Source organism: Nomascus leucogenys, chromosome 10, assembly GCF_006542625.1.
Source record: "Nomascus leucogenys isolate Asia chromosome 10, Asia_NLE_v1, whole genome shotgun sequence".
NCBI classification, from domain to species: Eukaryota; Metazoa; Chordata; class Mammalia; order Primates; family Hylobatidae; genus Nomascus; species Nomascus leucogenys.
Window position 1 is genome coordinate 20,491,376 of NC_044390.1, and position 144,179 is coordinate 20,635,554.

General features: G+C 35.9%; 1 protein-coding gene and 1 pseudogene across 3 annotated transcripts; both read left to right on the plus strand.

The window, feature by feature from the left end:
• The first annotated feature begins 12,969 nt into the window (after positions 1-12,969).
• Positions 12,970-85,382, plus strand: SLC6A15 (solute carrier family 6 member 15). 3 transcript variants are annotated; one of them, XM_030819893.1, is made up of 13 exons: positions 12,970-13,323; positions 33,428-33,902; positions 39,653-39,810; positions 40,161-40,287; positions 41,693-41,874; positions 49,332-49,442; positions 52,617-52,858; positions 53,149-53,341; positions 55,262-55,454; positions 59,015-59,174; positions 62,642-62,804; positions 64,235-64,548; positions 85,203-85,382. In XM_030819893.1, the coding sequence occupies exons 2-13, from the start codon at positions 33,614-33,616 to the stop codon at positions 85,207-85,209; spliced, it is 2,139 nt and encodes a 712-aa protein (XP_030675753.1). In that variant the 5' UTR covers positions 12,970-13,323; positions 33,428-33,613; the 3' UTR covers positions 85,210-85,382. The 3 variants fall into 3 exon arrangements, with proteins under 3 accessions (XP_030675753.1, XP_012355380.1, XP_030675752.1); XM_012499926.2 differs by lacking the exon at positions 85,203-85,382 and having other exon boundaries at positions 64,235-66,519; XM_030819892.1 differs by lacking the exons at positions 12,970-13,323; positions 85,203-85,382 and having other exon boundaries at positions 33,474-33,902; positions 64,235-66,744.
• LOC115837174 lies at positions 31,692-31,845 on the plus strand (annotated as a pseudogene).
• Positions 85,383-144,179: the final 58,797 nt, after the last annotated feature.

The following is a 144,179-nucleotide window of genomic DNA, read 5'->3' on the forward strand; positions in this document are numbered from 1 at the left end:
TTTGAATGTTCCCATCTCTTTTTAATCACTTAAAGCTTAAATTATACCTTTAAATAATGAACTTTCTCTGATACCTCAATTTTGCTGCAAGAATAGGAGGTTCTTCTTTACATTTTTTGCCTTCTTTGACTTCTAGCATTGCTTATTTGTATCACTCTTCTCCACCAGTAAAAGCTCTGCCTCCCTACAACTTCAGTGTATTTAGATATTATTCAAATCTGTATTGCATTATATGTTTATGATTCTAAAGAGAAGTTTTGAGTAAGATGAACACAGGCAATTAAATCCTCCTTGGCTCCTCACTGCAATGATCAAAGGGAATTTTAAAGGAGAAATTTCTGAATATAAAGTGAAAACTAAAGAAAGATGTTAAAAAATAACTGCGAAGAATTTTAACTAGATATAGCAAATGAAGACATAAAGAGGATTCTTTTTCTCCTTGAAAATGTGTCACTTCTAAATAATAAAGATATGCCTTTTTAGAACATCTTAAGTGCACTCTGATTTGTAGAGCAAGGGGTAAAATCTTGAATCAACTATGAGGCAGAGATACCACTTATCTCTTTTCTTTTTCCTACAGTGAAACTCTGTAAGTCTGAAAGCAGCTGGACTTCAAACCATAAGCCAATAAGCCAACAAGCCAACAGACAACATACAGTAACTTTCAGAGAAAGCTGAAATAAAAGGGCATCTGGGGAGAGTTCCTGACACTGAGTCAGCAACTCTAGGAAATAGGCTGAATACATCATCACTTTGTGACTGGCAAGATCACTTCCTTATGAACAAAGGAAAAAAAAAGGTAAGAAAGAAGGGAAGGAAAAAAGGAAAATGAATTGAGCATTAATTTAAGGAGTCAGAAATAGAAAAAAAAACCAAATCAATCAAAGCAGGAGAAGAACATAACAGAGTTAAAGCCAAATTTAGTAAATTCGAAAGCAGGAAAATTGATAAAATATATAAATAAGTTTAAGAGTTGGGTTTTTCACAAAAATAAAACATTCTGAATGTCTTAGCAGTTATGAATATGATCGTGTGGTTTTGCTTATATTCTTGCCTCTGCTCTTTGCCTGGACACACAGGCATCTGCTACATGAGCTCCGGAATAAGCCACATTAAGCATGTTTGTTATCCAATAAAGAGGATTAGCAGAGAAATTGATACAAGAAGTTGGTCCTGACATAATACATAACAAATAAGCAAATATCAACAAAAAACTGACACATGTAATATTGGCTCGTGATCAGGTTGTAGATAGACAGTAAACAGTTACTAGAGATGAGAAAAATGGCAACAGACATAATGCAATGGTAAAATATTTGGTAAACGTGTCACTTGCAATAATTTAAAAAACATATAATTGTATCTAATGAAACTGTGGCTCTGGGAAAAGGAGTTTTTAAACAGAATGTTCTTAAATGAGCTTTTTGTATTAGCTGCATTTGATAAGATACCTTCCAAGAAAGAGTTGAGTTCAAGGAAGAATCAGCTCATTTTCAAAATGAGATGAAAGAGAAAAGCAGTTTAGAAATTTCAACACTTGCAGGATTTGGAAATATAAGTTGTTCTCTTCTCTGACCGGTGAAAGTAAAAATGTAATCCCGGTACTGTGGGAGGCCAAGTTGAATGGATCACTTGAGGCCAGGAGTTTGAGCCCAGCCTGGCCAACATGGTGAAACCCCGTCTCTACTAAAAATAAAAATAAAAATAAAAATAGCCAGGCATGGTGGTGCATACCTATAACCCCAGCTACTCAGGAGGCTGAGACACAAGAATTGCTTGAACTCGAGAGGTGAAGGTTGCAGTGAGCCAAGATCGGCCACTGGACTCCACCCTGGGTGCACAGTAGGGTAAGCAAGCAAGAGGAGGAATGCCCTGGCTTTAAGTTTTTCTTATATAGGGATCTTGTCTTTGTAAAGACTAAGCTAAGCTGTGTCCACATGTGGGTGAGCAGACATTATGACAAATTTATTACTCTGTTTACTTAAAGACAACTAGCCTTGACAGTCTAGTTTGTGACTACATGAAATCATAACTGTTATTATCTGAAGAACATATATTGTTATTGGTTTTGAGAGATCTGGACTTTGCTGTTGTAGGAGTGTGTCCTTGCAGGTATCCTTAGGTTGTTTCTTTTGCTGTAAGCATCTGGGAATATGAGTTGTGATCTGGAAGAAATGTGCTTTGGTAGTCTCAAAATGGAGTTGATTTTAAAATGGCATTACTCTGGCTCTCGTAGGCTCCTGTTTCCCTAACACCATCAGTCTAGTTAGAAAGACTGAGATGTTTTAGGCACAAAGCTCTCCATTTCAGATGTGGCCAAAGATAATAATGGAAAAAAAGTGGGAACCCAGGAGCCATGGAGAACAAAAGACGAGTGTGCCACTTCTGGGGAGAACCATAACCTCTAAGTAACATTTCCTTGATCAGAGTAGGAACACTCAACAAGGTTAGCTCAGTGAGAGTTAAGAATTGCTATGAACCAATGAATACTCTAAATGGTAGTGCTTATCATAGCTAATCTTGTCCCCATTCTGCCATTAAGTATTGGATTTGTATTGTGGGATTTGGTGGCAAGAGTAGAAGGCTAGACAACTTGGCTTTCCCCCCATACTATGTCTCTAGATTAAGAGCAGCCACAAATGTACTTGACTTGCTTTGGACAATGAAAACCGAAAAATGTGAAACATACTACGTCTAAACAGAAGCTCTATTTGTAATTGTGTGGTTTGATTTCTCCTCTTGTTCTTCCCTTCCCACTTATTCCTTAAGAGAATAAGTGTGTCCTGTAGAAAGTTTGCTCCTTCAGGCAAAGTTCCAGAATGAGAAGACACATGGCGCAAAGTGGAGCAGAGCTGAGTAGAGTGGAACAAACTACAGTTGTAGGAATGTAATGTGAGTGAGTAATAACTGTGTGTTGTGTTGTAAGGAACTCAGATTTTTCAGTAAATAGTGGTGCAGTAAGCCTGTCTGAGACAAGCTGCCATGGACTGATCCACAGTTAGGTAATTAGATCATAAGGGTGGATACCTTGTGAATGGGATTAGTGTCCTTATAAAAGGGATTCTTGAGTTCTTTATTCTTCTCTTTGCTCTCTGCCATATGAGGAAACAGCAAAAAGTCAGCTCTCTGCAAACCAGGAAGCAGTCCCTCACCAGACACCAGACCTGTCAGCATCTTGCTGTTGAACTCCCAACCTCCAGAACTGTGAGAAATAAATGTTTGTTATTTAAGCCACCTAGTCTATGGTAATTTGTTATAGCAACCTGAACTAACATAAATACAAACTTACAGGAAAAATTGATTTTTCAATAGAAAATAATATTCTTGAAGTAATGATTTCTGAAAAAAATTTCCAAAATGGCTATAGAGAAAGAAGAAAAAACTAAATAGGCAGACTTTTTTTTAGAAGATCTTGGAAAAAATGTGAAAGAATTACCTCCCAAAGACTACCAGGCCAGATGGCTTTACAAGCTAATTTATTTCAATCTTGCAAAGAAGAGATACTTCCAGGAAGATACATCCATGCTATTCGACAATTTGGTAAAACAAAAAATATCTCCAATTCATTTTGTAAAAATCAGCATTGCCATAATAACAACATCTAACAAAAATAACACACACACACACACACACATGCACGCACACACACACTCATGAGAAAAAAATTTCTGTTATAGATAGAAATACTTTACTGGATTGGCTATTGTCAATTTGTTGCTACCGTTACCTTCTTCTAGTGTAGTGGACAGTACATTTCAAAGAATCCTCTTCCCTCTAGGTTTTTAGGGCTTGACAATAAGATAAATGGGCATGTATTTTGGAAGACAGAAATAGAAGCCACAATTTTCAGGAGGTCATACAACCAGCTTGCTACATTGCTTGAAACTAGTTTGGTAAATATTTGATTCTCTGGCTGTAGCATTCTAGAATTTTACTCTCCTACATTAATTCCTGCCAAATTTTTGAAATCCTATTTCCTATGTTAAATATCTTATTCCTGTAACATTTATGGTGGCTCTGCTTTGCTGACCAAACCAGGACTAATAAAAATGTTCATACAAGAATGGTTCTACAGGAAGTGACTTTAAGGAAAGGAGTCTGAAAGTGGTTCCAGAATCTGCTTATATTAAAAGGCTTTAATGATTTCCCTGCCAGTAGTAAATGAGATTCTGACAATCTCTCTAGTGTTAGGAAAGAGACTAAATAACAATGGTAAAACTGAGTCTGAGAAGTGTCACCGACGTATTAGTTGGGGGACTAAATTCAAGCTATAGGAGCTACAAATGGAATATTTGAAACCCAAATGTAGATATTTGGTCTTGATTTAAACTGTTTCTGCCCCTTACTTTGATGCCCATGAATGACATAGCCCCTTTTTCACTACGACAAGCTTCCCTCTTTTATTTCTTATTCTCTAACAGTGAGTAACTTTGCCTTTGTTTATTTTTGTGTTCTTCATGCAACAGAGACTAACATAACCATTTTATTAATTTACAATGTTGTCATTGTAATTATTGGACAATTCCCTGTGGAGGATGTTATAATGAGATTTTACTTATGTACCCTCCCTATAAAGTAAAGTTGGGAAGTTGGGGGCATCACAAAATCTTTTCCAAGGTTTCCAGCTCTCTGGGTGTTGTTCTTTGGCATGTGTTTCCCAGTAAAGATATACTGAGGTTGAGTAGGGAGGGCCACATGGTAGCATATGTGGGTCTGTGAAGAAGTATACATGGGTATTTATTTGATAGCAAGCAAACTGCCTTGCAATTAATAAACCCTAATAGCTTCTTAGTATTAGCATCTGTTAAGCTAAAGAGGCAACAGGGAATCAGCAAAGTTTAACTGTAAGTTGGGGGTAATTCTAAGCATAGACTTAGATTCTGCCTTAGCAGAGTCTTGTGTCCCAAACTTGGAATGGGAACAGTGGTACCCCATAGAACCTGAAGGAATAATATGAGCAAGGACAGTGGACATCTTAGTGATTATCTCTGCAGATACATAACCCAATAATCAGATGATACCAACACTTTTGCCTGGGGCCTATATGAAGTCCCCAAATCCTTGATATAAAAATATAGGAGTGAGGTGGGGGCACAGAGGATGCTTGGAGATTGCAAGGAGGCCCTAAGAATGAATGAGATACACTTTTTTTTTCTTTGCAGATAAATTGTATGTGAGTTCAGAGTTAGAAATTAAGTTAATTTATAGGAATAAGAGTTGCAGCTACAGTGGTCCCCCTTACACACAGTTTTATCAGTTTTAAATTGCACGCCCTTCTGAGTAGTGTGATGAAACCTTGTTCTGTACCACACTGTCCTGCCTAGGACGTGAATCATTCCTTTGTCCAGATTCTTCATGCTGTAGACACTACTTGCTCATTAGTCACTTAGTATCAGCCTCAGTTATCAGACAGACTATCATGATATGGCAATGCTTGTGTTCAATTCACCCTTATTTGACTTCATAATGGCCACAAAGTGCAAGAGTAGTGACACTAGCAATTTGGATATGCCAGAGGAAAGGAGTAAAGTGCTTTCTCTAAGTAAAATGTGAGGCTGTGAGTAGCGATGCAGGCTTGTAGTCCCAGCTGTTCAGGAGACGGAGGCAGAATAATTGCTTGAGCCCAGGAGTTTGAGGCTACAGTGAGCTATAATTGAACCAAGGCACTCCAGCCTGGGCAACAGAATGAGATTCTGTCTCAATAATTAAAAAATAAAAATAAAAAGATGAAAGCTCTCAATGTGAAAAGAAGAAACAATCGTATGCTGAAGTTGCTAAGATTTACATTAAGAATAATTCTTCTATCTGTGTCATTGTGAAGAAAAAAAATAGATTTGTGCTGGTTTTGCTATCGCACCTCAAACTGCAAAATTTACAGCCACAGTGCATAATAAGTGCTTAGATAAGATGGAAAAGGCATGAAATTTGTGGATGAAAGATCTTAAAAGAAACATGTTCCAACTGTTTGGCAATCCAGTTTGGTACTGTTCGTGATTTCAAGCATCCATGGAAAGTCTTAGAACATATTCTCCCAGGATAAAGGGAGACTACTGTACTGCTGAATGTGGTCTGATAATCCTAGGGCATTTACCTACTGAGGTTCTAGCATATATCAAATTCGAATTTGGGAGGTGGGGGAGTAAATATTTACTACCTGCATAAAATTACACAGGCTGAATCCCTGTACACCTAGAGAATTCCAAATTCTCTAGGTCTAAAGCCAACTTCCAAATTATTAGACTAGTGACCAAATTATTAGACTAGTCCACCCCATTATACTGCTTGTGGTGGTGGAGGGCAAGGATGAGATACAAAAATAACACTAGGGGGCCAGAGTTCACCACCACTCAGGGACGATGCTCTTCATTCATTTGAGTCCTCATGACTCTTGATTCCACCATCAGCTGAGAAAGCCAGCCCCAAACATCACCATTTAATTACATGCTAGACCGTCAAACTTTTTCTCAATGACTCAAACTCTTCAGTTCCTAGTATCCAAGATAGCTATACTCCCTGTAGAAGGTATTTTCATACCATGAAGTGTAGGAGATCTTTTATTTTTTCATGTTTTTGAGTGTTTAAAATGTTTTTTTTTCCCTCTTGCCCTTTTCCTGTTAATAGTGCTTTCTTTCACTGGGAGAAGTTTATGCTACTCTGATCATATGGAAAAATGAACTTCATTTCTGAAGCCGCCATGGTTGGCTCAGGTGTAGGAAAGTGACCCAACATAGCCAAAGTCTTCCCTGGGAGGTGTAGAAGTCAAAGAAGGAGAAGAAGGAGGAGAAGAAGGAGAAGGAGATGGAGAAGGAAGGGGAAGGGGAAGGGAAAGAAGGAGGAAGAGGAGGAGGAGGAGGAAAAAGAAAACAAACCAACCCCCCACATTTTATTTTTTTAATCTAAAATTTTTCTAAAAAACTACATCTAGGATGGGCATGGTGGCTCATGCCTGTAATCCCAGCACTTTGGGAGGCTGAGGCGGGTGGATCACCTGAGACCAGGAGTTTGAAACCAGCCTGACCCACATGGTGAAACCCTTTCTCTACTAAAAATACAAAATTAACTGGGCGTGGTGGCATATGCCTGTAATCCCAGCTATTCAGGAGGCTGAGACAGGAGAATTGCTTGAAACCAGGAGGCGAAGTTTGCAGTGAGCTGAAATCGAGCCATTTCACTCCAGCCTGGACAACAAGAACAAAAATCCTTCTCAAAACAAACAAACAAACAAACAAATAAAAAACTAAATCTAGTTGGAATAGGATTATGCAATCATATGTGTCTTACAAGTCTATGCTGCATATTTGAAGATTTAAAATCCACAATTAATAAGCTGCATTTAACAAATAAAACATACATACTCTTTGGAAGACAACATAGATAATGTAAATGAAAGTGAACAAGTACTAGGCCACAAAGAATGTCTCAACAAATCCAACAGAATTGATATCATAAAGACTAAGTTATATGACTTAAATGTAACTATAAGTAATAAACGGTAAAAAAGTTTAAAATATGCTTATAAATTAAGTAAATAAGAATTGAAATTATGATTATTATTTTTAGGGCAGCCTCTTCAAGCCAGAATAGGTTCAGAGAGGCTCCTGAAATTATTTTAAATGAACACTTAAAGTATTATATAACCAAAATGTTTAGGTTTCAGCTAAAGCTATACTTACAAAATAAATTATAACCTTGAAGCAATGTAGAAATTAAAATACAATGTATTTGTTCAAATTCAAAAGCTAGGAAAAGACTGAACTCAAAGAAAGTAGAAGAAATATATAAATAACACAAGAAAAGAAATTTACAGAAAATAAAAAATTACAACACCAATAATATCAATAGTAGTGTCTTTGAAAAGACTAACAGACAATGTTTAGCATTTAAAGGATTAAAAGAGAAACGAAGAAAAGGTTGAAACAAACCATATGGAGAAGTTCATATATCTATAAAGGTAATCTAGGATTTAAAATTCAAAAGAAAATAGTACAAAAATTATTGAAGCACTTTTAAAAATTAGGTGAAATGAACATTGTATAAGAAATGAACTGCCAACATTTACTCATTTACTCAAGAAGAACTAGTTAACTTGAATAGACCAACAGAAAAACTGAATAAATAATAAAACATATTGCTGGGTACCGTGGTTCACAAGTGTAATCTTGGCATATTTAGAGGCCAAGGTAGAAGGATTGCTTGAGCACAGGAGTTGAAGACCAATCTGGGCAACATGGTGAGACCCTGTCTCTACAAAAATAAATATTAGGCTGGGCCCGGTGGCTCACGCCTGTAATCCCAGCACTTTGGGAGGCCGAGGCGGGCAGATCACAAGGTCAGGAGTTCGAGACTGGTCTGGGCAATATAGTGAAACCCCGTCTCTACTAAAAATACAAAAAATTAGCAGGGCGTGACGGTGTGTAATCCCAGCTACTCGGGAGGCTGAGACAGGAGAATCGGGTGAACCCGAGAGGCTAAGGTTACAGTGAGCTGAGATCGCGCCACTGCACTCCAGCCTGGCTGACAGAATGAGACTCTGTCTCAAATAATAATAATAATAATAAATAAATATAAAAAAATTAACTGGGCATGATGGCATGCACCTGTAGTCTCAGCTACCTGGGAAGCTGGGGTGGGAGGTTCACTTGAGCCTGGGAGGTTGAGGCTGCAGTGAGCTGTGATTGCAACACTGCATTCCAGTCTGGATGACAGAGCCAGACCCTGTCTCAAAAAAAAAGAAAAAAGCATAAATAAAATATCTTTATCTTACCACTTTCTTACTTTCCTTGATTTCTCAGGTGAGTAAGAAACAATGTCTATATCATAAAGGGGTATTTGAGAGACTAGAAGTGTAAGCTTTGGATCTCATTTTACAGTGCTAGAATAACCTTATAAAGAGAATATAAATCACTTGTCAATTACATTTATGTATATAGATGAAAAACTCTATAAAAATATGAAAAAATTGAGTCCATCAATTTATATAGAGAAGAATAGTATCTCATAATCAAGTAGGATTTATTCCAGGGATGCAAGCATTATTCAATAACAGAAAATCTATGAATATGAATTTTATAAAATAAATTAAATTGTAAAAACTATAAGCTTGTCTCTATGGAGTAAGACATATTTGCAATATCTGGGTCTCCTTTCTCTTCCTCAAACATGCCAGTTAAATTCTTTTTTTAGGGTCTATTCACTGATCATACAATCTCTTTAAACTGACTGAAAAGACCTTTTTCATTGACCTCTACCTGGAACTTACTCCCATCTCCTACTATCTACAAGGCTAACTCCTGCAAATCCTTCATGTCTTTGCACCAATAAAATCTCAATGAGACCTACCCTGACCACTCTATTTAAAACCTAACTCTACCCTCTTTCCTGGGACCCTACTCAAAGTCAGGGGAACATAAACACAGGGGTCTTAACTTTTCACCATGTACAAGTTCATAGATTGAAATGTATTCAATGAGCAAGTATCACTTTTGCATTCAAATTATATTTTAGAAGTAAGTATAAAAATCATGGAGCCTATAGAATCTGCATGTATCAATGAGATTGTGCAGCAAATAAAAGGCAGCTCATATACTTTATACAGAACAAATACCATTAAATATTTTGGTTTTGGATATTTAAGTAGCTATATAGACTAATGCTGAGCGTAGTACCTGACACACATAAAATGTTTTAGAGACATAGTCTGCTATTACATTAAACATTATAATAAAAGGGCAACTTAAAAACTTAGCGGTTATAATCAGTTCACAGAGGTAGGGGGTGCATTTCTCTGTCAAAAAAATGACAGCTTGTGTTGGTATTTTTACTCGCCAGGGCCATTTAGGCTTTATCTTCAAAGTGCAGAAACAGTAAAATTCAATCATTTTCTACATTGTCTTGATTGCTTTACTATCTTAGTCAATTACTTAAAAAATTGATTTGATTACTTTGACATTTGCCAATTCAGTTAACCCATCCTCTACCCATTGAGAAATCAGAGAACCTACTTTCCTTGCATCTACCACTCAGTTCTTCATCAGTAGTATGAACAGAACAGAATATTCAGTGGATATTTTGGGCTTGTGTAGACTTTGTTTTCATAAAAATTTGGAGACCATATATCAAACGACATTTGGCATGGAGGACATTAGAATAAAAAGTTTTATTAAAATGCAAAAAAATATCCTCACAATATACTCTACTGCCCATAGAGCAATATAAGCAAATGAATTAATGTAATCTTAGGATGTGAATTGATTTCAATGTTTTTCTTTAGTATTGTAGCTTTAAAATCATCTTTAGTAAATGTTTGAATTATTTTTCTGAACTCTAGTGCTACATCGTTGGAGATTTTTACATAATATTGTTATTCTAAAGGATTTGGTTTAAGAAATAAGGTAGAAAGGCTTGGTGAGTCAGATTCCTTCTCTCCTCTAGTCAAAGAGAATACTCTTTTCCTTCATGTGATCTTTTATCATATTTTAAAAATAATAAGTGTAATGTTAATTGCTTAAAAGTAGGTGTCAACTTCAGAAAGTGATTTAGATAGGGGCAGGTTTTTATGTTTACAGTATCTAACAGATGCCTTTTGACGGTATGACCTTGGACAATCAAAGGTTCAGTTTTTTCTTTGGCAATGTTTCATAATAACTAGACCTACATCACAGGCTTGGTGTAAAAATTAAGAAGTATATATTCATAAAATATAGAAATTATTCTGTACATTGCAAAGACACATAATTAACATTAATCAATCTTTGTTAATATTATTAAACACAGTGTGGCTGGAAGCACTAGTCTCCCTTAACTTGTAGTTAATTCTTCCAAGTTCTGTTTTTTTCCTTTCTGTGTGCTGCCTCTTCCTCCCACACCAATACCATGTTGGCTATTTTGCCCTACGGTGACAGAGAAAGAACTCTGTAATCATTAGCCTAAAAGACATTAGCAATTGAATTTTAAATCTTTGAAGACTCATTGTTGTTAAATTTTAAAAATGGATACATTTTACCTTTGGCTGGAGTTCCCAGACTCTGCTTTTGGGGTCTCTCCATTCTTCATCTATTTATTGTTTTCAAAGTTGCCTACCACTTATGTTGAGATTCCACTCTTTCCTCCTGTTAAAAATACATAATTTATTAAAGGGTTACAAGATAATATAAAAGCACATGAAGTTTGAGGCCAGCAGATCTGAATTTATTTCTCCATTCTGTCATTGAACAAGTTGTATGACTTCTTGCAATTTTTTTTTTGAGTATCACCTCTCTCTAATCTCTAAATTAGGAAAAATCACTTCATTAATTATTTGAGAGGATTAAATAAGATATTATTAAGCCCCAGGTACTTAGTGGGAAGCTTAAAACAATAGTTGCTTTCTCCTACTTCTCTTCATTGGCATTGAGACATAAATTAGTATCAGTCATTATGGAGGGCATCGCTCTACAAATATTCTGTGACCTATGCATATGTATTGGAATTAGGTATCAGACATTAGTGAAAAAGCATGGGAGAGAAATAATTTTCATACTTCTTGGTACTACCTTAAATGATTTCTGCCAGCATACGGATAACTTTGTTTCCCACAGATTATCCTAATCCTGATCATGGTGGACACAGCTCTCCTTATTTTCTTAAAATTTTCGCAGTTGTTATTGATAATGTTGGTACTGTATTTCAGTTTCTTTATATATCAACTTTAAATATTTGCCTGTCACCAAAATGTGAAGTAAAAAGCAAAAAAAAGTCCTATAAAAGGTTTATTTTGACTGTTTTTATTTTTTCCCGTGGTGCATCTATCAAAGAGCATTTATTTACTCATGGCAGGGGAGGTGTATCAGGGAATCAAATCTAATTTAATTTCTTAACTTTTAATTTTTCTAAGTTGGGATTGGAAGAGAGGCTGAGAAAAAGCTCTCTTGGCTGTTTTAAAAGCTAAGGATTAGTAGCAATGTTCTGACCTGAAATTTAGGTCTTGTGATTTCTTTCCAAGAGATTTTTCACTGTATGAAAAACCTGTTTGCAATGGCCTTTTTAATTTAATTCAATCTTAATTGGATACGAACCGTAAAAATCTGAGGGATTGTTAAAAGGCCTAAAAGTGCACAAAAGTATTTTTTAAGAGTAATATGAATAATCTGGAAGTGAAAAATGTACTTTGCTAAGTTACTGAACCTTTCTACCTACATTCTAGGTTCATTTTGCATTTCTTTCAAATTTTGAACGTTTCAAGGACGGAAAATTTCATCCCTAGAGCATATGCACTGTTTAGGGGACGGTTCCGCCATTTTCAAAAGGAGGCTAAGCTTTGTGTTCAGAGGTGTATATTTTAGGAATTCTCCACGTGGCTTAATTACCAGCATGCCTTGATTGTCAGCAGAGGTAAGTCAGGCTTCATCTTGTCAGCTGCTGAGGCACCAACACAGGGTGGGTGAGGACCAGCTTTCTAAAACGGCCTTTCATAACCTGGCGAGAATCACTGAGCGCTATGAGGCCATTGCCTGACGGAGAAGCCAATGCCCAGAGGCTTTTTCTTTCGCCAGAGGTGTAAATGGCCGGCTTGGGGAGATAGGTAGGGGAAAATGTTCTTTGGGTCACCCATTTTTTCTAGTCCCATTACTGACTCTTGGAGAATATTCAGGTGGTGCCAGGTAGCACCATGCCTATTATTATTCTCACTGAGACAAAAGTCAGCGGCGGGTAACTGGTGTCCATTCTTTCGCTTGAGTGGGTTGGAGAAAGACGGGATGGCTGAAGGAATTTGTTTTGTTTTGCTTTGGAGCGGGCTTCCTCAGTTGCATCCTGCATGGGGTGGACACAGCCCCGGGCTCTGGGAAGACGCCGCTGGGCAGCCGCAGTGGCCGCTGCATCAGTGGGTTTTGGGGCAGGGAGGTGCGGAGCCCAGCCTGCGCTCCTGGCTACCCCTCCGCGCCCCGCCGCCGCCCACAGCCTACCCTTCTCCTCTGCAGCCGGTAGGCGGCCGTAACATGGGCGGGCCGGGCACGTGGGCGCCTCCGTCACACCCTCACACATACACACGCGCGCGCGCACACACACACATACGCATGTACCCGCGCACCCGCACCCGCGCGCCTGTATCCCGTGCTGTTTCCCTGGCAGACACACAGGCGCTCACGAGTCTCTCCTTGCCAGCCTGCAGGGCAGCGACCCCCAAAACCCAGCTCCGGGTCCCAACCTAGGCAGGAAGCTGCTTCTCTGCAAACAGCTCCTCTTCGGCCTCCGTCGCAGCCACCTGGACCCTACCCTTTCGCGACTGCTGCTGTTCCTGCCGGGACGTGGAAGCAGCAAGAGGCGCTTGGTCAAGACACACTGACGGTAATGGCAAGCGCCTACGCTAAGAGCACAACTGGGGTTGAGGTGGGGCTCGCCATTAGCCACCCAGGAGCCTGAGCACCAGCACCGGGAACGAATTGATGGATGGATGCTGGGAAGCCTCGCTGCTTCTTGGGGTGGGAGGAGGGAGAGCAGCTCAAAAGCCTTGGGAGGGAGAAGCTGGGCTGGGCGGGCAACATTCTAACTCTGCATCTCTGTACAATCAGGGTGGGGGGCGACAGGCTGCACATGTAAGGGGAAGCACATGGGTTGAAACGTGCCGCCGTCCTTTCTTCCCGTCGTGGAAATTGCCCACAGCATCCCCAGAGACCTACTCGTTTCCAAGTCAAGTCGGGGTTGGTTGAAGGGTGGGGTCCAACACGGGAAAGTCCAAGAGGAAAGTTGGGAGGGTCGGGGCAGAGAGAGAGGCGAGGTGAATTGGAAGCTAAACCTCGTGCAGGTGGGCGATGGGGCGGGGAGAGCAGAGAGCTTTATTCCTCATTCGCTTGCGTTCGCTTTAGCAAAGGCAGAAGGCGAGTACCGAGGACAGAGTGTTTTCAGGTGACCACAGTTCCCTTTTGCTTGAGGTATCCTGTGATAAATGGCCGGAAAGGGGGCCTTTCGACGTACGAAAGGCACGTGGCTGCTGGAGCAATCACGGCTCCTGTGTTTCTGCGCATCCTGGAATTTGAGAGTGTGGCGGTGAGGGTGGTGCTGTTGGGATTGTAAGAAGATGGGAAGCAGTTAGAAACCCAGATCGTTTCTACTTTTCTTTCACTAGGCTGGTCTGTGTGTGACTGGGAAGAAGACGGTGTTGAGTACAGGGAAAACCTTGCACTCTAATGTAGGCGCACCAGCCTGATACATAAGAATGAATCAAGACGCCCGAGGCGTTCGGGGACAGGCATGACCCACCCAGTGGCACAGGCTGCGGGAACGGGAATTATTTTTCCTGAGCTGAGAAGCAGCCTTTGATGTGCGTTTTAGGAAGCAAAGCCCCCAGGCTCGCGCTCTCCGGGGTCCCGCTTTCCCTTTCGACCCTCCTCCCTAGCTGGGAAAGGCTGGAGTAAGACGGGGCGGGGTCTGGACTTCGGCGCAGTGACGTAAGCAGTGTTTGGGTGCTTATGCAAATGAGCCTGCGACCGTTTCTTCTGGTCTTGCCATTTTCCCCTCCAGATCTTAAAGGTAGACGCAATCTTAGTCTGCACCATCCTTGCGGTTCACTACTTAAGACGTATGGGAGAAATGAAGGATTTGTTTTATATGCTGCTTTGGGGCTCCTCATCGCCCATGCTGTAAAAGCTGTTTTCTAACTGTCAATGCCTGATTGCTTTTTCGCAATACCAGCAACAAAGTGGTTGTTTTGAGGAATTGTTATCTGCAGACACAACCCCATCAAGCCCTTCACCCACCCAACTTTATTTCTGCAAGATCATTGTTGAAATACAGACCTATTTATGTCTTAGGCACCTAGTACGGGACTTGACTTGTACGTTCTTAATAAATACTTAATGATGGACTAAATTTTCTTTGAACAGTGTTAGGTTTTGAAGGGAAGGTGAGGGTTAAGGGTTAAAGAAACACACATACACACACGCACGCACACACACAGAAAGAGGGTGGCTCAACAGCAAATTCAGGCTTTCTGTCCAGCATAAAACCTACAGAAGTGGGGGACCAGCCTAATGCAGGAGCCCGCTGCCGCTTTCAGGCTGGGGCAATTTATAGGCATGGGCAGAAGGGGTCTGAGCAGTATTGCTTGCTGCTCCGCGGGATATTAAGCTGCTTCCATGAAGAGGCGGTTCTGGCTCTTGTTCCGGCGGGATGTTGTTCTGGTGTTCAGGGTGTTCCTTGGACCTTTGTCCAGCAAGATATGATAGGGATGTCTCTTTAGTTGGGCCTTTGTCCAACTCGTGGTCAGTTGGTTAGACGGGATGTTTCTCACAGCTTGAAACCCTGTGAAATGTTTCGCTTTGACCAAAGTCTGCAAAATAGCAGGGAGCTTACAACATGGTGCAGTTTGGACTAACAAACAGTATGTATTTTTTCTCTCATATTAAATTCAAGATATTTGACCATCAAAATCAGGCGATTTTATTTTTATGTGTTGTTGCCTTTTCTATGGAATCATCAATGATCCATGTGTATTTGTTGTAGTAAAACATATCCCAACAAATTTAAAATTGAATTTATTAACCATTTTTCTCTAAATAAAGCTTTCGGTTTTTTTTTTCTTTTTTTTAGGATGACAGGAATTAATAGGATTTTTAAAGAAAGATAATCTTTTACTGTTGATAAGCTTTTCTTTTTTTCTGATTGCACATTATATACTTGATTGAAAAATTATTTTATAATTCTAATATAGTTAACTCAAGATGTAGTATTTTAATCGAATAAAGAAAGGTATTTTTATATGTTCCCAGGAGATCAGTACTCTATCACTCAATAAATATGAAATAATGCAGAATCTTAAAACTGGATAACAGTTATGAGAGATGCCAATAATCAGATGAGATGCCTTCCTTGTCATCTACTGAAACATTTAAAATAAGTCAGAATAGTTACTAAACTCTAAAGTCCATATTCATAGTTATTACCTTACCCAGTGATCATAGTTGAAATTGTAAATATGCTTCTCCTGTCATAAAATATAATTTGTGTATGAATAGGTAAGATATTCGCATTCCTTTTAACTCTGGGATTATATCATCTAGGCAATTGAATCATTGACTTAGAATAGCAGACCCAAAAGAGAGCTTGGTGGCTATCAAAAGCTCCTAAAAACTTCTCTTTCACTTCTCAATGGACCTCTCACCTTGTGGAAGAGTATGTTAATTCTTTATTACTACATACATATGCATGATAGGATATATCAGTATATTCTTATGCAGCTATGCAGAGTAGATTTTGAAATGGTTTCTCAGCAGATAGTATTAATAAAAATCCACAAGTATAGTTGGATGCATGAACAACATTCAAGGTTACATAGCAGAAATCATTAGATTTATTTCCACTTTGCTTATCACACCACTCTTCTGGCCGTCTTTACTAAACAATTTTTGATGTATTTATCTGCTTAAATATTAACTTTGACCAGTAATTATCATCTCTTTTTCTGTGAACAACAAGCCCTAAAAATAAACTGGGATATAGGGCAATTTTAAATGTATAGTATCACTGGACACAGGGCAGAGTCGTAAGTTGTGTTCAGCCTTGAAGGTCACTTTATTTCCTTGTGATTAATGTGCTAAGGTATCTTTTCACATAAGATTAATTGATTTTTATTTTTAAATAGAATGCATACTTTGGGAACTTTTTCACCTATCAGATTGGCAAAGATCAAAGAGATTATTTGTTATATAGAAGATGGTAGAAGAAAGCAGGCACTCTCATGCATTGCTGGTGATAGTGCAAATGGACACAATTTTTATAAAGGGCTATTTGGTAATATTTGTCAAAATTATAAAAGCTTGTACCTTTTGATCAAGCTGTTCCAGTTCTAGGAATTTATTCTACAGATATGGAGATGCAAGATATACAAAGTAATTTGTTGGAACATTGTAGTAGCAAATTATCAGCGATGATCTAAATATATGGTATACCTATACCAAGGAATATCATACAGAAGTTTTTTTAAATGAAGCTATTACATTGAGATCAAAAGTTTTGAAGAATTTATTTGAGTGAAAACCTAAGAGGTAGAATTATGCACATAGTATTAGTTGCATAAAAAGAAGCAGATTGGGGGCTGGTGGGGAGAAAACACATATTGGCTTGAATATATATAGAGTGTTTAAGTGTGTACACACATATATATATGCTTGAATATACAGAAAATATTTATTGAAGATTTTGATTACTTATTGGGAGATACAGATGGTACAGTATATTCTAGGGAGAAAGGTTAGGAAGATATATATATATGTATATATTTCTTTACTCTTTGCACTTTAATATCATATTATAGTATTTTGTATTCAAAATATAAATATATAAAATATTTTAAAGTGAAGACAGGGGCAAATAAATGCCTTTGGTAGAGTTTTATTCATTCATCAGGTGCCATGGAATTAGTAAGGTACGAAAGTCAATGAGTATTTTGACGACCCCCTGATTTTTGTTGTTGTTTCTGAATTTACAAGAAAGCTTCCTCTTTCAAGAGTTCTAGTAATAACATTATATTGGAGAAGCATATTTAGTACTTGATTCAATAAAGTTAACCAATTATACTAGCAAAAAAGGCATAATTTTAGGGTATAAAAAAAGTCTTAATTTTGAGATGGGTGTTGAGTCCCATGTAGTTGGTAAGAAATAACACAGAGAGTTCTTGTGAGCTCTTGACAAATTTCCTGCAAATATAACATTTTGTGATAACTATATTAAACCTTCCTAATCAGAATACTGACATTGATATAGTTAAGTTACAAAAGAGTTCCATTACATAATGGCCTTTTATAACCACAACCACTTCACTCCAGTCCCCAGCCTCTCCTTAACTCCTGGCAACCTCTACTCTGTTCTCCATATTTATTTTTTGGTCATTGCAAGAATATTATATAAATGTAATCATACAGTATTCAATGTATTTCAATTGATGTTTTTTCACTCAGCATAATTTTCTGTAGATTCATCTAAGTTACGTATATTGGTAGTTTTTGCTGAGTAGTACTTAATGGTATGGATGTGCCAGAATTTATAACTATTTACCCATTGAATGACATCTGGATTATTTCTAGTTTAGGCTTAATGTAAACAAAACTGCTATGGACATTCCTGCATAGGCTTTTCTGGAACATAAATTTTCATTTATCTGGGATAAATGAGAACACTTGCTCGGTTATGTGGTAGCAGTGTGTTTAGTTTTTAAATGAACAGTCAAACTGTTTTCCAGAGTGTTTGTACAATTTTACATTCTCACCAGTAATGAATAAATGATCCATTTTCTCTGCATCCTTGCCAGAATTTGGTTGTCACTATATTTTGGCCATTCTAATAGGTATATAGCAACATCTTATTGTATTTTAAATTTGCATTTACCTAATGGCTAATAATATCGAGCCTCATTTCATGTGCTTATTTGTCATTCATATATAATATTCAATGACATGTCTCTACCTGTTTTCTTATTTTATTTATAATGGTCGAGTTTTTTTGTTGTTTGTTTTTTGTTTTTTTCGAGACGGAGTCTCCTTCTGTCGCCCAGGCTGGAGTGCAGTGGCACCATTTCAGCTCACTGCAAGCTCCGTCTCCCGGGTTCACACCATTCTCCTGCCTCAGCCTCCCAAGTAGCTGGGACTACAGGTACCCGCCAACATGCCTGGCTAATTTTTGTATTTTTAGTATAGACGGGGTTTCACCGTGTTAGCCAGGATGGTCTCAATCTCCTGACCTCGAGATCCACCCGTCTGGGCCTCCCAAAGTGCTGGGATTACAGGCATGAGCCACTGCGCCTGGCAACGGTCGAGTTTTAAGAGTTCTTTATATATTCTAAACACCAGTCCTTTGTGACCTTCAAATATATTCTCCCCTATTTAATCTTTTTTTTCATCCTCTTAATAGGTTCTTTCACAGAGCAAAAGTTTCAAATTTTGAGGCCCAGTTTATCAATTTTTGTGTTTCTGAATCCTGCTTTTGTCATGTCTAAGAGCTCTTTGGTTAACCCCAGATCTCAAAGATTTAATCTGATGATTTGTTTCCTCAAGTTTTATATTTTCCACTTAAGTTTGTGATTCATTTTGAATTAATTTTTGTATAAGATATGAGCTTTAGGTTCAGGGTTGTAGTTTTGCCTGGGGATGTCAAATTATTTCCAGAACGATTTGTTGAAAGAACTATTTTTTTCTCCATTGAAATTGCTTTGGTACTTTTATCAAAAATTAGTTGGGCATATTGTGTGCACTTCTTTCTGGGTAGCCTCTTCCGTTACATTCATTTTTGTCTATCCTTTCACCAACCTCACATAGACTTCATTACTGTAGCTATATAATAAGTCACGAAATTAGGTAGAATCATTCCTCCCACTTCATTCTTCTGTTTACAATTGTTGTAGCTCCTCTAATTTTTTGCCTGTTCATATAAATTTTGAAATAATCTTCTTTGTAGAAAAATGTCACTGATATTTTGATAGGAATTCATTTAACAATATATCAATTTAGGGAAATTTGACATATTTCCTATGCTGAGCTTTCTAATCCATGAACATGGCATGTCTTCCCATACATTTAGATCTTCTTTCATTTACTTTATCAGCACTTTGTAGTTTTCAGCAAAAATGTACTATCCAGGTTTTGTTACATTTTCATGTAATTATGTCGGTTTAATGATTGTAAATGCTATTGCATTTTTAATTTCTGTGTTCACTGGTCTATTGGTAACATATGGAACTATAAATGATTTGTGTATGTTTCCTGTGTATTCTGTGACTTTTTTGGACTATTACTCTAAAAGGTATTTTTGTAGATTCATTAGAATTTATAATATAGACATTCAGAATGTCTACCAAAAAATTGAATACTGTATTATTACCTTCATGTAACATTCTTGAAACGACCAAAAAATAAATATGGAGAACAGATTAGAGGTTGCCAGGAGCTAAGAAGAGCCTGGAGACTGGAGCAAAGTGGTTATAGTTAAAAAAAGGCCAACACAGGGAATCCTTATGTGATGCAACTCTTTTGTAACTTGGCTGTTCTTATTTCTTGATTTATGTGACTTATACGGGTAGCCTTCCGTATCCTTAGGTTCTGCATCCACAGATTCAACCAAATGCAGATGTGAATACAGTACTTGTGGGATGCAGGACCCACAGATAAATGTGGGACTTGAGCATCTGAGATTTTGGTATTTGTGAGAGGTCCTCGAACAATGTCCCTTGGACACTAAGGGCTGACTGTATTTCCTTTTCCTTGCCTTATGCCACTCCTTAGAAATTCCAATACTATGTTGAATAAGAGTGTGAGAGTAAATGTTTTTATCTTGTTTCTTACCCTGAAGGAAAAGCATTTAGTGTTTCACCAGTAAATATACTGTCAACTGTAAATTTTTTGTAGACGCTGTTGATCAAGTTGAGAAAGTTTCCTTCTATTCCTAACTTTTGACATTTTTGATCATAAATGGACATTGAATTTTGCCTTTTATGCATCAGTAGATACAGTCATGTGATTTTTCCTTTAGCCTGTTATTATTGTGTATTACATATTGATTTTTGAATATTGAACCAACCTTGAATACTTAAGATAAACCCTACTTGATCATGGAATATAATTCTTTTTATACATCGCTGAATTCTGTTTTCTAACACGGTGTAAAGGAATTTTGTGTCTATATTCATTAGGAATATTGATCTGTAGTTTTTTATTTTTTACTATGATCTTCGCCTGGTTTTGGTATCTGAGTAATACTGCTTTCATAAAATGAAATACAAATTATTCTATCATCTTCTATTGCCTGAAGAGATTGTGTTGAATTGATGTTAATTCTTCCTTAAATATTTGGTAGAATTTTCCAGTGAGATTTCTTTTGTGACAGTTTTAAAATTATGCATTCAACTTGTTTATTAGTAATATAGCTATTAAATGATCTATTTCTTATTGGCTAAGTGGTGGTAGTTTGTGTTTTTTAAGGAACTGATTGGTTACACCTAAGTTACTAAATTCATGTGTGTAGAGTTGTTAGTATTCTCTCATGGTCATTTTGATGTCTGCAGATTTTGCAATGATAATTCCTGTTTCACTTACGATATCCAAGATGCCTTAAGCATGAAATTGACTATATGCAGCTTTACATATGATTGACCAAATGTGGCTTTGAAAGTTAATACCTATTTTGTGGTTAAAATAAAATCGCTGTGTGTATTTAAAAACCTAAACCACATATCCTATACATAGATCTAGCCACATTGTGAACAGGTTATTGGACAGTATTTTAAATTTCAGCAAAGTTTGTATAATTTTAGTTAAATCCAATACATAATTAATTTTATCCATAAACAAATGTTTCAGGTATCTATTGCTACACAACAAACCATTCTACAACATAGTGTCTTAAAATAATGACTTTTTAAAATCATTCTTCTGTGGGGTGGTTGGGCTCATTTGGGTGGTTCATTTGCTCTAATTGGTGTTAGCTGGCAGTTCAGCTAGGGCTGGAATATCAATACCACTTTTATGAGTAAAGCTGCTATGGACATTTGTATACAAGTTTTGTTAAGTTTTTTTTAATTTTTCTATGATGTATCTCTGAAATATAGTTGCTGGTTACTATGAGAAGTCTTTATTTTTATTTTTATATTTTTTTTTGAGACGGAGTCTCGCTCTGTCGCCCAGGCTGGAGTGCAGTGGCGCAATCTCGGCTCACTGCAAGCTCCACCTCCCGGGTTCACGCCATTCTCCTGCCTCAGCCTCTCTGAGTAGCTGGGACTGCAGGCGCCCGCCACCACGCCCGGCTAAATTTTTTTTTTTGTATTTTTTAGTAGAGACGGGGTTTCACCGTGGTCTCGATCTCCTGACCTCATGATCCGCCCGCCTCGGGCTCCCAAAGTGCTGGGATTACAAGCGTGAGCCGCCGCGCCCGGCCGAGAAGTCTTTATTAGTGTTAAAAGTAACCAAGTTGTTTTTCAGAGTGGCTGTACCATTTTACAGTTCCACCAGCAACATGTGATTGATTTAGTTTCTACATGTCCTCACCAATATTTGGTGGTGTTACTTTAAAAAACATAGTTTAGCCATTCTGATAGGTGTGTTATTTATAGCCCACCTTTGGGGAAAACAACATATATATTTAATGAAGTATAAATTGTGACTTGGTATTGTTATTTGTAAAAAAATGTTCCCTTCCATTTGGTTGGCTCTGTAATTTTTTACTTGATAGCTCAGTGAAAAAATTTTATGTAAAGCAGGATATAATTCGCAAAATACATTTCAATTTATTGAATTCTACATTGTTAAAAATATTTCATATTATTCATCAAGATTATTTCAGTATTTCATGAAATCTCTTGATGAAAATATTTTTCCTCTATAATTATACCATAACTATAAACTAATCAGCATATGGTGACAATTTTTCTTGAGCATTACAATATGGTCCAAATTTTGATTTTATTTGGATGGTCTTTATTTTTGTCCTATATTAGAAAATAGAAAAATGAATTTCATTTGAATCTATAAATAATTAAACATTCCATATTCAAATTAGTTCATATTTAAATAAAACTTTTTTTTCAGTGAAATTTTTAGTTGTCAAAGTCAGGGAGATAATTTACTAGTGTTCTAGTGCTTTATTATAGAATACTAAGCTTGTGACAAATGCCAAAAATTAGCCAGTGCAGATATATATGTTTGAGTCATCCATCATATATGTCAGATGCAGATACCTACCTGCTACTTCAAGTGTTTGCATATTTTCACCGGAAATGTTAATTAAAATTTAATATAATTTCAAAAGAGATTGTAACAATGGCTTGGGAGGTAGAAAATTTTGAAAGGTGGAACAAGAATGACAAAGTATTGAGTTAATTTTGTAGTGAACATATTATAGCAAGACTGGTCAAGATAAAAACAAAGAAAAAGACCTATTACCAATATCAGTAATAAAGATATGATGACGAATTCTATATATGTTTAAAAGACTGTGGAATATTATGGAACACTTTATGGCAATGAGTTTGGCACCTTACATAAAATGGACAAATCCTTCAAAAAGATGGCTTACCAAAAGTAAAACAAGAAAAGGAAAATCTTAGTAGCTGTATAACAATGAAATGAATTGAATTTTTAATTTAAAACATTTTCAGAAAGAAAACCCCAAGCCCAGATGGCTTTATTGGTGAGTGCTGCCAAACTTTTAAAGAAGAATAAAACTAATTCTACACACATACTCAGAAAATGAAATATAAATCATTTCAAAGCCTTCTAAGACACCACCAAAACCAGAGAAGCAAAATACATTATATATATATATACACACATATATATACATACACATGTATATATACGCATATATATATATACCTACTTTCCTATGCATGTAGTTGAAAGAAAATCTATAACAAAATATAGCAGATTTATTTTAGTGATATATTAAAAAGTAATTCATCTTGACCAAGTGAGGTTTATTTCATAAATGAAAGATTCTTTTAAGATACAAAAGCAACGAATGTGATACTCCATATGAATAGATGAAGAACTGATATGGTTATCTTAATAAAGGCAAAAATAATTTGTCAAAATTTAACACAGTAATTCAAACTAATGACCTCACTGAACTAGGAATATAAAGTAACTTCTCTAAACTAATAAAGGGATCTATGAAACAATGCCCAATTAACACTGTACGTAGGGGAATATTGTCTACTTTCCAAATAACACTGAGACATAAATGAAGATGTTTGCCTTTAGCATTTCTAGACAATGTTTTGGTGGATGTCTTAGCCAGTAAAATAAGTCAAGAGAAAGATATAAAAGTAAATAATTATAAAAATGAAAGTTAAATTATCATTATTGACTGATGACATGATTATGTAAGTGGAGGTCCCCTGGGATCTTAGAAAGATGCAAAACTTGATTTAGCATCTATGTGGGCAGAAGCCTATATTAAAAATCAGTTATATTGCATATACTAGCAAAATATAATTGAAACCTAAGAAAAGAATTTGCAATCATACCCCAAACACACATTAATCGAAGATAAATTTAACAAAAGTTGTGCAAGACCAGTATACTGAAATCTCTGAAACACTGTTGAGAGAAATTAAAGACATGAAATAAATAATAAGATACACCAAGTTTATAGACTGGAAAACTCGATTTGGTAGATGTCAGTGTTCCCCAAATAGATCAATGAAATCAATGTAATTCAATTTTAAATCCTAGTAGGCTGGGTTTTTTTGTGGTAGAAATTGTCAAGCTGATTTCAAAAATTATGTGGAAATAAAAGAACCTAGAATAGGTGAAACAATCTTGAAAAAGAACACAAAAAGTAAAATGGTTGGGGTTAAGAACCACTGAGTTGGAAATTTATTATCATGATTTTAAAAATTTTGGATCTAGTTTTAAGTGCTTCAAAATAGATTTATTTTGAAAAATATACGAAGATAACTAAAACAATACAAAAAATGAGAGATTGAGAAAAAGGTAAATATAAGTTCAAATTTAAGTAATGTAAAGTTCCCAACATATTTGTGCATTTATGTTCATTTACATAGATAGATGAATGGAAATATAGCAGTAGTTTTTGATTCATAATTGGTAAGCCATTTGGGGTTCTTTGCAAGCTGTAGAAACTGATGCTGGATAAGAGGCAAAGAAAAGTAATATTGGCAGTCACAGGAGCTCAAAGAAACAATGGGGTGCTTGGCAATGAAATGGAAAAAGGCAAGAATGAAAATAGTTCTGAAAACTAGGAACCAATGTCCATGACTACGGTAGTATTTACAGCCTGGGCATAATGCCTTTGATGGAATTGGATGACATGCCTACTTTTTGATCTCTTTGTGCCTCTCCTCAAGATTAAAACTCCAGGGAGGTGGAAACTAAGCAAATGCTGAATTTTTTTCAAAGATAGTGGCAGTATCTTTTTTTTCCTTTCTATGCATGGCTTTTGCAGTAGGGTTTTTTTGTCCGTCCCATCAAAAAGTAAGGTTTAATCTCTACTCTTGAATCAGTATGGACTTACATTTGAGACTTTCTTTGGCCAATGAGGCATTAGCCAATGTGAAATAGAGAGAGGCTCTAGTAGCACTTGTACATTGGGCTCACCTTTTTTTGGGCTACGGTTGAAAATCTGAGCTACAATATGAACAAGTTGCAGCTAGTATTTTGGAGAGATTACTTATAAGCAAACCAAAGTGCTCCAGCTGATAGCCTGACTTTTGCTAGAATGTCAGTTAGACCATATTAGACCACCTCCTTGGAACTGACAGATCACTGCAGTGCAGGACTGAATTCAAGAACAACTGATCCTGTAAGCCTAGTTCACGCTGCAAATTCAGCGAAGCATGAACGAATTAAATTGTTTTTCAAAGCCACTAAATATAGAGGAGATTTGATGTGCAGCAATGGATAACTGAAACAAACAAAAAGTTGTGTTAAGGAGAAAATTAAAACATGTAGCATTGGCTCTGGACCTAATATTGTCCTTAATATTACAGAAACATCTACAACAAATCAGTTATATAAGTGTTGTGATAATCATAGTAATAAAAGAGAGAATATATTGAGTCCTCTGAGTGTGCTTGTGTCCGGAATTGGTGGGTTCTTGGTCTCACTGACTTAAAGAATGAACCCGCAGACCCTCGCGGTGAGTGTTACAGCTCTTAAGGTGGCGCGTCTGGAGTTGTTCGTTCCTTCTGATGTTCGGATGTGTTCGGAGTTTCTTCCTTCTGGTGAGTTCGTGGTCTTCGCTGGCTCAGGAGTGAAGCTGCAGACCTTCGCAATGAGTGTTACAGCTCTTAAGGCGGCACGTCTGGAGTTGTTCCTCCTGGTGGGCTCATGGTCCCGCTGGCTTCAGGAGTGAAGCTGCAGACCTTCCCGGTGAGTGTTACAGCTCATAAAAGCAGCATGGACCCAAAGAGTGAGCAGTAGCAAGATTTATCGCAAAGAGCCAAAGAACAAAGCTTCCACAGTGTGGAAGGGGACCCGAGTGGGTTGCCACTGCTGGCTGGGGCAGCCTGCTTTTATTCTCTTATCTGGCCCCACCCACGTCCTGCTGATTGGTAGAGCCGAGTGGTCTGTTTTGACAGGGTGCAGATTGGTGCGTTTACAATCCCTGAGCAAGACATAAAGGTTCTACACCTCCCCATCAGATCGATTAGATACAGAGTATGGACACAAAGGTTCTCCAAGGCCCCACCAGAGCAGCTAGATACAGAGTGTCGATTGGTGCATTCACAAACCTTGAGCTAGACACAGGGTGCTGATTGGTGTGTTTGCAAACCTTGAGCTAGATACAGAGTGCCGATTGGTGTATTTACAATCCTTGAGCTAGACATAAAGGTTCTCCAAGGCCCCACCAGAGCAGCTAGATACAGAGTGTCGATTGGTGCATTCACAGACCCTGAGCTAGACACAGGGTGCTGATTGGTGTATTTACAATCCCTGAGCTAGACATAAAGGTTCTCCACGTCTCCACCAGACTCAGGAGCCCAGCTGGCTTAACCCAGTGGATCCTGCACCCAGGCTGCAGTTGGAGCTGCCTGCCAGTCCCATGCCGTGCGCTCGCGCTCCTCAGCCCTTGGGTGGTCAATGGGACTGGGCCCCGTGGAGCAGGGGGTGGCGCTCGTCAGGGAGGCTCGGGCCACACAGGAGCCCATGGAGGGCGGGGAGGCTCAGGCATGGCGGGCTGCAGGTCCCGAGCCCTGCCCCGTGGGAAGGCAGCTAAGGCCTGGTGAGAAATCGAGCACAGCGCCAGTGGGCTGGCACTGCTGGGGGACCCAGTACACCCTCCGCAGCTGCTGGCCTGGGTGCTAAGCCCCTCATTGCCCCGGGCCCGGCAGGGCCGGCCGGCTGCTCTGAGTGAGGGGCCCGCCAAGCCCACGCCCACCCGGAACTCCAGCCAGCCCGCAAGTGCTCGCGCGCAGCCCCGGTTCTCGCTGGCGCCTCTCCCTCCACACCTCCCTGCAAGCTGAAGAAGCCAGCTCCCGCCTTGGCCAGCCCAGAAAGGGGCTCCCACAGTGCAATGGTGGGCTGAAGGGCTCCTCAAGTGCCACCAAAGTGGGAGCCCAGGCAGAGGAGGCGCCGAGAGCGAGCGAGGGCTGTGAGGACTGCCAGCATGCTGTCACCTCTCATGCTGACATTGACTTATGCACTTTATCAGTAGAAAAGTATATTATTGTTCTCATTTTATAAATGAAGAAACTGAAGCACAGTTTAATAACTTGGCCAGGGTCATAAAACCATAAGTGACAGAGTTACAATTTGAACTCAGTCTCTTTCTAAAACCTATGTATAAATATTTGGGACCAATACGTGTCTTTTCACATCAAAACATATTGATTCTTATAATATCACATTACAATTAAATAAGAAAGATTATATGAAAACATGAAGAGCTTGAGGTCATTATCCTCTTTTACATAATAAGTTTTTTTTTGTTTTTGTTTTTTAAGACAGATCTCACTCTGTCACCCAGGCTGGAGTGCAGTGGTGCAATCTCAGCTCACTGCAACATCCACCTCCTGGCTCAAGTGATTCTTGTGCCTCAGCCAACCAAGTAGCTGGGACTAAAGGTGCATGCCACCAGGCCTGGCTAATTTTTGTAGTTTTTGGTAGAGATGGGGTTTCACCATGTTGGCCAGGCTGGTCTTGAACTCCTGGCATCAAGTGATCTGCCCATCTCAGCCTCCCAGTGATTACAGGCGTGAGCCACTGTGCCCAACCAAGTCATATTTACACAGTATCTATTACTTCCTACACGAAAGATGAGCATATTTTCACACTTTCATTTCTTTTTCTCCTCTCATTTCAATTTTTGATTTTTTTTGTAATTTAATTCACAATTGTCCCCTGCACATAATTTCTATAAAATGTAAACCATATCTCCTTGTTTAAATTAATGTTCACTTCTATTCTTTAACATGGCTCCTCTTTACTGAGATCTTTTACTTTGTTTTCTCTGTTTGGCTAAATTTTATGATTATGTAGTCTTTCCCTCCATTCCCCACTCCTTCATCCCATAGGGCTCATCATTTCTCTTATGCTTAGGAATATTTGCCTGTGGCTTTTATAATCGGAATACAAATTAATTGGGTATAAAATTGGAAATCACATATTTTTCTCTTAGTTTTATTGAAATTAATGAATATTATGAGAAGTGTTTTAATTTCATCTATTAATGGTATTATGAGAAGTGTTTTAATTTCATCTTTCTACTTCTGCTTGAAATCCCTAGGAATTCTTTATCTTAGTAATTTATCAGTGTTTACTCTTCTGTATTGTTATTAGTATTTGCAAATACAAGTCTTCAAGCAAAACCTCTCCTTTTCTTTTAGTATTTTGTGTTTTATTAATTGTATTATTGTGTTTGGCTATACCAATTAGAAGTTTGTTGGATTACCTTTAGCTGACTTCAGTTTTCATTAGCATTCTTCTAAATTACTTTAAAATATTTGTAACTTTTCATTTCTTTTTTGTGAACTTTCTTTACATCTGTCCTCCATGTCTCAGATATAGTTTTGGTAGTGTTTATTCTGGTTTCTGTTGTTTCTTTTTCTTTATTTTATTTTATTTGAGACACAGTCTTGCTCTGTCACCCAGGCTGGGATGCAGTGGTATGATCTCTGCAACCTCTGCCTGCAACCTCTGTCTCCCCAGTTCAAATGATTCTCCTGCCCCAGCCTCCTGAGTATCTGGGATTACAGGTGCCTGCCACCACACCCAGCTAATTTTTGTATTTTTTTAGTGGAGAGGGAGTTTCACCATAGTGGCCAGTCTGGCCTCAAACTCCTGGCCTCAAGTGATCCACCCGCCTAGTGCTCCCAAAGTGCTGGGTTTACAGGCATGAGCCACCACACCTGGCCTTCAGTTGCTTCTAATGTGATTTTTAGTCCTCTGATGAATTCTCCCATTTCTTGTGTTCATCCACTTACCTTTTTCTTTCAGTTAATCTTTTAGTTCACTTTCATGAAATTTATTTTAAATAAATGTTTCTTTGTAACTCTGAAGTACATTGTTTCCTGGTGTATATTTATATTCTGTATATGCCTTTTGCTTATGTTTCTTCCTCTGTCCACTATCACCTCTATCTTTCCATTTCCATAGACATATTTTTCATTATTTGGAACTACTCATTTTCAATAGGAAAATTTCTATATTGGAATATTTTTTGACATGGAAAGTAGTGCCGTACAAATTGAGTGAGCTGGGGAACTCCACATTTTCAATTTAGATTTATTCTCTGAAAGAGAGGTTGGCAAATGTTTTCAGTGAAGAGTTAGTAAACATTTTAGACTTTATGGTCCATAACAATAACTCTGTTGTTGTAGCACAAAATCAGCCATAGCAATATGTAAATCTATGGGCATGGATACGTGCCAACACAATCTTTTTTTATAAAATACAGATGGTGGGTTGTATTTGGCCCATGAGCAATATTTTATGGGCATGGATACATGCCAATACAATCTTTTTTACCAAATACAGATGGTGGGTTGTATTTGGCCCATGAGCAATATTTTGTTGACTCTTGCTCTATTGTACAGTTGTAGACAGGAGGCTCTTACCAAATAATGATGAGGACAAGTATTACAACTCTTCGGTACAGATGAAATGCAGTGAGTGATGGTTTGTTCCTCAGTTGATTCTCTGTCACAAGAATGGATGCTGCTAAGTTGGCAGAGGCTGTGCTGTTACTTGATACTGATTCCACTACTGTCCATATGACCTATCAAGCACTGATACTTTATCACTCTATCTCTCTTCCGGGACATTTCTCTTCGTTTCTTCTTCTACTCCCAGATGTAACAGTTGTAATACATTTTTGGCAATTGCCAACCTCTCTTTTGATTTTCTTTTTCATCTATGTTTATGGACTAAGTTTTTAGGTGGGTTTTTAGAATTTATAAAAATGGTTATCCTTCAAAAAAGTTACTCTTAAAAATTTGAAATTGATCTGGCTTCTAAATTGTTGTCGCTATACTTAGTTTTAATAAATCTCTTCAGAAACTAAATTTATTTACTTACTTTTGGCTATATGAAACCTGTGCACAAGAAGTGAATTCTTATGTTCAGTGGGTGCATGGTCTTAAAGTAAAAATACAAACAAGCTTGGCATGGTGGCTCACGCTTGTAATCCTAGCACTTTGGGAGGCCGAGGTGGGTGGATCACGAGGTCAGGAGTTCAAGACCAGCCTGACCAAGAAGGTGAAACCTCATCTCTACTAAAAATACAAAAATTAGCCGGGCATGGGGATGGGTGCCTGTAATCCCAGCTACTCAGGTGGCTGAGGCAGAGAATTGCTTGAACCTGGGAGGCGGAGGTTGTGGTGAGCCGAGATCGTGCCACTGCACTCCAGCCTGGGCAACAGAGTGAGACTCCATCTCAAAAAAAAAAAAAAAAAAATACAAACAAAAATGAAAACATCTAATAGTGCAAAATACTTGTTTAGTTACATGATCTTATTCTTTAAACCTTTCAGTTCATTCATTCAACAGACAAGTTTAAACATTGGTAATATGGGGGTGAGTAAGACCAACAATGTCATTCTCAAGGCAATGACTTATTTTTTCCCAGACTTACATGTTATTGTGAATATTTTAGTGTTAATTACAATTCTTCCCCTAGCTTCCTACAACCACCCCAGACAGACCAAGAAGTGGGACAGAGTAAGAACAATAGTAAGAAAAGAGAGCTTAGATAATTTTATTTATAATATCATTAAGGATTCATTATAGTTTTTTGCTCATATGAGAAAAGGAGCTCTTAATGCATGCAAATACCCACTTCAACTCCCTTTTTAATAAGTATTTTATTTTATAAAGTTTGGCTAGTGTTGTTATACAATATCTATAGTATATGTTTATGTATATTCAAAGTGTTTATGATATAATATTACATTTAAAATTTGTTTACATTAGATACTGATTTTTTAAAATAGAAAATATGACCTTCAGGTAGTCTGATCAGAATTTTTAAGTGTAAACTTTGCCAAAGGATATCTTATGTAAATTGGTAAGGATTATTCACTTGGTGTGTAAAAAACATGGAGTAGCAGCCAAAGGTATTACCTTTTATTTTGATTTTTGTGTGTGTATTTTTTTGTCCAAAGAATAGAAATGTATAGAAGAGATATAGTATTTTCCGTAAAAATTTGGGGGAGATTCATGGTTAACACCATTTAAAACTTTTTTTCTTCATAAAATATTGAGTGTTTTTACTATAATAGTATCTCTAAGCTCAGATATACTCCTTACTTTTCTGTCTGTATGGAAAAAGCAAAAGGAATAAGAAACCGAAGTTTATTGTGGGAACTGAGGTTAAGAGAGGCATAACTATCCGCATTTACACAATTAATAAGTTATAGTGCTAGGACACAACTCCAAATTTGTCAGACTAAAATCCATGCTCTTATCCATATATCACTTGCTACTATGCCAACACATTTTACCTTCAGATAATTTAATAAATGTAAATGTTTTTTCTGGATAATTCATGTCTTACAAATCACAATTTTTTATATGTCAGGTTGTTTTCTTCCAGCAAATACCATCTAGAAATTTGTTTATTTCAGTTTTTCAATGGCTATATTTATTAATGTATTCAACTAATATTTATTGAGCTGTAGGGGAAAATAATATAAATTAAACAGACAAAATGTCAAACCTCATGAATTATTTCCATATCAAAACTTTGTCGGCCTCTGTGAAATAGTCACTGTGATCGCTTCTCGGCCTTTTTGCTAAGATCAAGTGTAAGTATCTGTTCTTATCAGTTTAAAATAATCACTGTGGAAGTTTTACACCTATTCTGGAGATGTGTTTATCACTCAAAATATTTTGGGAATGCATCTCTTTCACAATTTTCTAAACAGTTTTCCCTTAATCTTCACCAAATCCTAAATGAGAAGTGTTTGTTCTTAGGGTATATATTTTAATTTTAGAAACAACTAAACATCATCCCAACCTAAAGGCAATGAATTAGTTACATAGTAAGTTAAGTAATTTTTTTTTCCACTGGGTTATCCAAAACTTTGTCTTGCTCATTAAGATTATAGATTGAAATATGATAGTTGTTTTCTTTGAATTTTAATGTCAATCTAACAGCAGTTCTCTTAAGTAATTCTATTTTATTCCAGAAATGAAGGGCAGAATTCCTGGGCTACCATTTCATAAGCTTCCAGATCCAGATTTGAAGAGAGGCACTCATATTTTCAGTCACATTTTAACATAGACAGTGTCGCTGGTCTATAGACATGTCTTGTATACTTACTTGGTCTGTATCTGAGTGGGGAAAAGGATAGAAGATGTAACATACAAATAAAGAAATGAAAAAAAAATCCCAAAGTGATTACAGGGTTTTTCTTGAGCTATTAAGAGACTGATCACATATATAATGTACATTTCGATCGTTTCTCACCTCATTTATACTTTTCCTTATGTTTGGGTATGACCTCACTCCATTTGTGCTCAACTCTAATTTTATCCAACATTCCTGATCTTTCCTGTTGTAATAATGTTGGGTCATTTAAATTCTGCACTATAGTATTGTTATTTGATGTACCTTTCTCTCTATTAAATACAAGATCCTTAAAAACATGCTTTGTACGTTTCATTGATTATTGTATCCCATAAAGCCCCATCACAATAAATATCAAATGGGTTGGGTGCGATCGCTTATGCAATATAATCCCAGCACTTTGGGAGGCCAAGGCGGGATCCCTTGAACCCAGAAGTTCGAGATCTGCCTAGGCAACACAGTGAGACTTCATCTCTACAAAAAAAAAAAAAAAAGAAAAAGAAAATTAGCTGGGTGTGGTGATACACACCTGTAGTCGCAGCTACTTCTGGGACTGAAGCAAGAGGCTCTCTGGGAGAGGTACAGGCTGCAGTGAGTCCTGATTTTGCCACAGCACTCCAGCCTGGGTGACAGAGTGGGACCCTGTCTCCAAAAATAAAATAAAATAAACTAGGTTAAATTTTTGAGAAGAACAATTAATAACAAATGAGTGAATGACGAATATTTGAACGGAAGAGATTATATATGAGACAAATTTACAGAGATGGTTTGCAATTGTGTATATAATTCCACAAGGAACAAAATCAGGAATATATAAGAAAATATCTGCTTTAGTCAGGGAGGAAAAAATAAAGAATTAAGAAAAAGAGTCCTAAAAGTTTAGTTACTAATGAACAGAATATTCATTATGCATTGGAGTGTATCTGAGATTTTTGCAAGAAGGAGGATGTTAGCTAAGAAAATTGTATTTGAAGCTCATAGGTGCTTTAAAATTCTTATACTTATGGGAATAGTAAGCTCTGAAATGCTAAAGACAATTGCATGTTTTATACTCTGTAGAAAGGGTTCCTATCATAAAAATAAACAAAAAAGAATAATTCTGTATTTTAAATATTTTTCATCATTAAATATGATCACATTTCAACTTATAATTTTACAGGTACCTACAGAATACTGGACATACGGATTCAGAAACCAGAAGGCTTTATCACCTTGAATCAAGGATTTATTTGATATCATCCTCGGTCTTTACTTCCTATCAAGTAACATTGTTTTGAAAAACAGAATTAACACATTTGTCATAAGGGAGTTTTTTTTTTTTTTTAAATACTTCCCTTACTCTCCAATGCCCAAAAATAGCAAGGTGGTAAAAAGAGAATTAGATGATGATGTTACTGAGTCTGTCAAAGACCTTCTTTCCAATGAAGACTCAGCTGATGATGCTTTTAAGACAAGTGAACTAATTGTTGATGGCCAAGAAGAGAAAGATATAGATGTTGAAGAAGGATCTGAAGTCGAAGATGAAAGACCAGCTTGGAACAGTAAACTACAATACATCCTGGCCCAAGTTGGGTTTTCTGTAGGTTTAGGAAATGTGTGGCGATTTCCATACCTATGTCAGAAGAATGGGGGCGGTAAGTAATTTTTTTAAGTGATAAATTACTGTAGTAAATTGCAATTGGGTTTCTCAAAGAGCTCCTATTATTGCTGTGTCTCATTATTTTTGAAACTTTCAATTTCATTGTAAAGCTAGAGAAACCCACTTCTTTGTGGGAAGTGAGCCCAGATATGTTTTCGGATTAGGTTTCCACAGGAGCAGATGGGCTTGCTGTGAATACTCAGGGACTGCTTAAGGGTAACACATTCTCAACTTCTTTCTCTGGAAGCTTATTAAACATCTCTGAATTACTGAGTGAAACTTTTCTTGCATCATTTGTGCCTGTAAGTTATTCCCTTTGAAGAATAACCTAAAGCTTCTGATATATGACAATACTGGTGAAGGAAAACAGAGAATTTTCTCTCCATGATTTATTAATTCTTAATTTTAAGTTGCCTCATTCTTCAAAAAATAAAAAATGATATGTAACTTAGAATAATTATAATCTTCAAATGCTGACGAGAACATTTAGATCCCAGTAGAAGGAATGTAAACAGATAATATAATGCTAGACATTCTTCATCCTTAGGCATTTTATGTATTTCCTTTCCAGTTCTATGGGGTATTTTGGAACAATGTTCAGTTTCAAAGACAACTTTAAAGAAATTAGCAACCTTAATTTTAAACAAAATTATCTGCAACATCATTGCTATTCTTGCTATTAATATTTGTATTTGTACTTATAATTATAAAGGCTTACTTAGCAAAATTATCTTAGAAGTCTAGGGAAAAAACTTAACAAAGGGGAAAATTATTTATGTATGATGCTAGTTCTATAGTGCACCAAAATCAAACTGAATTTAATTTAACTAACATTGGATTGAAATGTTATTATCTATGTATATGAAATATTATCATGTACATATACATGCTGTTAAAATAAGTGTGGCTGAAAACAAAATATTCCATAAGTCATGCATTTCAGGACACAAAGTATATAAAGAATATTTTGGTATTTGATTCTAGTTTGTGATAATTTTATTGACTGGACAAAAATATGGTTTATTTTTAATGTGGTTGTAATCTATAAACCCTACATCAAATAAAATAATAAAACCCATGCGTATGTAAATTTTTCCTGGCCACTAAACATGAAACTCTAAGATGTTATGGTGACAAAATATGTTTAAGATATCTTTTAGTTAATTCAAACAGGCACAAAACAAAAGGTTTGGAAAAAGTAGCCCAGTTGGCAAATCTGCCTTAGAGGTAAAGATGGATACATAGAGTCAGTGATGCACTATGCATCCCTATACTGAAAATCTCCTTAGCTAGCCGGTAACCTCACACATGAATTATTGATTAAATCAGCTGTAAGCACCTATGTACTATCCTGCTTTTTGTTTCTCACAAATCATTCCATTTGCCAAGACTAGCAGAATATCAATTCTGGTTTTAAGACTTTTTTGCCTTGTAAGTCGTATTGACCACACTATTAAGGAGGATAGCTGATTTGGCTGAAAAGTCAGGTTGACTTCCATTTAGTACAATTTCTCTCTTGCTGGAGAGTGCTAAAAGATTTTATATGTAGTAATTGGTTCTTAGCACAAATGGCTCCTCCTTCTTATTTCCCTATATTAAAAAAGTCAAAATATCTTTTGTAGTATTCTTTTCTACTAAACGGAAATACTAGAAAGCAGTACTGTACATATTATAAAATACCAACCGATTTTTCACTTTAGAATGGTTGTTACAGTACCAAAGATTGTACTGACCATTCAGTATGGCATTGAGTCTTCTAATTGTTGCAGGAATATTTTCTGGCTACACAACCAGAAGATAGCCCTCTGCCTCAGGCTATAAAAATCTTATTCATGAATCATTTAAGCACTTTTCGAGTAATAGAAAAAAAGGTTATAGAATCAATATAAGTTTATTTGCCTAATGATATTATCCTTTTAAAGCACAACGGTTAAGCGAAGTAGGTGGTATAGTATAGAGACTTCCAGATCAGGTTTTGAAGTTGGAATTTGACTGAAGCCTTGCTTTTTTTCACACTAACCATGTGACCTTTCACAGGCTACCTCATTTGTTCAGGCTTAGTTTCCATCCTGTGAAATAGGGTTAATAATTGTATCTATCTCTAAGGATTCTTGTAAGAGATACATTAATAGCTACAGACAATGTGCTTAGAAATGTGGCTGGCAAAAAGTACATGTTCAGATATATGTATTTAAAGCATAACACATTTATTTAATCGCAGCCTTACATGACATGAGAACTTTCAGAAATGAAGACCCAAAGACTCAGGGAAAACTTTTTTTTTTTTTTTTTTTTTCTGAGACCGAGTCTTGCTCTTTTGCCTAGGCTGGAGTTCAGTGGCGCGATCTCGGCTCACTGCAGGCTCCGCCTCCCGGGTTCACGCCATTCTCCTGCCTCAGCCTCCAGAGTAGCTGGGACTACAGGCGCCCGTCACCACGCCCGGCTAATTTTTTTATTTTTGGTAGAGACAGGGTTTCACCGTGTTAGCCAGGATGGTCTTGATCTCCTGACCTCGTGATCCACCCGCCTCGGCCTCCCAAAGTGCTGGGATTACAGGCGTGAGCCACCGCACCCGGCCAACTGTCTGTTTTTATGCTTAGATTACGTGAAGAATAGGCAGCCATCTAGAAATGTGATTGGACAAAAGGGTAGATTTAATGAGAATAGACTAAAGGAAGCAAACACAGCAAGTCCTGTCTGTTCAGATTCTTTTTGGCCTCTCTGAGTAGCATTCCTTCCTCCTGGATATGAAACATGAGGTCTCTGGAATGAGGATCTTCAAGGGAGAAGGAAGAAAATGACATTCCTAGGTTTTGTGGCTTGCTATGGGGAAGAGGCATTCTAGTTTCTATGACCCACCTTGAGGGAAAAGAAATCTTGTGTCTGTGACTTGCTTCAGGGACAAAAAAAGAGTGAGAGACGGGAGAAAAGGAAAAGGCCAAGAAGCCTTGGCTTCCGAGGTCCTTCCAATTTCCTTTAGTTCAAGGCACCCAGCATGCCAACATGCCACGCTTAAAAGAAAAATTATTTCAATAGCTTTTGGAGTACAAGTGGATTTTTGTTACATAAATGAATTATATAGTGATGAATTCAGAGATTTTAATACACCTCTCACCCAAGTAGCATACATTGTACATAATATGTAGTTTTTTAACCCTATCTCCCATCCCAATCTTCCCCTTCTGAATCTCTAAAGTCCATTACATCATACTGTATGCCTTTGCACACTTATAGCCTAACTCCTACTTATAAATGTGAACATAAAGTTTTTGGTTTTTTTACTCCTAAGTTACTTCACTTAGAATAATGGCCTCCAGCTCCGTTCAATTTAAAATGAAGGGCATTATATTGTTCCTTTTTATGGCTAAGTAGTATTCTATGGTGCATAATATCACCTTTTCTTTATCCACTCATTAGTTGAAGGGCACTTAGGTTGGTTCCACATCTTTGCAATTGTGAATTGTACTGCTGTAAACATATGCATGTAAGTGTCCTTTTCTTTTTGTTTTTGGCTTTTTTTTTTTTTTTTTTTGACAAGGTCTCATTGTGTCACCCAGACTGGAGTGCAATGGTGCAATCTCAGCTCACTGCAACCTCTCCCCCTCTCTGGACTCAAGAGTCAATCTTCCCACCTCAGCCTCCTGAGTAGCTGGGACCACAGGCGCGCACCCCATGCTCAGCTGTTTTTTTTTTTTTTTTTTTTTTTTTTTTAAAGTAGAGACAGGGATCTCACCATATTGCCCAAGCTGGTCTCGAACTCCTGAACTCAAGCGATCTGCCAGCCTCGGCCTCCCAAAGTGCTGAGATTACAGGCATGAGCCACCGTGCTCAGCCTCAAGTATCTTTTCCATATAATAACTTTTTTTCCTTTGGGTAGATATCTAGGAGTGGGCTTGCTGGATTGAATGTAGATCTACTTTTAATTCTTTAAGGGTTCTTCATACTGTTTTCTATAGAAGAATTTCAGATAGAAGAAAAGTCTTAAGTATCCAATAGCATGTCATGCACACATAACTGGAAAAAAGTCTCCAATGAGTTCAGTCATAATTCTTTCTTTTTTCTTACTCATTCACATGCATATAAACAATCCATTCATAATCTAAGATTTGATGCAGGTGTTAAAATTCACTTTCAGTCTTTGGGAAAAACATTCAGGTCAGCATTTCCTGAATGTTACTAATCACTTTAGAATTAGAATTTTGTTTTCTAAGCTCATGCATCCAATTTTTACATTGTATATGTAGTTTTGTTAGAATCAACTAAGAATGAAAGACTGAAAATCAGTCATAGAAAGATTCAGATTATGTAGCAACCACTATGTAGGGAAAATTCCTGGATATAATCATTATTACAGAGATATACAGATGCTGAGATAAATAATTTGAAAAAATCCATTATTTCACTGCTTCAGCTGAATACAGTTACTCACTAAATATTTGTATTCCACTAAATATTCCATAAGATGATTTGAATAGCTTCAAAAATCTATTCAGTGCCATTAAACATATGATAAATATGTTCAATCTATTCAGTGCCATCAAACATATAATAAATATGTAGAAATGTATAATGAAAGGCTCTTTATAGAAAATAGGAATTAGTTACCATTGATTATAAGACCTTTACATTTTACAGTATCTATTTGGATGAAACTGCAGATTAAAAAATTGAATGTAAGAAGTTTAGCTAAGAGGTTATTTAATAATAATTTGCACATGTAGCCTCATGTTGGAATGACCTCTGCAGGCTGAGGTGGGAAGATCCCTTGAGCTGGGTAGTTTGAGAATGCAGTCAACAGCAATCACACCACTGTCCTTCCGCCTGGATGACAGAGTGAGACCCTGTCTCTAAAAGAAAAGAAAAGGAAAGAAAGACACAAAGAAATGAGTAAAGGTTTCACATTTATCTTTTTATAATTCAGTTAATAGAATCTTGTATTAACATTGTCAAACTATTTAGGTGCCTTTTAAAATCACTAGTCATAATCATATGTCTTAATTTGTGATTTAACTAAAAAATACTTTTTAAAATATGGAAACTTTATTACCAGGATAATAACATATACATTTTTACAATAGATATTAAATGTTTCAATTTCTTAATGACCCTTTCTACCTTTTCTGATAATTTTGGAAAACAAAAAACTATTTGTGTACGTCTTTTATGTAGTATTTATGGGAAAAATGACATTTGCCCCTGATAGAAGTTATTTTGCTGTTTTTTTTTCTTTTTCAGTCTAAGCAGACATTTCTTCTTCCATGATGTTATTTTATTTGGAAAAAAAGTCAACTTTAATGCCATAAAATCTCATTCACTCAAATTTTTCTGATTAGGAATGCATTATTTCAATGAGTGTATAAATTTTAATAAATGAGTTCATAAACATTGTGTGAAGAAGATTTCTAGGAGTTTGTGAAACCTGCCCCAGAAAAGAATGAATTTTAAATAATCAATTATTTTTAAGGAAAATGAAACTCTTTTACTCTTTAAGTATAAACTAAAGCTATTCATTAATATTCTTAATTTTATCCTAATTATTTTATTATCAGAAACTCTTTGTAGAAATCAAATTCAAGTTTCAGAATCTAGAAAGTGCAAAGTAATGAAATTGTGCCTTTTTCAGAGTTCTCCGTAATTACACTGTTTAGTAATTCAAATATTATCTTTAATGGGATAAACTGAATTAGTGTATTTTCTACTGTGAGTATTGAAAATATAATCTATTTTTTGTTCTTGTTTCTTTAGGTGCATATCTTTTACCATATTTGATACTACTTATGGTAATAGGTATTCCCCTTTTTTTCCTGGAACTCTCTGTGGGTCAAAGAATTCGGCGAGGCAGCATTGGTGTATGGAATTACATAAGCCCTAAACTGGGCGGGATTGGATTTGCAAGTTGTGTAGTAAGTTTCCTGGTGTTGATGTATGCTGGAATCTTTATAGGGTTTGAAATTATATAATTCATTTTTAAATGAAACTTTGGAGTGTGTGTTAATAAACAACTCTTTTTACCATGTTTTAGAAAACATTACTGGTATATGGGCTAACTATAAATATTGATATAGCTCAATATTGTTAATGCCTGTTCTAAGTCCTGAGAAAGACATTAACTTTTTAGAAAAGATAATGTGTCCCAAATAAATAATAAAATGAAGAGGATTTTAAAATGTTAAATAAAATTTTACGCATTTGATCTCATTGTTTTAATGGAAGAGGTATGAGAGGTTTAATGGAATATCATTTTATTTTGCAGGTGTGCTATTTTGTGGCTCTCTACTACAACGTCATCATTGGCTGGAGTTTGTTTTATTTTTCTCAGTCGTTTCAGCAACCCCTGCCTTGGGATCAGTGTCCTTTGGTGAAAAATGCTTCACATACTTGTAAGATATGTATATTATAGTGTTTTGGTATTTAAAACATTATAAGAGTGGCAAAGGTACAAACTTTCAAGATTTTTTTCTTTTTTAAAATAATGTAGAAACGTCATTCAAAATTATCATTATAACAGACTTTGCTCACATTCAGGATTGACACATTCTTAGAGATAGACTTTTGGGACCATCTAATTTTTCTAGCTCTTTCCAAGTTATTTTACTATGCCCTATGATATTAGGGTAAAGTATTATAAGCCTTCACTTACTAACTTTGATAATCTTTATTTTGTATGTCCTGATTGATGCCTTACATTTTCATTAAAGCTAACACAAAGGGGACAGAAATAAGAATTTGAATGAAAATAGTTGCTTTTATGTCTTTGGTTCTGTTGTTTCATACTTTTCCCATCATTTTTTTTAAATCCCATAATATAATACAAATATTATAAAGAGCAGTCACCTATAGTAGTGATGTCTAGTAAACATAGATTGCAATGCACAGGTATAGTTTATATTTTTCAAGTAAACATGTTTAAGGAAAGCAAAAAGAAATAGATGAAATATTTTACTTAATCTAATATATAAAAATATTATTTCAATATATAATTACTCTAAACATTGTTAATATAATAATTCACAATAATTTTCTTATACTGAATCTGAAATCTAGTTCAAATTTCACATTTGTAACCCATGTCACTTTAGATTGGCCCCATTTCAAAAGCAACATGTGGCCAGCAGCTAGCATATTTGACAGTGCTTACCCAGGGAGTCAATCCCATAATTCCAGGGGTAGTAGGGGTGATCAACCTGATTCGTTTAAATTACTTTGATAAGGGGTTGGGTGCGGTGGCTCACGCCTGTAATCCAAGCACTTTGGGAGGCCGAGGCAGGTGGAGCCCCTGAGGTCAGGAGTTCGAGAACAGTGTGGCCAGTGCGGTGAAACCACATCTCTACTAAAAATACAAAAATTAGCTGGGTTTGGTGGCAGGTGTCTGTAATCCCAGCTACTTGGGAGGCTGAGGCAGGAGAATCACTTGAACCCAGGGGGCAGAGGTTGCAGTGAGCCGAGATCGCTCCATTGCACTCCAGCCTGGGCAATGGAGTGAAACTGGGTCTCAAAAATAAAAATAAAAATAAAATAAGAATAATTAAATAAATAAAAATTACTTTTATGATAAGAGGTTCACATATTCTTACTACAGAGCTGCATAAGAAATATCTAACAGGATACATTTATGTTGGTTGCACAGTTGAGTTTTTATTGTTCATTGTGAATTTACATGCTGCTGTATAATGGTAGTACTTTTCCAGGAAGCATTAAGAATTCACTTACAGGTATATTGGAAAAAAAATTGTCTCATTGCTTTTTATATTCTGAAATAACTGTGTGTTACTTTTCTTTCTACAGTTGTAGAACCAGAATGTGAGCAAAGTTCTGCCACCACCTATTACTGGTACAGGGAAGCACTGAATATTTCAAGTTCCATTTCTGAAAGTGGGGGCTTAAACTGGAAGATGACCATCTGCTTGTTGGCTGCCTGGGTCATGGTTTGCTTAGCTATGATCAAAGGCATTCAGTCTTCTGGAAAAGTTAGTATGTTAGAGCCCTTCCCCGTCCTGCTAATCACCATTTCTGGATTCATCCCTCTCTCAAAGTCTGTTACGAATTTCTGTGAGCAAATCACACATAAGACTTCATTCTAGGTAGTTAAAGATTAGTGATAAGTGACACTTTAAAAGTACTTAAATTTTTAAAAAGACAAATAAAAACGTAAGTGTTTTATAGTGAAATCTAAGGTTAATTATAATCCTTCCTTATTTCAACAAGATCTTTAAAATTTTGTTAATACTTAAAAGTCCTTTCTTTTTGCCCTTTATTCAATTAACCCTAATGTTTCAGTTCTCTAATTACGAATTAGTTAAATTATGGAAGTTGGGGAAAGTGGTAAAATAAGTAATTCATTCATTTTGTTTGTTTGATATCATTTGTTTCTCTCTGCTGTAGGTGTTCTAAAGAATAGTTGCATAAGACATTTTGAAATAATTTAATGTGGAGTGTTTCTTAAAGCTCAGAACATCATTAAGTAGTTAATAATAATTCCAACAAGGAATTCAGAGTAATGTAAAAGACTAAATATCATTCCTTCTAAGGCAAATTGAAAATTAGAATGGTTGTGGTTTAAAAAGACATCAAGTGAATTCTAGGTAGCTTGTTTGTTATTATTTTTAAAGGATGCGCTAGGAAAGTAATTGCTATTCACTATTTTGCTTTCATATTACTTTTTTTTTTTCATAATCACAGCCATTGTTCTAAAGCTCTCTACATCTCTGGGCTGGATCATAGCAAGAATTTACTGTTGGCTCTTTTCTCTGCCATTTAACAGTCCAGCTGTGCTATTTTCCTTTTCAAAGTATAACTCTGATTTCAGGCTAACTTATTACCACTCATCATCACATACTAGCAGGAATGGCAATAGTAGTAGTAGTAGCAGTAATAGTAGAAGTAGTTGTAATAATAATAATAATAATAATAGATGATAATGATAAAGGTGTTTCTGATAAGAATTAGGGTAAGAACAGTAATTGAAGCCAATATTTATTAAAAATTTATTTTGCTTTGGGTACTGTGATAACTACTTTTTATACTTTATCCCATTTAATATAAAAACAACTCTTGAGAAGTAATTTTGATTTTCAGAAACATTTTACAGATTTAAAATAAACAGGCTTGAGGAATTAGGTTAACTTATCCAAAGTTTCATGGCTATTAAGTTCTAGTATTTGGAGTCAAATGCAGGTCTGTATAAATCTAGAGCCCATGTTCTTTAACTGCAACACTATAATGTCTCACCCCTCCTAGTCCCATCGATTAGTGGACTCTTTTAGGGCAGAAGTCTGTCTAATTCATCTTTGCTTCCTGTTACTTTACATTTAATTAAAATTTTTAGTGACTTTTTAACTTGTAAATTGAAGCTGATTTTACATTTATCTTTCTGCAGGAAACTCTGTATCATTTTGTCTTTTGAATTTGTGAATATACCTGATAACACATCTAAATATCTTTAAGTCTTTGGCAAATGTTACTGTATTATCTGACTAAATAACTTCAAATTTTTCGATTGTGTGTGTCTTCCACTATGTCAGAGCCACATTCCCGTCACATTATAAATGAAGGAATAGATTCTTAAATAAGACCTAACCATATTTATATTATTCCTAACATAACATCATTTGGTAGAAAGAAAACCAACTGTAGTCATACAGAGAAGCTCAAAAACTCTTGTACTCAAGTTACTACCACGTTTTGTTTCTGTTTCTTCTTAGTCTGTGTCTTAGCATCACTTAAAGAACTATTCATCCTTTTCTTATCACAGAATCTTGGGTTGTTTTTCTCATGTCATGTAGTGTAAATTTATATAGAAAATGTAATATAATTTACTTATTACATACATTTATTATTTTAATGAGAATGCTTCAGGAAAAGACTGGTATTTGGGCAATATTTGAAGAAAGAATTTAACAGGCACTGATGGGGAGAAAGCTAGCTGTAGGTAATGTGAGCAAAGATGTGGAAGCCAAAATTGTCACAATTCCTCAATCTGAAACAATGAGTTAAATATAACAAGAATGACTTTATGAGGAATTAAAGGTTAAGCTCTGTGTTTACCTACTAAACAGAAAATGCCTCCAAATAAACAGTGTCACAAGTACAGAAGAGATAAATATTGTTTAAGGCTAGCACATGGGAAAACAACTTAGAGGATTTAGCAGCTAAAAGAAGAATGAGTCAGCTGGTGATGTGCTTGGTCAAAACACACAGTCATAAATGCATATACATATACCCCAAAATGCTGAGTGGAAACTGCATGAATTAAAAGAGGGGTATGATAGGGACATTGTCCTTTGGGCTAGGTAGGCACATATCAGTTGGACCGCATCTGCAATACTGGATTTTACTGAAATCTTGTATTTTCCTTTTTATTATGAGAAATTTCAGCTCTGTGATCAAAATCTTCAAATAGTTAAACCAAAAGAAGAATAGGGCTGCTTTGTGTGGCCATATAAAGCAAAACTATGATCAAATATTGGGTATTATGGAGGAGGTTGTGATGGTGGTAAGCCTTCAAAGAAAGAAAGGCCTTTCAAGAATCAAACTTGATAATAATGAAATCAGTTGCCTCAATGGTAGAGAGTTCAGCATCACTGGAGGTGGTCACACAGAGGTAGCATGTGCCCTAGTTATAGAATCTATTCAGGGGATGACTGCCTCAAATATGTAGGACAGAAATGAGAAGCCCCAGGCTTTCTTCTAACTTTAAGGTAGTATTTTTTACTCCGACTACTTTCCTATTGTTACTACTACTATGCTAAATACTATGCATACATTATCTTGTTTATTCTTTCTATCAGCTAGATAATTTGCATATTTTATCCCCATTTTACTGCAAAGTTGACAAGCTCAGGAAAAGTAAATAGTTGGCCAGAATTAAGCAACCAATACATGATAGACAGGGCTAAAACTAGGCTACAAAATTTTCAAAAAGAATGATACATTCTGAAGGTATGTTTATAATAAACATTTTCATATGTAAAACAATGGTTTATGTTTTTGATTTTTCAAACACTTTAGTAAAATGAAAATGTTTTATACAATCTTTTGAATAATAAAATAGTCTCTCTTACTAATGTACTTGCTTTGACAGGCATAACAGTTGTCAAGGCCCAGGGTGGGGGCTCTTAAAAATCAGTCAAAGGAACACGTTTCTTTGTATCATTTCCCAGTTTTAAAAATGTATATACTTCTTGGACAATGTGTAAGAATCATTCGCCCATTCATTATTATTTTGAGCAAATATTTATTAAGCACTTACTATGTTCTAGACACTGATCTAGTTTTGGAAATACAACGAACAAGGTAAACAATGTGCCTGTCCTCATGGAGTTTCCATTATAGTGGCAGAGGCAGCAAACGATAAACAAATTTATAAAATAACTTCAAGTTATAAGACATAAAGCATGGAAAGAAGAAAGTGGTTGGTATAAATACAGTCAATAGGTTGAATTTAACTCATTTTAATAATATTATGCAACTGGCTATTTTGGTCTAATAAGATTAGAGCCATATGACTGAATGCAAACAATTTGTGTTTAAAAATGACACAGATATTTAAGTAACCTGCTGACTCCTAAGACACATCTTTTTAAATCATGGAATTTAAAAATGAAATACTTTGTCGTCTTACCTGCTCGCAGAGGAATAAAATTGATGTGCTGCCTTCTTGATATCACTTAAGTGTTTGAAATATTGACTTATTTTTCTCCATCTTATAGGCTTGAAATGTTCTTATAACTTATTAGGAAACTGTGTTAGAGTCTTATTGAATCCAGATCAGTGTCCTTAAGTGTTTGAAATATTGACTTATTTTTCTCCATCTTATAGGCTTGAAATGTTCTTATAACTTATTAGGAAACTGTGTTAGAGTCTTATTGAATCCAGATCAGTGTCCTTAAGTGTTTGAAATATTGACTTATTTTTCTCCATCTTATAGGCTTGAAATGTTCTTATAACTTATTAGGAAACTGTGTTAGAGTCTTATTGAATCCAGATCAGTGTCCTTCAGAATTTAAATGTTTGTTGAATTAATAAATTAAAATTGAAATGTTTGGACATATAATTGAATATAATTTTCAAAATACTGCAGAATAACCATAAGCTTGCAATTTTAGGAATTGTGTGCAGGAAGAAAAACTCAAATTCCTGTAAATCCTCTCTCAATGAACAATATATTTGAATATCTGCTCTTTGTCAGGCACTGATGGATATGCAAAGATTAATAGGCCACAGTCTGTCCTCATGGAACCCACAATTCAATGAATGAATTGTGTACAAGAAGAAAAACTTAAATTCCTATAAGTCTTATCTTAATGTGCAATATGTTTTAGTATTATAGTATTGTACAACCATATTATAACATATTGTAATGATGATTAGAACATACTAAGTGGAGTAACAGAAGCACATACTAAGTGTGTGATAGTGGCCAGGCAGTGGCTGACACCTGTAATCCCAGCACTTTTGGAGGCTGAGGCGGGTGGATTGCCTGAGCTCACGAGTTTGAGAACAGCCTGGGCAAAACGGTGAAACTCCGTCTCTACTAAAATACAAAAAATTAGCCAGGCATGGTGGCAGGTGTCTGTAATCCCAGCTACTCGGGAGGCTGAGGCAAAAGAATCACTTGAACCCGGGAAGCAGTGGTAGCAGTGAGCCGAGATTGCACCACGGCTCTCCACCCTGGGCGACAGAAAAAGAAAAAAGAAAAAAAAGAAAAAAGAAAGTGTGTGATAGTGTAGAGTCAGCAATTGCAATTAAACTGGATTTGCAAGAAGGCTTCACAGGGGATGTAAATTTTGGAGTAGGTTTGATGGTTGAAGAGAAGTTCACCAGCAAGTTCACAAAGAACTGTGTATAGGCACAGAGAACAGCAGGTACAAAGCTGAATGACTGCTGAGTATTTCTGTGTGACTTTTACATACAACTTGTGCAGCTTGTGGAAGACGAAGGATGATGTGAAAATTGACTGATGATATTGGAGGATCTGTGGACTCTTGTAAAATGAGTTCCACACTAGCAAACAGTGTGGAACATTTGAGGATTTTTAATAGTTCAGTGATAGCACCAGATTTTTAGAAAGATCACTCTGGCAACTGTGAAAAATGGATTTTTGGGATGCAGAGGAAAGCTAACAGAATCTGGAGGCAAGATGAGCAGGAAACTGTTTTCATACTGAAAGGTGTTGTGCTGTTGAGAGGGGAAGCAAAGGGACAGATGTGAGATTTCTGTGGTAGAATTAGCTGGGTGTGGTGATCAGTTGGTTTATGGGATTTGAGGAAGTGGGACATACTAAGGGTAGATTGGAGTATTTTAGCCTCGAATAATATGAGTACAGGAAGAATCTTTTCTTAGTACCTAATTAGAAATTATATTAAAAATATAAAGATAAAATATAGAATTAAAATATAAAATTAAAAAGGCATATTTTATTGGATAAAATCATAGTCTATCTAGACTTTATAATGTATAATCTTCATTTTCATTTTTATATAAGCAGAATTAATGGAAGTCATTTATATTATTTATAAAACAGTACATTTGAGTTTTGTTTAAAAACGTAAAAAAGCTATTGTTCAAAAGTGAATCCATGCTTCTGGCTAGCCTCAACATTTGTGAAGAAGAATCATAAAGGGGATAACTTTAATTCAAGTGAGATCAAGGCAACTGCCAAATTTAATGAATGCCAAAAGTACGCAGGGAGAATGAAAAAATCCATCTGAAGGCATTCTGATTTTTTAAAAAATCAAAAAATTTGAGTGAAGGATTAATCAAAGGATTAAATCAATTTGAAATTGTTAAAAAATTATGTTCATTACAACTAATTAAGTTAAAATATAATTTATTTTTAAAATATTGAGTTCTAAAGTATGCCGACATTTTATCCATATTTTTTCCTTAAGGTGTGCCACGTGTTTAAATATGATTCTTAAGTGGGTAAAACTAGAGAAAGTGCCCCTTATTGTGTTGCCTTATGTTAATGTTGTTTGTAGTTATTACTGAATTCAGTATCTCTTACCTGCCTGAAGGCATCGTCTGCTATGGCACTTTTTCCTCCATTGTTCGCATTCTCCTTCCATTCCTTCCTTCCACAGATACATATTATAGAGTTACTATGTCAGCAACTGTGTTAAGTGTGTGGGATATGGCAGTAAACAGAAAATATCTTTACCCTCACTAGCTTATACCCCGGTAGAGGATACAAAAAAGAAACACAGAAAGACATAAATAAAATTCGAAAAGTGCTAAGTGCTCTAAACAACAACAGCAACAAACCCAGGGTAATATCATTGAGGGTTGGCAGGGGGCAGATGGGAGAGAAAGGATGGAAAAAGGCATCATCTTATTTTGAGTGGTCAGGGAAGACCTCAGGGAGAAGATGAAGATAAGACTAAAATAGTAAGGAGGAGCAAGTCATCTGCAAATAAGGAAGAGGTGCTCCTGAGGGAAGGTGCAGCCCTGCATCTTAAGGCTGGCTGAGCTTGGTAGACTCGCAGGATAGCAAGGGCCTGAGTGGCCAGAGCTCCATGGGAAGAGTGGTGGCCAGGCAGGCAGGCACTCTAGTGGAAGACTTTGGAGGCCAGAGGGTGGAATCAGCACTTCACTCCAATGGCATTAGAAATTCCTGGAGTGTTTTAAGCAGGGTATGACATAAACCAAGGGGCAGCCAGCAATTCAGTTAGGAGAATATTATGAGTAGTCCAGAACCACTTCTAGATGTTTGGCTTTACTAATGGGATGGAGGGTGGGGCCATTTTCTGAAATAGAGATGGGTGGGAACAGCTTTGAGGGAAATTCAAAAGTTTCCCTCTGGACCTTAAACATTTTAGAGACCTATTAGGCCTCCAGAGGAATATGTCAGGGAGGCAGTGAATGTCTGAGTAGCACACTTCCTTTTCTATTATAAATATTTGCTGAACTGTTTAACGGTGAAAATTGCTGAAGCGGAAAGTAAAATCTTTACGTTTGATTGTTTGGGTTCTGGAAGATACAGCATAGGAACAGTGCTGCATTGAAAGCTTTTCAGAATCACAATGAAAATTTGGTTAAAAGAAAAAGAAATAGGACTTTATTTTGCTGCTTAGAACAACAACAAAAAAGTAGGAATTCATTAGGTAGTTAGTGCCTGTTCATTTCTGTCTTAAATATTTCTTGTTTTATGAACCATAAGGAATCAACACTATTGAAGCTACGCCATAGCTTATGGATTTTTTCAAAGGAGATAGAGTATTTTAAATTTAAATTATATCTCAAATAAAATCTTAAGGCTGAATCACGACTCATAAACCATTCTTAAAAAATGGCTTTAGAAGTTAATAGTTTTTTTAATCCTGTCATGAAACAGTGACTGTCAAAGTACAGAAACTAACATATAAAATCTTAACTATAAAAAAATTGTCATTGCATCCCACTTATTTTTATTTTTCCTTCTTTGCAGATCATATATTTTAGTTCTCTGTTTCCATATGTGGTACTTATATGCTTCCTCATCAGAGCATTCCTTTTAAATGGTTCAATTGATGGCATTCGCCACATGTTTACCCCTAAGGTATGTACCGTATTTCTATTTAAGGCTTATGATCATGAAAGCATTATGTTTATTGTTAAATATTCTAAGTTATATTTAAGGAATAACTGTTCTAATATGTGTACATTAAACTTTTAAATTATAGTTGTTAACCAGTCTTGGAAAAACCAACATTTTTAAATGTATAATTATAGCCATTTATCTCCATTTTTTATATCCCATTTTGATTTTAGAGTAAGGCTACCACTATTTCAACTTCAAAAATCCCTCTTTTATAATAAATTTACTTCTAATTGTTATACTGATTAAACTTTGAAATTTTTCAGTCTTCATTTACTCTTTCCCCTTTATTCTAGTGGTTTTTAACCTTTTTGTGTCATGGATCCATTTGAAAAAGTGACGAGGATTTTCTTACCAAAAAAAAAAAATAATGAACATATTAATTTGCTTAGTGTATCCGGAGGTTGACCGATCATCTAGAATCCATGGACCCTAAAATAAAATTAAGAACGCTAAAATACTCTCTCAGAGAAAATCAGTGTTTTCTTTTTTTAGTTAATTTTTTTGAGGTTTTGCAGTTTTGTGTCTTCTGGAATAATATTTATAGTAATCAGCTTGTGAAATTCTGTAACTTCTATAGATGCGTATATATTTTAGGAAAATTCTCATTAGACTCCATCAAGGGCTCACAACTTATAATCCATCATGCAACTTAGTAGAGATAAACTCAACACTGGGCACACTTAACCTGGTTAATCATAACTGTGGGCTTAATCATAACTTCTTATATTGATTTAACAGGAAAAAAGCTTTTGATTATATATACACACATATATATACACACACACATATATATGTTATTCACTGAAATGAAGGTGCGCCCCACTATTAGTTTGCTAATACTATCATAGGCAGACATAAAGATGAAACTGTCTAAAGATACAATTTCAAAATTAGTTTAGAAATTAAAAGTTATCTGAAGGATGAACGTGCAGGCAGCATTGTGCTGTGAGATTTGGGCAGAAGTGATTAGCTTCTGTGGAATTCTTTGTCACTCCTGGCAGCTGCCTTGATACTGTGTAAAAGAAGCTGTGTTCTTTGCGTGTTTGGTTCTGAGTTGGTATTCATTCTGTAGTAGCAACAATGCTGACACTGGTGTCTGGTTTTCTCAGCTACTTCAAAAGTCCTGTTTAACATTTAGAGTTCTTGGAACTTCTCTGTGAACAACTAGTTAAAATTTACGAGTTTCAGCCACACTATAATTTAAATCTGCTACAAATGGGCCATACTTAATGACCAAAAATACTTATATGTGTAATGTTGAAGAAAATGTTTCTGAGTTCAAGACAACCAAAATTCTGTGTGAATTTCTAGAATATATTCTCTTTCTAAACTGACAACTGCTTGTGACAAAATTCTAAACATTTGATTTAACTAGATATTTTAGAATTTAAATGCTTATATATAAAATAATTCTATATAGCCCCAGTACTGAAAACTGCAGCATGAATTAACATTTCTGACCTAGATTAGGGATCAGTATTAAAATGTTAATTTTCCTTCAGCTAACTTTTCATTGAGTGTTGATAAGACTCTATTACATTTCTGTAGGATGTGATACTCAATATGAGAAGTAATTGTGATTTTTAAAAAATTTACATTGTTTATGTAGGGGAGAAAGTAGGAAAGCACATCAAATACTCCTGAAACAGTGAGTGGAGATTTAGTTCAGAAGTTGGAAGGGATGCTGGGAACGTCTTTAGTAAATCGGTCTTTTCTGCCATCTAGTGGCTAAAGTAGAGATAGACAGTTGAATGTATTTTAATAGAATATGACGTAGCAAAGGTCAGTAAACAATGTGCATATGTTAATTGTTCATAAATTATGAAGATAATCATGATTATGTTTAATAAGAATACTTCATAGATTTTAATAGCCAAAAGTACTTGGAGCAATACATCCTATTATTTGAGAGAATATGGATTTTGGAATCTACCTGTGTTCTTATTTCGTCTCTACCTCAGAGCTGCTGTGTAATCTTAGGCAAGTTACATAACCTTCCCAAGACTCAGTTAATAGTAGCAACAACTTCGTGGGTTGTTGTGAATACTACATGAGTTAAACCATATGAAATGCTTACCAGTGTGTTTGCCCCTATAGCTCATCTATGTTATCGGTTACTGAACATTTTTAGAGTGTGGTAGGCACCGTGGTAAGTGATACACTTATTATTCCGATCTTTCTGAAGAAGCCGAAACTCAGAGAGGACACGCCATTTGCCATTGGTTGCACTATTTTAAAATTACTAAATGGCAGAATCAGAATCTGAAACTCTCTGTAGAACTCATGTTCTTAGTCATGTTTGACATTGCTCTCAATAAAGGCAATTTGATTGTAATGGTAAAAAGAGATAAAATGCCAATTTAAACGCTATTATTACTGAAATCAAACTGAACTGTTTATTAAGGTCTGTGCAACAAATGGCTGATCTGAATTGTTTCATTTAAGTTTTGATTATATACAGTGATAATTATCTAAGACGTAAAGCACAACTACATGAAATACCTGTTCAATATTTAATATCTGTTCAATGTCAGAACTTTGGATCTGAAAGAGTATCTTATAGACAATATAGATGAATTTCTTCTATTTTCAAAGAAAAATCTTGTAGTAGACTTTTGAATGAATGAAGAATACATATGTGAATATGAAAGGTACAAATAGTTCAACTCTACCAAGTTTATAATTGTTTTCGGCTCCAACCATTAGATTAACAGCAGAAAACACAAAACATGGAGTGTTAGTGAAGCAACTATTAACTTTTATTGTAATTGACCTGTTTTGCTATGGAAAGAAAAAAGACATAATGGGAAATGATTGAAGATAATTAATTTTTCTTCACATTCTCATTTCATATTTCATTTGATATTCTTAAAATATTTAAAAACCACCATGTAAGTAGAAAATCCCCATGTACTTAAAATCTCCATGTAAAGGACTGATAAACTTTCTTATTCATAATTATTTGCTTCCTAAAAATAGATGTTTATGCTTAAGAACATATTATTTCCCGATTTAAATAACCTTTGGGTGCATAAATATCATTGTAATATACTGAAACAGTAAATTGCATAAAAATTAATTATTCTGAAATATTATTTTGTGGCTGATTCTATTATGTTTATTTTTAAACAGCTTGAAATAATGCTGGAGCCCAAGGTCTGGAGAGAAGCTGCTACTCAAGTGTTCTTTGCCTTAGGTCTGGGATTTGGTGGTGTCATTGCCTTTTCAAGCTACAACAAGAGAGACAACAACTGCCACTTCGATGCTGTCCTGGTGTCCTTCATCAATTTTTTCACTTCTGTCCTGGCAACATTGGTGGTGTTTGCAGTTCTGGGCTTCAAAGCAAATGTCATAAATGAGAAATGCATTACACAGTATGAATATTAATTTCCATTTGCCTTTTTTCTTAGTTTTTGTGTGTATTTATAATTTTATTGATACATGATAGCTATACATATTTATGAGATACATGTGATAGTTGGACACAAACATACAATGTATAATGGTCAAATCTGGGTAATTGGGATAGTCATCACCTCAAACATTAATCATTTCTCTGTGTTGGGAACATTGCTCATTCATTAGCTTATAATGGCATAGTCGTTTACAAACTATACACCAAAGAACTCTTATGTGCTCATTTGTATGTTGTTTTATTTTTCAGAAATTCAGAGACGATCATGAAATTTTTGAAAATGGGGAACATTAGTCAGGATATTATTCCCCATCATATCAACCTTTCAGCTGTTACTGCAGAAGATTATCATTTAGTTTATGACATCATTCAAAAAGTGAAAGAAGAAGAGTTTCCTGCTCTTCATCTCAATTCCTGTAAAATTGAAGAAGAGCTAAATAAAGTTAGTAAGCCATGTTTGAGCAATAAAATAATTATCATTCACTTGAAATATGCATTATCGAGCAGACTCCCTTGAGGAAAAGGGCCTTAAAATGCCCGAAGAAGCTCTTAAAATGCCCAGAGAAGCTCCTGGGCATTATAAGGCCTTCAGAATTTACATTCTTAATTTTAGAAAATATGTTTTCTTAAATGGTAAAGATTTGCTTTATTTTAAAAAGTTATTTCGTTGAGCCACAATAATTTAAAATATGAATATAAAGTGATTTTCATCATAGAATGATGATTAGTCTGAAATCTTTCTTGCTATAATATTCAGTACAGAATTAGAATTATGGCTCTCATTTACACATACATTACATGATTGCTTTGATGCATGAGTAATATTTAAAATAGAAATTTTAATAGTTGTGTTCTACAAGTCATGATCAAGTTCTTTTTTTTTGAGCCGTAGTCTTGCTCTGTCACCCAGGCTGGAGTGCAGTGGTGTGATCTCGGCTCACTGCATCCTCCGCCTCCCAGGTTCAAGCAATTCTCCTGGTCAGCCTCCCGAGTAGCTGGGATTACAGACACATACCACCACACCTGGCTAATTTTTGTAATTTTAGTAGAGACGGGAGAAGGGGGTTCACCATGTTGGCCAGGCTGGTCTCGAACACTTGACCTCATGATCCGCCCGCCTTGGCCTCCCAAAGTGCTGGGATTACAGGCCTCAGCCACCGTGCCCAACCGATGAAGTCCTTTTTCTTAGCTACGTTGTATTAAATAAGAAATAGGTCACCATTAATAAATGTCCTTGTATTGGCTGCCACTGTCTCCTGTATGTCAAAAACGAAAATATAATGGAGAAATTAGTCACTAATTACTTGCTTTAAGATAGTTAACTGTACTTGAGACTAACATAAAGAATCGTGTGTGGATATTATTCATTAAAAAGTAAAGCCATCATTAATATAAAAACCTTGAATTCCTTAAGGAAATATTTAATTAATTACTAATGTACCATTTAAAGTTTTCTTTTTTTTAATTCTCATCTATCTTTATGAGACAACACGATCAACTTGGTTATAGGTACAGTTAGTTAGACAAAGTAAGTTATTATTTTACAACTCAATATTTGTGATATTTATAAAAATAAACTCACATTAATATTTGCAAGTAATTCCATTTCTTTCTGCCCAATTGGAGTATCTGTCTTTTTATTCATTGTGTTATTAGTTTTGACTGGAAATTCATTGTGTCTCCTGAATTATGAAAACCAGCATATCAGCCCAACTTTTTTTTTTTTTTCAAATCAGGGAGGTAGGAATATCAGAAGTAAAAAAAGGTAAAGATGTAAGTTTTTTAAATTAAAAATTGGCTCTTTATAATCTACTTATTCTGTTCACATCCTTTTATTTTGCATTTGCAGTTTTCTCTTAAATCAAAACAAGTTTATTATTCATAGTATATATATAGTTTACAACAGTTGATTGAGCCACTTTCAGGTAAGGTAAAACCAAATTTTGAAAACCTTTATATATGAGCCAGAAAGAGTTGTATATATGTATTTGTATTTATATATCTACGATAATATGTCACTATTCATATTCATAAGATTTAACAACACCAAAAATATTATGTATTCTTTAATATAATTTTTCATTCTAGGAGCCTTGTGAAATAGTTAGTATATACAACACAATCGTGTACTCTGTTTAGTAATTATAAACAAAATTTCATTATTTGGATCTGCTTGATCTAATTAAATCCAGGTTCTGAGAATGACAACATGATTTATCAGGTTAAGAGCTGATGTGAGCATGTCTATTTCCAGCAGTCCTGGACATTATTCAGAGATCTTTCCTCTTCATTGTAACTGATATATAGAGCCATTGTTTAATAATTATTCTGTACTAATGTTGCTATTTTGTGTATTTTGCAGGCTGTTCAGGGGACTGGCCTAGCTTTTATTGCCTTTACAGAAGCGATGACACATTTTCCTGCATCTCCCTTCTGGTCAGTGATGTTTTTCCTCATGCTGGTCAATCTAGGCCTTGGCAGTATGTTTGGAACCATTGAAGGGATTGTCACGCCTATTGTGGACACTTTCAAAGTGAGGAAAGAAATTCTTACTGGTGAGTTTTTTTGTATTTGACTTTTCATTGAACAAAGCCAGGCCATTTTATTCTTGGTGAAAGATTAGAGATGAAAACTGAAAAGTCTTATATTTTGAGTTTTATTAATGTCTATTATTACTATTTATTTATTATTGTATACATTGTATAAATTTATTTTATTTTATTTCAATTGTATAAATTTTATTGTATATATAATATAATATGGTTGTTTTAATATAAATTATATTTTATCATTTATAATAAATATTTATTGTTATAATTCATTAATAGTAATGCATTACCAAGAATGACTGACACTAAAGTCATGGAGTGTTTGTGTATAATTTTTGTACAAGTCAAGTAATCATAATTAGAGCAGTTCAGATGCGACATTCCTATCCAAAAAGTGCATAGCTGAAAATGATAAACCTAAATCCAGTTCTCAGATACAGCAGCAGTAGTAATTTACTAGAAATTAATGTCTCCAAGTAGAGAAGAAAATAAAACAATTTATCAATATGGATGGTAGTTAATAGGTCCAATTTGCAAGTGATTATTAAAGTACCAGTTTAATGCATCATACTCCCATTTAACAGCTATAAAGGATAGAAAAGAAATTATGAGATATACAAATATATAAAAAATCTCTTCTCCAAAAACAATAACACTAAAATTAAAATCAGATTGCATAGATAAGACTTATAGCATGTAAAATACTGATAGAGACATATAAGAATTCAAAAGAGTCTAGGTCATCTAAATATATGATGGAACTGTCAGAGAAAGAGATGGAAGTTGAATTGGAAAGAGGAAGGATCTTCTCAAGGGTCAGAGGATAACTAGTAAACATACACAAATGAAGATAAAGGCAACAGTAAGAAAGCCAACCATACGAGAGTACAGAAACAATACTGGTAAGTGATGTAAAATAAGATTGGATACAAATTTTGTAGAGATGACCATGAATGCTGGGCAGTGGTGTGCAATTCCCCAAGGCTCTTTTTTTTTTTTTTTTTTTTGAGACGGAGTCTTAACAGTGGTGTGATCTCAGCTCACTGCAAGCTCCGCCTCCCGGGTTCACGCCATTCTCCTGCCTCAGCCTCCCGAGTAGCTTGGACTACAGGCACGTGCCACCACGCTCAGCTAATTTTTTGTATTTTTTTAGTAGAGACGGGGTTTCACCGTGTTAGCCAGGATGGTCTCAATCTCCTGACCTCGTGATCCGCCCGCCTCGGCCTCCCAAAGTGCTGGGATTACAGGCATGAGCCGCCGCGCCCAGCTCTTTTTTAGCCATAAAAAATTTGCTAATAATTTATGTCTAAATAAGTCTCAAATATATACCTTTCTCATTTGCTGCTCTGATAATTATGTCTGTATGTGTTTGTGCGTGTGCATGTATGTGCGTGCATAAAACAATTTAATTTCAGCAGTTTGTTAATATTGATAGCTATATATCCACAATTCAGCTGAACAGAAATGAGAAATTGCTTTATATTGGCCAGGCGCGGTGGCTCATACCTGTAATCCAAGCACTTTGGGAGGCCGAGGCGGGCGGATCACAAGGTCAGGAGATCGAGACCATCCTGGCTAACATGGTGAAACCCCGTCTCTACCAAAAATACAAAAATTAGCCGGGCGTGGTGGCGGGCACCTGTAGTCCCAGCTACTCGGGAGGCTGAGGCAGGAGAATCGCGTGAACCCGGGAGGCGCAGCTTGCAGTGAGCCGAGATTGCGCCACTGCACTCCAGCCTGGGTGATAGAGAGAGACTCTGTCTCAAAAAAAAAAAAAAAAAGAGAGAGAAACTGCTTTATATTATTCAAGAAAGTGATTTCTACTTCTTAATATGAAAATCCATATCCTGCCTGACATGCAGGCTAAAGTCATTCTTGTATTCTTATCGTTGCTCACCACATCCAAACTGTCACTCCTGTAGTAAAGGGCTTACAGGTTAAGGAAAAAGTAACAGTGTAAAGGGAAAATCACACAAAGTAGTATTTTCTAAGACCTTCTGGAAGGCTTATTTGGAAAGAGCAAAGGGGAATGTACCCTCTTTCCCACTTCTTGTTTTTTGGGATCATACTGATACTTCAAATAGTAGTCATATTTGACCTCAAGGAAATATTACCTCATTTTCTTTGGTAGGTGTGTTTATTTCTTCTTTCTGCAGTAAGATTTAGGCAAATAAATTACTCATTATCTTTTTCCCTCACATCTCCAGCAAAACTCTTACTGTCTGTACCACTTATAATGCACTTTTTCATATTTGCCTCATACTGGGGTGTAATTAGGAGATAGTGAAAGTGACACAGGCTGTTGAGGCAGACAGATTTGGGTGCAGATCCAAACTCCGCTACTTCCAGCTTGAGACTTTAAGCACATTACTTAATGTTCTTCAGGATCATTTCTCTCATCTGTAAACAAAGCAATACATTGTTCAATTGGGATGTTATACAAATTAAGTGAGAGAATGCAATATTATTTTATACTGTGATAAGCATTTAAATTTAATATGCAGTAGAATCTAAGTAAATGTTACTTTTCTTATTCTACATTATATGTTTACATACGATATTCATTTCTGTAAGATGTAACTCACAGCACTAGTATAGTACTTAAGAAATGGAGGTAATTTCTTCATGTAACACATACTTGCTGAAATTGTTAGGGAACATTCATGTGATTGAATCCATGGATGTCTTTTTTCTTTAGCTGCCATTACTTCTTCTTTCAAGTTTACTCACCTCTGCCGAAATGTGGTTGAGAAATGGAATGCAGTCATCTTTTACATTTGGAGGCTAATGAGCACAAAAGAACAAAGAGTCTAACAAAAATATGGGAATATTATATGAATTTCAAAAACTTCTCTAAGTAGTAGCTGGTCAGAAATTTATGCATCTGTTTGTTAGCTATTACTGGGGAAACTCTTTTTAGATGATTTTTCTTAGATGTTATTTGGATGATCAGATTGCTCAACTCCGTTATAATTTGTTTCCAAACTAATCTGTTCAGGCAAGATAAAGATATAAATGTGGATTGTTGCTGAGGTTAAGTCTGGTCAGATTATTCCACTTATGCTTGAAAAGTAACCATATTTCAATCAAATATATAATATGTATATTTCATAATAATATAAGCCATATTAGTCTCATTATTAATTCAAAAATTTCATCTATATTTCAACACTGTAGAACATTATTAAAGGAATAAATGATCTATAAATATTTGCTGCCTGAAGAAGTCACTTTGCTATTAATTATAGGAATAGAGTATGGAAATTTATACTTTTAAATTTTTCTCTAAACTTTGTCTCATTTATTATTGTATTTGGTAAATGAGTTTCCACGGGCTCAGGGAGATGAATTATTGTCTTAGAATAAATTTGTATGAATGTTGAGGCTACACCCAGGTAACCTAATTCCTAATAGGTTATATGCCATGTATCAGGAAAGGTATTGCCTGTTTATATGATGGACATGTTATAAAAGTTTTAAAAGTTTGAATATAATAATTTATAATAAAGTTTAAAGGACTTGGCTCTGAATAGAGTCTCATTTTTTCATTTATTTCTTTTGTCTAGTTATCTGTTGTCTTCTGGCATTTTGTATTGGCCTGATATTTGTGCAACGCTCTGGAAATTACTTTGTTACAATGTTTGATGATTATTCTGCTACGCTGCCTCTGCTAATTGTAGTCATTTTGGAGAATATTGCTGTATGCTTTGTTTATGGCATAGATAAGTAAGTATCTTTGCTTTTATGTGTTCACTTTTAATCTCTATTTTGAAAACATCAATTATCAATGTTCATTTCATTTAGAAGAGGAAAGAAATGAATAGAGGGAACAATTCTTTAAAAAATCAAAGCTTTTGCAGGCTCTTATTGATTCAACAGTTTTGGTAAAGTACATTTCCTTGTTGGGCAAATAGAATTATATAGGATGTAATAGTGTGTAGAATTTTAGAGCTTTGATTTAGTCCTGGTTATCAAATAGTAACTTTCAGGATTTAGTAAGTATTGGCAGTATTCCAAGAACCTTAGATTCTTTTGAGTTGTTTACTGTTATCTACATTTCACAGATAAGGAAAATCAAGCTTAGAGACACTCTGTGACTTGCCTGTCACCCACCTGGATGGCGGCAGACCTGGGACTCATGTCCATTTCTGTTTAACTCTAAAGCTTATCTCCTAATTATTTTGCTAAATTGATTTATAAGAGGAGTACATGTGTCATAATGCCTTATATAGCAGGACAATATTGGGAAATGATATTTTCCCAGCTCTGAGATGTATATGTCATTTGCTGCACAGAAACATTTTTTTATATGGAGTCATTACTTAAATTCACTATATGCATAAACAATGAATAAATTCACTATTTATTCATAAATTCATATCAAATACACATACTTTTCGCACCAATCAGGTACACTGATGTGAAAAGTATATGTATTTGAAATGATGTGAAGCATCAGAGTTATCTCAAGGGAAAAAGACCTTTGGAGGATTTGTCCAATATTTTTTATAGTCACTGTCTCTAATCACATATATGGACTGAGAGGTAGTAAGATCACCAAGCTCATTACAGCCCTATGTAAAGTAGCAATGCATGCACCTTAAGTGAAGACCAGAGTCCTTTTAAGCAGCATAACGAATATTGTGGGTATTGAATGAGCTTTGTAACGAAGCTTAGAGGATGTTTTTTGTGGTTGCCAAAAGCTCCAGGCCAGGAAGCTTAGGAGAACTTACATTTAATAATCATGTACTGTATAATAATAGTAGTAATAGCTCTTAGCATATAATCCAATAATCATTTACTGTATAATAATAGTAGTAATAGCTCTTAGCATATAATCCAGCAATCATGCTACTTGGTATTTACCCAAAGGAGTTGAAAACTTATGCCCACTTAAAATTCTGCACGTGGGTGTTTATAGCAACTATATTCATAATTGTCCAAACTTGGAGGCAACCAAGATATCCTTTAGTAGGTAAATGGATAAATAAACTGTGATACATCCAGACAATGAAATATTATTCAATCCATGATAAGACAAAGAGGAAATTTTAATGCATATTACTTAGTGAAGAAAGTCACTTATGAAAGGTTACATATTGTAAGATTCCCCTGTATTATAATATGGAAAAGGTAAAACGATGGAGATAGTAAACACATCAGCAGTTGACAGGGGTTGGGCCAGATCCAGGGATGTATAGGCTGAGCACAGAATGTTTAGGGCAGTGAAACTACTCTGTATGACACTGTAATGGTGGACACACATCATTATACATTTGTCCAAACCCAGAGAATGTACTACACAAACAGTGAATTCTAGTGTAAACTGTGGGCTCTAGGTAATAATGATGTGTTAACTTAAGTAGGTTCATCAATTGTAACCAATATTCCACTCTTGTGGGGGATGCTGATAACGGAGGAGGTTATGCACGTATATTGGTAGGAGCTATATGGGAAATCTCTCTACTTTCAGCTCAATTTTGCTGTGAACTTAAAATTATTCTTAAAAAATAAAGTGTGTAATCAGAAAATACTCCTTGTTAACTAACATGATCCGTATCTTACAGATGGGAAACTGCCCCTTCTTTTACAGCAGGATACAATATGTTAGCTGTAGAGCCAGTACTGTAACCTTGACCTTCATTTCGAGGCCAGGTTTCTCTAAGCTTTACTAGGCTACTCAAAACTAATAACCTGTACCACGATGGAATTTGATATTGTTATTGGACTGATCTGTAAATAAATACATTTGTAATTTAGATTTCCATTTAGACAGTTCGTTATTCATGATAGACTTAAAGAATCTCTCTTTTTAATGCTAGTGTTCCTGAATAACACTATTTATAACAACAGAAGAAAAAATACTACTACTAATAGATGCATCCGTCGATTTTGTACCATATGTGAGGTAGTATGCTAAGCATCCATTGTTTATGGTTCTAGCAATAACCCTCAAAGGTGGGTATTATATTATCTTTTTGGAAAACGCCAAAAATGAAGCTTAGAGAGATTAAGATATACATCAAAAGAACACAGAACTATGATCTGAAGTGAGGTCTCTTGGTCTTCAAAGTTCATATTTTTTCTAAAGGGCAGGTATAGAATTCTTACATTGAAGATTCCTTTAAGATTCTGGAGCAACTTGGAAGAAATGAAAAAGGGAGGAGAAACATAGAGATTAAGACTGGGCCGGGTGTGGTGGCTCACGCCTGTAATCCCAACACTTTGGGAGGCCAAGGTGGGCAGATCACTTGAGGTCAGGAGATCGAGACCAGTCTGACCAACATGGTGAAACGCCATCTCTACTAAAAATACAAAAATTAGCCAGGCGTGATGGTGGTCACCTGTAATCCCAGCTACTCAGGAGGCTGAGGCAGGAGAATTGCTTGAACCTGGGAAGACGAGGTTGCAGTGAGTCGAGATTGTGCCACTGTACTCCAGCCTGGGCAACAGGTGAGACTCTGTCTCAAAAAAAAAAAAAAAAAAAAGAATGGACTCAAGAGACATAACAATTCATAACAATTAGTTATTATATGTAGACCTTCTTAAAAATTCAGAATGTAAAAAGTTCAGAAAATACAACATTGATTAGGTATATTTGATGATATTAAGGAATTATTATAATGCTTTTAATACTGTGATATTAAGGAATTATTACTTTTACTAATTATTACTAAATTAATAGTAAAATTATTAGTAAATGTAGTAATTAGCAAAATTATTTACTAATAAGTAATTATTACTAAAAGTAATAATTCCTTGATAGCATAGTATTAATAGCATAGTAATAATTCCTTAATATATAATTACTTAATATTTCTTAATAATAATTAAGCAATAATTACTAAAAGAAATAATTTCTAAATAATTCCTTTTTGTAATTATTACTTGTATTACTAAAAAAGAGACAAGAAATTTTTAATGTACTGAAAATATTTTGTGTATAGAATAGAAAGTTATCAGTAGAAGGAGAAATCAATAATTGGCTTAAGAGAGTTTTCCCTAAATAAAAATTATAGTACTTACCTGGCTTCATTTTACTTTATAGTCATCTTCCAAGAGGAACTTTGATACAATATAAAATGTCATAGGGTATCCATGGTAAATCTTTGTCAGACCATTAATACAATGTACATTTTTAAGGTTTAGCAATATTAAATTAAGGAATAATTAAATACTTTCTTTTTATTCAGGTTTATGGAGGACCTAAAAGATATGCTGGGCTTTGCTCCCAGCAGATATTACTACTATATGTGGAAATATATTTCTCCTCTAATGCTATTATCATTGCTAATAGCTAGTGTTGTGAATATGGGATTAAGTCCTCCTGGATATAATGCATGGATTGAAGATAAGGTAAATACAAAATAAGGGAATTACATTTTTAAAAGATACATGAAAAGCTTTTTTAGAGGACTTTTTCTTTTGATTCTGTCACAGTATTTTTTGATGTTTAATGAGTGGCATAGCTTTTATGCAAGGATATGAGATTTATGTCTGTGCCCTGCCCCGAGCATATATGATTTTTTAAATACACTGTGGATGTTTTTAACACATGTGAAACACTGACTTTGTCCTTATTAAAGCAGATATATCCATCTTAACACTGATGAACCAATAATTGTTAGGCCTTTGACTCTAGAAAACATATCAATCAAAACTCCAGAAATATTTTAATATAGAATTTATTAAGTTGTATCCCAGGCCAGGTGCAGTGACTCATACCTATAATCCCAACACTTTGGGAGGCCAAGGCAAAAGCATCACTTGAGGCCAGCAGCTTGAGAGCAGCCCGTGCAACATAGAGAATCCCTGTCTCTACAAAAGATGAAAAAAATCAGCTGGGCATGGTAGCACAGGCCTATAGTCCTAGCTACTCAGCAGGCTGAGGCTGAAGGATAGCTTGAGCCTAGGAGTTGAAGGTTAAAGTGAGCTATGATTACCACTGCACTCCAGCATGTGTGACAAAGCAAGGCACTATCAATTAATCAATCAATCAATAAACAAATAAATAAAAATTGTATCCCAGGTTCTATATAATGATGAAAAATATATATTAGCAAAGTATACAATTTAAAATAAGTAAATTTTGAAGTAAAGTTCTGTTATAATTTTTATATTAGCAACAACTTTCAATTTCTATTCTCAAGCTTAATAATAATGTAATCATTAGGTGTATGTCAGCTGTTATAAAACCAAAGTGCTTATTTTCAGAGATACCTCTGACCTTTAACTATTATATGGTTAATAATTCTAGACTGAGGCATAAACAAATCTGTTCTCTCACCAAAACCCTTGGGGCCAGATGTGCTTCAAAAGTTTGGTTTTCAGATTTTAGAAAGATATATGACACATTTAAGAGGTATCTATTGCTTAGTAACAAACTACCCTGAAATTTAATGGCTAAAAGCAACATTGATTTATTATTTGTTACAGTTCTGTGGCTGAGCTGAGCAGTTCTTCTTCTTTTCTTGCCTGGGCTAACTCAAGCAGTTGCATTCAGCTTGGAGGAGAGCTGGGCTCTCTCTTTAGGTGGTCTTTCACTTATAACATTTCCAAGCCTCATGGATTCAGGGCAACATTCTAAGAAGCAGAAATTGGAAGGCCTTTAAGGCCTAGTCTTGGAAGTTGCTGAGTGTCACTTCCACTGCCTTCTATTGGTCAAAGCAAGTCACAAAGCCAGCCCAGATTCTTTGCTTACAAACCTGAAGCAAGTATGTTTTATTTTATGTATGTGCAAAGAAAGATAGATTACTAATAATTATTATTATTTTCTTCTTTAACAGGCATCTGAAGAATTTCTGAGCTATCCAACATGGGGACTGGTTGTTTGTGTCTCTCTGGTTGTCTTTGCAATACTCCCGGTCCCTGTAGTCTTCATTGTTCGTCGCTTCAACCTTATAGATGATAGTTCTGGTAATTTAGCATCTGTGACCTATAAGAGAGGAAGGGTCCTGAAAGAGCCTGTGAACTTAGAGGGCGATGATACAAGCCTCATTCACGGAAAAATATCAAGCGAGATGCCATCTCCAAATTTTGGTAAAAATATTTATCGAAAACAGAGTGGATCCCCAACTCTGGATACTGCTCCCAATGGACGGTACGGAATAGGGTACTTGATGGCAGATATTATGCCAGATATGCCAGAATCTGATTTGTAGCTGGGGGAAAAGTCAGCGGGTTTTATTTGGTTCATTTTTACCAATGAACATTGGCCCTACTAAGAGAAGCATTAGGCTTCACTTATCAGAGGGCGATCTCAGGTGTTCCGTGGCTGTGATCTTTAATCCTAACAGTATATGTCAGTTCAACTTGAGCATTCTTTTGGATTCTTTGGTTTACATTTGTGGAGAAAGGATTGCAGACAAATCTTAGGAGAGCTGAGGTACATGTTTGCCAGGAAATTTTTTTTAAGTACCTTTGGTGTATTTTCAAGTATTTCTCTTAAAAAAAAATGGTATTACCTCAGCTTCTAATGATTTCTGGGTTTAGTAGTGTTGGCAATTAAAAATGGTATACCTTAAAATTTATAAGTTTGCCTTCAGGGTAACTTCCAGTATCACAATGAGCAGTTCTGTAAGTGGGTGCCTCTCAGCACATTTCCATGAATATATTATGTAGATAGGCTGTATTGATTTTGGTAGCATTGATACCTTCTTAGGCAATTAGTTGAAGAAAACTGCAAAATATTTTCTTATGTAATAGCTGTATAGAGCAATAGCATCAAAGCATAAGAAGGCACTAATGCTGGGATGAAAGATGAGATTCAGAGGTGACTGAGAATCATGTGAGTGATGGCTGTATATTTTGTGTAAAATATATGTGTGAAAATGAACTAAGAGTGAGTTACTCAGCACTCTCAAGAATTATGCAGATTCTGCATTTTTCTTATGCCCTGTGCCTAAAAACCTACTTGATATTTATTGTGGTTTCAAGATTATTCATAGTATATTTATACAATATACTTGCAATGCATTTAAGTACTTAAAGTACTAATTTGAAAACTTGAAGCAAGATGGCATTTTAATTAATATATTTCTGTTTTGCTTCTGTTTTATGCAAATATAAATCATTTTTAAGTGTTTGTTAAAATTGTAATGCATTACATTTTAATCTACAAATAAACGAAGTTTAAAAATGATGTTTGTTTTTCACATTGATTTTCTTTGTATCACCTAAACTGGATTGTCTTTCATTTCAGTCAGCACTTAGGCATTCATAATAACTAAACATCACATTCCAAGTGGGATTAATTACATTAATTGAATAGAGTTACCACCACTTCAGAGACAAAGGAAAAATAGAGTATTACGGTTCAATGGTGTTCTTATGTAGTCTTACGATTCTTAAAAAATTACTTATAGCCTCCCAAGAAACCATGTGTACAATTGACTGCTTGCTGAGTCAATATTGTCTGTAAAGTATAAAAGACTATGATTTTTAAACAAAACTGTTGTATATATGAAATTGGATAGAGCAGAGGAACCTCACTGAGTGCCCTCTAGTTAAAAATTTTTCATTTATCCTACCACCAGATCAGTTACATTTTTAAAACAATGATGGATATAGCAGCAAAACAGGTGAGGTATTACACATGCCGTATCTATTGATTTATTTCAGCCAGTATTCTTGCTCTGCTGTAGATAGATGTTAATAAACAGTATCACAGCATTTAAAATATTAATTCCACTGGTGTATAATTTTTAGTCTTTTAAAATATATTCATGAATACTATGTTTTGTATCCCTTTAAAAATGTTTAATATTTATAAATAGGCAGTATATACACATTATACAAAACTAAAAAATTATGACAATTCAATGTGAAGTAAGTTCTCATCCAACATTTCTCCTGGCCATCCATTGTCCATCTTTAAAGGCAATCACCATTGCCAGTTTCTTCTGTATCCTTCTGGAAATACAATATATTGCATAAATGACAGCATTCTATGTTCTCTCTTCAATATCTTACTTATTTCTGTGAATAATTTATTTTGGACAGCATTTTATGTATGAATACTCACAAATGTGCTTCATTATTTCAGAGGCTGAAGTAATAAAAATTTTGTTTATTTTTGTGTTAAGGCAATATTTTTATACAGTACCCTAATCTTTAATACTTAACCTGCCAGACTTTAACCGTAGCACAATAATGTATTGCCAAATAGCACCATTCTTCTTCTCTCACTCTCTTGCCATGGGGCCTTTTAAAAAAAAAGTATATATCTAAGGCGTACAACATGCTCTTTTGATGTATATAAATATAGTGAAAGCAAATAAAGTACATATCTAAGGTGTACAATATGCTGTTTTGATATACATAAACGTAGTTGTAGCGATTAACTTGTCCATCATCTCCCATAGTTACCTTTTCTGGTGGCAAGTGCACCTAAAATCTGTTCTTTTAGCAATTTTTTCAGTATTCAATGCAATATTATTAACTGTTATTTTCATGTTTTATCTAAGACCTCTAGAGTAATTTGTCCTATATAACTTTGAATCTTTTGACCTACTTCTCCCCATTTTCACCTTCTTCCCGCTCCTGATAATCAACTATTCTACTCCCTGTTTCCATATACTTGACTTTTTTTTTTTTTTTTTTTTTGCGTTTCTACATTTAAGTGAGGTCATGCTATATTTATTTCTGTGTCTGGCTTACTTCACTTAGCATAATGTCCTCCAAGTTTATCCATGCTTTCTCAAATGGTATAATATTCCATTGTGTATATATGTCATAATTTCTTTATTCATGCATTGATCGACACTTAAATTGTTTCCATATCTTGGCTATTATGAATAATGGTGCAATGCACGTGGGAGCACAGATCTTTCTATGAGGTGCTGATTTCATTTCCTTTTGATATAATCTACAGTTTGGGTACTTGCCTTGCATTAGGAATTATTTCTCCATCCTTCTATTCAGTGAGTAATATGAACAATGCAGGAATCTTATTTTTGAATTGAAATAGAATTTAAAACCTTTATTATGGTTTCACTTGGCAGATAAGGAAATCTGGCCAAAGAAATTAAAGAAAAATGAACCAAGTTCTCTTCTTTTTGCTTCCTTCATGTAGTCAGTTCTTCAGCTGTACACTTATTTATTGATTTATTCACTCAGGTTCTATTAACTAAAATTCTAACTTATTCTAAGTACTTTATGCAAGACACCGTTATAAGTACAGTATAAATGCTATTCATTTTTTTTCCATTTTCTCTTCTTTGCCAGTGAGACCAGCTACCTGCCTTTTCCCAGGCAATGTAAGAGTTAATCAACAAATGGTAGTTTGAAATAGCCTTTTCTATACTGTAAAATTTGAGGCTTTCAAATTTGTATTACTTTCCACTACTTCTATAAACTCTGGCCTAAAGTTGCACCTCCATGTGATGTAGCCAAGATTTGCCTGTCTTCAGAAAGAAAGGAGACTAGGGACTGCGACGGGAGGGATAATAAATGTTCTGGAGTAGAATGAAAGGATGAGGGGGTGGAGCAAGATGGTGGAATAGAAACCTACACCTTTTATCTTCATTGCAGGAACACCAAATTTTAACAACTGCATGTACACAGAAAAGCACGATCACAAGAACAAAAAAAATCAGGTGAACATTCACAATACTGGTTTTAACTTCGTATTGCTGAAAGAGGCATTGAAGAGGGTAGGGGACATTCCTGAATTGCTGAAGCCACCCCTTTCCCATTCCCTAACAGAGGGCCTGCTGTGCAGTCTGTGCACTTGGGGAAGGGAAAGCACAGTGACTAAAGGACTTTTACATTTAACTCAGTGCTGCCCTGCCACAGTGGAGAGGAAGGCTGTGCTGGGCTGAGTCAGCACCTGTGCACAGAGAGAGCATTTGGATCAGACATATCCGGAAGGAAATCGCCCATCCCAGCAGTCAAAACTTGGGTGTCCCAGCAAGCCTCACCAACATGGGCCAAAGTGCTCTGGGGTTCTAGGTAAACTTGAAAGGCAGTCTAGGACACAAGGACTGCAATTCCTAGGCAATTCCTACTGCTGGGCTGGGACTAGGGTGGACTAGGGTGGCACATGACCTAGGGAAACACCAGCCTGGGTGGTTAAGGATGTAGTGCTTGTGCCACCACTCCCCCAACCCCAGGCAGTGTGACTTGCAGCAACAAAAATGACTCCTTCATTTTACTTGAGGAGAGATCAAACTGTAAGAAGGACTGTATCTTGCATCTTGGATACCAGCTCAGCCACAGTAGGATGGGGCACAGGGTAGAGCTGTGAGGTCCCCATTCCAGACCCTAGCTCCTGGGTGACATTTCTAGACACATCCTGGGCCAAAAGGGAGCCTTCTGCCCTGAAGGAAAAGACCCAGTCCTGACAGGACTCATCACATGCTGACTAAAGAGCCCTTGTGCCTTGAATAACCAGTAGTGATACCCAGGTAGTATGCCATGGGCCTTGGGCTCTGAGATATACTGGCTTCAGATGTGACCCAGCACACTCCCAGCTCTAGTGACAACGGTAAAACACTCCTTCTGTTTAAGGAAATCAGGGAGAAAATAAAGTGGACTTTGTCTTGCACCTTAGGTACCAGCTCGGCCACAATGAGCTAGGGCAACAAGCAGGGTCTCGGGGTCTCTGAGCCGAGGACTAGGCTCTTGGACAGCATTTCTGGACCAGCTCTTGGCCAGACGGGAGCCCACTTTTCTGAAGGGTGAGTCTCAGTCCTGGCAGCATCCACCACAAGCCGACTGAAGAGTCCCTGGTCTTTAAGTGAACATCAGTGGTGGTCTGGCAGAGCACCTCATGGGCTGATGGTGATGGTGGCCACAGAGAGAGGCTCCTCTGACTGAGAAAAGAGGAGGAAAGAGGGGAGAGAATTTTGTCTTGTGGTTTCAGCGCCAGCTTAGCTGCAGAAGAGTAGAACATCAGGTAAATTTTTAAGATTTTTGACTCCAATCCCTGCCTCCCAGACAGCATCTCTGGAGCTGTCTGGGACCTGGGAGAACCCAACACCTGAAAGGAAGGACACAAACCTGGTTGGCTTTGCTACCTACCTATTGTGGAGCTGTAGGGCCTTGAGTGAACACAGTTGGTAGCCAGGTGGTGGTTACAGAGGGCATTGGGTGAGACATAGTGTTGTGCTGGCTTCAGGTCCAACCCAGCATAGCTCCAGTGGTGGTGACCACAGGGGTACTTGCAATGCCACTCCCAGTTCCAGGTGGCTCAGTACAAACAGAGACTCCATTTATTTGAGAGAAATTAAGGGAAGAGAACAAGTGTCTCTCCCTGGTAATCCAAAAAATGCTCCCAGATCTTGTTCAAGTCACCAAGGGAGTATCTCTATGAATCTGCAAAAACAAACAAACAAACAAAAAACAGCATTATTGGGCTTCAGGCAGAAGTCCTTTTGAATATCTGGAAAGTCTTCTCAAGAAGGACAGGCACAAACAAGCCCAGATTGCAAAGAGTACAATAAATACCTGACTCATCAATGCCCAGAAGCATTGACCATCCATAAGCATCAAGATGATTCGGAAACATATGAGCTCTCTAAATGAACTAAAAGGCACCAGGGATCAGTCCTGGAGAAAAAGAGATATGTTATCATTCGTACAGATAATTTTAAATTGTTGTTTTGAGGAAACTCAAAGAAATTGAAGATAACACAAAGAAAAAATGCTTAATTCTATCAGATAAATTTAACAAAGAGATTGAAATAATTAAAAAGAAGCAGAAATTCTGGAGTTGAAAAGTGCAATTGATGTACAGAAACTGCATCGATCTCTTAATAGCAGAACTGATCCAGCAGAAGAAAGAATTAGTGAGCTTGAAGACAGGCTATTTGATACAGTCAGAGGAGACATAAGAAAATAAAAAGAATCAAGCATGTCAATAAGATATAGAAAATAGCCTAAATGGCAAATCTAAGAGTTATTGCCCTTAAAGAGGAGATAGAGAAAGAGACAGGGGTAGAAAGTTCATTCAAAGGGATAATAATAGAGAACTTCTTAAACCTAGAAAATATCAGTTTTAACATTCAACAAGGTTATAGGACACCAAGCAGATTTAAGCCAAAGAAAACTATTTTGATGCATGTAATAATCAAACTCCCAAAGATAAAGGATAAAGAAAGCCTCCTAAAAGCAGCAGGAGAAAGGAAATAAATAACATATAATGGAATGCCAGAATGTCAGGCAGCAGGCTTTTCAGTGGAAAGATTACAAGCCAAAAGAGAGTGGCATACCATATTTAAAGTGCTGAAGCCAAAAATAAAATTAAAAAAAAAAAAACCTTTACCCTAGTATGGTATATCTGGCAAATATATTCTTCAAGCCTGAAGGAAAAATAAAGGCTTTCCCAAGCAAACAAAAGCTAAGAGATTTCATTCATACTAGACCTCTTCTACAAAAAATGCTAAAGGGAGTTCTTCAATGTGGAAGAAAATGATGTTAATAAGCAAGAAGATACAAAACTCACAGGTAATAGTAAGCTCATAGAAAAGCATAGAATACTATAACATTGTAGTTGGGGTGTGTAAAATACTCATATCTTAAGTAGAAAGACTAAATGATGAAACATTAAAAATGAGTACAACAACTTTTCAGACATAGCACCATAAGATATGAAGAGAAATAAAAACAATTTTTAAAGTAGGGGATTAAGTTACAGTGTAGAGTTTTTATAAGGTTTCTTCTGGCATATTTGTTCATTTATACAATTAGTGTTAAATTGTCATCATTATAAATAATGTATTATAAGATAATATTTGTAAGCTTCATGCTAACCTCAAATTGAAAAACATACAATGGATATACAAAAAGCAAAAAATTAAATCATACTACCAAAGAAAACAATATTCACTAAGAGGAAGACAGGAAGAAAAGAAAAAAGAGAAGACAATGAAACAACTGGAAAAAATTTAGCAAAATGGCAAGAGGAAGTCCTTGCTTGTCAATAATAACATTGATTATAAATGAACTAAATACTCCAATCAAAAGGCACAGAGTGGCTGAATGGATGAGAAAACAAGAACAAATAATCTGTCACCTACAGGAAACACACTTCACTTATAAAAATACATGTAGACTGAAAATAAAAGGTGGAAAAAGATATTCCAAATCATTGGAAACAAACAAACAAACAAAAACAGGAAGAGTAGCTATACTTATGTCAGACAAAATAGATTTCAATACAAAAACTATAAGAAAATGCAAAGGTCATTATTTAATGATAAAGGGGTAAATTCAGTCAGAAGATATAACAATTATAAATATATATGCGACCAACATTGAAGAACCCAGATATATAAAACAAATATTATCGGATCTAAAGAGATATAGAAACTCCCATAAAATAATAGCCAGAGACTTCAAGACCCCATTTTTAGCATTGAACAGATCTCCCAGACAGAAAGTCAACAAAAAAAATCAGAATTAATCTGCACTATAGACCAAATATGAACCTTATAGATATATACAGAAAATTTCATGCATCAGCTTCAGAATACACATTCTTCTCCTCAGCACATGAATCATTCTAAAAGATAGATCATACACGAGGTCACAAAACAAGTCTTAAGACATTCAAGAAAATGAAATAATATCAAGCATTGCATCTGGCTACAGTGGAATAATACTAGAGATCAATAACAAAAGAAATTTTGGAAACTACGCAAACACATTGAAAGTAAATTATATGGTCCTGAATGATCAGTGAATCGATGAAGAAATTCAGAAGAAAATTTAAGATTTCTGGAAACAAATGATAATTGAAATACAACACACCAAAACTCATGGGATACAGTGAAAACAATACTAAGAGGAACATGTATAGCTATAAGTGCCTACATCAAAAAAGGAGAATAACTTCAAATAAACAACCTAATGATGCATCTTAAATAATTAGAAAAGGAAAAGCAAGACAAAACTAAAATTAGTGGTAGAAAAACATAATAATAAAGATCAGAGCAGAAGTAAATGCATTTGAAATGAAGAAAATACAAAATATCAACAAAATAAAAAGTTGGCTTTTTGAAAAGATAAACAAAATTGACAAAACTTTAGCCAGACTAACAAAGAAAAAGGGGAGAAGACCCAAATAAATAAAATCAGAGAAGTAAAACGTGACCATTACAATTGATACTACAGAAATTGAAAGGATCATTAGTGGCTACTATGAGTAATTTTATGTCAATAAATTTGAAAATCTAGAAGAAGCACATAAATTCCCAGACAATACAACCCACTAAGATTGAACCATGAGGAAATATATAACCCAAACAGACCAATAACAAATAATGAGATTGAAGCTGCAGTGAAACTCACCCAGCAAGGAGAAACCTGGGCCCCAATGGCTTATCTTCTACCAAACATTTAAAAAAGAAATAATACCAATCCTACTCAAACTATTTCAAAGAATAGGAAAGGGGATACTTAAAAATTAATTCTATGAGACCAGTATTACTCTGATACCAAAACCAGACAAAGACATAACAAAAAAATAAAATGCCAGACCAATATCTCTGATTAATACTCATGCAAAAATCCCCAACAAAATATTAGCAAACAGGACTCAACAATACATTTAAAAGATCATTCATTATGTCCACGTGGGATTTATTCCTGGGATGCAAGGATGGCTCAACATTTGCAAGCCAATCAATGTGATACATTGTATCAACAGAATGAAGGATGAAAACCATATGATCATTTCAATTGATGCTGAAAAAGCATTTGGTAAAATTCAGTGTTGCTTCATGATAAAAACCCTCAAAAACTGGATATAGAAGGAACATACCTCAACATGATAAAAGCCATATAAGACAGCTCCATAGCTAGTATCATACTGCATGGGGAAAATCTAAAAGCATTTCCTCTAAGATCTGGAACACGACAAGGATGACCACTGTCACCACTATTATTCAGCATCTCAATTGTACTGGAAGTCCTAGCTAGAGCAATCAGACATAAGAAAAAAAAATAAAGGATATCCAAACTGAAAAGAAAAAAGTCAAGTTATCCTTGTTGTAGATGATATGATCTTATATTTGGAATAACCTAAAGACTCCACCAGAAAAACTATTACGACTGATAAACAAATTCAGTAAAGTTGCAAGATACAAAATCAACATATAAAATCAGTTCCACAAAAGACCCAGAGTAGCCAACGCTATCCTGAACAAAAAGAATACAATCAGAGGAATGATATTACCAAACTTTGAGTTATAGTTCAAAGCTATGATAGCCAAAACTCCATCATACTGTCATAAAAATAGAGACATAGACCAGTGGAACAGAATAGAGAATGCAGAAACAAAAGACAGTCAACAGCAAGTGTTAGCAAGGATGTGGTGAAAAGGGAACTCTTGTACACTCTTGGTGTGGGGTGTAAAATAGTACGACTATGGAGAACCTTTAGGAGTTTTCTTGAAAACCTAAAAATAGAGCTACCATATGATCCAGCAATCCTACTGCTGAGTATATGCCTAAAAGAAAGGAAACCAGTATATCAAAGATATATCTAGACGCCAATGTTCATCACAGCAACGGCCAAGATTTGGAAGCAATCTAAGTGCTCATTAACAGATAAATGGTTAAAGAAAATGTGATACTTATACACAATTGAGTATATCCTGTCATAAAAATGCATGAGAGATCCTGTCATTTGCAACAACATGGATGGAACTGGAGGTCATCTTGTTAAGTGAAATAAACCAGACACAGAAAGACAAACATTGAATGTTTTCACTTATTTGTGAGATCTAAAAATCAAAGTAATGGAACTCATTAAGATAGAGAGTAGAAGGATGGTTACCATAGGTTAGGCAGGGTAGAAGGAGAGTTGGGGAGTGTGGGGGAGGTGGGGATGCTTGATGAGTCAAAAGAAATTGTTACAAAGAATGAGTTAAGACCTACTATTGATAGCACAGCAGGGTAACTATAGTCAATAATAATTTAATTATACATTTTAAAATAACTAAAAGAATATAATTGGATTGTTTGTAACACAAGGATAAATGCTTGAGGGGGTGGATACCTCATTTCCATGATTTTATTATAATGCATTGCAGACTTGTATGAAAATGTCTCATGTATGTCACTGTATTAATCCATTTTCATGCTGCTGATAAAGAAATAACCAAGACTGGGCAATTTACAAAAGAAAGAGTTTTAACGGACTTACAGTTTCACGTGGCTGGAGAAGCCTCACAATCATGGCAGAAGGAAAGGAAGAGAAAATCACATGTTATGTGGATGGTGGCAGGCAAAAAGAGAACTCGTACAGGGACACTCCTATTTTTAAAATCATCAGATCTTGTGAGACTCATTCACTACTGCAACAATAATGCAGGAAAGACCTGCCCCCATAATTCAATCACCTCTCACTGGGTTCCTCCCATGACATGTGGGAATTGTTGGAGTTACAACTCAAGATGAGATTTGGGTAGGGACACAGACAAACCATATCAGCCACAAATATGTACACCTACAATGTACCCACAATAATTAAAAATAAAAAATTAAAACATAAAAAAATGAGGGAGAAAATATACTTAGTAAGGTATTAAAGTCATAATGAGATAGTCTAGTATATTGATACAGTGAGATCTTAGGACATAATTTCATGAAAATATATTTGCATTTTCATGTGTTTGTGTTTATGTGTATTTTTATGCAGAAGTTACTTCTTTTTAACAAATCATCAAATGGGTATGTGGTTCCAGTATATTAAAGATCAATACATAGTGCTCCTTAACTATAATTATGTTTTCAATCACCTGTACCCTTGTTAAAGCTATATTTCTGTGTTAGTCTATTCTTACACTGCTATGTAGAAATACCTGAGGCTGGATAATTTATAAAGGAAAGAGGTATAATTACCTCATAGTTCCACAGGGCTGGGAAGGCCTCAGGAAACTTACAATCACAGCAGAAGGGGAAGCAAACACGTCCTTCTTCACATGGGGTGGCAGGAAAGAGACGTGCTGAGTAAAGGGGGAAAATCCCTTATAAAACCATCATATCTCATGAAAACTCACTCACTGTCACAAGAACAGCATGAGGGAACCATCCCCATGATCTAATCATCTCTCATGAGGTCCCTCCCCCAACACATGTGGAATACAATATTAGAATTCAAGATAAGATTTGGATGGAGACACAGAGCCAAACCATATCAATTTCCAACCTACTAAATAAAAGTTTTTTTGGGATTGGAAGCAGGACAAGAGTATATTTTTAAAACTTCACAGTTATTCTAATATATATTCTTGGTTAGGAATTATGGGTGCAAAGAAAATTTAAAAATGACAAGTAAAATATTGATTTTGATATCCTTTGTATATGGTTTCTCCCTGACTAAAATGTGTGTAGAAATTTTATCCGCGATGTGGCAGTATTGGAATATGGGGCCTGATGGGAGATGTTTGGGTCATGGGAGTGGACTCCTCATGGATTGCTTGGTGGCTTTCTTGCAGAAGTGAGTTCTCACTTTCATGAGACTGGATTAGTTCTTATAAGAATGGAATAGTGCCCATGAGATCAGGTTGTTATAAAGGGAAGTTTCTCCTGGTTGGTCCCTTTTCACATGTCTTCTTCTCTTTTGACCTTCTACCATGTTGTGACCAGCACAAAAGCCCTCACCAGAAGCCAAGCAGATGCTGGCACCATGCTTCTTGAACTTCCCAGCCTGCAGAACCATGAGCTAATTAAACTATTTTCTTCATACATTACCCGGACTTTGGTATTCTGTTATAGCAACACAAAATGAAATAAAACAAATTATTATTGCCTTTTCTCAAACAGAATGAAAATGAAAGTGCTTAGTTGTAAGTTTTTGAGCCATAAAGTTTTGACAAAAAGAGAAAACCATAAAACTCTAGAAAACTATTGGAAATATTAAAACAAAACATTCCATAAGCTATCTATTACTGAGTATAGCTTATTTTCACCTTCAAAATTTGGAACTGAAATAAAATGCTTCATATGTTATTTTGCCTCAAATGCTTAACTCCAAAATTGACTCATCCTCTAGCTATTATGACATGAAATTCTACCTAAAAGTTTGTCTTAAGAATGCCTCTCATGTGGAGGTGAAAAGAAAAAAGGGACTAAACATTATTTTGTCCTAAATTAAATGCCCTTTGGATTTGGTTATTGCTTTAACACACCAAGAACATTTTTAGCACCACCATCAAAACATATGTACACACACCGTCACCACCAAAGCCAAAAACACCTGATTTGTTTGAACAGAAAAGACGTGCCATGTGGTGCCTATGCAATACCATCTGCGGTGCTGTGTAAATAAAAGAAACCATCCCCTGTAGATGAGTGGTGATATCGCAGCTGCTATTATTTTTCATCAATTGCCTTTTCAGGGTATATTCAGTTGCATAGTAAAGAAGATTAAAAAAACTAATTAGTAGAGATTGACATTTATTTTTCTGAGGATAGAATTTTTTCAGGAACAGTCTAATATATTAGTTCCAAAAATTGGTTGCTTCAGTGGTTTTTAAGGAATCTTTCATTATAAAAAGCAAAAAAAAAAGTAGAATATGAAACCCCAGCACACCTTGACCTGATAATATAAATTTTAGAAATTTCAAGCACAATAACAATGTGGCATCCATTCTATCTGCTCTTCACTAGCATTTACACACATTAGTACAAGGTCAATAGAATTTGTAATGAAGACACCTGGCTTATATTTATTCCCTCCAGAGCACTCTCTGTCTCATCAGGGATATGCCTTTTTAAACTTCCATTTTAAAGATCTTAATTTGAGCAAATATTAAAAGGATTAATATTGGGACATATAAGCATTGCAATAATGAAATTAATGTCTTATAGAACTGAATAATGAAGATTGCCTGTCTGAGCAGAAGGTACCTGGATGTCCAAATCTCTGCTAAACAAATCAATCCAGAGTTTAACTATTCACTCTATACTTTCTAAATCCACTTTTGGAAATAATAATTTGAATTCTTTCTTTCTGTAAGCATTCCTACAAGAGATTTAATCTTTTCAAATTCCTTTTTTCTGAGTTCCTGTATCAAGTAATGCAATGTTGAAATAGATAACCAACCAACCAGCTATTCTAAATATTAGTATCTACCCTATTTCTTTCTTTCTCTATTTTCCTTTCTTTCTGTCTTTCTTTCTTTCTCTTTCTTTCTTTCTTTTTCTTTCTTCTCTCTCTCTTTCTTTCCTTCCTTCCTTCCCTCCTTCTCTTTTCTTTCTTTCTTTCTTTCTTTCTTTTTCTTTCTTTCTTTCTTTCTTTCTTTTTCTTTCTTTCCTTCTCTCTCTTTCTCTCTTTCTTTATCTCTTTCTTTCTTCGTTTTCTTTCTCTCTTTTTTCTTTCCTTCCTTCTTTCTTTTTCTTCTTTCACTTTCTTTTCTTCCTCCCTTCCTCTGTTTCTCCCTCTCTTCCCCTCCTTCCCTCCTTCCTTTCTTTCCCTCCCTCCTTTCTTTCTTTCTTTCTTTCTTTCTTTCTTTCTTTCTTTCTTTCTTCTTTCTTTCTTTATTTCTTCATCCCTCCTTCCTTCCTTCTCTCCCTCCCTTCTTCAGTCTTTCCCCCTTCTTCTCCTCCTCTTCCTTCCCTTTATTTTCTTCTTTCTTTTTTTTCTCTTTTTAGAGACAAGGTCTCCCTATGGTGCCCAGGCTAGAGTGCAGTAGCTATTCACAAATGTGATCATTGCGCACTACAGCTTCACACTCCTAGGCTCAAGCCATCTTCCTCCCTCGCCTCCTGAGTAGTTGGGACTGTATAGGCACTTGCCACCATGCCCAGCCCTACTCTCCATTTCTTTTGCCAAAGGAAGCCACTGTCAAACTGGTTCTAGTAATTAGTTTCAGTAAAATAAATCTGACTATTTACATCATATACACTTTAATATCATGATATGGAACTTATTTTCTATTGTGTTTTTACTTTATAACTCGTTTAATAATAACTTATCCATAAGCAGAGGGAGCATTTTCTTATCCAAGAATGTTTCATTTTTAGTTTTTCTCAACTGTTAATAAAATATTTATATTCAAACAAATTTCAACCAAAATAAGTAAATAAAGCTATCTTCTGTTTTTGTTATTCACTCATTTCAATAACAAAAGCAACACTTATTTTTGTCATGACTTTGTTGTATATTTACCCGTGTGATATTAGAAAATACAATAGTTCAATAAAAAATTTCAATTTTCCAGAGGTCCCAAATTTTCAAATTTCCAATTTATTTAAATTAAGCTGTTAGAACTGATTCACTTAGGCAGAGTCAGCAAATACCTCTATGATGAGGACGATGAGTAGAAACATTCACTTTTTTTAATATTCTCATCATCAGCATGCATTTCATGATGCACATAATGTTGATAAACATTAATTCTGAGATTTTGCCTTGATTCTGCCAGCTGATTTTCTATTTCATCAATTTTTGATTACTACATGAAAATATCTGAAATTTCACAAGTAGTTTGTTTCAGAAAATTCAATAGTTGTATATTATTAACACATAATAACTTTTAAAAATTATAGTCATACAATTTCAGGTAATGTTAAGGTCATAAAAAAGTTTTTGGAATAGGGAAAAGTATTTTTGGCATTAAATTATGCTTTGTCTTAATAAAAACTATAATTACTTGATAATAGACTGAATAGAATTGTAAATTTCTGTCTTCACATTATGGTTTTGATTATCAGAGAGGAAGGACTAATTATATGTGGATGAGATTTTCTCTTTTAATATAAAATAGTATTATCTGCGTAATATCATTAAAGGAAAGTGTGCACTAGACAGAGTAATGGACTGTGAGCTCCTACTTTTGTTTTCCATTCTTTGATGTCCTTCACTGATCAGCCAGGCATGACAACCTTGTCCGGCTCATTGAATAACTATCGAGGCTGACTTAGATTTTTAAGAGAATGATCAGACTAGAATTATACTTTAAAATATTTCAGTTATTTGTATTTTTCTCTAGAAATATGAAGGAAAATAGTGAAATCTATACTTTATTATTGATCTTAGCAGTATTAGATTTATATTGCATATTATTCAAAATGATGTAAATAAATTTATTGTGCTAGCTTACTTAACACAAAGAGGCTTTATTATTATCAAAGATGATTTATGGCATTTAGCATACAGTAATATATACACACACGCACACACACACACACACACACAATAATGCCAAAGTGATGATGAAAAAACCTAGCTAATTAATCTTTTCACTATTTATATTTTAATGAAAGTGTTTTCAAAATATTTTACTAATGTCCAGAATTGCTATTGGAATATCAATATATTATATCAGTTTTCTTGATGCTTGATGCTTGATGCTTCAGGAAAACACATTTAATGATTGTATTTTGTTTTTAGGAATCAATAATGTTGACCTTTTAATATTATTTTACTAAGTTTTATTTCTACAGAGAAATAAAAATACATTTTCTTTTAAAATTACACATTAGTAGAGGTGTATAAAACAAAGCATTAAGCAAAGAAAACACAAAGAAACAAGATTTTACATGGACATACACCTTCTAAAGTAAAAAATCATTTTAAGTCTTTTTATTTCCTTCAGTACAAAGTGTTTAAGATGGTAACCCTCCTTCTTTGCAATAAGTTTCTGCCTCTGTCCCCTAGCAATTGCTATATTCATAGTTCTTTACCTATTATATTCTAAATTTCTTCTACTGCATTTCCTTGTACATGCTATTACCTATATTCACATCCCTCTCCATTCTTCCCTTAATCTTTGACTAGAATCAACACATCTTTCAGTTCTTAGTTTAGATGGTATTTTCTTTTGTGGGGCTGTTTGCCCTAATTATGTGCTCTGCTCACCCTTAGCACAGCATTCATCACGCTATATTGAAATTATCTGTTTCTTACATTAGTCTATAAACTCCCAAAAGTGAGGTGTTTTGTTTTGTTCAGAATCGTGTTCCCAGAACTTACACAGCACCTGACATGGAAGACACATGCTTTTTATTTTTATCTTTTTTTAAAGTAGGTGCGGTAGAAGAGGAGCAAGTATTGAAGGAGGAAGAAACATTAGAGGAGAATAAACACAGCCCCGTATGAACAATCACACTCCTATTATAGGATCAAATTAGTTTTCCCACTTAAATTGTGGAAACTCATCATAATGATATAAGTAGAGATGAGCTGACCATTGCTGAGTTCTCTTCAGGGATCATGGATAAATACACAGCCTACCTTAGAGATTTTGCAAGTTCAGTTCCAGACCACCTGAATCAAGCAAATATCACAATAAGCAAGTCACATGGATTTTTACAATTCCCAGTGCATAGAAAGTTATGTTTACACAGTAGTGTAGTCTACTATCTGTGCAATAGTATTATGCATAAAAAAATAGGGTACATATTTTAATTAAAAATACTTTGTTGCGGCCGGGCACGGTGGCTCACGCTTGTAATCCCAGCACTTTGGGAGGCCGAGGCGGGCGAATCACGAGGTCAGGAGATCGAGACCACGGTGAAACCCCGTCTCTACTAAAAAATATAAAAAATTAGCCGGGCGTGGTGGCGGGCGCCTGTAGTCCCAGCTACTCGGAGAGGCTGAGGCAGGAGAATGGCGTGAACCCGGGAGGCGGAGCTTGCAGTGAGCCGAGATTGCGCCACTGCACTCCAGCCTGGGCGACAGAGCGGGACTCCGTCTCAAAAAAAAAAAAACACAATACTTTGTTGCTAAAAAATGCTAATATTCATTTGAGTCTTCAGTGAGTCTTAAACTTTTTGCTAGTGGAGGATCTTACCTTGATGTTGATGGTTGGGCTGTTGACTGATCAGGGTGGTGGTTGCTGAAGGTTAGGGTGGCTGTGGCAATTTCTAAAAGTAAGAAGACAATAAAGCTTGTCCCACAGGTTGACTTCCTTTCATGAAAGATTTCTGTGTAGGATGTGATGTTGTTTGATAGCATTTTACCCACAGAACTTCTTTCAGAATTGGATTCAATCCTCTCAAACCCTGTTGCCGCTTTATCAAGTTAGTTTGTGCAGTATTCTAAATCCTTTCTTGTCATTTCCACAATGTCCATAGCATTTTCACTAGGAGTATATTTCATCTCAAGAAACCACTTTTTTTTGCTATCCACTAGAAGCAACTTGTTATCTATTGAATTTGAATCATGAGATTGCAGCAATTCAGTCAAAATTTCAGGCTCCACTTACTGATTCCAGTTCATTTACAATTTCCTTCGCGTCTATACCTCCTTTCTCCATTTAAGTCTCTGAACGCCTCAAAGTCATCCATGAGGGCTGGAATCACCTTCTTCCAAACTGCTGTTAATGTTGATACTTTGACCTCCTCCCATCAACCACTAATGTTCTTAATGGCATCTAGATAGTGATACTTTTCCAGATGTTTTCAATATATTTGGCCTGGATCCATCAAAAGAATAATTATCTTTGGCAGCTACAGCTTTACAAAATGTATTTATTAAATAATAAGACTTGAAAGCCAAAGTTACTCCTTGTTCTTTGGGCTGAAGAATGTATTAGCAGACATGAAAACAACATCAATCTTGTACATCTCCATCAGAGCTCTTGGATGAACAGGTGCATTGGCAATGGGCAATAAGATTTTAAAAGGATTTTTTTTCCCTGAGGAGTAGTTCTCAATGGTGCACTTAAAATACTCAGTAAGCCATGCTATTAACACATATGCTGTCATCCAGGCTATGTTGTTACATTTACAGAGCACAGGCAAAGTAGATTTAGTGTAATTCTAAAGGGTCCTAGGATTGGTGGAATGGTAAATGAGCAATGGCTTCGACTTAAAGTCATTAGCTGCATTAGCCTTTGACAAGAGAGTCAGCCTGTCTTTTGAAGATTTAAAGCTAGACATTGACTTTTCCCTAGCCATGAAACTTCTAGGTTGCATCTCCTTAAAATACAGAGCTGTTTCATCTACACTGAAAATCTATTGTTTAGTGTAGTCATCCCATTAATTATCTTTCCTGGATCTTCTAGATAACTTCCTGCAGCTTCTCCATCAGCACTTTCTGCTACACCTTGCACTTTGATGTTATGGAGATGGCTTATTGCCTTAAACTCATGAGTCAAGTTCTTTAGCTTCAATTTTTTCTTTTTTTCTCACTACTTTCAGATTTCACAGAATTGAAGAGAGTTAGTGCTTTGCTCTGGATTAGGCTTAGCTTAAAGAGAATGTTGTGGCTGGTTTGAGCTTCTGTCCAGATCACTAAAACGTTCTGTATATCAGTAATAAAGCTGTTTTGCTTTCTTATCATTGGTGTGATAACTGAATTAGCACTTTTAATTTCCTTCAGAAACTTTTCTTTTGCATCCTCAACGTGGCTGTTTGGTGCAACAGGCCTAGCTTTCAGCCTATATCAGCTTTCGGCCTATATCAGCTTTTGACATCCTTCCTCAATAAGCTTAATCATTTCTAGCTTTTGATTTAAAGTGAGAGATGAGCAACACTTCCTTTCACTTGAACACTTAGAATCATAATGCTATTAATTGGCCTAGTTTTTATATTATTGAGTCTCAGAGAATAGGGAGGCCCTAGGAGTAAGAGAGACTGGGGAAAAGCCAGTTGGTGAAACAGTCAGAACACCAGCAACATTTATTAACTTTGCTGTCTTATAAGGGGGAGGTTAATGGTATCCCCAAACCACAATAATCTAACATAAAAGATCACCACAGAAGTTGTAATAATAATATAAAAGCTTAACATATTTCAATAATTACCTAAATGTGACATAGAGACATGAAGTGAGCATGGTATTGGAAAAATGGTTCTGATAGACTAGCTGGATTAAGGGAAGAAACCATCAATTTGTAAAAGAAAAATCACAGTATGTGCAAAGCTCAGTAAAGCAAAGTGTAATAAAACAAGGTAGGCCTGTGCAAGATCTTCATATAAATTATCTGAAACCAGGCGGCCTTGGCTCAAATACCAGCTCTGCTGCTTTGAATCCAAATGACTTTGAATAATTAATGTAACTTTTCTATGCCTCCATGTGAATTAGAAATGATAACAGTACTTAATTCATAAGGTTGATGTAAGAATATAGTGGATTAATAATGTGGAACGCTTTAGACCTAGAACAATGCATGTCAACTAATACATGTTCTATAATGTGAACTATTATTTTCGACATCTATCCAGCTTTTCCATTTGTGTTAACCAGCCATGATTTAAACATTAAAATGAGTATTGTCAGCCACCTTCAAACATAAATGCTCAACGACTGTATTTTAAGTTTTCACTAAACATACTATTATAATTCTGATACAAGTTTGAAGGATGCTATGTAAAAAGGAATTTGTCAAAATTCTATACTGATTAGTTTAAGGGGAATTTTAATATTATACAAATAGAATTTTAAAATATTTTGTAGTTAGGAAATTAACTTACAAAAATCTAAACAATAGGTGAACAGAATAAAGTATAATGAATTGAACCATATTGTGCACTATAATCTTGCTTATATCTCCACTCCAAAAGTGATGTGTGAAACCACTGAGTGTCATTCAAGTATCTTCCATAAGAGGGCAGTGGCACATTTCCATACCAATAGGTTTTCAAATAGTTTCATTTATGTTATGTCCAAGTAAATTGATGCTAATAATTGGTTGCTTGGAAGGTGTATGTTTATGTAAAATCCTCTTGTTTTTGGTTATTATTGTTGTTTTAGTTTTATTTTGTATACTCTATTATCATGCAATTTTAAAATAAAATGTATTTTATTTCTATTTAGAAGTAAAACCTTTACTTAAAAACATGAAAGACCAACATTATTGATTCCTAAAAACAAAATACGGACAATCATTAAACATTTGTTTTTCTAAATAAAAGCAGGCATCAAGAAAATTGATATAATGTATTGATTTTCTAGTAACAATTCTGGACATTAGTAATATATTTTAAAAACAAGTTTATTAAAATTTAAACAGCTAAAAGATGAATTTGCCAGTTTTTTCATCATTGCTTAGGCATGTATTATGTGTCTTTATGTGTGTGTGTGTTAGTGTGTGTAAAATGCCATGAATCAACTTTGAAAATAATAGAATCTCTTTGTAATAGGTAGGCTAACATAGTCAATATATTCACATCATTATGAATACTATGCTAAAATTATGCAAGATTTTTATTGTTGTAAATTTATATGTTTCTTAAAAAATCTTCAGATAGTTTAATGGTAACTGTATAGCGTATGATTATGATTTGGAAGATACATAAATTATTATAGGAAAAAATCTTAAGAGTGCTAATGCTAATATTAACATCAATTGAACCTGATAGCAACAACAATACTACCCCAAATATATTTCAGCAACAACTACCGTTTCTTGGTTAAGTGATTACTACATTTCAGATAAAGCTCATGCCAAGAACTTTAAGTTCTGGTCTCATTTGTTCTTTACAACATCTGGATGAGTTGGCTGTCTTTGTAATATGAGTTCCATTTTATATTTGAGAATTAAAATTCATCACCCAAGTTCACAATGCTAATAAATGGCAGAATCAAATCTCAGAGAGTCTAAGGTCTTAAACAGTTTACTGGAATAAAGCATCAAAAATTTGACACATTGAAAAAATAAAACATTATAAAAACTAGGTAGTCAATTTTCTTATATTTTTAAGTGGGACCTGTGTGGCCCTGTGTGAAAAGGGCAGTTTTAAAGGGTAGTTGCATTTGAGCTAAGACCTCAAGGGTGAAATTGAACTAGTTGAAAGACACGGTGAGATTATCTCTTTCTTTTCTTTTCTTTTCTTTTCTTTTTTTCCCCTCCATAGGTGTTGACCTATTACCAAGACTGCTGTAAGATTGCTACCTACGATATAAGAGGATGAAGAAAATAAGCAAACAAATTGAGGAAGAAAGAAGCTAAGTTTCACACTGTTAAAAAATGGAGTTACAGACATGGAAACGGAATGGCTAGAATTTGAAGTAGCAGTGTGAAATCATGATTTTCAAGAATAAATTATATATAAGTTGATATTAAAAAATATGTAAGTTTGTACGTGTGTGTATATATATACACACACATATATGTGTATGTGTGCGTGTGTGTGTATATATATATATATATATATTTCCTAAATCTCTCCACCGACCAGCCAATATTTAGTGATGCTTCATTTGAAATGAGCACATTAGCACATTGGTCTTGGTTCATAAATATAATTATTCACTAAAATGAACCAAGATTCTTTGAAGAAGTGGCTCACTCCAAGGCTTGGGCAAGGAAATACAGGATGAGCTGGGAACCACTTGGGCTTGGAGTAAGAATGTGCTCAAAGAATAATGTAGGTGTGTCAGAAAGATACAGCAACAACACTGAACAGGCTTCTACTGAACAAATATAATTTGAATGTCAAAATAACTGTAGTAACAGTGTCAACATTTTGAGTAGGACAGAAATCCAAAATCCATAAATAAATAAATGATAACTGAATAATTATTAAATGGAAGAGAGGGCAAGTTCTACTTAAGTAGATTACTGACTAATAAGTGCAAAAGAAATGCTGGAATTGGATAATCAGCATTTGGCAATCATCATAGCACTAATTCACGCATGAATCATAAATGGATGCAAATTGGTGGGTGAAATTTTGATGAGGAACAGGACAGTTACAAAGTGTCAGATTATATTTCTACAAAATGCTTAAACTTATGTATTAATTAATGCATGTATTAGTTAATTCTACAGTGGAGAAACCTGGCACTATCTTAACAAAATGATAAAAGTTAACATCATCAGTAAAATGACAGTTAGCCATTGTGTACTTTCTGATACAATGTAACGAGAATACAAATCAATATAAAACACTATGCAAAGCAACTAGCCTGCATTCTTCATGTCTCTCAAAACCATGAAATACAAGGAGAGCCTGAGCAACTGTTCCAGTCTTAAAAGGCTAATGAAACATGATAATTAAATGTATTATACAATATTGTATTGGATTCTTGTCCTTAGAAGCATATTACAAGGACAATCAAGGAGATTTGAATACATTTGTGGATTAGATAATGATATTTAATCAACATTTGATCAATGATAATTTCGTGATTGTGATTATTTTGCTGTGGTTACCGATGCAAGTGTCCTAATCTAGAAAAAATGTTTCCAGGAGTTCTTAATACTAGCTGACAACATTTATGTAAATTCAAAAATTATTTCAAAATAAATTTTTTTTATTAAAAAAAAAAACACCAGTGGGCCAGGTGTGGTGGCTCACGCCTGTAATCCCAACACTTTGGGAGGCCGAGGTGGGTGGATCACCTGAGGTCAGGAGTTCAAGACCAGCCTGGCCAACATGGTGAAACCCCGTCTCTACTAAAAATATGAACATTATTTTTATTTATTTATTTATTTTATTATACCTTAAGTTCTATGGTACATGTGCACAACGTGCAGGTTTGTTGCATATGTATACATGTGCCATGTTGTTACATATGTATACATGTGCAGGTTTGTTACGTATGTATACATGTGCCATGCCATAATTTACATTAGATATTTCTCCTAATGCTATCCCTCCCCCTGCCCCCACCCCACAACTGGTGTGGTGGCAGGCACCTGTAGTCCCAGCTAATCGGGAGGCTGAGGCAGGGGGATTGCTTGAACCCTGGAGGCAGAGGTTGCAGTGAGCCGAGATTGTACCATTGCATTCCAGCCTGGGCAACAAGAGCGAAACTCTGTCTCAAAAAACAAAACAAAACAAAACAAAGCAAAAGAAACACCAGTGATTTTACCAGGGAGAGAATTGAAAATGCCAAGATGCTAATGCAAAGGAAGAAGGTTGATACAGAAGGGCAGAGTGGCTGTAGCATAGGAAGGGAAAGGGTGCATATTATGAGATAAGACTTGAGAGATGTGCAGGAGCCCTGTCTTGCAGGACTTGAGTGGCCAAAGGCATATGGATGTTGTCATTTAAAAAATTGGAAGCCCTGAAAGTTTAAAATCAAGTAATTGGTATGATCCTGATTTTTTTTTTAAAGTGCCCTGTCCATGCTGAGTTTAAATTAGCTTGGTGGTGGTGGTGGGATGGGGAGAAAAATGTATAGAAGCAGGGGTGAGGAGGCAGGCCCATGGTGATTATGGATGACTCTGAGGTTCTCTGTAAAATCAGGGAGCATGTAAATTATACTCTTTGCTATGTCCCAAAGTACATGTATAGCATAGGGTCTTGCCTGTATGAAATATTTTGTGTGTGTTATATATTAATTAACTGGAGATTTTTATATCATTTAAAAATAATTAGAAGAGTGAAAAGAATTACAGAATAATGCTTCCATAGGGAAAGTTTTAGGAGGAAATTATGCAATCCTGTACCTAAAAACAGTTTTAAGTGCTAATATAAGCTCTCAATCCTATTACTGCTATTATTCTATCACATTTTAGATAACTTAATAACAGTTCCACAACGGTGCTAAATGCCTACCATTCAATGATGGTTCATGTAAATACAATATTGTAGCATTAAAGCTAATTTTAGACATAATTATTAGATTCCTTAAACAATACTGATTTTCAGCATTTTCTGACAAATGTTCATCTGATCCATCTCTAAGTATCCCTGGGACTAGGAAATCTTTGTATTAATTTCCAAGAAAAATAAACAAATATTGATCTATTGCCTTTTCTGCTTATTCTTTCTGCTTCATCTATCTTCATTATACCATTTATGAAGGAAAAGTATGGGATTGAATGGTGTATCATGCATAGGTGACCACAGATTAATGTAAAACAGGGAAAAGATTTAAATGAATAACAAGTAGCTTCCCAAAACCATTATAAGGGCCGAGAAAGGCACTTTTAGGAAATTGAGAAATGAAAATAGAGCAGAAAAGTAGTTGCCAGTGACCTCAGCTGCCTGCAGTACCAGGGTGGGTCATTTTCTGAAGGACCCCAGAAAGCCTCAGGGAGCCTCTACTAATGATCTCAAGTCATAGAATACTAATGTGGAGAATCCTCAGGTGGAATTCCTGTCCAAAATACCCTTCATCTGCTACTTGCCTGCAGATGCCCTCACACTTCCCCACAGCTGTCGCAGAATACTCCTTCTCATCTCCTACCTCCCAAACTTATATGAGTTTTTCTCATGGCCTTACTGACAGGGAATTAGGGAAATGGGGCCTTTAGCTTTCTTCCCCTGCAGTTTTCGGGAAAGATTTGAAGGATAGGGATGATACTGAGAATTAGCAAACATGTCTATTACAGGTGGATTGGTGTTATTTCCTCTTTAAGCTCAGTATCCAAATTAATGGCTATTATTCAGTAACTGTCATTCAAGTCAGGTGAAGATAAATGTTTTATCTTTAGTTCTTCAAAAACCCTCATATCAATAAAATAAAAAGCAAAGTGAGAAATTTGGGTACCTCTGTACAGGATAACTCAGAAGATTTTTATAAGGTTGGCAAAATTAATTGAGTCACTTTTTGGTTATATTTTGGCACACATATGTCAGGAAATGGGAATTTCAAACCCAAAGGCATCGATGTATTTGATCATTTAGTTCAGAAAACATCACTTAGTTTAATGACAATTTAATTAGCCTGGTAGACAATTTTTATTCATTTGGCAAATACTTTTTTGAGCATTTAAATGTGCCAAAACACTCTTAGACTTTGGGGACAAAAATATGACTAGTCAGTATTCTTTTTTGATTACATATTCCATATGCCTCTAGTTTTGTGTCAAAAGTCTCAGCTGGTTGAAGTTCTTTACCTGGTAGTGATCTCAACCTTCATTTCTGAAAGGTCTGAATCATGAGTGGACCTGCCTCATCTGTTGTATGGTTGCTTGTTGGTTTTTTCATTTGTTTTGCACTGTGCTCCAACTTTTCATTGAAGGTGTTTTTTTTTTTTTTTAAATTAACCTTTACCAATCGGAATGGAAGAATGAGAAGAGCCCCTAGAGAATTCCATAGGTTTTAGAACCTTTCTTGCTCCCCTGTGGAGTAGCAACCCCATCTTATATTAGTTAGGATCTATCACCCTGGCCAGTATACTATCTTCTTTGCATCTTGTTTCAACAGCGTGAGGAGTGCAAAATGGCCAAGTGCAAGGTGGGTAGGTGCAGTTTAACTTCCAATGCTATGAAAGAGCTGGCACGCTGCAACAGGTTCATATGGACTCCTCAGAATCACTGATGTGCATCATTTCCCAACTCTGTTTTTAGTGATATCACCCTGGCATCTTGAAATTGGCATTTGTGGGAATATTTACCCCCACAGAATTCAGCCGATGCTACAAATCAGGATATAATATCAACTATGACTTTATGGCTGGTTACAAAAACAAGTACTAGAACAGCTAAGCCTGTTTCTCCTAGCATGTTGTGATGTAGTGTGTGTGTGTGTGTGTGTGTGTATACCAGTTACTTTGTATCCCACTCTTATCTTTATCATATTAAGGATTGTCATGGGTGGTCAATTTTGTAATTTAGTCTTTAAATTACAGTATTTTCAGGTGGGGATTAATGGATAATATCCAGAGATGGATTCTATGACTGTTTAGATTTTATCTGACCTTTTTAGGGAGTAGATGAGAACATCTACATGTGTATAAAAGATATTTGAATACTTTGAGGCAAAGGCATAAAATTGTTTTTATTGTTATATGGACATTTTAACATATGCAGAAAGGTGTGTACAAGTGATTAGTAGCAGAAGGGATTTATCATGTTGGCCATTTTTCTCTTATCTCCAAACCTACACTTGTTATCTGCTCTGTGATACTAGTGTTATTCCTAACAGTGCTATCCCAGTAATAACTTTCTTCACCAAACAGACTTATTACGTCTCCTTAGAGGGACTAGTTCCAGATGGGTAGAGCCCTCTCTTTAGGGATCTGAGTTGCATCTTTGCAAAGCACGGATCTGAGCTCCTGAGGTACCAGCACCAGCCAAGTAGCATCTTCATTCCAAAGCCTAGGTCCTAGCTCAGCTGAGTTCCTTTCCCTGGCTCCTAAAATATTAGCACTACTTGGTCGTCCTCCTTTCTAAGAAGACTAAGCCTTAACTCTACAGGGTTCCTCTTTCAAACTCTAAGTTCTAATACCTTCAACTTCTTCCCTTTTCCTCCAGCTGAAAGGATGGTGGCTGCTTCTTCGCTTTACTCTCTTTGTGATATCTATTTATTTATTTAGAGACGGAGTCTTTCTCTGTCCCCCAGGCTGGAGTGCGGTGGCACAATCTTGGCTCACTGCAACTTCCACCTCCCGGGTTCAAGTGATTCTCCTGCCTCAGCCTTCTGAGTAGCTGATATTACAGGCACTTGCCACCATGCCCGGCTAATTTTTGTATTTTTAGTAGAGACGAGGTTTCACCATGTTGGTCAGGCTGGTCTCGAACTCCTGACTTCGTGATCCCAAAGTGCTGAGATTACAGGTGTGAGCCACCGCACCCGGCCTGTGATATCTTTTATTTTTAAATATTCTAGGCCCACCAATACCTCTTTAACAAATTATCTATATTAAATTATATCTATTAAAATAACTAGTATGGTTTCTGTTCTTTAAAATAGATTTTATTAATGTAATCACCATCAACCAACACAGCTCTGAAAAAATGTTGGACATACATAGGTGAAAGTCTCTTTGTTAATTTTTACTTCATCATTCCTTCACTGTTGCAAAATGGAAGATCAAGGTATTACTTCTACATAATACACATCTTTCTGTTTTATGTTTGTCGTGTGTCCACAGGAATCTTGGATGGTGACCAGAGTGAATAGTGATTTTTTAAAAATTAGAAAAATATCTGTGATTGCACAAATCTCAACATAATGAGACTTGATAGAATAGAGGAGAAAAATTATAGAAGTAAACAAATGGGAGAAACACATAATTAAAGGAAGGAGATGAAGGGATGGAATAGACAAAAAAGGAGATTAAACAAAGACAATATCCCTGGATTTTTAAAATAATTTCAAAACAGTTTTGCAGAATAACATAAAATGAGATTTCAAAAATATTTGCCATACTACCATATGTTAGCCTCACCACTTCATAAAGAAAAGACATTGGAATACAAAATGGAGGAAGAATATACTGTCAGAATTGAAGCCAATCCTTTCAAAGAAGAGGCAGTTGGCAACGTATTAGCGAACACAGATACATGTAGAAATACACAGATATTCCTCGAGGATCATTCTCTGCTACTATATTTGGGAGATAAGGTAGTTATATCTTCAACTAACTAGATCATTTGGAAGCAGATATTTAAAGTGTTCTTTCCCAATTCTCTCACTTCTAAAATAGAACTCACTGCAACTTCTTTACTGATTATGGTCTAAAGCTTCAGGACCATTGTCCTCCCCAGTATATGTGACAATGTTTTCAACAGAGGTGCTGCTATACAAAAGGCCAGACTTCACTTGGGGACTCGAAGCAGGGGCAGGGGGCATTTAAAAGGGTCACTGTTTTAGAGCTAGCTAAATTCAGAGATGACACTGTTTTCTGGGCTAAAACTCAATGTTTTTTATGTAATTTTCAAAAATACCTAAGGAAGAGAGAAGGTAACAATAAACAAACCTTCCTGCACCCTTATTCATCCAACTTGAATAATTATAAAAGATTTACCAATCTTGTTTAGTATATTCTGTAACTTTTTTCTAGAATATTTTAAAGCAAATATCAGACATCATGTAATTTTAGTTTGATTCTTCTGTAAGAAACAAAAATGACACAGAGGCAGAGACCAATCTACTATGCGTTTTTATTATTTACCCCAAACCAGCATTAAACAGATTCAGTTTCTATCCCCACAGGTTTCATCCATTAGTTCTAATTAGAATGACTCCTTCTCTTCTTCCTCCTTTTCTAAATCTCTGAGAAGTTCTGGGCTTCCCAGAGGGGGACGTTCTGATATTGCTTACAACCAGGTGACTGTTGCAAAGTAAAGAGGAATTTGGCCACTTTTATGACTTCCACTTGGGCAGAAACAATGGGTCATGGGAACAGGCAATTATAATTCTATCACCTCATTTGAGATTGGTTCAATGAACAGGTGGTCCCTTCCTATTTTCTAAAAACAACACTAAAATAGCAACGAATCTTACATGTTACTTCCATTATGGTTAATTTTATCTTCTTTGAGGAAAAGTTCATGCAGATTTTAAGGTCCACTGTCGACAATCAAAAGTTCCTAATCCCACCTATACCCCTAGAGAATAAGGGAAAACATGTCTTTCCTTTTATGATGAGTGTTAGGGAAATTCCCATGCTATTAAAAACCATTAAACCAAAGGATTTTCAGACTAATCCAGGCCCCCATGAGAAGACTCCCCATAACCTAGCCCTGCTACCCTACATGAAGGCCTTCTCTGTTCTCTATTTCCTGACAATACTTCCCGATAAGCTACCACTTTCATTTTTCCCTCTTGGAAAACTCCACTGAAAACTGCAGAGTCCGGTCTTATTTTATAATCAGTTCTTTCCCTCCATTAATACAATCTGGGAGACATAATAAATGGACCTGAGTAAATATGATAGGTAAGTCATTCTGTTTATAATAAACTGCCTAAGAAATATAGAGGAGGCTTAAACAGAACTGTCTGTAGGAGACCTGGGACTTCAGGTGTAGCTCACAGGTCTGGAATCAGATTTTGGCACTCCAAGTTTCAAATAATAATTTGTCCATATGGCCCATATTCATATTAAATACACTATGTATCTATAGGGTACCTTGACTTCCATGTAGACACCAAAGTGTTACAACTCACCCTTGTGTTCCTCTCCCTAATTCCAAAACCATACCCAAAGGGTTATGAGCCAGTGAGAAACTGTGGTAATTGCTATGCGTTTTCCAAGCATCTGTCCCTTGTAGATACCTTCTTCTACTAAAAGTTCTTTCATAAAACTAAATACCATATTTACTTTAGATTAGACAGAAGCAAATAGAGGGAAGTGAACAGGGTGATAAAGATTCATTATCTTCCTGTCCACAGCAATCAGTTCTCCAGGAGGCTGAGAACCAGTTATACACTCACTGCATTATCCTTATTTTCTCATGTTATTGTGGACCAGAGAAGACTTCCTCTCAGACTGAGGAAAGGATACAAGATTTTCCCCAATATTTAAAATGAAGATATGATAAATGTTAATCATAGAATACAAAGGTATTCAATAAACACAAATTTATGCATTTACAACAATAGTCTTCAAACTTTACTGTGATTAAAACAACTTATGTAGCTCATTTGAATGGCAGCTTCTGAGCTCTTAGAAATTCTAATTTAATGTATCTGGAAGGGGTTCAGTGAACAGCATTTTTTTAAACAAATATCTTTGGGGATCTTGATGCAAATAATTTGTTTCACTTACTATAAGAAATATTATTCCATAGAGTATATTAAATAAGCTTTAGTGATTGAGAAGAAGAAAAAAAAGTAGTGAGTATATTCCATACTGCACTAACTTAGGTGCACAAACTATTTTACTCTACCAGATGCCCTTAACTCTGTCCTACTGCGAAACATCTAGATCTAAATAATCCGACTTCCTTAGACCCAACACAGAGTCTTTGGCTAATTCTTTCCCCCTGCATGGGTACTTTCCTTGCTTTCTTTTACCCCAATAGTTTGAAAACTACTGTAAAGTATAAATTCATGTTTATTAATGACCTTTATATTCAATAATTGACATTTATCATATCATCACGGATGCTTCCTTTCACCTACTCACAGTCTGTATACGTTCAATGAACTCAAATTTTTGTGTGAGAGAAAAGGAAAGTATTTTGCTTTGCTTCTGAGGAAGGGGTGCCCAAGGACATGGTTTTATAAAAAGGGAAGGAAAAATATTAACAACGATGAAAGCACAGAAATTATTAACTTAGTGAATTATCTTACCACCTGAATAAGCCAATTGGTGTAGATATCCTTGATTATTATGACAATATTCATGCCATTTACAATTTGCATTTGGTCTATTTTTGACATTTCTTTCTAATTGTGAAAGTAATTCAGAAACATTATGTAAATTTACAAAATACTGAAAAATTATAAAAGTGAATAAAGTAACACATAATTCCGCCAATCAGAATTTAATTGGGAACACTTTTAAAGAGGCTTACTCTAAACAGCCCTAAAATCTCTTCACCAAACACTTTATTCCTGTATTTCTCAAGTAGATTCCCGAAATAGTCATAGATAAAGCAATGTCATAGGGAAGACTGGTAAGAATAAACATGACGTAATGGAGTGTGGAAAATAGTAATTGCAGAGATATTTACTTGGGATTTTATTCTTGTCTAAAAAAAAATTCTGTTTACTGCAGGACACTGGCATGAGTGCCCAGTTGCACTTTGTAGTCAATATGGTTGATCTCTAAGATAATACATAGCCTTAAGCAAGTTAGACTGACTCATTTATAGAAAAAAAACTAATTTATTTGAAAATTCAAGTAGTTCCACACTTAAATATAATATTTATAGATTTTTATGGAATTGTTACATATTACCAGTTATTTTTTACTTTTATGTTTTATTTTATTATCTCTTTAACATAATCTTATATATTTGCATCTTTTGGCATAGATTATAAATCCTCATATCTGGATTAGGGGACCATCCAAGTCTGTTGGGATCTTAAAAAAAAAAAAAACTACACTTCTAGAGCTCTATCAAATCAGAATCTTCAGGGATTAACATTTGAATTCTGTAGTTTCATTAAGTAGTAGGAGAAATTCTAGTGTGTGGTCAATTTTGGGAACTAGTGAAATAGGATGAAAAGATGTGAGTGTTATCAAAAGGTTGTTTTCCTTTAGAAACAGTTTTCAAAATATTTGAACTTCTTTCACAATTTTTCCCCAGACAATAGTCTCTAAATTGTCAGTGATTCAAATGTACATATTTTAGTCTTGCAATAGCTCCATTCTGAAGAAACATTTGATATCATTGAGAGTTGCTAAAAATAAATCAGTAAATTTCTTACGTCTACAACTCCCATACTACTCAAGAAAGTAGGCATAATCTGTATTTTTCTTTTTCTAAGATAATTCAGTAAAAGTTTTTTGGCATATATTATTCAAGCTAATTTCATACACTATTAAAAACCTTGAGTTTAACTTCTGCTATAATGACTGTGTATTAGTATCTGATGGTCCTAGTTAAAATTAGGGCAATTTAATTTAACTATAAGGAACAATTTCTTTGGTCTTAAAAATGGAGGCACAGAGACATTCCCTCTTGGATACTAGATATGTCGATAAATCCAATTACTGATATTATGTATTCTCTTCATCCATTCTTCTATGGTCCTCAATGGATCTTTAGAAAATGTACAAGGGGCTGATAATTATTTCTGGAAAGCACATACCTAGATGGAAGATAGCTTAGTTAATGTTTAAAGATTATGAGGAACAATCCGAAAGATTTTGACCTTTTGATGAGTAATCCTAAAGATTTTGGATTTCTGAGGAGCTGTCCTAAAGATTTTGACCTTCTGAACTAACAAAATTATAGTGAGGTTGAAATATGTTTCAAATAAAAGTTATCTTAAAAAGTAGAAAAAATATATGAATTGCCTTTAAATAACAGTTTTTACATGCAGTATATTTTATTTAAGTTTTTGGATTTAAAAGGTGCAGGCCAGCTTTTTTTTTTTTTTAAGTTCATGACAGCGTTGTGATGCTTCCCCCAAAGTATTTTACTTATTTTTCTCTCCTGAACTAATTACTCATTTTGTTATTTTTTTATTCAGCTAATAATCTTTTCTCATTAAAGTTGACCTTACCAAAAAGTGATAATCTCTAGTGTACCATGTTAAATAAGGCTTTTAGAGTTTATTTATATATGTGAAACCCTAAATAATTTCCTTTCAATTTTTTTAATTAAAATATTTTGTTTCAATTATAGACTGTTATTTATTATTTAAAATGCATATGTGGAGAAAGAAATTCTGAGCCATAAGCGTATTCCTCATGTCTACTCATTAAAAGCAGAGAGAGAAAGAAAACAAAATGAAAAAAAAAAATTACATAGTTTGCCAGACCCTAAAAAATACGCTCCTCTCCCAAATTTTCCCTATGTTAATTTGAACATTTTCTACTTTTGAACATGTAGAAGATCCCACGTGTATTTACAAGTTAGGAGAGGGGATATATTAGTCCGCTGTCACACTGCAATGAAGAAATACCCAAGACTGTGTAATTTGTAAAGAAAAGAGTTTTAATTGCCTCACAGTTCTACATTGTTGGGAAGGCCTCAGGAAACTTACAGTTATGGTAGAAGGCAAAGAGAAGCAGGCACCTTCTTCACAGGGTGGCAGGACAGAGTGAGTGCAAGCAGGGGAAATGCCAAATGCATACAAAACCATCAGATCTCATGAGACTTACTCATTATCAGGAGAAGAGCATGGGGCAAACTGACCCCAGGATCCAATTACCTCCACCTGGTCCCACTCTTGACACATGGGGATTATGGGGGTTATAATTCAGGATGAGATTTTGGGTAGGAACATAGTCAAACCATATCATTCCATCCCTGGCCTCTCTCAAATCTTGTGTCCTCACATTTTAAAACACAATCATGGCTTTCCAACAGTCCCCCGGAGCCTTAACTCATTCCAGCATTAACCCAAAAGTCTAATTCCAAAGTCTCACTGGAGACAAGGCAAGTTCCATCTGCCTATGACCCTGTAAAATCAAAAGCAAGTTAGTTACTTTCAAGATACAATGGGGATACATGCATTGGGTAAATAAACCTGTTCCAAATAGAAGAAACTGGCCAAAACAAATGGGCTACAGACGCTATGCAAGTCCCAAATCCAATAAGGCAGACATTAAAACTTAAAGTTCCAAAATGATCCCCTTTCACACTAGGTCTCACATCCAGGTCACGCTGATGTAAGAGGTGGGCTGCCATGGCCTTGGACAACTCCAGCCCTGTGGCTTTGCAGGGTACAGCCCCCCTCCTAGATGCTTTCACAAGCTGGCACCAAGTGTTTGCAGCTTTTCCAGCCACATGGTGCAAGCTGTTGGTGGATCTACTGTTCTGGGGATGGGAGAATAGTGGCCCTCTTCTCATAGTTCCACTATGCAGTGTCCCAGTGGGTATTCTATGTGGGGGCTACAACCTGATATATCCCTTCTGCACTACACTAGTAGAGGTTCTTCATGAGAGCTCTGCCCCTGCAGCAAACTTCTGCCTGGACATCCAGGCATTTCCATACATCCCCTCAAATCTAGGTGGAGGTTCCTAACCTCAATTCCTGACTTCTGTATACCCACAGGCTCAACACTACATGGAAACTGCCAAGGCTTGGGACTTGCACCCTCTGAAGCAATAGCCCAGGCTGTACCTTGACCCATTTTAGCCACACTTGGAGGTGAAGCAGCTAGGACACAGGGGACCATGTCCCAAGGTTGCATAGAGCAGGATGCCCTGGGCCCAGCACGCAAAACCATTTTTCCCTCCTAGGCCTCTGGGCCTGGATGGGAGGGGCCGCCATGAAGTTCTCTAACATGCCCTGGAGATGTTTTCCTCGTTGTCTTGGTGATTAACATTTCTGTAGTGGGCTTGAATTTCTCCCCAGAATTTTTTTTTTTCTATCACATCATCATGCTGCAAATTTTCCTAATTTCTATGCTCTGCTTCCTTTTGAATACTTTTCTGCTTAGAATTTCTTCTACCAGATACCCCAAATCATCTCTCTCAAGTTCAAAGTTACACAGATCCCTAGGGCAGGTGCTAAATGCCACCAGTCTCTTTGCTAAAGTATAGCAAGAGTTCCCAACAAGTTACTCAACTCCATTTGAGACCACCTCAGCCTGGACTTCATTGCCCATATCAGTATCAGCATTTTGGTCAAAGCCATTCAACAAGTCTCTAGGAAGTTCCAAATTTTCCCAAATCTTTCTGTCTTCTGACCCCTACAATGGTTTCAACCTCTACCTATTACCCAGTCCCAAAGTTGTTTCCACATTCTCAGGTATCTTATAGCAATGCCCCTCTATCTTGGTACCAATTTACTGGATTAGTCCATTCTTATACTACTATGAAGAAATACCTGAGACTGGGTAATTTATAAAGGAAAGAGGTTTAATTGACTCACAGTTCCATATTGTTGGGGAGGCCTCAGGAAACTTAAAATCATGGTGGAAGGCAAAAGAGAAGCAGGCACCTTCTTCACAGGGTGGCAGGACAGAGTGAGTACAAGAAGGGGAAATACCAGACACTTATAAAACCATCAGATATTGTGAGAATCATTCATTTTCATGAGAACAGCATGGGGCAAACTGTCTCCATAATCCAGTTACCTCCATCTGGTCCTGCTCACAACATGTGGGGATTATGGAGTTTATGGGGATTACAATTCAAGATGAGATTTTGGGTAGGGACATAGCCAAACCATATCAGGAGAAATGTTTAATTTCAAGACTTCTCCATAGAAACTTTAAAAAAAGTTTCAACAAAGAATTAACAAATAATTGTATTATTATGGTATCAAATTACACAGAATTATGATGAAGGATTTCTGGTCACATAAACTGTTTTACAAATCATTTCCAGGTTATAAAATATGGGTGAGAAAGAAAACAGATTTACATAAGAAGTTTGATGAAGTGTTTCTGTTGGGAAGGAGATTATTTTATTTCCTTGATCTGCAATTACTTTCATCTAAGAAATAGATTTGAAATACCTGGGCATATGTACAAAGACTGAGTGTAAAGTAATTGAGAGTTGAGAAAAAGAGCTAGAGAAATGCATCTCAAACTTGAGTGTGCATATGAATCAACTGAGGAGTTTGTTAAAATATAGGTTCTGATTTCATAGTTTTCTGATGAAGCCTGAGTTTCTCATTTCTAACAAGCTCCCAGATGATGCTGATATTGCTGAAAGACAGACCGCACACTGAGTAGCTAGCATCTAGAGCAGTGAGTCCTATATGTGACAGCCCATCAAAGTCACCTGAGGGAGGTTTCACACCAAAAGAGAAGCCTGTGTCTAAACCTAGTTCTGAATTAGGTTCACTCAAGTGGACCTCTGACATGTGCGGTTAATAAGCTCCATCAGTGAGGCCGAGTCCCAGCCAGGGTGGTGAACCACTGACTTAGACAAATGATTTTCTCTGCTGAGAGTGCACATAGGTATAGGTGTATGTTGGAGACATATGTGCATGAAGATTTGGGGTAGAAGTGTTTTGTAAGATCAAGAGAGAAAAGGAAGGGGTTTTCATTCTGAGCGGGTGCACCTCCTCCCTTCAAAGCTTCTTTTCTATCAAGTGAAGCAGCGCTGAATTTTGAGGCAAAATAGTTTGACATATATCTACAGACACATCATTTAGAGTCAAACCCGGAGACCTTACAATGTCCAATAAGGTTCTACATGACCTGGATTCCCACTGACTCTCTGCAATCTATCCCCTTCCTAACTCTACTGCAGACATACTGGCCTCTTTGCTGTTTCTGATAATCTCCAAGCAAACTACCTCAAGATTCTGCACTAGATGTTGCCTCTGCCTGGAATATGCTTATTCCAAATATGCTATGGCTAGATCTCTTACCTCCTTAAAGTCTTTGCTCAAATATTATCTCTCCCCTAAAACTTCCTGATCCCTATTTAAATGGCAGCTTTCCACCAGCTCTTAGGATCCCAAATAACTGTTCACCTTTAAATGGCACATATCACACTCTCTTATATTAGTTATTTATTATGTTTACTGATCATATTTTTGGTTTTCACTCCTCTTCTCCATCATCATTGGAAGGCAGTGATGGTAGGGATATTTGTCTGTTTATTCACAATTATTGGTAAATTTCTTAGAAACCCTCATCTCCTATAGTATATGTTTCATAAATAAAAGAATGCATACAAACACAATTGTTATTTCAGAGAGGTCTTCTTTGACAGTTTCAGTAAAAATAAGTGCCCACTTTCAAACTTCTTTCCTGTCCTGATCACTCTTTGTTATATTATTATATTATAATATCTTATTATATATTCCTTATATACTCTCTTTCCATATACACATACACATATATAATCTCAATTTATTTTTTTAGTTTATTATTAGAACATATAATCTTTAAGGAGAATGGCATTTTCTCAGAGATATCTAGTAAGCAATTATAACAGCTCCTAACACACAGTAGATAAGAAAGAAATATTTGTTGACTCTTTTTGTTAAAGTGGGGTTATAAAGATATTTTATCTTTTCTGCATTTCTATAACACGATGAGTAATTTCTGTCTTACATTTCTCTGTATAGAAAAACATTGTCTCGTGTTGATGGCTGATTTAATGCACTTTTATTCAAGTGATCAAGGGTAAAGAAATCAGTCAGACATTTTTTCTCACATATGCTATGATTCTTCCACTGTGCAAAGTTTAGAATATAACTGTGTCCAGTTGATTTGCTTGCCAAAATGCACCTGGGTACTTGGATATTCCCTCCCTCTCCATCCCATTTTCTTGTCTCCAAAAGACACATACTCAGAATTCTACTAATGACGGATTGGCACTGTGAAGGGTCTGCCTCAGCCCAAGGCAAATTCACACAGCTGGCTAAAGTAATCACATGGTGGGATGCTGTTTTTCTACTTAAATATACTTGTGGTCTATCAAAAGTTCACTATTGCATAGTTGTTTACTTTTGATCCAACAGGGCCTACATTTTCCACGGTACAGCACTTCAGCCATGCTGTAGCTATAGAAGCTGTCCACAGTGGCATAGCCTGCATGAGGCAATAATACCCAGATTTGCCAAACAGACTTGAAGTTGTTGTTTATGTGTTTTTTTCTGACCTAGGTCACCCAGATGTGTTGATTTATTTGCATAGTTTGTAGCACAGGAGACCATACTTGAAGTTCCAAAAATAGCTGTGCATTTTTTATTCCTCTTGATCTAGCTAAAACACAAGTAGGTATAGGAAAGAAAAATTATCCTCAATTTCAACTTCAAAATCCAATAGCATTATTTTCTAAAACTAAGATAATGGTGAAAATCAAAGTAATAATTTCAGAGTTGACAAGGCAGGTGCTGAATGCAAATCATATTAGGTCTTTTGCTAAGCCTCTTGCCTCTTGCCTAACAATTAGTAGTCACTTTATTTACACATTCATTTTAAAATTCATTCAAAATAGTTACTGAAACCTATAACAAATGCAATGTTGTGGAGGATACTTAGAGAAGAAAGCTTCAACAATCTTAATTATCAAAATGTGAAAAAAAAGTAGAAGAAAAGACCATGGTTGTACTGATTATAATGATTTTAAATCCAATTAAACAAATGTTTATTAAGATACCTATTTTATGCTTAAAATATATCACCTTCACATATACATAGATATACATATATCATTATTAGTTGGTCTGACCAATTACTAGCTGCATATTGTGTAAAGATGAATTTGATGTTTGGATTTAGAAAAATCTTAGAACATTAGGAAAATGAAATGCTGTAAAATCACACTCTCTAGCACTATTTCTTTGCAAAGGGAGAGTAAATAATGAAAAAAAGAGAAAGGAAAGAATTAATATTTGCACTCCCATGTTCACTGAAGCATTATTCACAATAGTCAAGATGTGGAAACAACCTAAATGTCCATCAGTGGATTAATAGATAAAGAAAATGTGGTATATATATATATATATAATGAAATATTATTTAACCTTAAAAAGGAAGGAAATCCTGAAATATGCAACAACACGGATGAACTTGCAGGATATTATGCTAAGTAAAGTAAGCTAGTCATCAAAGAACGTATACTATATTTTTCCACTTATATGAAGTATGTAAAATAGCCAAACTCATGGAAGCAGAAAGTAGAATGGTGGTGGCCTAGGGATGAGTGAAGGGGAAATGAAAAGCTATTCAGCAGATGGAAAGTTTCAGTTACACAAGATGAGTAAGTTTCAGAGATTTGCCGTACAACATCATGGCTATAGCTAGCAATACTATATTGTACACTTAAAATTTGTTAAAAAGTTATATCTCATGTTGTATGCTCTTACTACAATTTTTTAAATGTACTCTATTTGTAATCTATTCTTCTCTCTCTTTTACATGTAATCATAAAGAATTTTTGCACTATTTTGATTTACACTGAATTGTGTAGAAATGCCACTACTGTACATATCAAGAGAAAATTGTATACTGTTCTGTCTGGGAATTTAACAAGAGTATTTCACGCTGTGGGAAATAAAATAAATAATAGTAATGCCAATTAATAATATTTACATCCACAGTATAATGCACAGAATGAATTAGCATACATGGCAGTGAATCCACTGTAATTTTATATACAGGCACAACCTTTTCGCCACTTCATATAGTGTATTGCAGACCTGCTGGGGCATTGACAGGAAAAGAAAGCAGTGTTTTATTATAAATTATTTTATTTTTATTTATCAAATGCCAAATTCCCAAATTGGCAGTAGATATATTAGATAGATTATTTTTCAATTAGTCATAGGCAGGTAATTATTTAATCTATGAATTTAATTACAGGAAAGTAAATAAATGTTAGAAAATTACAAGCACATTTTTATATAACTGAAAAATGTGACCAGTATTAATTTGCCAAAAAAAAAAACATTTTAAAGAGTTACGTTTATCTATCAAAATCATTTGTAAGTATATCCTGCTACACGAAAAAATTCAGTAAGTAATACATAAAAATGCATACAACAAATAACTTATGACAATATACAATATGTGTCATCATAAAGAAGAAACAAATGCCATTAAGATCACACAGGAAAAAGAACTAGGCTTTGAAAGATGAGTAGAATATACCAGCAAGGCTGGAGAGAGGATGAAGGAATAATGAAGACTCTAGAGATAAGACTAAGTATAGGATGGGTTTAGGAAAAGGAAAATTGTCTAAATCCTTGGGAGAAATTATATTGTAGGCAAACACTCTTTATTTTTGCTTTTAAATTTATTGAAAAACACAAATCACAGACAGGAATAACATTTGGAGCTTCTCATGTGGAATACAAAAGAATGAATGCAGAGTAAAAAAGTAGAGAAAAAGCTACTAGAAACAAGTTATACAAATGAGAATAGAACTGAACTAAGTGGGAAGTAAGAGTACTAAAGTGTTTTATATTAAAAATATTTTCATGTTTTTACAACATAGAAATAATAAAATTGTGTTTCAAGTAATCATATATGACTCAAATCCCATGCCAATTGAATGCGTAGCACCCCTGTCCTTTACATTTCAACTCAATGCCTGTTGAGTTTATGACTAGACTCAAAACATATTTCAGAACCCAAATTTGTCTAGCTTTAATCACGTTGGTGCCCTAGAATATGCAGAGGATATGAGACTTAGTCTGGCTGACCCAAACAGAAACCACCTGTGTTCTGGCTATGTTTGTAAGGGTAGAGTAATTTAGTGGTTGAGAGTACGTTTTTAGAGCTTATAGTAGGTAGATTAATGCCTGCTCACCCTCTGTCCTCACCACAAAAATGTCAACATTCTGCCCCAGAGCTTGTGAATATGTTATGTTATCCGGTGAAGGAGAAAGAAGTTTGCAATAGAATTAAGTTTGCTAATCAGCTGACTGTAAAATAGAGTGTATTCCAGATTATACAGATAGATGCAACATAATCACAAGAGTTTTTCAAATTGAAAAAAGAGAGGCAGAAAAGACAGTCAAAGAAAGGTGTGGCTATGGAAGAGGTCAGATGAGATGTGATGTGATGTGATGTGATGTGATTGATGTGATGTGAGAAGGACTCAAGACCAATACAGAGCCAGACCATCTGGGTTCAAATCCCAGCAATGCTGCGTGGTAACTGTGCGATTCTGGATTAGTTGTTCAACTTCTCTTTTCCTCCATTTCTCATCTGTAAAATAGGGATGATGATCATAATAGTATATGACTTCTAGGGTTGTTGTAAGGATGAAATGAGTTATCTGAGTGTACTTCTGTTAATCACTAGAAACAGTGCCTAGCACTGTCTAAGCCACTATTAAAGATACTCTCTAGTGTTGTACAGACGTGTAATCTCTGAACTCAGGAGGAAAATTCTGGAGGAAGGGTCTTGGCTATTTCCTCTTCTCTGCCTGAAATATTTTCCAGGAATCCCTATTGTTTGCCCCTTCTCTTCTTGTGGGACTCTATTTAATGCTGCATTGCCACTGAGCTATGGTTGACTTTCCACTCCGAGAATTTTCTAGCTTTCTTATCTGACATTTTCCCCCTGCTGTACTTAAAAATATTTACTGTACTAAAGATTAGTTTATATGTTTTTATTGGTCTTCTTTAAATGAATAAAGGCTAGGATTTTCTTGCTGTTGTTGTTAACTGCTGTATCCTTAATGTCGAGCACAGTGCTTAGAACAGAGTGGGAGCTCAACCAATATTTGGTAAACTTATGAATAAATATATTAATCCATTTCAGTTAATGCTGGAGCTCTTAGGTTGCCTTCAGTGATTTTCAGATATAGCATCATATCATCATAGTGCAAGGGCTTGCTGAACTGCACCACAAAATGCTCTTCATCATTGCTTCTTTTGTTAATGCCACTGCTATGTGCTTTCTTGGTCTTCTCCTTTTTAACATTGCATTGGTTTTGCTTGACTGCAGTTGCCTCACACTGTATTCTGGGTCTGCTATTAAAGAGGTATTTTATTTATTTATTTTGCCATCTGGTCTCCTAAAATGTCTCAGGCTTCATGCTTTTCCTTTTGTTTTTGTCATCAGGTCTACAGGTCTTAGTGTTCACATGTTAACCTTCTGGCTTAGGCAGAGCTGTCCTTACACACAATGGAATGTCCATTTTGGTTTCCAAGACTTCCATAATCTGTCTTACCTGCATTTTCTATGTCAACCCACTGAAGGCCTTTTGCCTCACTTTGATCGTTTTGAAAGGGGAAAAATAATTTCCTACAGAATTCTGCTAAGGAAGGTTTCTTCCCAGAAAAAACACTATTTGTTTTCTCCAGACTTTTTCAGTATCTCATTTTGCAAAGTGTAGGAGAATGACTGTAACTTTTGGGTCCACCATGGTAGATTAGAACTCAGGCTATGAAAGGTATTAGATCAGGCCACTGGAATTTATCTTCATTGCTAAAGGTGGTCCCTTGGCCTAGGCCTGATTCTTCCACCCGTATCCTCCATCTCGCTTTATTAGTTAATTCTTGACGGTCCTTTGGTTATAAGCTCAGTCATCATTACTTCAGGAATGTCTTCCTTGAGTCCCCAGTCTTCTCACCCCTTATGTACTCTCATGTGATACACCATACTTTCACTTTGTTACACGTGCCAGTTTGCATATCTGTGTATGTATTTGACTGGTATGATTTCCTCACCTATAGGGAGCCAATCTGCTTTACTTACCATTATATCTGAACACACATGATAGATACTGAATAAATATTTTTGCTTTATTTTCTCTATCACAATAACTATATTTATAAATGAACTTTGGCTCTTCTAAAGTACAAATTCCAAGAGGGCAGATACTGGATCTGTTTCCTCAGGTTTATCATAGTTCTACATTACAGATACTCAAAACTGTTTGTTAAACGACTGGATAAATAAAATGTATGGCTTTTACTTAATGTCCTTTATCAACACCAAGATTATTTCGGAGTACCTTTTTGGTGTATTCCAAATAAATTACTTCTCTCTACTCTGTTAAGATTCCCATGACTGTTGCTTCTAAAGTCACCTAGAAACCAGGGGAAAACTTTCCCTTGAAATGCTGGGCTTTCCTTCTCAGTATCCTCTCTTCATCCCAGATCTTAACCTGAAATTCTCAATTCCTAATAAAACTCCATCTACAAGTAAACCTAGCTTGAGAGTTCCCTTCCATTCTTTTTTCAAAAGTGTAGACTTTTCCTCCAGTGACTCAGAAGACAGGAACAGCACTTTTTTGTTCCTTGCTTTGTCAGGTTCATAATAGTCTCACAAATAATTATGTTGAATACATAAATGAAAGATCTCTGAATCCTTCACTTGTGTGGAAAGATCCACACAAATAGAGGGAACTGAAGAGCAGCTTCCAAGTTAACAAAGAGCCAAACAGAGATAATATTTCAGAAATAATCATATATATATCTAGAGAGGAGCCTAATGCAATCTTAGCTAGAGTGAGTTCCAGGTTACGATGTGTTTTCTATAGACTGGAAAAATAATAAATTGTACCTAAATTTCAAGGATTTTTATTATTGATGCTTATCTATGCATAGATTGGACATTAAATGGAATTTCTGGGTCCCTGGTTAAGGTTAAAGATTATATATAGCAAGACTTTTAGATTCATAGAAAAGCTAGTCTGCTATAAAATTCAATGTACACTTACAGTTAGTTACACGGTTACAGTTAGTTACACAAGTTATCTACAAGAAGGCATATTCATTGGGCAAAATTTGATGATCCAAGTTTGTTATCAGTTATTTTTAAAACAGAAAGTGGTATTTGACTATTATAAGTAACATTTTAAGAGGAGATCATATGTACCTACTCTTTTTACTTAAATTTTACATTGACATATAATAATTGAACATATTTATGGGGTATATTGTGACTTTGTGATTCATATAATGTAGAGGTATCAGATCAGTGTAATTAGGAGATCCATCATCTCAAAATTTATAATTTCTTTATGTTGGGAACAGTCAATATCCTCTGCCTAACTATTTGAAATTATTTAATATATTATTGTTAAACTACAGTCATCCTAGAGTGATCTAGAACATTGGAATTTATTCCTCCTATCAGGCTGTAATTTTGTACCTTTCAATTTCAACAAATATCTTCCTATTCCTTCTTCCTCAATCCTTCTTAGCCTCTAGTATTCTCTGTTCTACTTTTTACTTCTATGAGATCAAATTTTTTTTTTTATTATTATACTTTAAGTTTTAGGGTACATGTGCACAATGTGCAGGTTTGTTACATATGTATACATGGGCCATGTTGGTGTGCTGCACCCATTAACTCGTCATTTAGCATTAGGTATATCTCCTAATGCTATCCCTCCCCCCTCCCCACACCCCACAACAGTCCCCGGAGTGTGATGTTCCCCTTCCTGTGTCCATGTGTTCTCATTGTTCAATTCCCACCTATGAGTGAGAACATGCGGTGTTTGGATTTTTGTCCTTGCGATAGTTTACTGAGAATGATGACTTCCAGTTTCATCCATGTCCCTACAAAGGTCTTGAACTCATCCTTTTTTATGGCTGCATAGTATTCCATGGTGTATATGTGCCACATTTTCTTAATCCCATCCCTTGTTGTTGGACATTTGGGTTGGTTCCAAGTCTTTGCTATTGTGAATAGTGCCGCAATAAACATACGTGTGCTTGTGTCTTTATAGCAGCATGATTTATAATCCTTTGGGTATATACCCAGTAATGGGATGGCTGGGTCAAATGGTATTTCTAGTTCTAGATCCCTGAGGAATCACCACACTGACTTCCACAATGGTTGGACTAGTTTACAGTCCCACCAACAGTGTAAAAGTGTTCCTATTTTGCCACATCCTCTCCAGCACCTGTTGTTTCCTGACTTTTTAATGATTGCCATTCTAACTGGTGTGAGACGGTATCTCATTGTGGTTTTGATTTGCATTTCTCTGATGGCCAGTGATGATGAGCATTTTTGCATGTGTTTTTTGGCTGCATAAATGTCTTCTTTTGAGAAGTGTCTGTTCATGTCCTTCACTTCAATGGAACAGAACAGAGCCCTCAGAAATAATGCCGCATATCTACAACTATCTGATCTTTGACAAACCTGACAAAAACAAGAAATGGGGGAAGGATTCCCTATTTAATAAATGGTGCTGGGAAAACTGGCTAGCCATATGTAGAAAGCTGAAACTGGATCCGTTCCTTACACCTTATACAAAAATTAATTCAAGATGGATTAAAGACTTACATGTTAGACCTAAAACCATAAAATCCCTAGAAGAAAACCTAGGCATTACCATTCAGGACATAGGCATGGGCAAGGACTTCATGTCTAAAAAACCAAAAGCAATGACAACAAAAGCCAAAATTGACAAATGGGATCTAATTAAACTAAAGAGCTTCCGCACAGCAAAAGAAACTACCATCAGAGTGAACAGGCAACCTACAGAATGGGAGAAAATTTTCGCAACCTACTCATCTGACAAAGGGCTAATATCCAGAATCTACAATGAACTCAAACAAATTTACAAGAAAAAAACAAACAACCCCATCAAAAAGTGGGCAAAGGACATGAACAGAGATCAAATTTTTTAAAGCCTCCACACATGAGTGAGAACATGAGGTGTATACACAAACAGAATACTATTCAGCAGTAAAAAACAAACAAAATCCTTTTGTTCATGGCAACATGGATAGAACTGGAGGACATTATGCTAAGTGAAATAAGACAGGGGCAGAAAGGTAAACACATTACCTACTTTAAATCATGTTTTTGGTTCGAGTTTTCAACTTTTTTTTGTTAAAGAAGTTTTGTTTACCCTTTCTTAGAGCAAGCACAAAACATCACACTGACAATGATTAAAAATTAGCTGATTTTTAAAATTTTTTTAAAATCTAAAAACAACTTAAATGCCTTGCTTTGCCATTTCTTTGATCTTGTAAAGAAAATTTCTTCGCTGTTATTATCAAAGAGGAAGAGTCACGGCATTCTGTAACATTACAGTTCAGGAGAAAAAGGGAGACTTCCATGAGGCAAAGGAAACAAAGAAAAGCATGAACTATTAATTTTCCCTTTTCCTTGACTCTCTAGAGGAGCATAAACTAAAAGTAAATAACCAAAAATTTGCCACATTTTGCTCTTCTGAATTGGCCATTAAGAAACAGAAAAGAAGGCTGCAATGTTGAAACATCGGGTAGTCTCATTTTTGTGAGTCATTCTGGAATCTAGATCATATAAAAAAAATGACTCTCAATAGTTGGCATAAAAAGGTGACCCAGGCCGGGTGCAGTGGCTCACGTCTGTAATCCCAGAACTTTGGGAAGCCGAGTTGGGCAGATCACGAGGTCAAGAGATCGAGAGCATCCTGGCCAACATGGTGAAACCCCGTCTCTACTAAAAATACAAAAATTAGCTAGGCGTGGTGGCACACACCTGTAGTCCCAGCTACTCGGGAGGCTGAGGCAGGAGAATTGCTTGAACCTGGGAGGTGGAGGTTGCAGTGAGCTGAGATCACGCTACCGCACTCCAGCCTGGCGACAGAGCCAGACTCCGTCTCAAAAAAACAAAACAAAAAAACAAACAAACAACAAAAAAAAAAGGTGACCCACACATATTACCACTATTCTCTACCTCAGTCCTGTCCTGAATACTGAATCAGTAGGCTTTATGTGGATTCTAGGCAGAATTTTGAAAAAAATAATGCTCTTTTGATTGATATTCTTCCACATTTATCATCCCTCACTCTTGGTTTCAAAGATCACTTGTTGATAACAAGGTAAGAAAAGACTGATAAGTAAAAACTTAATGGTTTGTAATATCCATAGTTTTAAATTTTGAGTTCCTCTTCATTGCATAGTAAATACACATAACTCTAACAGCAATGATATAGGAGGCCCTATTGTAAGCACTTTACACATGCAAACTTTATAATAAATCTATGATATAACATATTATACCTATATTACAAATAATAAAACTGAAACATAAAATTGTTAAGTAACTAAACATTCAAAGAAGGGATTTGAACTCAAAAGTCTGGCCCCAGAACTCCCCCCTTTTTAACATCATAGGGTAGTATATGTATACTGCATATGAAACAATGACTGTTACTCTAGTTACTAATTTAAATGCAAAATCGATTTCTAACTTTCAACAATAATGATAATGTATTTCAGATATTCTAACAGAAGAAGAGAAACATTTAGAATACATGTAAGTTTTATTTTTGTCTTTGAAAGTTTTTACCATACACACACACATACACAACATCTTGTGTGTTCATATAAAGAAAAATATAAGTGAAATACATTGGTTAAGGTATCACTAAAATGTTTTCCCACTTAGATTCTGAATCTTTTTAATCTCTTTTGCATTAGTCATCAATTTCCTTGCTCTTCTGAGTTGGCTGTTAAGCAACAGAAAAGAAGGCTGCAATGTTGAAACACTGGGTAGTCTCATTTTTGTGAGTCATTCGGGAATCTAGATCATATAAAAAAAAAATGACTCTCAATAGTTGGGATAAAAAGGTGACCCAGGCCGGGCGCAGTGGCCTGGAAAACCTAATGGTTTTCCTTACAATATCATTTTCTGTGTCCTCAAGAGGGTTGTTGATTCTCTTTTCCTTAAGAGAGCTTCACCATTATTTCCAGGATTTTCACACAAGGCACTGATAAACACTAATTTTTACTGCTAGCACTTTGTTGATTTTACCAGAAGATGTCAATTGAATATTTTCAGGTAACTACTGGAACTGATATTCTTTTCTTAAATGATTCTTAGATAATGTAATGACTGAAACTTTGAGAACTTGTGATTATCCTGTCATGCTACAAGAAATTACAACTAAGTCAATGCATAAAGAATAACATAGCATATTTCCTGTCACAACTGCCCTCTGGCAGAAAGTAACTGTAAGATATCATCAATTCTACGATATATCCAATAGAAGAGATGTTAAACTACAAAAAAGTGCATATCATAATATTTGAAATAAGGTAATTTAGACAAAGTTTTATTCGCATTATTCATCAGTACAGAATGGATATGGACTTTCAGTAAATGAGAAGATGTACTAAAATTAGATTTTACCCTAGCATCTTTTTTTGCAACATTTTTCTTATCTAAGAATTATGTTGAAGAATATAGTTAGATCATTTATTACATAGTTTATCTACTTAGGTAATGGAATCTAAAGCAGGTTCATACATCAAAAGTAGACAGTATAATTTGGAAATTTTAGGAGCACATATAAGTGCTGAGTTTTTTATGCACGTGTGTGTGGGAACCAAATATCATTAAAGGTTTTTCAAAATGGAACACTCTTTGTTTTATTGTTTTTATAGTTTGCCTAGAAGATTTACTCATTTTTATAAGTTCAAGAGAGAAAAAAATCCATTCAATTCCCTTAGAATTGGAAATGAAGACTTCTTTAAGGTCACAGCCTGAAAAAATATAGTGTACCATACATAACTCCATTCCAAATATATCTGAACCACAAGCTTTATACATGAGACTGAGAAAATAAATATGTTATAATTAAGATAGAAAGCAACAAATGTCAATTGTTATTCTTTCATCTCTAGAAGGAAAGCATAATCAAATCTCAAATTGGACTTTTGGAAGGTGGTATATTTCAAGCACTGTTTATTTCAACTTGTTATAGACCACTTTCCTTTTATTTACTTTATTTGATGGATATTTTCAAACTCATATTCTAACATATTTAATCTTAATTATTTTTTCCAGTTTTAACTACAATTATGTTTACTACGTGCTACATCAACTGGACTTCACATTTAGGTGCCCTGTGATTGGGCCTTTAGTTGGTTATAAACATGTTTTGTGTATGTTCTTTCCAACCTTTAAATGGCATTTCATTTTATTTTTTGCAAAGCTGGTTCTGATTTGGATTTCATTTATTTACATTTTATTATTTTCATCTTTTACACTTTTAAATTTCATAACTTCATATTTTCTAATTCTTTCCAAATGCCAATCTTAATCCTCTTTTTAAAAAAATATGATTTGTGTTTCTCTCATATGGTTGTGTTCTCTTTCTCTGTTTTTCTGTATTTGTCATTCTTCAGCTTTCTTCATTTGGAGTAATTGTTTTTTAGACAGTGCCTGCACAGATAGGTACTCCATAAATATAGACTGCCTGGTGGAATTACTGCAAAAACTAATTCAAAACAACTTTATGTATGTTAGAAACATTCCAACAGTTATTTAGCAACATTGGGATAGTTTTTGGCAAAATTTATATAGAAGTGATTGATATATTGACTTTCATTGAGGTGTTTTGGAAGTAGATATATAAAATAAATAATCACAGATTGGTTGGCTGTGTTATTTATTGATTTCTTTGTAATAATATTTCATTATTTTGATATCTATTATGTATATAATATACTTTCTATATATAGAAAATAATGCACTTGTATACAGAAGGCTTGAAAATATCATTTTGTATTTAGAATTACTAGAGTAATAAAAATTATTTTCGTCAGAATTTTTTGATAAATTTTATATCTTCTTTTAAAGTATTGGCCTTAAAACAGTTGTTTTCTCTTGGATAGCAAAGACATTTTTAGAGCAACATAAAAGCTATCTATTGGATATATAAAATACCTGTGGTTCTAAAAAGTAAAAGAAAAAGAAATAGTCTTGTTCTTGGATTATTTACATGTTTGGCATAAACTTATCAAACAAAACAGAAACTTATTTTCGTTTTTTCCCTTTATGGCTTATCTTTCCACTAGCAGTTCATATTCTGTTAAACCTAGTATTTTCTATTGGTTTTGACAAAAATGGAATAAAATAATCAATCTTATTGAAAAATCACACTATATCATAATGTATTCTATTGGTAGAAGAAATGAGTATACATATAAGTGGATGTAAAACAATTAGTGTATTTATCTAATGTAATTAGGTATGGCTGTGCATCTCCTGTTGAATCAGGACCAGCCATACCACCAAGAATAACCACAAACTCTGAAAAAGATACAAACAACTACCAGAAGACTGGAGACTGTCCAAAAGTAGGCAGACACTGAAAAGGAGGTGACACTTAGAAAAAAAGAAAAGAATTACACTGGGAGATTTTCCCATTCTTACAGCTTTTATCTTGTCATACTCAGGACTCTTGGATGGTCATAGTTAATCAGCTTCCCCAGGAGTTACTTTTCACTTTCAGTCTGAATTCCATCACAGATAAAATAGCTGGGTGTGGCGGAATGTGCCTGTAGTCCTAGCTAATCAAGAGGCTGAGATGGGAGGATTGCTTGAGTCAGAAGTTGAAGTATGCAGTGAGCTAGAATAGCGCCACTGGGCTACAGAGTGAGACCATGTCTAAAAACAAGCAAACAACAAAAAGAGACTTAGATACCCTCTGATACTCAAGCAGTTTATTGTGGCATATGCCACCACAGATAGTGAAAGCAGTCTTGTGGCGTGGGCCAGATAGAGAGATGCAGTTAGGGGTCAGAGGACTGTCTGCCCAAGAAGGTCTACATCTGGAGACCATTCTCAGAGTTTGAAGGATGCTTCCTCCTTTCTTATACTGGTGTTCAGTCTATGTCAGTTACAAGGTGTTTCTTTCTTAAAGGGAGTTTAAGCTGTACTTGTAAGGAAAAGCTTTGCTTTATGGTTTAAGTATATGAGAATTTCATCTGTGCTGAGATGATCTTGTCTCCTGGAAGTCCTTGGGCCAGGGCTGAAAAATCCCTGGGCTAGATTGCTAACTGACACACAGTGTCAGCACTGCAAGATGTTTGAGTGGACCTAAGGGTACTGGTGATCTTATAGCTACAATCTGTCACTTACAGTGTACTACATACCTGGAGGCAGGTCTGAGACTATACATTGTGGGTCAGTTAAAACTTCAATGAAAAACCCTCAGTCTTGTTTGCTTGAGAACAAGGCAGAGCTCAGGAAAGGACCAAAGTTACTGGGGGTGAAATCCTGAGAGGAAGAAAGTCAAAAAGGGGAATTCCAACTTCTATATATACTCTTCTCACATCTTTGTTTGACCCCACAATATGTATGCTTGGGGGAAGTCTCCAAACAGTCCAGAAGAGGCTAAATGACCTGATCTGAGGTTTAAGCTATGGTTCACTGAAAGGGAAACAAAACTCTTGACTAGAGTTTAGCCAAGTTAAACCACTGGTTTCAAAATAAAGTATTTGTGAGAATATAAGAGTCAGAATTTCTACACCATATCATTTATAATGTGCAACACAAAAATCTGAAAATAATTATCTTTTGATGAATCAGGAAAAACATGGGAAGGAGACATTTTTTTCAACAAATGGTGGTAAAACAACTAAATATATGGAGAAAAAGTCAATTCTTCTCTCCTTATATACAAATTAGTTTGAGATTAATAATTTGGATGATATACTTAAATGAAAAAGTTAACCACCATTGAGGATTTAGAAGACAGAATATCTTTTCAACTTGTAAGTAGGCTAAAGTTTGTTAGGATATAAAACTTTGCCATAAAACTACAAATAAGTTAGACCTCATCAAATAAAACTCTGTTCATTAAAAGATGTCATAAAGGAAACAAATATTTACGTCTCAGATGTGGAAAACATATTTGAAATATTTGCTCAACATACATCTGACAAAGTGCTGGTATCTCGAAAATATAAACTCCTTTACATCAAATATTAAAAGATAATATAAATTGACAAAATATTTTAATAGATGTCTTAAAAAGATATAAGAATAAGCAATAAAACCACAAAAAGTGTGTAATATCCTCAGTCATCACAAAAAAATCATCATAAAACCACAATGAGAAGCCACTGCCTATGATTAGACTTGAATGGCTAAAATAAAAAAGAAAAACTGACCGCACTGAATATTGGCAAGAATGTGGAGATACTGGAACTCTTAAGTATTGTTAGTGAGAGTTTAAAATGTTACAATTACTTTGGAACTATCTGGCTGTTTATTATAAGACCAAGCACATACTTTCCATGACACGGCAATTCTAGTCCTAAGCTTTTATCCAATACAATTTTAAAGCATATTCATAAAAAGACACCTACAAGAATATTCATACTGGTTATATTTATAATAGTGAAAATGTTCTGGCAACATATCAGGAGTCCTTCAGTAAGAGAAGGGATAAACAAATTGTGACATAATCATAAAATGGGATCATATTAAGCAATCAAAAGAACACACAATTGATATGTGTAACATGGGTGAATCTCAAAAACACTGAATGGATGAATTGTGCCAAAGAATGGATTGTATGGTTGTATATAACCATACATATGTTTACATATATATATAAGACTGTATGGTTACATATATAAGAAGTTCTAGAATAAGAAGAAACAAAACAAAACAACATAGTGTTTATCTCTAGGGAGTTGATACTATGATTTACCGTGAAAGCAGCTGAGGACAATTCCTGGGGTCATGCTAATATTATATATCTTGATATGATATCTGTTTGCACAAGCGTATGCTTTTGTGGAAATTTACAAAATGGTATACTAAATATCTTTGCATTTCATTGCTTGTAAGCATTTTCTCAAATGAAACAAAATTTAAAATCTAAATAATCATATATATTCTGAAGTCTTTATAAGGGAGTGTACTGATGTCTGCAGCTAACTTTATAGTGCTTAAAAATAACGTAGGTTTATGAAGGGATAGAAGAAGGGTTGATAAGTAGATATGTGGTAAAGCAAGTGTAATAAAATATTAATTATATAATCTAAGTGCTGAGTATATGAGTAGACACTAATTTTTTTCAATTTTTCCCCTATGTTTGAAAGCTTTCATTATAATATGCTAGAGAAAAGAAATAAATGTAAGATTTTTTTATTTTATTTATTCATGTTAAACACACTTCAGCACTAACTTGGTTATTCTTCTTGGTGACACGATGGGACAATCATAACTATTGACACTTTCATCAATAAACTTTTAAGTACTATTGGAAGAAGGCATTTGAATTCTTGATCTATTAAGATCAAAGAAGCCCAGTATAAAAACCTGAAGAATGCATGTCATTCTTGGAAGAAAATTTAGTGTAACTGTTAAGGATGCTCTCAAGAAATGCCGTAACATCAGTGTTGGTAGTAACATTGACATTGTGAGAAAAAGAAAAAGAATACCAATCTGTTCAAGTTGAAAAGGAATTCCAAAATTTCAGATTCAGTGTGAATACATTCCAGGAATATATTTTAAAACCTATAAGAAAATACCATATAAAAAAGAGTTCTAATTGCTAAAGTATTTTTTTTCTTTCTTAGTGGTGTATAACATGATGGCGCTCCTTACATAAGAAAGTATTTTAGATGTAATGAAATACAGTGTTTGTGAGTTCCTACTATGTTCTGGACATCATGCTATGCTAGACGTTAGAGAGACAGTGATGAATAAAATACAAACGTTGGCCGGGCAAGGTGGCTCATGCCTGTAATCCCAACACTTTGGGAGGCCGAGGCGAGCGGACCACGAGGTCAGGAGATCGAGACCATCCTGGCTAACACAGTGAAACCCCGTCTCTACTAAAAATACAAAAAAAAAATTAGCCAGGCGTGGTGGTGCACGCCTGTAGTCCCAGCTACTTGGGAGGCGGAGGCAGGAGAATGGCGTGAACCCGGGAGGCAGAGGTTGCAGTGAACTGAGATCCCGCCACTGCACTCCAGCCTGGGTGACGAAAATATACAAGGTACACAAATATAATCAATAATATAATTTTGCCACATGAGTGTACTCTGTAGGAGAGTCTAAACTTACCCAATGTCATTTGGGAAAACTTCCAAGAAGTGATACATGTTTTATCTTGGGTGATTATCAATTTACCTAGCTGAGAAGACAGAAAAGTTGTTGTCTAGAAAAATAAGCAGTAAGCACAAAAACATGCCTTTAGGCATGAAGAAAAGAGTGTTTTAAAAGTGATGAAATCTTTCCTATGTGAGAGCATAACAGTCGCAAGAGGAAGTAGTGTACCATGAAGGTAAGTTGGATTAATGTTTAAAGTGCCTTGTATGCCACAGTGTTTTCATCAAATGTTCCTAATCTCTGAAGTTGGAATATCTGCCTTGTAGGGGCAGGTACTGATAAAAATAAGGCTCTTCTCTTATTTAGTCCTTGTGGTCAAATAAGTGCTTTTTATTTTTAGGTATAAGCAATAATTTCTTACTAGTAATCAACTGAGTTATTAATAATTATTCTTAACATTGTATTCATATACTGGTATTACAATACTGCTAGAGTTTTTGAGAACTAAAGTCCATTGTTCTGCTAGATAGTAACCTATCATTCAGTTACTGTTAGCACTGTATATTTTCTAGGACACAGGCATATATAAGTAGATAATTGTAATTCCTACAAATTGAAGAATTACATATTTGTATACTGGATATCTCCCTTATTTCTGACTAGCTTTTTTTTTTTTTTTTTTTTTTTTCTTGTTTTGCCCTTTAGGTTTCAGTGTTCCAATTTTTCTCTAAGCAATGAAACATCTCTCAAGATCGATTTGTGGTGATTTGGCTGTTTTGACTCCAATTCTAGGGCCAGAGTTTGGAAGGCAAATCAGACCTGACCAAGCAGAACATCACATTGTGCTGGTCACACTGACTGATTCAGGGATGATTTTGCAACAATTAAACAGAGTTATAGACAAGAACTTCTCTCTCCCTCTCTTTCCTCTTTGGAATTCAACCTATAGATCTGGACTTAACAACTGCCAACAGCCATCTTGATACCAAATGAAACTTAGATATAGAAGCCATGGTAGAGAGAAACAGATGCAAATAGAGAGCTGGTATTGCGTGTTCCCTTGAATCAAAATACTCTTGAAGTTTTTTTCTGTTCTTTGGACTCTCAGACATGTTAACCAATTAATTCTCCTTTTGCCCAACCTAGTTAGGCTTCTATTTTATGATACTACAGAGAGAGTTATAACACTAAGAGTGTATTTTTTAATTTTTTTCTTGAGAAATTCTAGATTTCTATTTCTTTTGTACTAGTCTTCGTGTCAAATTGCCTGGTTTGAGTTCTGATTCTGCCACTCCATTATTTAATCACTAGGTACTAAACCTGTGCCTCAGTTTCCATAGCAGTAAATTGGCAATAAAAATATACCTTATTGATAGTGGTATGAGGAATAAATGAGATGACAAATATAAAAAGCTTTGTAAGGTGTTCACATTCTAGATAAATGTTAGCCATTATTATTGCTTGATGATAAAATATGAGTTTTTTTCTATTTTCAGTTTTAAATGCTGAGAGACATTTGACTTATTCTGCAGTGTATTTTCTTACAAATCTGCACATTTATAGCCTGCAATTTATCAATTAATGAATTTTCAAAGTTTTTAGCAGTGGAATCCAAAATAAATCACCTATAATACTATTACTAAAGTCTGTAAATAATCTCTTCCTACTGCTTTTGTACAATGATACAACATCGGTGATATACTGTAGCCAGTGAAATTTTGTTATTTAGGAAACTACTAAGAAATGACCAAAGGAGAGTTATAAATTACTGATTAAATGTGCATATGCCCTTATTCTTCTAATAAATAACGCAAACATTTATAACTGAGATTATTTTTTTCAAAATGGAAAGTGGCTCAAGGGGACCATTTTCAAAATTATTATTCATTATTACTTAAGATAATTTGGCTGGGCGCGGTGGCTCACGCCTATAATCCCAGCACTTTGGGAGGCCGTGGCGGGCGGATCACGAGGTCAGGAGATCGAGACCATCCTGGCTAACATGGTGAAACCCGTCTCTACTAAAAATACAAAAAAAAATTAGCTGGGTGTGGTGGCGGGCACCTGTAGTCCCAGCTACTCGAGAGGCTGAGGCAGGAGAATGGCGTGAACCCGGGAGGTGGAGCTTGCAGTGAGCCGAGATCGTGCCATTGCACTCCAAGCTGGGTGACAGAGCGATACTCCGTCTCAAAAAAAAAAAAAAAGATAATTTAATTTAAATTAAGATTTTTAATGAAAGCTAGTAAAGAGGTGAGATTTACCTTTTAAGAAAAAAAACAAAACAAAACTGAGGTTGCAGCCTAGATGATGAATTGGAATGAGAACAAAAAAGAATTGGGACGGCGTGGACTAAAGAAAGATGATTAAAATTTGTATTACACCTTTTATGTGTGCTGGGAACACATCTCTATACTACTAGACCAATTCTTTTGAGAAAAGAAATGGATAATTTTTTTTTTATCCCTGGGAACTAGAAAAAAAATGTATCACACGTAAGTGTTAAAAAGATAATGTTAAATGAAAATGTTCTTATTTTCCTGACTTTACCAGCTAAATAAAATTGTTGAAAAGACAACTGATTTCTCATAGCTTTAGTCAGGAAGAACCTGCTCACGTTATAGGAATGATATGTAACACATGTCTTAGTGGTATAGATATCTTCATAGACATCACCTTTGAGATTATGCCATTTGAATATTAGATAAAGTTATGAGCAAGCATGTGCTCTAGCTACTAATACAGTAAATGAAAATAATAACTATACTGGAAGCATAGACTGAATACAAGAATGGTTCCTATGAAAGAAAAAATTATAAAATAGATCTCTATTAGAGAAAAAGTTTATGAAAGAAGATATAACCTTCAAGATTCATTTTATCAATTTATATGAAATAACCAGAAAGATTTTGAAAGATCAAAATTTCAATTTTCCTTCACAAAGCATACATTCTTAATAAAATAATGTTTCATTACTGTAATATTTTACATTATCTGCCTATTTATATACACATATACGAATTTTGTTCGTTGTTTTCTCTAAGTCTCTTTTCTTAGGCAAAATATAAAACTGGGAAAATGATTGACACTAAGAAAAAGATAACTTCAAAAAATGTGGTACATATACACCATAGAATACTATGCAGCCATAAAAAAGAACAAGATCCTTTCCCTTTCAGGGACATGAATGGAGCTGGAGGCCATCATCCTATGCATGATGGAACAGAAAACCATGTATTGCCTGTTCTCACTTATAAGTGGGAGCTAAATTATGAGAACACACGACACATAGAGGAGATCAACACACACTGGGGTCTTTTGGAGGGTGGAGGGTGGGAGGAGGGAGAGGATCAGAAAAAAAAAAAAGTACTAGCCTTAATACCTAGGTGACGAAATAATCTGTACAACAAACCCCCATGACACAAGTTCACCTATGTAACAAACCTGCACTTGTACCCCTGAACTTAAAATAAAAATTTTAAAAAAGATAACATCTTTAAACTTATAGTTGTACATTTTATTTTCTCACTCATTGCAATCACCAAGGCTGTGTTTAATATATTTACCCCATAATCCCAGTGTTTAGCATATTGCCTCATACATAGTAGGTATTTTAAAAGTAGAATTAATTAATTAATACACTTTTTAATTCAAATCCTTAGCATAGCAGATACAGATTAGCATCGCATGTGCACAGAAGTAATGAAATAAGTGTCTTATCTACAGGACAGGCTCTATGCTTCCCCTGCCCCCTCAAAATCCTTTTACACTAAAAAATTTTAAGAATGGAGAAGGGTCTTAATATGAGATAATTTTGTGTACCTCCCAAAGATAAGCTGGGAAACAGCAAAGAGGAATTAAAACTGCAAATGGAATTACAGTTGTTTATCAACTGACGTTAAAATAAGATTATTTTGGATTATCTTGATGGACCCAGTGCAATCACAAGGGTCTTTTAAAATGGAAGAGGGAGATAGAATGGAGTCAGAATGAGAAAGAAGTTTGAATGAGCTGATCTGCTCACTCAGAAGACAGAAGTGGCCACAAGCCAAAGAATGCAGGCAGCCTCTATAATCTGGAAAAGGCAAGGAAACTGATTCTCGCCTAGAGCTTTCAGAGGTAACACAGCCTTGGCCAAGCATGGTGGCTCATGCCTGTAATCCCAGCACTTTGGGAGGCCAAGACCGGCCGATCACCTGAGGTAGAGAGTTCGAGACCAGCCTGACCAACATGGAGAAAACCTGTCTCTACTAAAAATACAAAATTAGCCGGGCGTGGTGGAGCATGCCTATAATCCCAGCTACTATGAAGGCTGAGGCAGGAGAATTGCTTGAACCCAGGAGGCAGAGGTTGTGGTGAGCCGAGATTGCACCATTGCACTCCAGCCTGGGCAACAAGAGCAAAACTCAAGAAAAAATAAATAAAAGTAACACAGCCTTGCTGAAATCTTAATTTTAGTCCAGTGAGACTCATTTTAGACCCCCTCGCATCCAGAACTGTAAGATAATAAATATGCATTGATTCAAGCCACAAGTTTATGGTAATTTGTTACAGCAGCAATAGGAAACTAACTACTATATTGAAAAACTGGGTAACACAGAAGGCAAGTCATGAAAGGAGTAAATACAAAGACATAATAAGAAATACATACGGATTTCTAACAAAAGAGTTTCTGTACCCCGTTACCTTGGTCAAACCTGCTCCAGGCCCAGCCCACCCATATGGATGCTTCCTGTTTTACCAATTCTAATTGTTGTTGAATGCTATGAAGCACTCACACTTACTTCCACTTCCTCTCCCTCTCCCCATTTTTGAATAGCTTTTATCAACCAGAATTTGATCAGGAAATCAGATGCTATTTCATATATACCAGGATAAAAGTTTTAATATAGTATTAGTGATTTGCACAAACATTGGAAAATTTGGGGACAAGCCCAAGAAAGTCATTCCTGAAGGTAAGACCAAGATAGACACTTTGAGACTCAGTCTTAAGGAGAAAGTAGAATAATTTTCAAGAAATTTTCAAGAAGCTCCTGCTATTCTCAACCATATCGCTTTTACTGACTACATTAATGTCTAACAGGAAAAAGAGTAGTTCTCACGTTTTCACCAGGAAGTTTCTTTGAGTCTCACATCTGCCAGTGTGTTAGGCCACAGCTGCCCCCAAAGAATCATGGCTTCCCTCCTCCCATGAGTTGCTCAACTCTAACCTGAAACCACACAGGGAAAGAAATTTGGGAAAATATAGTTCTCAGGTCTCTTAAGCAAGACAAGGAGACCTTAAAAGGATTTGTAATGTGGACAACAGAAAGTCCAACAAGTCATTCTGTTGTTTATGTAACTTTAAATATGGGAAACTCTATTTCCTGTCCCATTTAAAATTATCTCTTGACTCACCGCTATAAAGAGATTGTTAGGATTCTTATGCTTCTTTGTACCTGTCCTGTCTATGAGTGCGCTCGAAATGTTTGCAGGTAGAGCTTTATTTTACTTGGCCATCGTTAAGAATATATATGTATTTTTGTATGATCATACATTAATCTTACACTTTTGTTTTAACAAATTCTAAAAGATGAAAGCAAAATAAGCTCCATTTTTATTATTATGACCATGTGTTTTAGATACTTCCGACCAAATCTGGTTAAGTTCAGTATGGCTCTTCGAAAGATAATATTCTTACAGTCAAGGTCAAATAGACTTTTTTTTTCTTACATTCCATAGTCATTGAAATCACGCCACACTTTGGTTGCTTCATATCTGGGCCACTAATTTTTAGGCTTTTTCTGGTCAAATTTCTGTTTCCTTGCCTTTTGTTTTCTTTCTCTCTCTCATTCTCCCTCTCTCCTTCCTTCCCAGCCATCTTTCTTCATGCTATTCATTTCATATGGGAATGGGATATATTTTTCATTTCAAAATCTATTGGTTAACATCTTTTCCATTATTTTTTAAGACACTATTCTTTTCTCCTACTCCATACCTGTTCTAATTTGAACACATAATTCACAGATAGAATCTGACACTTAGGAAACTATTTTTCCTGCCCAACTTTCTTGAGATCTGCTTTCTTTGCAGCCCAAGTTCATTACCCTTCAGAGATCCCCTCACTCTCCCCATTATGTTTGCAAATTAAGTTCTGAATTTAGTGTACTGCTGTCATCTTGGATTTTTTTTTTTCTCCAATTGGGCTAATTCACTTCTTGTTTATTTATTTTTGGTAAACACTTATTCCCACTTCTTGTTTTGGTGCCTCACCTGAAAATGAGACTGGGTACATTATTTGTCAGAAAATGTCTTCTTTCTTTCTTCTTTCTAAATTTTTAGTGTTTCTGAGTAGATTATTCTTGGTTCAAAATCATTTTTCCTCAGAACTTTAAGGCATTGCTCCAGTGTTGTAGATTATCTGACATTCTATTGAGAAAGATACTCATTTCTTTGTAATCAACATTTAGTCCTTTTTTTCCTCTACTTTGTAATCTATAGGATCCTTTATGTCTTTTTTACATATCAACATTTCATAATGATATGTCTTTTATTTATCTGGCTTGGCACTGTATGAACTTTTAAAATTTTCAGACTTGTGATGTTCTTAGGTCCAGGATATTTTCTTCAATCATTTTTGATAGTTTTCCCCATTGCATCTATCTCCTTTTGGAATTTCTTATTCCTGAATTTTTGCTTTAAAATAACATCCTGTTTCTGTTCTATAGGGGCAAAGTAATCTGGCCTGAATATCATTGAGGATGCTTGATTTTACATCATTGAGGATGCTTGATTTTACAAAGTTATTTCTGTTGCCTGAGTTGTCTATTATGTATAGAGTGAATTGTAGTATTATTTTGGTTCTCTCTTGCTTTTGATTGTTTTCATATGTCTAGTAAACTTTAATACTTTCATCATGTTTTAGAAGAACTTGAGTTGGTAATTTTTGGTGGTTGGCATGAGTTTATTTTACAGATGTGTACATATCATTCTATTTTCTATAGAGTTCATTCCTCTTCGAGATTGAGGCCAGTGAGACCGAGGTGGGCAGATCACCCGAGATCACACTATCTCTACTAAAAATACAAAATTAACCAGGTGTGGTGGCCCATGCCTGTAACCCCAGCTACTCGGGAGGCTGAGGATCATGTGAACCCGGGAGGCGGAGGTTGCAGTGAGCCGAGATCTCACCATTGCACTCCAGCCTGGGCAACAAGAGCGAAACTCCATCTCAAAAAAAAAAAAAAAAAATTGAGGCTGCCTGTGAGGACAATGAATATCAAGTGCTGATCTTCTTGCAGGATTCGCTCTAAGTTACGCAATGCAGAGCTAGCCTTTAATGTGTCATAGACCCAAATAAATACCAGATTGGGGAGGCTCTATACTGAGGTGTGAATATCCTGCTCTAATTTACTTCCCAAGTAGTTTGTTCCATTTCTTTAAAGAATACTCTGTTCTTTTTGACTGGGAGTAAACACTTGGCTACTTGTACCCAGGGAGCAAAATCATAGAATAGATGGAAAAGAAATAAGAAGACACGAAGATGCCACTTGCTTTTTAGACATGCTGTCAATTCACCTCCTTAATGTTTTATTTCTTCTTCTAATTCTATGACGATTTCAAGCTCAGGGTTATTTCAAGGTGACAGATTCACTCATATATATATATATATATATATATATAATATTTTTTTTTCTTTTTTTGAGATGAAGTCTCACTTTGTTGCCCAGGCTGAAGTGCAGTGGCATGATCTTGTCTCACTGCAACCTCCACCTCTTGGGTTCAAGCGATTCTCCTGCCTCATCCTCCTGAGTAGCTTAGATTACAGGTGTGTGCCACCACACTCGGCTGATTTTTGTATTTTTAGTAAGATGGGGTTTCACCATGTTGGTCAGGCTGGTCTCGAACTACTGACCTCGTGATCCACTCACCTCGGCCTCCCAAAGTGCTGGGATTACAGGTGTGAGCCACCGCACCTGACCCTATTTTTTTTTTTTCCCTAAATACCATTCCTGTACTTTCTTTGCTTGTGATTTCATTGCTTCTATTAAATCACCATTAGGGTTATTTTTCTTTTTATTTCTCAGAATCTTTTTAAGAAGTCTCTTAGCGACCGATAATTCTCTTTAGCATTATAGAAGTTATAGTGTTATTCCCTTTATATATACAGAAGAGAGAGTCAGCTGTTAAAGTAATTAAGTAACTTTCTCAATATTATCATAAGGGCATCTATGTCTTTTTATCTGTCCACAATCTGTTCCTTTTGAGAATTGTCCCCTCAACATTCTAGGGTTGTCAATCTGGTATTTGAGGTTATGCCACATATTATTTCCCTTCATCTGACTATAGTGAATCAGCATTTCCCTTTCTCCAACTACATGTTGAGGGAATAATGTATAACAAAATTCAAGCCAATAAGAGTCATTCTCAAGAAATATTTTTGCCTGAGTTGTAAGAATGGTATGGTCCTGGAGCAGCCAGTGACCATCTTTAGTACCACAAGTAATCAAATTGTCTGATAACAAAAGCAATACAGGAGGAAGAAAAGCTGGCGGATGGAGCAAGAGAATGCTGTTGGCTTGTTTGTGACCCTGGATACAGTGATGTCTGAATTTATCTTTTTATAATACAGTTATAGAAGTCAATAGATTCTCTCTCTTTTCCTACAAGATAATATGAGTTGGGTTTTGTCACTTGTGCCACATAATTTCTGACTACCATAGTTACATAGGTAGCAAATAAACATTAGGACTCAGATAATATGACAAAAGAATCTATATTCTCATTCACTGTTGGATACAACTTCCCCTGCATATGTAAAGCTAAGAGATAGAAGAGAATTAAGAAAACTGATTGGTTAATTTGACTTACATAATTTAAGCAATAACACTTAACAATTTTTATTGCGCTTGTATGTTTGTTCAAATGAGATAAAAAAGAATCCCTTTCTCTTCTCTAACTGCTTGATTTATCTATATTTGTTTTTTAAATGTACCCGGAATATACATTTCTACAACACAATCTAATAAAAAATAAAACAGGAATCAAAGTAGTTATGCATTCTATAACTGAATACAGATGATCTGATGGAAAGCAGCTAAAATACTTGTCTAGTAGCGGAGTGTTCCCACAGGAAAGTTATAGTGGAAAATCATTCTATGATATATTCTGAACTGCAGGCATACTTGCCCCCTGTTGATTCAATTTAAGACTAAAATGAAAAGATTTCCAGCTAACTATAGCAACTTAAAGAAAAAGGAAAATTTGGTGTCTTGCCATGAAATAAATAAATACATAAATGTTCAACTGTTAGTCTGTCTCAGTGTATTGAGGGGTAATTAAAGCTATATGTAAAATCTCAACTTTTAGTTTCTTTTGACTTTTTATTACTTGTTGGCTAAAAATGTTATGGATAATTAAAAACATTTAAATAAATGAATTAAGTGCTAGGAGGAAAAAAGAAAACTATGTAACTTAATAATTAATACAGTAAATTTTTTAGAGAGCTATTTATTTCAAAGCCACAAACATACAGGTAATCAAATTAAGACAATTTCTTAGACTTTTGAAGATACTAGCTTTTGGCATGGAGGCTATCTCCTGGGGAAAGTATTAAAGTAACGAAGTTACTAAAATAAATAAATTCACTTCCAAATATTCTTGTGAACTAAGAGAGCAAACTAATTAACCATCAACCCTGTACCATCCTGGGAAAATGGAGTACTGTGTTATAAAATTGCTTCTGCTTTTCCTACTTAGAATACATGTTTGTATAATTATATGTAGCTCAAGTCATTGCAAATTAATGCTCTAGGTTCATGATTTTCATGATTAATTTATACGAGTGAGTTTTATTTCATATTGTGCAACAGAATTCTCATTTTATTCATCAAGTTTGAAGACGTTTTAGCTTTGAGCAAATGTAGGAATCACATTATCAAAAGCTGAGCCTATCTGTCATCACTGGAGGTCATGTTGCTTCATTATTTATTCAGCTGGAGTGTGTGGACCAAAATATAAGATTCTAGGACTTCAATTATTCCACACATATTTACAGTTGGAATTATATTTATAGTTTATAATTATTTTTTACATTAAACACAACCCTGCTGCCAATAACAAAAGAGTCTCCCTAAAGTACAGTTGTATATTTTTATACTTCCATTAAAGAAAGTTAAATGAGATTGGTATAAAAATGACCTATTATATATGGTCAAGGATTTTGTTTTATTTGATTTATTTATTTTAAAGAGGCTTTATGATTAAGCAAAATACTCCCTCCATTCCTCCTTATTCACTTTTCCGAAATTCATGTGATGATCCTGTAGAGTCACAGCTATAGTTTTTAAGATAGTTTCCAGTAAATGGTTACATTATTGAATGGCTATAGCTTTGTATATTTATTAATTTTTGAATATGTCATTTTGAACATTATCCCAAGTTGTACATTGTCTTCAAATATTGGTATTTCTCTGATGACTCTCCATGCTTCCAGGAATAGCATTTAACCTTGCAAGCTCAAGTCAGCACTTCCTAAGCAAGTCTGAGATACTTATGAAGAGATACTAATTTTACTCCACAAGTCCAAGTATAAAATAAACATTATTCTGTATATGCCATTAATTCAAAATTTTTTTGTCTCAGAGTTCCCCATCTCCTATGGTGGATGATATTTCATCCATTGAGACATTATTGGGGTGTTCTTTTACCTCTAGTTTCACTCAAAATCAGGAGATCTAGATGCTGCCCCCCAAATGAGATAATAACTTGTAATATCCTGATTATTGATTACCAGAGGTATCTTTTATGGTCTAAGCCCAAAGTGTTCTTTTGATGTCTAGTGGGCCTGTCCTTTCATGTTGCATGTGAGATAGACAAATTTCTGCACCCAGGGCCAGGCGCTGTGGCTCATGCCTGTAATCCCAGCACTTTGGAAGGCCGAGGCGGGTGGATCTCTTGAGGTCAGGAGTTAGAGACCAGCCTGGACAACATGGTGAAACCCCTTCTCTACTAAAAATACAAAAATTAGGCAGTGTGATGGTGTGCCCTTGTAATCTCAGCTACTTGGGAGGCTGAGGCATGACAGTCAATTGAACCTGGGAGGTGGAAGTTACAGTGAGCCGAGATGGCGCCACTACACTCCCGCCCCGGCAACAGAGTGAGACTTTGTCTCAAAAAAATATATATGTATTTTTTTTGCACCCGGGACTCATTTATTATTTCTCTATTTATTTTTTTAAAATTATTGTGGGTACTTAGTAGGTGTATATATTTATAGGGTACATTTTGTTCTTGAAAACTGCAGTATCTTTCAGTTTCATTCCATGTGGTTTGGATAAAGCTGATTTTACTGTGAAGACACAAAAGTATATATTACCTAGATCTGGCTAATCAGCAGAGCACATTACTCTGGCTGCAGTGATGGATTCATAGATGAACATATGACACATTCAGGGCCAATAAGATGAATGCAACCTTATGGTGGAGGGGGTGGTCTTGGATGGGATAATCTCACACTTTCTTATAAAACATGAAACTTAGAGCATGTATAGTTTTGAGCTGCTTACGCTGTTTTTAAACCAAGAGAGGAAAGCTTACTGGAGAATAGCACTGATATTAGGGATAGTAGAGTTGAGTGATAGAGAATAGGAAAATAAATCCTAGAACATTATTTCAATTGCTGATCAAATAACTTCTAAATTTTTCAGTCATGTAAGACAATACCTAATTTTTCTGTTCAAGACTTTGGAATAATGTTTCTGTCGGTAACAGATAGCACAAACATATTTATTTAATTAGAAGTCTATAATAGGCCTAGTAAAAGAAGACAGGCAAAATCTTATATAGAGCTGATTGTTTGATAATCCCCTTGAGACAATTTTAAATTTTTGACTACTTAGGGAAACAAATTTTTATTTTAATTTTGGCAACAATAAATGAGTTTATTTCGTGAGAAAAATCTAAATGAAGTGCCACTATTGCTTAACTAGTTTAACTGAGACAAATCACGCACTGTTTCATGAGCACCTCACTCAGTATACCATATGCCAATTCCTGCTACACCTTCAAGTATGGAAAATAAGTTTTGTATTGATTGCAGGTGATCTTTTTGTGACTCAGATAGCTGATGCTCTGTTGCCAACTATCCTTAAGTCTAAATCTTTACTTTCCATTCCCAGTGAGTCAAAAATACCAGCCACTCGAATCTGTCCTTTGCCTGCTGTTAATTCCAAGAATCAAATAGATAATCTGATAACCCCTACTTGCATATTATATTTGTTTGTTTGTTTGTTTTTTAACTTAAGCTAAATCAAAATTTAGCTTAATTGAGGATAGATTTTGGCAGTAAACAGAGTATTATCTAAAGTCTCCTTTCCTTATTCTATTAAGCCGCAAGTTGGTGTCATTGCATCCCTGTCCATGGAGTTCTTGACTTATTTTTATCTGAAACAAACTGATGTGGACTCTGACAAGCTCTTCCAGCCATCAGTCTTTTCCCATGTTCTGAGTCAGTTTTTTGCTTTTACTCTGTCACTGACTCATTGGCAACTCATGACTCCATGTATAACTCACTGTGGACTCTGTCACCACTATTTCAAATTCAACAACCTGCCAAACACTTCAACTCTTGTCAGGATGCATCCTTCATGTTCTTAATTATTAAAAAACTTGTACTTCAACCTGGATATTTCATAAAGATTTCAAAATTTACCTTATCCTAAATGATCGTGTTATTTTTCAGTAAAACTGTCAATAAAATCCTTTCATTCAATTTCAGTGAATGACTACCTTATCTATCATTTGCCTATGCCAGAAGCCATTAACCTGAGGCCCAGTGGATTTTCCTCTGTAAAGTCTCTCAAAGTCTATCAATTACAGAGTTCTGTGGATTACATTTCTTTTATCTGATTCTTTCCCTCCACCATAATGCCACACATTTAGGTCCTTATTTTTTTTTCCTGTACTACTGCAATAACCATCTACATTCTTCTAGCTAATATCTGTGATCAGTATATTGCTAGTTCCATATTCTTGACTTTGATATAGCTTCTGTCTAGCTATTTCTTCAGCTTTTTGAATTAAGTTCCTGGATTTCTTCAGTTCTCTGATTTCTATGTGCTCTGAATCTTAGTTTTTTTTTCTATCATTCTTGGGCCAGTAAAAACCTATACCCTGGCTAAGTTTCAAATTCATCACCAGTAACAAAGAGATTCAGATTTTGATATTTAGCCCATATTTACTGATCTAGCATCAATCCAAACTCTTTGATTTTATGTGACTTAATTATAGCTTAAAGCTAGTTTGTGACATCTCCTGGTTACTTCTATGGTATTGGGTTTGTATGTGCTTATCACTCTTTAAAGATATCAGCTCTTGAAAAGTTTTTTCTCAGTAAGTTTTTATATCAATGTTACCTTTTGGAAGACTTTCCTGACTCCTCCCAATTAGATTTTTTTTTTCTCACCTTCTTCTGTGTTCTCAAGATTATAGGGAAACAATGATGAATAAGAAAGAAGGGGCCAGGTGTGGTGGCTCACACCTGTAATCCCAGCACTTTGGGAGGCCGAGGTGGACAGATCACCAGGTCAGGAGTTCGAAACCAGCCTGACTAACATGGTGAAACCCTGTCTATAGTAAAAATACAAAAATTAGCCAGGCGTGGTGGTGCGTGCCTGTAATCCCAGCTACTCAGGAGGCTGAGGCAGGAGAATCGCTTGAACCCAGGAGACAGAGGTTGCAGTGAGCCGAGGTGGTGCCACTGCACTCCAGCCTGGGTAACAGTGCAAGGCTTTGTCAAAAAAAAAAAAAAAAAAAAAAGGAGTGAGTGTTTGTTTTAGGGATTATATCAAGGTAAAGTCAATTGTTCTATTGATCAACCCCAAATTCCTTAATAACTGAAAGAATAGAATTGATTTTTTTTCAATTTATGACAAGTCCAAAACAGTGTTACTATATAGTGAATGCAAAAAAAAAAAAATCCATGAGGTGATATAGTGACTTGTGCTACTTCTGTCAAAGATTGCACAGGACCTATCAAACCAACAAGAAAGACTTTATTCAAGACTATAGCAATACATGTCAAGATTATTGGTGTCAGAGAAGGAGAATAAATTCAATGCCATTGAAATGAAAGGAGAGAAGAGTAAGCACTCTGATGAGGGAGTGAAGGAGTGCTGGAGGGCATTAGTCAGTGTGGTCAATGTGATTAGCCATTTGCATTTGCTATTTGTGCTTACTGAAGTCAGACTCCTACATTCTTATAGATGTAAGCGTTCTATCTTTCTTCATGACTGCATTTCAAAGGGATGGCTCTCAGGTTTTTGAGAAAGACATTCCAGGGTTGTAGAAAATTTGCATCTCAAAGGGGCAGAGAAAGAATTAGTAATTGCAAATTTTTTGAACACCCTAAGGAAAGAGGTTGGAAGCTTCAGTCAGGAAGAAACCTCTCTAAATCTGTCTAAAGTTTGTCAAATTGAGGGGAGCTTTATGTCTATCTTCCTTACTTTTTGAATGTTTCCATCATCTACACATACCTTTGAAAGTTCCATTGTTCGTCTCAATCAATCAAGTGCATAAGGAAAAACCACGAAAGAGGCCCAGGAGAGGTTTCACAGTCTAGTGCTGAAAGTGGCACATTCCACTTTCACTACTCTTCCCCCGACTAAAAGTCAGACAATTGGCTACATTCATCTGCAAAGGTGGGGGGCAGACATGTGATATAAGTGGTAGCTGAGATTATAACCCTCCTCTTTGGATTACTTATTGCGGCTCCTGTGTTCTTTCTAGTACACCACACTGGATAGCTTGCCAAAATCCGAATGGGAAAAATCACCTGAAAAGTGAACATTTCAGTTGCCTATCAGGAGGTTTGGTTATGCTTTTCACAGCTTTAGGCAGAGACTGTAAATCATTGATCTAGTGAATGAAAGAGCAACACATATAAAGAGGTGGAATTTTTTTTCTCTATTATTTTAGCGACAATTGATGACCTTAGGCAAGTCACTTAACGACGTCTCTTTGACATTAAAATGAAACATTGTTTCATACCTCTAACTACCCTCTCAGGCAAGATCTTTACAAGAAAATTAATCCAAAGCAAGCTGGAGTTTGCTTTTGAAACATTAAAGTTTTCTAGCCGCTTTGCAGAGACTGTAGATGCCCAGAGGACAGTCCTTCATTTTGTGTTCCAATAATTCCCACTTGCATGCTAAGCAGTGAGAAAAAAATTAAAATATAAATAGAAGGCTGTAGAGATTTAATGAAATCCTCAGGAGTCTGTGAGTTTTATCTTTATTGTAATCACTTCAATCAGTTATTAATTCAGGCTTTAAAAGCAGATTTTAAAAAACAAAACAAAAAATACTCTGTAATGACATAGAATATTTATAGTTTGCTAATAAAAATGCCGCACTTGTAACTTACACATTTACTGCACTTCTTATTACATTTTGAGGTCATTAAGTTTAAGTCATGTTTGATGTGCATTTTTAAATGAAAAAATATATATGTAAAGAAAGACAGTTGTTCAAGTTTTATTGCTATTAAGTTTGAATGGTAGTTGATATGTTAGGCATTTTGCAGATATGTTAGACATTATGTAGGTGGAGACAAGGATATTTTAATGAAGGCTTCTTTTCCAACTCTAACAAACATAATTCCATATATTGGCATGCATTTCTGCCACAGCAGGGCAGGCATGGTGACCACTATAAATGAATGACACAAAATATTCACATAAATCAAATTGAATCAATTTCACACTTAAAGTTATTCACTGGCTTTCTGTTTCAATCAGAATAACTCAAAATTCCTTACCCTGGTGCACAAGTCCCTCTGTGATCTGATCTTCGTCTTCTCCTAGAACCTCATCTCCTTACTCTCTCCCTCTTTCTCACTGTGCTCTGTTCATAGTGCTGTCACTGTGCCTTAAACAGACCATCATTGCTCTCACTTCAAGCCACAGTTTTTGTTGTTTCTTCTGCCTGTAACATGCAATTTTAGCCACTCTGGTCTTAAGGCAAGTGGTGTGGACTCAGAAGCCTTTTCTGGCACAGTCTCAAAAATAGCACGCTCCTGACCCTTGCATGTCACTACCCTAGTTTGCCTACTTAGTACTTAGTACTCACTTAACTTGTACTGATTCTTGAATTTTGTCATCATTTTATTGTGTCACTGACTTTTCTGGAATGACTGCTAACTCCACATGGGCAGGGGACTTCTTAGAGTCAATCTTTTCCATTCCTGTGCCCACACTACCTCAAATGGCTCACTGCAATGATTTGTATATTGCAATGTTCCTTTCTTCTCTCTTATCATCCTGAACTTTTCCTTGATTCTCTTATGCTCCATTGATTGCTTTGTCTCTTCTGCAGAGACAAAGATGTTGAACAGATAGACTATTGGAGGCAATAATCTTAATAGGATACAATTTTGACAGAATAAAATACATGTTATATAATCCCAAGCAGTTTAGAGGTTACAAAATATAATTAAGATTGCAAGTTCTGGGGCTCCAAAATTTGCCTTGAATCCCAACTGTGTCATTTACTAGGGGTGTATCTTGGGCAGATTACTTAACCCATTCGAAGCTCTGTTTTTGCATCTTCAAAGTGAGGATGATAGTTTCTGCCTCATTGAGGTTGTTGTAACAATTAGATGAATCAGTACATTACTTCTATAAGCAAAACTTTTAGAGAATTGCCTGGCGGTGGTCAGTAAGTGTTTATTTTCTTTTTCTTTTTAAAAATTTATCAGCAATTCCAAAAGGAGTACAAAAGACTGAATGGACAATCTATCTAAATTGAAGAGAAATTTAGGAGCCAAACTGCTAAAAATAACAACAGCTTGTACTAATTTAGTGCATATTACATTGTTTCTGGTACTGATCTGATTGCCTTATATATGTGACTTTATTCACTTATCATACCAGTGCTCTGAAGAAGTTGTTATTTATGTCTCCATTTTAACAGGGTGAAACCAGAAGTATACGGTCATACAGTTATGAAGTAACAGAGCCTGGGTTTGAATTTAAGCACTCTGAGCTCTAAGGTCCTTGTTCTTGATCATTAGGTCACACAAGCATTTCAAACAAATAAAAACATAAAACTTCTCTTCAATCAATATAGATCATGAAAATATGACAAAATATAGGAATACATTATTAAGATTTTTATATATGGAAATTTCTAATTCATATTCAGTGAAACATGCTTAGCATTTTTCTTATTTCTATTGTAGATGTATCATTTAAAATGTATAGATGCTTGTAAGTAATTTATAAACAGAAAAATATTAACAATCAGATTATTTTCTCAAAACATAGGAAATTGTAAAATTATAGAACACTATTTAAAAGTCAATGGGAGTTTCCATAATCCCAGTTTATTTGGTTTCATATTAAAATGTTCTCATATGGAGATAGGGTTGAATACAATTTAGATTATCCAAATATAAAACAGTGTTTCACATGTAGTGAGTACTCTTAGTGGTAGAAACATTTCCTTTCTTGCTTAGCCCCTCCTCACATCTGTTTCTTTGGAACAAGATTGTCTCCCTTTTATTTGCCAGATTTTTCATTACATTACTTTAAGTTTGTAGACCCAGCTGAAGTTAAAAGCTAAAAGCAGGCTTACATAACTTGCTTGTAATATGATTGTCTAGATTTATATATGAAGCCTATAGTTAACATCTAAGAATTTGAAATTCATTTATAATATAATATGGAAGCAGTTAGTCAATTATGTGTGTGTGTGTGTGCATCCAATACCTCAGAGTAATGAAGCTATGTCTCAGTTACCCAATTATCCCAGTGAAAGGATGTGTTAGTCCATTTTCATAGTGCTGTGAAGAAAAGCCCAAGACTTGGTAATTTACAAGGACAAAGAGGTTAATGGACTCACAGTTCCACATGGCTGGGGAGGCTTCACAATCATGGCAGAAGGCAAAGGAGGAGCAAAGGCATGTCTTACACGGTGGCAGGTAAGAGAGAGTATGTGCAGGGGAACTGCCCTTTATAAAACCATCAGCTCTGATGAGACTTACTCACTATCATGAGAACAGCATGGGAAAAACCTGCCCCCATGATTTAATTACTTCCCACCAGGTCCCTCCCACGACATGTGGAGATTACAGGAGCTACAATTAAAGATGAGATTTGGGTGATGACACAGCCAAACCATATCAAAGGAAGAAACTGTGGCTTTCTCTCTTTCTGTGGGGCAGCTTGAAGTTATAGGACACTCTTCATTATGTGATGCTGCTGAGGTAACTGTTGATACTTGCTGATGTATATGTTGCAACAATAATATTTACTCTTACACTACCTGCAGCATACTCAGTTGTTTCAATTATATATTGCTCTGTAACAAACAATCCAAAAATGTAGTGGTTTAAAATCACAACCAGTTTACTTGGTTCCTGATTCTGTAGTCAGAAATTTGGGCCGGGAACAGTGGAAGTGCTGTAGCTTAAAAAGGAAGACGCAGGCTTCCATAGCTTTATTGAAGTTTCATATCTGAGGATTTGATTTTAGTGACTGACTGGTTTCTTAAGTTCACCTCCATGTGACCTCTCCACGTAGCTACCTTGTGCTTTCTCATAGAAAGGTGGTCTCAGAGCTTCAAGAGGGTACAGTATATGAGGACTAAACCCAATGTGTGTGCCTAGCAAGTGTCTGCTTGCATCAGATTTTCCAATATCCCATTGGCCAAAATAAGTCACATAGCCAATTCCAGAGACAGTGAGAGGAGACTGTATAGAAGGTGAATACTGGGAGGCAAGGGTTTGTGTTAGCAACGAATGTAAATGTTTTCTACAGTCCATCCTTTAATATAAAACAAAATTAACAGGGCCGGGTGCAGTGGCTCACACCTGTAATCCCAGCAGTTTGGGAGGCCAAGGCAGCTGGATCACGAGGTCAGGAGATTGAGACCATCCTGGTTAACACAGTGAAACCCTGTCCCTACTAAAAATACAAAAAAATTAGCCGGGCTTGGTGGCAGGTGCCTGTAGTCCCAGCTACTGGGGAGGCTGAGGCAGGAGAATGGCATGAACCTGGGAGGTGGAGGTTGCAGTGAGCTGAGATTGCACCACTGCACTCCTGCCTGGGCGACAGAGCGAGACTCCATTTCAAAAAAAAAAAAAGAAAAAATTAACAAATCTCTCATATACGAAATACATGATATTTCTCCCCAAACCCCCAATATCATATTGCTTTATGGTGTCAGGCTCAGCATCTTGTCATCTAAATCAGGTTTAGGTGCAAATGAAGATTCTTAGATGCAGCTCTACCTCCAAACACTCAATATTTAATGATGTAATAGTAATAGTAAAATTAAAGTATACAAGCCTAGTTAAAAAGTGGAGAACATATGACACATAACAACCACTGACTTGTAACAATTCTGAAATCCATACAGCCTCAGGGAGCAGGAAATGGTCCTTTATCAAGGGCCAGTTCTGTATCATGGGATGATTCTCTCTGGGTTTTCTTTTTGTTTTTGTTTTCTTCCCCCTGAGTATGCCTTTGTTTTTCATAAGAAATGCTCTACATATGCAAGCCTGTTGCCCACTTGCCAAGCCCAAGGCCAAAATCACATGTTTTAGGTTTTTATTATAGCAACACTCCACTTCTAGTATCAATTTGTCTTACAGTTATTTGTTGGTACATAACAAACCACCCCAAATATAGTATCTTAAAACAAGAAACATTTATTTGTTCACAATTTTGTGGGTCAGAATTTTAGACTGGGAACAGTAGAGATAGCTGGTACCTGCTGTACAATATCTACAATATCTACAAAAACTGCTAGGACTGGAATGGCTCGGGCTGATTAAAATAGGTCACCTAGCACCATACACTTGGGATCTTGGATCTGGATATTGTTTCGATCTTTTGTTTCCTACCCATCGAGTTACCCCTGTGGCTAGCTTGAGTTTTCTCATAGAGAGTGGTTTTATAGATTCAAAAGGCAGCATTTCAGGAAGACAAAGACCATGTGCAAGTACTTATCAAGCCTCTGCTTGCATCACATTACTAATGTCCCCTTGGTTATGCAAACCACATGGCCAACCTCAGAGTCACTGGGCAAGGGGTATACACAGGAGTGTAAATACTACCAAGTGTGGTTGATGGGAGAATGCCAATGGAACAATCTACTACACCTACCTTGGGAAAGCGTAGAAAGCTGCCTTGAATTGTGTTTTTACCATTTGGTTTATGTTATCATTGGAAAGATCCACTTATTTTGAGAAGAAAGAACATGTTATCAATTCATCTTGTACAACAAAAGTTTCATTGTTAACTGGACTCAGGTAGTGCTCAGTTAATATTTGTTGAATAAGCTGAATGAATAAAATTCATGTATATCAATATTTCTAAAATGTGAGTTACAAATTCAATCTTGGAAGACACTATGTGATAAACGGAGTTCCCTGTTCAAATTCTAGGTAGTTTGATTACAATATTGGTTCCCATACACCATTCTGTTCTGTATAAATGTCCTTTGTAATGTAACTTTCATCAAGAGGTAAAATCTTTTTCTCTTTGCCTTCCATCTGTGCTGCACTTGTGACTTACTTTGGTCAACAGAATACAGTGGAAGTGATGTATTGCGATTTTGAAGTATAATTCCAGAAGGCTTAATATGCCTTTATTTTCTCTTTTGGAATCCTGCTTCTGCTCAGAGAACAATCCCAGGCTAGCCTGCTAGAAAACAGAAGACCATCACGTTGCCCCAGCTGAGGATATTAGATTGTTCAGTCTCTGGCTGACCAGCCAGCTGACGAGAGAGGCATGGACAAGTCCAGAGATCAATGGTACTTGGTCCAGATAAGCAGAACTGTTCAAAATTCCATAGATTCAAAGTTTTGGAGTAGTTTTTAATGCATCAGTAGTTAATGAATAAAAATATCTTAAAATTTAAAATACTTATGAATGTAATATTAACAATGAGCAAAAAAAACCTACATAACCAAAACGATTATATTAAACGTATCTAATTCCGTCTAACAAATTTCTCCAAATTATTCGGTGTTAAAACTTCATATGATCATTTTCTTTTCTTAATATTAATGTATTAATTGCTATATATACATATATATAATAGTCTTTAGAGCGTACTTCGGAAACTTCTGTAGAATTCAGCAATACCATAAAATTTAAAGTGTATTTTCCCAGAAAATATGAAGTGAGGATGTTTTTATTTATTTATTCATTCATTTATTTATTATTTTTTGCAGTTCCAAGATTTAATAGAGTGAAAACAGAGCTCCCATACAACGGGAGGGGACACAAAGGGGGTTGCTACTCCCTGCTCGAATGTCTGGGTTTATATCCCAATCATTGTCCCTCCCCCCGTGCTCTCAGGCGATATGATATATGATTTGACTATTTCTTTACCTTCTGCTTTAGCCTAATTTGTATTTTAGTAAACCCTCTTTACTACCTGATTGGTTGGGTGTGACCTGAGTTACAAACCCCGTGTTTAAAGGTAGATGCAATCACCTTTCTCAGCTAGGCTTAGGAATTCTTAGTAGGCCTAGGAAATCCAGCTAGTCCTGTCTCTCAGTCTTCCCTCTCAACAGGAAAACCGAGGTGCTGTTGGGGACGTTGGCAGATGACCGCTCTTAACTGCTTCCTGCTGAATTGGGGTGTAGTAGGGGTCATGCAGTTGAGATTTCCTCGGGAGGGGTGCCTTCTATGTCATCAACATTGGAGCGTGGGCTAGCAGGCCGGTTCAGGGGTCTGCAGTAGATCTTAGTATGGACTGCATCTGGGGCTCCATTTGAAGAATGATTTGTAGTTTTATAGCTTCAATTCGGGAAGAGACAAACTTAACAAGGAGGTTAAAGATACAGGGATTGAAATGTATGGCCTGAAGTGCAGGTGCATATGGGTATGGAGGTGAAAGTGGGGTTTCCTTTAGAAAAACTCCTATACGATGGGGCATCAATACTTCTGGGAAGCCATATTCTCCACAGAAGCTCTTGGTAAGGGGAGGTACTGGTAGTACAGCGGCATGGAGGGGGTGCAGTGAGAGTTAAAGGGGGTAAGAGAACAGCAAAAAGAAAAACATGACAAGGGAGGGCCATGGGGATCTATGATTCTAGTTACTTTCCTCACAGTTATTGCTTGAAGAACAGGTGCAGATCCTCTAGAGGTTCACAGGAATAGCTAGCATTGTCTCCTGGGATTTTCAGGTTCTTTTGGCAGTATCCAGGGTTTGACTTGAGTGTGATGTATCCAAGACTCCACTCCAGCCGCTTTAACCACGGTTGGGGTAGATAAAATGATGGGGTAGGGTCCTTCCCAGGATGTATCTAGGGATGGGGAATTAAAGGGAAGGGACTTGACTAATACCATGTCACTAGGGTGGAATAATTCCTTTCCTTCCTTTCAGGAACAGATTCTCTGTAATGTTTTAAGAACTTGTTGATATTTGGCTAAGGAGGTGATGTCTGCAACTAAGTTGGCCATCTCTCTGTCAAGCACAAGGTCATTGGTTAGGAAGGGCCATCCATACAGCATCTTGCATGAACTAAGTCCTGCTCTTTGGGGAGAGTTTCAGATTCTTAGTAGGCTATAAGCAACAGAGAAGGCCATGCAAGGTAGGTTTCTTGGGTTCGCTTTTTTAGATGTCATCTGAGCATTTCATTCATTTTCTCGACTTCTCCTGAGGATTGTGGCCTCCAGGCACAATGTAAGCGATATTGTATGCCTAAGGCCTGGGATACTCCCTGGGTTACTGCAGCCTTGAAAGTGGGGCCATTGCCACTCTGTAGGCCTCGGAAGTCTGAATCTGGGAATTATTTCATGAATTAGTGCCTTTATCACCTCTTGGGCCTTTTCTATCCTACAAGGGAAGGCCTCTGCCCAACCAGTGAAAGCATCTATCCAGGCTAGTAGATACTGAAATCCTTGGGATTTGGGCAGGTGAGTAAAATCTAATTGCCAGTCCTCTCCTGGGTAATGGCCTGTTCTTTGTTCTCCTGAAGGAGCTTGGCGATAAGGCAGGGATTATTTCTTTGGCACACTTTACAGGCCCTGACTATCTGCTTGATAGTTTTGAAAAGGCCTGGTCCAGTAAATAATGATTTGGCCATCTGATGGGTGCTATCAATGCCTAAGTGAAAGGTCTGGTGAAGGGTTTTAAGTAATTTCCATTGGTTAGCTGCAGGCAAAAGTATTTTTCCTTCTTCAGTGGCTAGCCATCCTGAGGGGAGGAAACTATGTCCATGTGAGCTTCCCCATTCTGTTTCTTCTGCTGAGAACTGGGGCTTGGTTTCCTGGAGGGGATTACCCCATACTAGGGGTCCTTCTATAAGCATTTCTAATGGAGGATCCCGCCTTGTGGCTCTTTTGGCTTCAATATCCGCTTGGCAGTTTCCTTCTATTTCCCTTTCCTTTCCTTTCTGATGACCCTGGCAGTGTAAGATTGCCACCTCTTTAGGTTTCTGTACAACCAATAATAATCTCCTAATGGCTTCCTGATGTTTGATAGGTGTTCCCTCAGAAGTTAGGAATTCTCTTTCTCTCCACATTGCTGCGTGGGCATGGAGAACTAAGTAAGCATACTTAGAGTCTCTATGTATAGTTACCCTTTTTTCTTCTTCTAATTCTAGTGTATAATGGCCCCTGTTTTGCTAGGATGTCTCTCCCTAACAAAGGAGTGGGGCTTTCAGTCATAATTAGAAAGGCATGTGAAAAGAGCAATGTTCCCCATTTACAACTTAGTGGCTGGGAGAAGTATCTAGTGACTGCCTGTCCTAGGACCCCTTGGATATTGACGGATCTGGACGACAGTTGTCCAGGACAGGAGAGTAACACTGAGAAGGCTGCACCAGTGTCCAGGAGACAGTTAACCTCCTGGCCCTCAATGGTCAAGCATACCTGGGGCTCTATGAGGGTGATGGCATGGGCTGGCGCTTGCCCCAGGCACCCTCAGTCCTGCTGCTGGATCATCTGGTTAGTGGCTTCTGACTCAGAGAACTTCATCCCCTGAGGCAGTGGGCCTTCCAGTGATTCCCTTGACATAAGGGGCATGGACGAGGGGGTGGCTTATTTCTATTAGGACAATCTTTTTTAAAGTGTTCTTGTAGATCGCACTGGAAGCAAGCCCTATTGGGCACTTGATTTGCCCAGGCTTTCCCTTTTCCAGAGCCACCAAAGTCTGAGGGCCATGACTAAAGTGGTGGCCTTTTATTAATCCAGTTTTGTCCCATTCCACCTGCTCCTCCTGATCTCTATTATAAAAAACTGAGGTTGCCAAGTTCAGTAGGGTTTCTAAGTTTTGCTCTGGGCCTAAGGCAGATATTTGAAGTTTTTTTCTAATGTCTGCAGCTGACTGAGTAATAAACTTATCCTTTAAGATTAGTTGGCCTTCAATAGAGTCAGGTGACAGAGAGGTATGCTTCCTCAATGCCTCCCTTAGTCTCTCCAGAAAGGCAGTAGGATTTTCTTCCTTTCTCTGTGTTACAATAGACATCATTGAATAATTCATAGGCTTCTTCCTAGTTTTCCTTAGTCCTTCTAGCACGCAAGTTAGCAAATGTCTGCAGCACCAATCTCCATGTTCTGATTCTGTGTCCCAGTGAGGGTCTACACTGGGAACTGCCTGCTGGCCTGTGGGGAATTGTTCTTTTTCTTCTGTTGTCATCCTATCATTAACCTGACTGAGATACCAGAGATTGCCAAACTCTTGGGCTGCAGTTTTGGTGGCACTCCTTTAATTTGGGGTTAGTGTCTGATCTAGCAGTAACATTATATCTCTCCATGTCAGATCAAAGGATCATCCCAGCCCTTGTAAAACATCAATATAGCCATCAAAGTTATCTGAGAATTTACCTAGATCTATTTTAATTTGCTTCAAGTCTGAGAGGGAAAAAGGTACATGTACTCTGACTGGGCCGAATTCTCCTCCTCCCACTACTTGGATGGGGCATAATTGGGGAATAATTGGCACTCTTGGGTTCATTGTTTACCCCTTTGTTTATCTCTTTTTGGACAGTTTGTGTTGAAGGGGGGGTCCTTATTAGTTGGGAAAGGAGCCAGGGGAACGCTGGGGCAGAGAGGTAGACTCTGAGGGCTGCCCGTAGGGCACAACTTACACGTTTTACATAATTGCGAGCTGTCTCTTAATGAAAAGAAAGTTTGCACATATGGCACTTCACTCCATTTGCCCTCCTTTCCACAAAAGAGGTCTAGCTGTAAGATGGTGTTGTAATTTATACCTCCCTCAGGGGGCCAGGTGTCTCCCCCTTGCAGAGGATATTGTGGCCAGGTGTTACTGTAGAAGAATATAAGTCGCTTCTTTCTTAGAGTCTGAGGGTCAAATTGGTCCCAGTTCTCTAGAATACATCTTAGGGGCATTTTTGCCTTGGGGGGAATGTTTCCCTTTGCTTTGGAGAAGCCCCGTACGGGCCACCAGATGTTACCGGCGGGTCTTTGTTCTGAGAGCTCTCAAGATGGTGGCAGGCAGCTCCCAAGGTGGGGCAGGCCACTCCCAAGATTTCGGCAAGCCTTTTGTTCTCTGACCTGGGGTTCTTGGCCTCATGGATTCCAAGAAATGGAACCTTGGGCCATGTGGTGAACGTTATAGCTCCATTAGAAGCTGTGGGTCACGTAAGAGAACCGTGGAACCGAGCTACTAGTGTTCAGCTCAATTAGGATGAACCCGGGCACTTAGCCGTGCAGGAACAATGGTGAGCCTTTTGCCCGATCAGGAGCGGCAACGGGCACCTTACTGGATAAGGAGCACAGGGGACACCCTGCCAGATCCGGAGGGGTGGAAGTCAGTGGCGGGTCTGCGACGACGGCAAATAGCAGTGGTGGACTGTCAGCGAAAGCTCAGCTCAAGCCATAACAAACACGGACCAGAAGAGTGTGCAGTTGCAAGATTTAACAGAGTGAAAACAGAGCTCCCATACAATAGGAGGGGACCCAAAGGGGGTTGTCCATTTTTATTATTTCTACTTGTTTTAAGATAGTTTGTTTAGCTGAATTTGGACAGGTTTATAACATGTATTTTCTAAAAAAAAAAAAGTTTTCCCTTTCTTGTCCTTGCTACAAAATGCCCTCAATCTTTATGGTTCCAATGAAAAAATTTGTAAAAGATCATTTTATGCCAGACATACTTGAGGGTTAGTTATTCACAGAGTCATGTACATATCAGATTAAAGTGCTCAATGGTCGATGACTAATGGGTCAATTTTAAATTGTGCATATAAGAAGTTCTCAAAATATTTCACACAATTGAAAAGGTAACAAGCCAGGCAAATGGAATAGAAAATAATACTTTCGATATCAGATGAGTTTTACAGAACAAGCTTTAATTTTCCTGCCATGCCAAAAAATATGACTTATATACTTCTAAAATAAAAGTTCATATGACTGTAGGGAACATAATATTTATTGAGATGAATCTTGTCTGATTTTATCATGATTGCTAGAGCAAAAAACATGAACAAAAGAGTTGCTTTTAAATTTAAAGAACTTTAAGATATTAGCAGCCAATTGAATCTTACATGCAAATTTAAAAATGGATTTGTTCTTGCAGAATCTCTTTAAATTTTCATCTCTGCCATCTATCTGGAAAGCTATTAGGCTTTTCATAGATTTGAGATATAAGAACTCTTGATTTTGCAAGCATATATAGTTGTAAAATTTGGGAGTGGATCAATATTCAGGTCTAAATTAATTTAATAAAAGATGATTAAAATAAATGTATACAAATAGTTATTAAAAATTTAAACCTGTTGGCAGAATAACATGTAATAGTAATTAATAACTTTATTTAACTTTTATCAAGTATTAATGCCTATTATTCCATTTTGTTCAATATAGCTGTAATTGTCTTACTGACTAAAGAAAAACAAACGAAATAACATTTGAGGGAGACGGGCAATTGTATAAAATACTAAAATCTACATATCATTGAGTTGACAGTCATTTCAACTTAAAAATAATGGTGGATACCACATCTACACATTTATTCTTGGATATAATTAGAAGTATGAACAAATATTTACAAGTAAGAATGTCTATACAGCATTATTTACAAAAATCCTGAAAATGAAATACTAGAAATCCTAAAAGTCAGATATATTGTGGTGTATTTAAAAATGGAATGCAATGTATCCCAAAATCAGAGTTTGCAAATATTTAATGGCACAGGAAATTTTGATAATAAACTATTAAAAGAAGAAATAATATAATAAAACTATACACACAGTATAAGCCTTATTTGTTCATTGAAATGTAATCAGGTAAATAAAGTATATACTGCATATAGAGACACTGAATGTTCAACAGTAGTTATCCCTGGATGATGGCATGACAGATCCTTTCGAATGTGTTCATACGTTCTTTTATTTTACACATTTGCTTCAAAAACTATGTATCACTATAATAATAGAAATATTATTTTTAAAAAAGGATTAGAAAT

What these genes read in the sequence shown, in the direction of transcription:
- SLC6A15 (XM_012499926.2), top strand. Translation starts at nt 33,614, where the DNA reads ATGCCCAAAAATAGCAAGGTGGTAAAAAGAGAATTAGATGATGATGTT. An exon ending in TTGGATTTGCAAGTTGTGTA is followed by an intron (nt 39,811 to 40,160) that starts GTAAGTTTCCTG and finishes TTTATTTTGCAG; the next exon opens with GTGTGCTATTTTGTGGCTCT. An exon ending in AATGAGAAATGCATTACACA is followed by an intron (nt 52,859 to 53,148) that starts GTATGAATATTA and finishes TTTATTTTTCAG; the next exon opens with AAATTCAGAGACGATCATGA.